Source organism: Lolium perenne, chromosome 4 (genome assembly GCF_019359855.2).
Source record: "Lolium perenne isolate Kyuss_39 chromosome 4, Kyuss_2.0, whole genome shotgun sequence".
Taxonomy (NCBI): domain Eukaryota; kingdom Viridiplantae; phylum Streptophyta; class Magnoliopsida; order Poales; family Poaceae; genus Lolium; species Lolium perenne.
Genome location: NC_067247.2, coordinates 250,258,341 through 250,401,821, shown reverse-complemented (window position 1 = coordinate 250,401,821; position 143,481 = coordinate 250,258,341). Strand labels below are relative to the sequence as shown.

At 43.6% G+C, this 143,481-nt stretch overlaps 7 protein-coding genes and 3 non-coding genes across 14 annotated transcripts; 7 read left to right on the top strand and 3 right to left on the bottom strand.

The window, feature by feature from the left end:
• Positions 1-35,955: 35,955 nt before the first annotated feature.
• Positions 35,956-38,161, top strand: LOC127332301 (protein IRON-RELATED TRANSCRIPTION FACTOR 3). Its single transcript, XM_051358570.1, has 5 exons — positions 35,956-36,112; positions 36,221-36,306; positions 36,487-36,605; positions 37,132-37,259; positions 37,513-38,161. Exons 1-5 carry the CDS (start codon positions 35,987-35,989, stop codon positions 37,969-37,971), a joined length of 918 nt encoding a protein of 305 aa, XP_051214530.1. The 5' UTR covers positions 35,956-35,986; the 3' UTR covers positions 37,972-38,161.
• A 215-nt stretch (positions 38,162-38,376) lies between these two features.
• LOC127332300 (uncharacterized) lies at positions 38,377-43,305 on the bottom strand. The gene is made up of 3 exons (XM_051358569.2): positions 42,708-43,305; positions 39,080-39,269; positions 38,377-39,003 (listed from the first exon to the last, which is right to left on the bottom strand). The coding sequence occupies exons 1-3, from the start codon at positions 43,253-43,255 to the stop codon at positions 38,683-38,685; spliced, it is 1,059 nt and encodes a 352-aa protein (XP_051214529.1). The 5' UTR covers positions 43,256-43,305; the 3' UTR covers positions 38,377-38,682.
• A 41,459-nt stretch (positions 43,306-84,764) lies between these two features.
• LOC127332303 (small ribosomal subunit protein uS4y) lies at positions 84,765-87,215 on the top strand. Its single transcript, XM_051358571.1, has 3 exons — positions 84,765-84,925; positions 85,559-85,940; positions 86,822-87,215. The coding sequence occupies exons 1-3, from the start codon at positions 84,898-84,900 to the stop codon at positions 86,997-86,999; spliced, it is 588 nt and encodes a 195-aa protein (XP_051214531.1). The 5' UTR covers positions 84,765-84,897; the 3' UTR covers positions 87,000-87,215.
• On the top strand, positions 86,124-86,211 carry LOC127337305 (small nucleolar RNA Z161/Z228). Its single transcript, XR_007873717.1, has one exon. It is a non-coding gene; the product is annotated as a small nucleolar RNA Z161/Z228 (small nucleolar RNA).
• LOC127337306 (small nucleolar RNA Z161/Z228) lies at positions 86,366-86,450 on the top strand. Its single transcript, XR_007873718.1, has one exon. It is a non-coding gene; the product is annotated as a small nucleolar RNA Z161/Z228 (small nucleolar RNA).
• Positions 86,554-86,637, top strand: LOC127337307 (small nucleolar RNA Z162). The gene has a single exon (XR_007873719.1). It is a non-coding gene; the product is annotated as a small nucleolar RNA Z162 (small nucleolar RNA).
• Positions 87,216-90,459: 3,244 nt separating the features above from the next.
• Positions 90,460-91,948, bottom strand: LOC127332305 (uncharacterized). The gene is made up of 3 exons (XM_051358576.2): positions 91,705-91,948; positions 91,561-91,610; positions 90,460-91,445 (listed from the first exon to the last, which is right to left on the bottom strand). Exons 1-3 carry the CDS (start codon positions 91,901-91,903, stop codon positions 90,582-90,584), a joined length of 1,113 nt encoding a protein of 370 aa, XP_051214536.1. The 5' UTR covers positions 91,904-91,948; the 3' UTR covers positions 90,460-90,581.
• Positions 91,949-92,249: 301 nt separating this feature from the next.
• On the top strand, positions 92,250-101,319 carry LOC127332304 (uncharacterized). 4 transcript variants are annotated; one of them, XM_051358573.2, is made up of 17 exons: positions 92,253-92,425; positions 92,516-92,578; positions 93,081-93,236; positions 93,321-93,387; positions 93,511-93,583; positions 94,043-94,088; positions 94,168-94,278; positions 97,362-97,428; positions 97,777-97,867; positions 98,485-98,545; positions 98,627-98,754; positions 98,855-98,972; positions 99,252-99,375; positions 100,237-100,338; positions 100,412-100,480; positions 100,635-100,788; positions 100,908-101,319. In XM_051358573.2, exons 1-16 carry the CDS (start codon positions 92,354-92,356, stop codon positions 100,688-100,690), a joined length of 1,404 nt encoding a protein of 467 aa, XP_051214533.1. In that variant the 5' UTR covers positions 92,253-92,353; the 3' UTR covers positions 100,691-100,788; positions 100,908-101,319. The 4 variants fall into 4 exon arrangements, with proteins under 4 accessions (XP_051214534.1, XP_051214535.1, XP_051214533.1 ...); XM_051358572.2 differs by having other exon boundaries at positions 92,254-92,425; positions 98,624-98,754; XM_051358574.2 differs by lacking the exons at positions 100,237-100,338; positions 100,412-100,480; positions 100,635-100,788; positions 100,908-101,319 and adding an exon at positions 99,738-100,032 and having other exon boundaries at positions 92,250-92,425; positions 98,624-98,754.
• A 901-nt stretch (positions 101,320-102,220) lies between these two features.
• On the top strand, positions 102,221-106,215 carry LOC127332306 (F-actin-capping protein subunit beta). Of its 2 annotated transcripts, XM_051358578.2 has the most exons (8): positions 102,226-102,461; positions 102,900-102,970; positions 103,726-103,839; positions 104,005-104,087; positions 104,171-104,232; positions 104,341-104,460; positions 105,615-105,710; positions 105,806-106,215. In XM_051358578.2, the coding sequence occupies exons 1-8, from the start codon at positions 102,333-102,335 to the stop codon at positions 105,887-105,889; spliced, it is 759 nt and encodes a 252-aa protein (XP_051214538.1). In that variant the 5' UTR covers positions 102,226-102,332; the 3' UTR covers positions 105,890-106,215. The 2 variants fall into 2 exon arrangements, with proteins under 2 accessions (XP_051214537.1, XP_051214538.1); XM_051358577.2 differs by having other exon boundaries at positions 102,221-102,461; positions 105,615-106,215.
• A 1,197-nt stretch (positions 106,216-107,412) lies between these two features.
• On the bottom strand, positions 107,413-110,089 carry LOC127332307 (co-chaperone protein p23-1). Its single transcript, XM_051358579.2, has 6 exons — positions 109,903-110,089; positions 108,865-109,048; positions 108,624-108,783; positions 108,493-108,524; positions 108,315-108,414; positions 107,413-107,705 (listed from the first exon to the last, which is right to left on the bottom strand). Exons 1-6 carry the CDS (start codon positions 109,905-109,907, stop codon positions 107,629-107,631), a joined length of 558 nt encoding a protein of 185 aa, XP_051214539.1. The 5' UTR covers positions 109,908-110,089; the 3' UTR covers positions 107,413-107,628.
• Positions 110,090-143,481: the final 33,392 nt, after the last annotated feature.

The following is a 143,481-nucleotide window of genomic DNA, read 5'->3' as shown; positions in this document are numbered from 1 at the left end:
CAACACAAATATCCTTAGACAAAGCATTGATGTTTTATCCCTAGTGGCAACAGCACATCCACAACCTTAGAACTTTATGTCACTGTCCCAGATTCAATGGAGGCATGAACCCAGTATCGATCATAAATACTCCATCTTGGAGTCACAAGTATCAACTTGGCCACAGCCTCTACTAGCAACGGAGAGTATGCAAGATCATAAACAACACATATATGCTAGATTGATAATCAACTTGACATAGTATTCCATATTCATCGGATCCCAACAAACACAACATGTAGCATTACAAATAGATGATCTTGATCATGATAGGCAGCTCACAAGATCTAACATGATAGCACAATGAGGAGAACACAACCATCTAGCTACTGCTATGGACCCATAGTCCAAGGATGAACTACTCACACATCAGTCCGGAGGCGATCATGGTGATGTAGAGTCCTTCGGGAGATGATTCCTCTCTCCGGCAGGGTACCGGAGACGATCTCCTGAATCCCCCGAGATGGGATTGGCGGCGGCGGCGTCTCTGGAACTTTTTCCGTATCGTGGCTCTCGGTAATAGGGTTTTCGCGACGGAGAGTTTAAGTAGGCGGAAGGGCAGAGTCGGTGGAGGCACGAGGGCCCCACACCACAGGCCGGCGTGGGCCCCTCCTTGGCCGCGCCACCCTGTGGTTTGGCCACCTTGTGGCCCCACTTCGTATCCTCTTCGGTCTTTTGGAAGCTCCGTGGAAAAATAAGACCCTGGGCATTTGTTTCGTCCAATTCCGAGAATATTTCCTTTGTAGGATTTCTGAAACCAAAAACAGCACAAAACAGGAACTGGCGCTTCGGCATCTTGTTAATAGGTTAGTGCCGGAAAATGCGTATAAATGATGTAAAGTGTGTATAAAACATGTGAGTATTGTCATAAAAGTAGCATGGAACATAAGAAATTATAGATACATTTGAGACGTATCAAGCATCCCCAAGCTTAGTTCCTACTCGCCCTCGAGTAGGTAAACGATAACAAGGATAATTTCTGAAGTGACATGCTATCATAATCTTGATCAATACTATTGTAAAGCATATGAAATGAATGAAGTGATTCGAAGCAATGGTAAAGACAATGATTAATCAACTGAATCATATAGCAAAAACTTTTCATGAATAGTACTTTCAAGACAAGCATCAATAAGACTTGCATAGGAGTTAACTCATAAAGGAATAAATTCTTAGTAGAAAGTTTTGAAGCAACACAAAGGAAGATATAAGTTTCAGCAGTTGCTTTCAACTTCAACATGTATATCTCATGGATAATTGTCAACACAAAGTAATATGATGAATGCAAATAAGCAAGTATGTAGGAATCAATGCACACAGTTAACACAAGTGTTTGCTTCTAAGATAGAAAGAAGTAGGTAAACTGACTCAACGTAAAGTAAAAGAATGGCCCTTCGCAGAGGGAAGCATGGATTACTATTTTTGTGCTAGAGCTTTTATTTTGAAAACATAGAAACAATTTTGTCAACGGTAGTAATAATTCATATGTGTTATGCATAAGACATCATATAAGTTGCAAGCCTCATGCATAGAATACCAATAGTGCTCGCACCTTGTCCTAATTAGCTTGGATTTACATGGATTATCATTGCATAACATATGTTTCAACCAAGTGTCACAAAGGGGTACCTCTATGTCGCCTGTACAAAGGTCCAAGGAGATAGATCGCATTTGATTTCTCGTTTTTGATAGATCTCAACTTAGGACATCCATACCGGGACAACATAGAAAACAGATAATGGACTCCTCTTTAATGCATAAGCATTCAACAACAGATAATATTCTCATAAGAGATTGATGATTAATGTCCAAACTGAAACTTCCACCATGATACATGGCTTTAGTTGGCGGCCCAATGTTCTTCTCTAACAATATGCATACTCAAACCATTTGATCATGATAAATCACCCTTACTTCAGACAAGACGAACATGCATAGCAACTCACATGATATTCAACAAAGGTGTAATAGTTGATGGCGTCCCCAGAAACATGGTTACCGCTCAACAAGCAACTTATAAGAAATAAGATACATAAGCTACATATTGTTTACCACAATAGTTTTTAAGCTATTTTCCCATGAGCTATATATTGCAAAGACAAAGATTGGAATTTTAAAGGTAGCACTCAAGTAATTTACTTTGGAATGGCAGAGAAATACCGTGTAGTAGGTAGGTATGGTGGACACAAATGACATAGTTTTGGCTCAAGATTTTGGATGCACGAGAAGTATTCCCTCTCAATACAAGGCTTTGGGCTAGCAAGGTTGTTTGAAGCAAACACAAGTATGAACCGGTACAGAAAAACTTACATAAGAACATATTGCAAGCATTATAAGACTCTACACTGTCTTCCTTGTTGTTCAAACACCTCACCAGAAAATATCTAGACTTTAGAGAGACCAATCATGCAAACCAAATTTCAACAAGCTCTATGGTAGTTCTTCATTAATAGGTGCAAAGTACATGATGCAAGAGCTTAAACATGATCTATTGAGCACAACAATTGCCAAGTATCAAATTATTCAAGACAATATACCAATTACCACATGAAGCATTTTCTGTTTCCAACCATATAACAATGAACGAAGCAGTTTCAACCTTCGCCATGAATATTAAAAGTAAAGCTAAGAACACCAGTGTTCATATGAAACAGCGGAGCGTGTCTTTCTCCCAAACAAAGAATGCTAGGATCCAATTTTATTCAAACAAAAACAAAAATAAAAACATACAGACGCTCCAAGTAAAGCACATAAGATGTGACGGAATAAAAATATAGTTTCACTAGAGGTGACCTGATAAGTTGTCGATGAAGAAGGGGATGCCTTGGGCATCCCCAAGCTTAGATGCTTGAGTCTTCTTGAAATATGCAGGGATGAACCACGGGGGCATCCCCAAGCTTAGACTTTTCACTCTTCTTGATCATATTGTATCATCCTCCTCTCTTGACCCTTGAAAACTTCCTCCACACCAAACTCAAAACAACTCATTAGAGGGTTAGTGCATAATCAAAAATTCACATATTCAGAGGTTACATAATCATTCTTAACACTTCTGGACATTGCACAAAGCTACTGAAAGTTAATGGAACAAAGAAATCCATCCAACATAGCAAAACAGGCAATGCGAAATAAAAGGCAGAATCTGTCAAAACAGAACAGTCCGTAAAGACGGATTTTTTAGGGGCACTTAACTTGCTCAGATGAAAAAGCTAAAATTTAATGAAACTTGCGTACATATCTTAGGATCACTCACGAAAATTGGCAGATTTTTCTGAGTTACCTACAGAGGGGGCTACTCAATTTCGTGAAAGCAAGAAATCTGTTTCTGCGCAGTAATACAAATCTAGTATCAACCCTTACTATCAAAGACTTTACTTGGCACAACAATGCAATAAAATAAAGATAAGGAGAGGTTGCTACAGTAGTAACAACTTCCAAGACTTAAATATAAAACAAAATTGCAGAAGTAAAATAATGGGTTGTCTCCCATAAGCGCTTTTCTTTAACGCCTTTCAGCTAGGCGCAGAAAGTGTGAATCAAGTATTATCAAGAGATGAAGCATCATTACCAGGGGAGTTGGGAGTTTTCTCAACAATGCATTGTATCTTGTCTATGTAAGTAACTCCTCTTCCGTTGCTCTTAGGCTTACTATCCTCATCAAACAAATTTTTAGGAACAAGCCAAGCATAGTTATTTTCTAGAGCTTCATGCATTCCTAGGAGCTTACTAGGTATCGGTACTTTAATCTCCCCTCACCATTGACGTTATTAGTGTACTTTAATCTATCCATGTCCATCTTTTCAAGTGTTTTTGCAAAATCGGTACAAAAGCCAAGCCTCTTATGCTTAATAAAAACTTTTCTAGCTTCTTTAGCTATATCACCAAATTCTCTAAGAAGGACCTCTAAAACAAAATCTCTCTTTTCTCCCATTTTCATATCAAAGAGTGTAAGAAACATATGTTGCATTATAGGATTGAGATTAAGAAATCTAGTTTCCAACATGTGTACTAAAGAGGCAGTAGCACTTTCATAAGTAGGAACAACTTTTCCCAAGTGTCTATCTTCAAAATCTTCAACCATACTAACATGAGTGAAAAATGCTTCTATGTTATATCTTCCAATGATAGACCCTTGCCCTACCGGTATATCTTTCAGAGTGAACTTAGGAGGAAACATGATGAAATAAACAAAAGGTAAATAAAGTAAATTTAAGTAACTATTTTTTTGTGTTTTTAATATAGAGAACGCAAACAAGACAGTAAATAAAGTAATGCAAGTAACTAATTTTTTTGTATTTTGATGTAAAGAAAGCAAACAAAGCAGTAAAATAAAGTAAATTAAAGCAAGACAAAAACAAAGTAAAGAGATTGGATGTGAGAGACTCCCCTTGCAGCGTGTCTTGATCTCCCCGGCAACGGCGCCAGAAAAAGAGCTGCTGGCGTGCAGTTGACGTGGGAGTTAGAAATCTCTGTGGTATAATTTTCCTTCACGTCCCCGGCAACGGCGCCAGAAAAAGAGCTTGATAACGCGTGAAGCACACGTCCGTTGGGAACTCCAAGAGGAAGGTGTGATGCGTACAGAAGCAAGTTTTCCCTCAGTAAGAAACCAAGGTTATCGAACCAGTAGGAGTCAAGGGCCACGTGAAGGTTGTTGGTGACGGAGTGTAGTGCGGCGCAACACCAGAGATTCCGGCGCCAACGTGGAACCTGCACAACACAATCAAAATACTTTGCCCCAACTTAACAGTGAGGTTGTCAATCTCATCGGCTTGCTGTAAACAAAGGATTAAATGTATGGTGTGGAAAATGATGTTTGTTTGCAATGAGCAGCAGAGAACAATGATTGCAGTAGATTGTATTCAGATGTAAAAGAATGGACCGGGGTCCACAGTTCACTAGTGGTGTCTCTCCAATAATAAATAGCATGTTGGGTGAACAAATTACAGTTGGGCAATTGACAAATAGAGAGGGCATAACAATGCACATACATATCATGATGACTAATATGAGATTTACTTAGGGCATTACGACAAAGTACATAGACCGCTATCCAGCATGCATCTATGCCTAAAAAGTCCACCTTCGGGTTAGCATCCGCACCCCTTCCAGTATTAAGTTGCAAACAACAGACAATTGCATTAAGTATGGTGCGTAATGTAATCAACACAAATATCCTTAGACAAAACATTGATGTTTTATCCCTAGTGGCAACAGCACATCCACAACCTTAGAACTTTCTGTCACACGTCCTGCATTCAATGGAGGCATGAACCCACTATCGAGCATAAATACTCCCTCTTGGAGTCACAAGTATCAACTTGGCCAGAGCCTCTACTAGCAACGGAGAGCATGTAAGATCATAAACAACACATATATGATAGATTGATAATCAACTTGACATAGTATTCCATATTCATCGGATCCCAACAAACAGAACATGTAGCATTACAAATAGATGATCTTCATCATGATAGGAAGCTCACAAGATCTAACATGATAGCACAATGAGGAGAAGACAACCATCTAGCTACTGCTATGGACCCATAGTCCAAGGATGAACTACTCACATATCAGTCCGGAGGCGATCATGGTGATGTAGAGTCCTTCGGGAGATGATTCCCCTCTCCAGCAGGGTGCTGGAGGCAATCTCCTGAATCCCCCGAGATGGGTTTGGCGGCGGTGGCGTCTCTGGAACTTTTTCCGTATCGTGGCTCTCGGTAATAGGGTTTTCGCGATGGAGAGTTTAAGTATGCGGAAGGGCAGAGTCGGTGGAAGCACGAGGGCCCCACACCACAGGCCAGCGCGGGCCCCTCCTTGGCTGCGCCGCCCTGCGGTTTGGCCACCTCGTGGCCCCACTTCGTATCCTCATCGGTCTTCTAGAAGCTCCGTGGAAAAATAAGACCCTGGGCGTTTGTTTCGTCCAATTCCGAGAATATTTCCTTTGTAGGGTTTCTGAAACCAAAAACAACACAAAACAGGAACTGGCGCTTCGGCATCTTGTTAATAGGTTAGTGCCGGAAAATGCGTATAAATGATGTAAAGTGTGTATAAAACATGTGAGTATTGTCATAAAAGTATCATGGAACATAAGAAATTATAGATACGTTTGAGACGTATCAGGCATATGGATCAAGAGTGGGATATTGTCCATCCCGATGACGGATAGATATACTCTGGGCCCTCCCGGTGGAATGTTGTCTGATTAGCATGCAAGCATATGAATGGTTCATAAGAGATGACATGACACGGTATGATTAAAGAGTACTTGTCGGAGATGAGGTTGAACAAGGTATGTAGATACCGATGATCGAACCTCGGACAAGTAAAATATCGCGTGACAAAAGGAATCGGTGTCATATGTAAATGGTTCAATCGATCACTAAGTTATCGTTGAATGTGTGGGAGCCATTATGGATATCCAGATCCCACTATTGGTTATTGGTCGGAGAGGAGTCTCTGTCAACACCCGGATTTTTAAGTCCAGATGCCTATTATGTCATTCATCGCAATCCCAGGAATATTGTTGTTGCGAGGCATAATAGTCGAATATCATAGTCATCATTCATTACAAACCATATTGTCTTACAAATTCAGATCACATGATCCATATTACACAAATAGTTGATCTATTGATCAACGAACAAACACAAGTTCATAGCGGAAGCGTAAATAGAAATGGACTCTCTAGTCCACAGGCCAACGCTTGACGTCGGAAGACTCCTAGTTGTCGTAGGCATCCTGCTGGTCATCACCTTGGTAGTTCTGTTCATCTTCATACTCTGGCCATTTGAATAGCCAGGGACACAGCCGTGAGTACTTTAAGTACTCGCAAACTAATACCAGTGTAAGTGCTAACAATTCTAGTAAGGGGGTGCTAAGCTCTAGTTTATTTTACATAAAGCCAATTGTAGTTCACAAGCATTTGATAAAAGACTTATTCATGTGCTAACTAACTCAAGTGGGAACATTAGTGTCATTTCCACAACTCAATTGTGATTCAAGTCAAGTCACCATTTCAAAACATCAACACTTTCAAGAATCTGACACCGGTAACAGTATGGCCTTTCCAACCGTCCGTAACCGTGGACACGGCTATTCGAATAGGTTTACACTCTGCAGAGGTTGCACACTTGTGCCACAACATTTGATTTCATCCATCGGGATAACCCCGAATCATCGTAACACAGTACGCGGATCATCAACCATAACCTTTCACTTACAAACCCTAGTATAGGCACCTCTTCCCATGAGCTTGGCCTCCCAGTGAAGACCAACTGTCAACCTGGGAACTGCACAGGGCTTGGCCGTACAATTCACCCCATTTCACATCATTTCTCATACAACGGAGGCAGCCTCGGCATAACCCCTATGATGCTTGTTTAGAGGGAACCCATACTAAGATGTATAAATTTTCAGTTAAGCCCTACCCATAATCAGGTATTGTGGGGGTACTCAAAAATTGGAAAGGTATCGCATCCAAACCAATATCAGTTTTAGTCAAAATTCACCAACTCATTCAAGTCATATTCACCTTCAAAGATCTTTCAATGGAATGACTCATCATTCCAAAGTTTCAAAAATTAGTTCAAGTCACATGTTCCCATCTAGAGTAGTCACTTTAAGTTATTAGCACTAGCACTAATCATGAGGGGTGATATCTTGCTTGGCCATCTATGAGGCTAACTTTACTACTCTAGTAACATTGTAAACTTAGACCAAAGTTAACTATAAAAGTAACTTCTTCATAAAACAAGTAAAAATTTGTAAGGTAAAAACTTGGGATAGGATTGATGTAAGTAAGGTAAGAATAATGGTGTCTTGCCCCAAAGGGCTTTGCACTTTGCAAGAATATTAGCTTGCCTTGGTGAGGGTAGTGATCAAAGTTCTCCTCTTCCTCCTCTTGGTAGAATCCTTCCTCTTCCTGGTATTCTCCGGTACTAGCGTCTAAAAACGAATACGAGATACAATCACCCAACAAAGTTCAAGAGCTATACTAAACACACCATGGCTTCACACAACTATTCTAATAACACACATAACACAATTAGGTGCATTGGTTTTCTTTCTTGAGGAAAAATAATTTCCTCTCATTACATATGTAAATGATAGTTTCCATTTAGTTCTTGAGGAAACAATTTCCTCTCATTGAATCTTCTTAAGATTTAACTTCCTCAAACAATCATGCATGAAATCATGTTGACCTAAGTCAACCATTCATCATCATCATTTGGGAAAATGATTTAAATGAGGTAGAATACCTCATACAATTTAACAATTCTAATTATGATTTAATATCACCAAGTATTTCATGTGAGAGTATTTAGACCAGGGTCTCAACTTCATATGAAAGTACTTGGGACAAGATTTAAATGAAGCAAAGCAATTCATATGATTTACATAATAGTTTTGGACAATATTAATTGACTAAACTAGCCATATAGTCCTTTATTTAAAATAGGCCATGATCACTCAAAGTGACCACACCATATTTTTGCAGAAACAATTAGTGTAAGTTAAATGTGAGCTATGAGAGTTGAAATCAATTTAATTTCATTTTTGGTTGATTTTTAAGAATTGTTTGAATGTGCAAAAGTCCCTGACTTGTTCTTTTTGTCACATTATTTCTACAAGGAATCTCACAGTGAGACCAGGGTAGTTTTGTAGATATTTTCATTAGCTTTCCAACAATATAAAGTTTGCTAAATTTGGCCAAGCCAATTTGAATCTATTGCATTTTGAACACAGGGCCAGTATTGAATTTAAACTAAACTGGAAATTCGATTTTAAATCAAATGGGCCTGGCGGGAAAAACTAACGGGCCGATTTTCAAATTCAACAGCCTGCCCAGCCCACCACGGTACACAGACGCGTGGGATGCCTGACAGGGTGGGGCCTGCCTGTCAGCGGCTCAGCCATCCCGAATCGGTACGGGGCGAAGTGGAGCGTTGGATTAGGGGCTGATCTAACGGCTCAGGGTTATCGTCGTTGCCGGCGAGAAGCTCGCACTGGCGCGGTGGCAGTAGGGGGTCGGAGGGCTCACCGTGGCTCCAGCGGCAGTGGGCAGTGTGCTCGGTGAAGTGGTGGACGACGGCGATCCTCCTGGTAGCAGCGGCACGTCCTGGGGAGGCTCCAATCGGCGGTGAGCTTCCGCGGCGGCGTGCGGCAGTGAGGTGGCGATTGGCGAGCTACGGCGACTAATCGGAGCAGTGAGGTGGTCGAGGAGCTCGAGGGAGACGAGGGGAGTGTTGTGGTGTGCTCAGATCGTCGAATGGGGCCATGGGGGCTTCTATTTATAGGTGAGCAAGGGCACCGTGGTGCTGCGGCGAACTCGACATGGGCGCGGTGTCTCCGGCGGTCTAGCGAGCTAGGCAAGGGCGCGGCGGTGTTCAGTGTGTCATGGCGGTCCTCTGGGTGGCGACAGGTAGCGTAGGCGGTGCCCAACCTGGTCGGGGCGTGGCGGTGTCTGGCGGCGTCTGCGGCGGGGTTTCTTCTCCGTCTCCAGCGGCGGCAGTCACAGGTTGCGATCGTGTCCATGTCTAGCGGCTTCGTGGTAGCGCGGTGATGCTCAACCCGTCGAGCGGGGGTCCAGGCGAGGCGCAGGGTGGCGAGGCGACAGGTGGCCAGTGATGTCCGTGGCGCGCGCAGGTGCGACGTCGTCGGCATGCCTGGGACGTTCTGGGCGCGCGCGTTCCGACGATTGTCAGCGTCCTCTCCGACGATGGCGTTCATAGGCAGGTGTAGAGGTGCAAGGTGGCGCGAATGGGCACCAGGGCCAGGGTTGGGGAAGAAGGAGAAGAGAGGAGAGGGGACATGGTGGATCATGGCCGGCATGGCCATGTCCATGCCATGCTAGGGCTTGCCCTAGAGTTTCTATGCTGTGGAGAGAGAGAGAGGGGACCAGGGGACCATGTAGGGTCGAGTGGGAAAGGTAGGGTTGGCCAACACTATTTCAAATAGTGTTTTGGGATTTGATCATATTTGGAAATTTCAAATTCTTGCCAAATTTGGTTTAGCTCATGTGGTTCCAAAATTTGAAAATGGTTGGTTTGGATGAGTTTCAATTGACTAGAGACAAACATAAGTGGTGGTGGAATTTTAAAAATAAAAGAATTGCAAATTTGCAAAATGTGAGATTGTTAACAATGTTAAAAAGTCTCAACTTTGCATGAGCATAGATTTTGATCCAAGATGATTTTGGTATGGTGGTCTTTACAAAAGTTGTTCACCTTGATGTGCTCTTGGATGAGGTGCAAAGAATTGGAAAAGTTTAGTTTGAAAATCTTGAAATCCAGGGGCTCAAAGTAGTGACCAGATTGTAAATGGCAGATTTGACCATTATTCCATGTGATCACCATTTGAGTTTGAATTTGATTTGATTTGTGTTTCTTTGATTCCAAAAGTTGAAATAAGTGTTTAGTAACATATTACAACTAATGGTGAAGGTCAAAATGGTCTAGGGTAAAATTTTGCAAAAATTGTATAAACCATATGTGAGGGTTTTAAGGTTTTTCTTATTTGATTTCTTTCTCTTTTTATTTGATTTGATTTGTGATATTCTCTTGATCACTTTAGGGTTTTAGGGTTTATCACATAAACACAATAACCATCATCATGGCATATCACACAAAATGCACAAGTCCTATGCATAGCTCTATATGCAAATAAAAGTTTTTGTTGGTTCTAAATTTTGGACTTTGGGAAATTCTTCTTCTTCCTTTTTATTGAAATTTGGGATGTTACAGTCTCGACCATGTCTACATAGTTCACGAACCATAGGGTGACACACTTAAGGTTTGATGTCGTTTTAAGTAGATATGGAATATGGAATGGAGTTCGAATATTTGTTCGGAGTCTCGGATGGGATCCAAGACATCACGAGGAGGTCTGGAATGGTCCGGAGAATAAGATTCATATATAGGAAGTCACTTTCCAAGTTTGGAGATGATTCGGTGCATTTATGGAAGGCGCTAGAATGTTCTAGAACTTTCCGGAAGAAATCACCATGGAAGGTGGAGTCCCAGTTGGACTCCACCAACCCTAACCAGCCAACCAAGTGGGAGGGTGGAGTCCTTGGTGGACTCCACCTCCTTGGCCGGCCAAGCAAGGGGGGAAGGGGAGAGTCCTTGTCCCCCTAGGTTTCGTCCATATGGCAGTTTTTGAATTGGGGTCCTATTCGAAGACTTTGGGCAAACCCTTGTGGTTCCACCTATATAATGAGGAGGAGAGGGAGGGTGGCAGATGATACGTCTCCAACGTATCTATAATTTCTGATGTTCCATGCTTGTTTTATGACAATACCTACATGTTTTGCTCGCACTTTATAATGTTTTTATGCGTTTTCCGGAACTAACCTATTAACAAGATGCCGAAGTGCCAGTTCCTGTTTTCTGCTGTTTTTGGTTCCAGAAAGGTTGTTCGGGCAATATTCTCGGAATTCGATGAAACAAAGACCCAATATCTTATTTTTCCTGGAAGATTCCAGAACACCGAAGGAGAGTCGGAGGCGGGCAGCGGGGGGGCCACACCATAAGGCGGCGCGGGTGGCCCCCTGGCCGCACTAGCCTATGGTGAGGGGGGCCCCGTAGCCCTTCCGACTCCGCCTCTTCGCCTATAAGACCCCTTGCGACCTAAAAACGTGATACGATTTGACGAAACTCCAGAAAGACTCCAGGGGCGCCGCCGCCGCCATCGCGAAACTCCAATTCGGGGGACAGAACCTCTGTTTCGGCACCCTGCCGGGACGGGGAAGTGCCCCCGGAAGCCATCTCCATCGATGCCACCGCCTCCATCATGCTCCGTGAGTAGTTCCCCCATGGACTACGGGTTCTAGCAGTAGCTAGTTGGTACTCTCTATCCCATATACTTCAATACAATGATCTCATGAGCTGCCTTACATGATTGAGATTCATCTGATGTAATCGGTGTTGTGTTTGTTGGGATCCGATGGATTGTTACATTATGATTAGTCTATCTATAAAGTTTGTGAAGTTATTGTTGCTGCAATCTTGTTGTGTTTAATGCTTGTCACTAGTGCACGAGTGGCATGATCTTAGATTTAAGCTCTATACTTATTGCTTAGATTGTATCAACAAGTTGTTTGCACTTATTGCTGTCCGGAACCCGAGGCCCCAAAGTGACAGAAATTGGGACAACCGGAGGGGAAGGCTGTGATATGAGGATCACATGTTTTCACCAAGTGTTAATGCTTTGCTCCGGTGCTCTATTAAAAGGAGTACCTTAATAGCCAGTAGATTCCCTTGAGGCCCGGCTGCCACCGGCTGGTAGGACAAAAGATGTTATGCAAGTTTCTCATTGCGAGCACGTATGACTATATATGGAAAACATGCCTACATGATTAATAATCTTGATGTTCTGTCTTAATGCTATTTCAATCCTATCAATTGCCCAACTGTACTTTGTTCACCCAACACTTGTCACTTGTTATTGGAGAGTTACCACTAGTGTAGATAGCTGGGAATTCCGGTCCATCTCTCATCATCATATACTCATTCCTATATGACATTGGAAGTAGTATCAACTATTTTCTGGTGACATTGCCTCTGTGTTACTGTTACTGCTGCTGTGTTACTATTACTATTGCTCTCATATTACTGCCGCTTTCACATCACCCCTGTTACTTGTGCTTTTCCAGGCGCAACTGAATTGACAACTCAGTTGTTAAGGCTTATAAGTATTCTTTACCTCCCCTTGTGTCAAATCAATAAATTTGGGTTTTACTTCCCTCGAAGACTGTTGCGATCCCCTATACTTGTGGGTCATCAACAAACCAGCCTTGGCCGCACCACCTAGGGCACCCCTGGCCGGCGCCCTAGACACCCCCTCTCTCCAAACCCTAGCACACCTCCCTCCTCCACCTCTCTCCCGTAGTGCTTACGGCGAAGCCCTGCCGGAGATCTCCACCGCCACCGACACCACGCCATCGTGCTGTCGGGATTACGAGGAGGATCTACTACTTCCGCTGCCCGCTGGAACGGGGAGAAGGACATCGTCATCAACACCGAACGTGTGACCAAGTACGGAGGTGCTTCCCGACTGTGGCACCGTCAAGATCTTCTACGCGCTTTTGAAAGCGGCAAGTGATCGACTACAGCAACAACGAGATCTAATCTCGTAGGCTTTGGAAATCTTCGAGGGTTAGTCTCATGATCTTCTCTTTGCTACCATCTTCTAGATTGCATCTTGGCTTGTTATTCGTTCTTGCGGTAGGAAATTTTTGTTTTCTATGCTACGAATCCCATCAGTGGTATCAGAGTCGTGTCTATGCATAGATTGGTTGCACGAGTAGAACACAATGGCTTGTGGGCGTTGATGATTTTGTTGTCTTTAGTTCGTGTACTTTGCATCTTGCGGCATGGTTGGATGAAGCGGCTCGGGCTAACTTTACATGACCGCGTTCATGAGATTTTCTCCACGCTCGACATGCAACTTGTATTGCATAAGTGGCTTTGTGGGTGTCTGTCTCTCCCGCCATAGTGAAAATTCAATCTACTCTTTCTATTGACAACACTAGTATCACCGTTGTGGTTCATGTTTGTAGGTAGATTGGATCTTACTCGAAAACCCTAAACCATGTAAAATATGCAAACCAAATTAGAGGCGTCTAACTTGTTTTTGCAGGGTTTGGTGATGTGATATGGCCATGACGTGATGATGAAAATGTATGAGATGATCATTATTGTATTGTGGCAACCGGCAAGAGCCTTATGGTTGTCTTTATATTTCATGTAGTAGTGTTATTTCAAAGTAGTTGTAATAGTTGCTACATGTGGTGAACAACCATGAAGACTGCGCCATGGACCTTGACGCTACGCCGACGGTGATGGAGATCATGCCCGTTGATGATGGAGATCATGTCTGTGCTTTGAAGATGAAGATCAAAGGCGCAAAGACTAAAGGGCCATATCATATCACATATGAATTGCATGTGATGTTAATCCTTTATGCATATTATCTTGCTTAGATCGTGACGGTAGCATTATAAGATGATCCCTCACATTAATATCAAGATAATAAAGTGTTCTCCCCTCGTATGCACCATTGCTACAGTTCGTCGTTTTGAAGCATCTCGTGATGATCGGATGTGATAGATTCTACGTTCACATACAACGGGTGTAAGACATGTTGCACACGCGGAATACTTGGGTTTGCTTGACGAGCCTACCATGTACAGACATGACCTCGGAACACAGGAAACCGAAAGGTTGAACATGGGTCATATGGATGATATGATCAACATGTTGATGTTCACCGTTGAAGCTTAATCATCTCACGTGATGATCGGTTTTGGTGTAGTGGATATGGATCGTGTACCACTTAACAACTATGAGGGATGTTGTATTAAGTGGGAGTTCATTAGTAATTAGATTAAAACATGAACTAATTATCATGAACATAGTCTGAATAGTATTTTGAATTAATTTGTAGAATTGGCATCCGTTTTCTACCATGTGCTAGTCTTGTGATTGAGATAAAAATACTGTTAAGTATGACAAGTAACTTTACGGACTGGTACCGTATTGTTAAAGAATCAAGAAATGATTAAGTCCTATTGCAAAACTTTTAGTAAACCTCACATTGCTGATTTAAAGAACAATGGTTTCAATTAGTACCTAAAATCATCTTGTCTCCTTGAAACTTTAAGTTCAAATCTGTTTGAAAAGTAAGGAGTTGGAAATTTTGTTTTTTTAGAAATAAGCAAGGTATGAGATATATGTGATATCTAAGACCTTATTGCAAGATGGTTGAATATAATCTAGTGAGACTACATAAACTCATAAGTTTTATGGGAATGTACGAAGGTTGAAGACGCCAGGCGTCTCGATCCTCCAACTTATTGGGCACTAACGATACTCGCATATCCTTGAAGTGATCGTCCTTAGTATGCACCGTTGCTAAGACTCGTCGTTTCGAAGCATCATGTGATGATCGGGTGTTATAGATTCTACGTGTGCATACAACGGGTGCAAGCCAGATTTGCACATGTGAATACTGAGGTTAAACTTTACGAGCCTAGCATGTACAGACATGGTCTCGGAAAGTCGTCATGATATGATGGATAAAATTATGAGTGAAATTGTTCATCATATTACAAAGTTACTAATAGTGAAATCTGGAACACTTGTCATATGATGATTAACTTCAAAGTAAGAACCTCAAGGTTATTGGTATTTGACCAATGGACCTAGAAGTTATTGAAGGTGAAGTGTTTTCTGAGAATGAGGAAAGCTAAAAGAGAAACTACAAAAGATTTTTGGCAGAAAGAAAGAAAAGACTAGAAAGTCTAGCTCATGTGTATATAGATGATATACATGTTATGAATGTATTCTTTGATTGGTCACACAATGAAGTTCTTGGGTATTTGTACCAGATTGGTTGGTATAAGATGTCATACAATACAACGCAATACAAGAATACGATGGCCTAAGTGACTGATAAGGAATATGGTAATAATGCACGTCTGGAATATAATAAAGTGATATTATGTTTGTTGTTGGCATTCTACCTAGCCCTTAGGATTTATAATAATAAAGAACTTAATTTTGCTCTGGTCAAATGAAAAAAAAATGAGTTGTTCAAGTTATGACCTTACTCCATGTACGATGGATAAGTTACTATAAATCTTAATGGTGAAACACACATACATACCACTGACGCTAAAATGCCATAAGGCAAATGATTTGAATTCCACTTATTTGTGGAACCGCCATTTAGGTCATGTTAGAAAGGAACGCATGAAGAAACTCCATGCAAATGGATTTTTGGAGTCATTTGATTTTTGAATCGTTTGGCGCTTGCAAATATCTTCTAAAAGGAATGACTGAAATACCGTTCATAGACCAAGAGTTGAATGGGCAACTAACTTAGTGGAAACATACATGATGATGTATATGGTTCACTGGGCATAGTTGTGTGCGGGAGATTCTTCTACTTCATGAAAACTTCCAACAATGAATTGAGTATATATATGTGGATATATTTGATAAGGAAGAAGTTTGAAACATTTGAATGGATTCAAATAAATTTCAGCATGAAGTGGAAATCATCGTAATAGAAAAGTCAAATATCTATGATTTGATCATGGTGGAAATATTTGAATTACGAGTTTTAGCGAACATCTAAGGGAGTTATGAAATTGTTCTACAACTCACGTCTCTTGGAGTATCATAGTGATGATAGAGTATCCGAGAGACGTATCCAAACCTTGTTGGATTAATGATATGACGCCATTATATTTTTGTAGATTATGCTTTAGAGACTACCGCTTTTACACTAAATAGAGCATTATCATAAATCCGTTGAAATGACACCATATGAGCATATGGCATGGGTATAAACCCTAATAGTCCTTTCTTAACATTTTGGTATGCATAGCATAAGTAAATGAGTTTACAAACCAAAATCGGATGAATGTCTTTGTTGGTTATCCCAGATAATGATTGGGAATTATTTCCACTATGAAGTCAAGAAACAAAAGTGTTTGTCAATGTTTCTTATTTCCAAGAAATTGTTTCTAGCGAAGTTTTTGAGTGGGAGGACAATAGAACTTGATAAGGTTGATGAACCTGAGCATGATGATCAGAGTAGCGCAACATCAGAAATGGTTCTGGAAGCGGCCACGATGATTATCGCTCCCATGTCTACAAAGTGTTATAGTCATGGAGATCGAAGCACCTATTGAACCTTGTAGGTATGGTTTACTTTGTGATCAAATAAATGATTTGTGAACAAAGGATTGATTTTGAACAATGATAAACCAACTACATACAAATAAGTTATGATGGGCCCTGACTCCGTTAAATGGCTAAGAGCCATAAAATCCAAGATAGGTGAATACTTTTTGAAAGTAAATGTATCTATAAAATTGATGGACTTAGATGCAATATCCTTGAAGAAGCGTGACTTGTCGAAAAGTTGTTTACAACAAAGTTCAAAGAGTTGACTACGATAAGATTAGATCTTCCGTAGCAATGCTTATAGTCTATATGGATTATTCTAGTAAACGCTACATATTTCTTTTATGAGATATGCTAGTAGGATGGCAAAATACATAACTTAATAGAAGTGTGTATTAAAGTATGTATACTAGATACAAACCAAGAGTTTTGCTAGTCCGTAGAATACTAGATAGGTATACAAACTTCACTGGATGAAGTGAGTATCACGGAGTTGGAATCTTCACCGGATGAAATGATCAAAGAGTTATGATTTCATCAGAGACGATGAAGAGGCTTGCATTTGCAAGAAATTAAGTGGGAGCGCTGAGACATATTTATAATACTTTATGTAGATGGCATATCGTTGATTATAAATAATGTAATTATATAATTGATTAAAAGGTTTCATTGAGAATTTACTTCAATGAAAGGATATGAACTGAAACATATTTAGTGTCAAGATCTATGAAGATAGATTGAAACACATAATAAGTTTAAGTTAAAGTACATAGAATAAATATTGAAGTAGTTCAATATAAAATATTAAGAAGGTGTTCTTTTCATGTGAAGGTTTAACAAGACTTGAGTGTATCTGACAGTCAATGAGTAAAAACACATGAGTGATTTTAGATCACGTATAATATGTACACAGTCAGATGTCTTGTGTTCTAAAGTGTTAAGAGCATATACCAGAATGATTCATGTGATGATCATTGGACAACAGTAAGAATATCCCTGAGTTATTTAGAAGAACCAAGGATATATATATAGTTTTGTATGGGTAATGACAAACAAATTGCTGTAAGGTGTTGCACGGATATTAGTTTGGTCACATATAAAAATAAAATTTCAATCTCAATTAGGCTAAGTGTTGTTTAAAAGGTAACACAATGAGCTAGAAGATATCTATGCTAGATTTAGATGAGTTCTAAATATTGTGACGGATTCTACAAATGAAGGCAGAATATGTCATTGTTTTGACAATGACTGAGGATGTTTAAAGTCGAGAAGTTATTTGAGAACTTGGTGTAGTTCCGATAGTGTCAGAACTTTGAAGCTATATTGTGTGTTATAATATTAGTGACATATTTCAGACCGCGGAATTAAGGTTCCACCAGAAGACCAAACATATTTAATGCCGACTCATTTGGAAAATGAGTGATGCATGAAGACGCAAATGAATTGCAAAATACATACGGTTCTGAGCATGTCAGATCCGTTGACTGAAACCTCTCCCGTGAGCAAAACATGATAAGCACCAAAAGGCCAAGGTGTTATATCTTTACAAACGTAAACTAGATTATTGACTCTAGTGCAAGTGGGAGATATGCACAAGAGGCAATAATAAAGTGGTTATTATATGTATTTATGTTTATGATAAATGTTTACATACCATGCTATAACTGTATTAACCGAAACATTGATACATGTGTGTTATGTGAACAACAAGGAGTCTCTAGTAAGCCTCTTGTATAGCTAGCTTGTTGATTAATAGATGATCATAGTTTCATGATCATGAACATTGGATGTTATTAATAACAAGGTTATGTCATTAGATGAATGCTGTAATGGACACACCCAATTAAGAGTAGCATAAGATCACGTCATTAAGTTCAATTTGCTATTTGCTTCCGATACATAGTTACCTAGTCCTTCGACCATGAGATCATGTAAATCACTTATAGCGGAAGGGTACTTTGATTACACTAAACGCCACTGCGTAAATGGGTTGTTATAAAGGTGGGATTAGGTATTCGGAAAGTATGAGTTGAGGCATATGGATCAAGAGTGGGATATTGTCCATCCCGATGATGGATAGATATACTATGGGCCCTCTCGGTGGAATGTCGTCTGATTAGCATGCAAGCATATGAATGGTTCATAAGAGATGACATGACACGGTACGAGTAAAGAGTACTTGTCGGAGACAAGGTTGAACAAGGTATGTAGATACCGATGATCGAACCTCGGACAAGTAAAATATCGCGTGACAAAAGGAATCGGTATCATATGTAAATGGTTCAATCGATCACTAAGTTATCGTTAAATGTGTGGGAGCCATTATGGATCTCCAGATCCCGCTATTGGTTATTGGTCGGAGAGGAGTCTCGACCATGTCTACATAGTTCACGAACCGTAGGGTGACACACTTAAGGTTTGATGTCGTTTTAAGTAGATATGGAATATGGAATGGAGTTCGAATATTTGTTCGGAGTCTCGGATGAGATCCAGGACATCACGAGGAGGTCCGGAATGGTCCGGAGAATAATATTCATATATAGGAAGTCACTTTCCAAGTTTGGAGATGATTCGGTGCATTTATGGAAGGCGCTAGAATGTTCTAGAACTTTCCGGAAGAAATCACCATGGAAGGTGGAGTCCCGGTTGGACTCCACCAACCCTAACCAGCCAACCAAGTGGGAGGGTGGAGTCCATGGTGGACTCCACCTCCTTGGCCGTCCAAGCAAGGGGGAAGGGGAGAGTCCCTGTCCCCCTAGATTTCGTCCATATGGCAGTTTTTGAATCGGGGTCTTATTCGAAGACTTTGGGCAAACCCTTGTGGTTCCACCTATATAATGAGGAGGAGAGGGAGGGTGGCAGACCATCCTTGGCCGCACCACCTAGGGCACCCCTGGCCGGTGCCCTAGACACCCCCTCTCTCCAAACCCTAGCACACCTCCCTCCTCCACCTCTCCCCCGTAGTGCTTACGGCGAAGCCCTGCCGAAGATCTCCACCGCCACTGACACACGTCGTCGTGCTGTCAGGATTCCGAGGAGGATCTACTACTTCTGCTGCCCGCTGGAACAGGGAGAAGGACATCGTCATCAACACCGAACGTGTGACCGAGTACGGAGGTGCTGCCCGACTGTGGCACCGTCAAGATCTTCTACGCGCTTTTGAAAGTGGCAAGTGATCGACTACAACAACAACGAGATCTAATCTTGTAGGCTTTGGAAATCTTCGAGGGTTAGTCTCATGATCTTCTTGTTGCTACCATCTTCTAGATTGCATCTTGGCTTGTTATTCGTTCTTGCGGTAGGAAATTTTTTATTTTCTATGCTACGAATCCCATCACCTCTGTCCACACTAGTTATTCCCATCTATTCTCTCTCCTCCATTGTTGACCTTGAAGAGCTTGATCCTCCTCTTGATCCCCCCACTATTTCTTGCATCTTTTTGGGGGAAAGGAGAGAGGAGATCTAGATCTAGTGCTCCACCAAGTGAATCCCCCCCTAGTGAGGGGATCTTGCTAGATCTAGATCTTGGAGTAATTTGGTGTTCCTCCTCCTATTTTGTTCTTCCTCACTTATTTCCCCAATAGCTTTTGTAGCTTTGTTGGAATTTGGGAGAGAAAGACTTGGACATCTTAGTGGTGTTCTTAGCCATTGCATTAGGTGCATCGGTTTGGGTTCTCTCCGGGGTTTTGATCTCGTGTGAGTTCGTGTGAGTTCCCTCTAGGGTTTCTTGGAACCCTAGAGGGCTTGTTGAACTTAGTGGTGTTGTTGCCTTCGTGGCCTTGTCGCCTTTGTGGCGTGGTATCCTTTGTGGCCTTGTTGCCTTTGTGGCCTTGTCGCCTTTGTGGCGTAGTAGCATTTGTGGTGTTGTTGCCTTTGTGCGTGTGGTAGCCTTTGTGGTCTTGGAGCCGGTTGTGGCGCGTTGGAGTCTTCGTGGTGCCATGTGTGGTGTGTTGCAACCTTTGTGGCCTTGTACTTGAGAGCCTCCGGTGTTGTGGAGTTTTCCTCAAGCTTGATACTTGGGTGTTTGCCTCAAGGTTGTACGGGTTCGGTGACCACCCTCAAGAGTCCCTTAGTGGATCGGGGCTTTCCCTTTGGTGGAAAGGCTCGAGGAGAATACAGTGGCACTAGCGGCTCATTGGAGTGCCTCGTGCCTCCACACCGCTCCAACGGAGATGTAGCACCCAAGGGTGTGAACTTCAGGATATATCGACGTCTCCTCGTGCACTGGTTACTTCTTAACCCAAGCTCATTTACCTATGTGCTTTACATTGTGATAGCCCTTATGCTTGTTGTTTCATATCTAGTTTGTTGTCACATTGTTGCTTATCATGCTTAGCATAGGTTTTTGGTGCACATAGGCAAACCCCTAGTTGATTGGCTTTGAGCTAAACAAGTAAATCTTAAGTAGTTTTATTCCGCCTTGTTTAGCCCTCAAGTAGAAGTTTTTACAACCCGCCTATTCACCCCCCTCTAGGCGACGTCCTTGTACATTCAATAATGACAAGTACAACCCAACAAAACCTCCAAACTCTAAACCAATGTTAGGAACCATCAAAAGTAATTTATAGGTGAAATCTCTCTACACGAAGTACCGTTAAAATCCTTCAAAATTTAAAATGTAATAGTGGATGCATACGGATTTCGTTTTCAATGAACTTGAGATTGTTGAAAAGTTCGGAACAAGCTCCTTTGTGGCCCGCAAGTCAGTGAAACGATTGCCATTTCAAAAAAAAGGGTGACTACATGTTTTAATTACATTTAAACATAACTAAAATAAACTGCATTTGGGCATGTCCAACATCGGCGTAGCTGGCTTGCCCCTCGCCCCCTTGGCGCTAGCTACAAGAAGCGCCTCCAGCCTGGCCGCCCAGAGCTTCCTTGACTCACGTCGTTGATACGTCTCCAACGTATCTATAATTTCTTATGTTCCATGCTAGTTTTATGACAATACCTACATGTTTTATTCATACTTTATATCATTTTTATGCATTTTTCGGTACTAACCTATTAACAAGATGCCGAAGCGCTAGTTCCTGTTTTCTGCTATTTTTGGTTTCAGAAATCCTACACAGGAAATATTCTCGGAATTGGACGAAACAAAAGCCCACGGCCCTGTTTTCCACGGAGGGTTCCAGAACATCGAAAAAGAGTCGGAGATGGCCAGCAGGGGGCACCCCATACGGCGGCGCGGCCCACCCTCCTAGCGCGCCCAGGTGTGGGGAGCCCACCTCCTGGCTCCCCCGATGCTGCCTCTTCGCCCATATATTCCTTCGTATCGGAAAACCCTAGTACCGAGAGCCAAAATACGAGAAAAGTTCCAGAGACACCGCCGCCGTCAACCCCATCTCGGGAGGTTCTGAACATCTCCTCCGGCACCCTGCCGGAGAGGGGAATCATCACCGGAGGGCTCTACATCAACATGCCCGCCTCCGGACTGATGCGTGATTAGTTCATCCTTGGACTATGGGTCCATAGCAGTAGCTAGATGGTTGTCTTCTCCTATTGTGCCATCATGTTTAGATCTTGTGAGCTGCATATCATGATCAAGATCATCTTATTGTAATGCTACATGTTGTGTTTGTTGGGATCCGATGAATATGGAATACTATGTCAAGTTGATTATCGATCTATCATATATGTGTTGTTTATGATCATGCATGCTCTTCGTTGCTAGTAGAGGCTCTGGCCAAGTTGATACTTGTAACTCCAAGAGGGAGTATTTATGCTCGATAGTGGGTTCATGCCTCCATTGAATCTGGGACAGTGACAGAAAGTTCTAAGGTTATGGATGTGCTGTTGCCACTAGGGATAAAACATCAATGCTTTGTTTAATGATATTTGTATTGTTTACATTACGCACAGTACTTAATGCAATTGTCTGTTGTTTGCAACTTAATACTGGAAGGGGTGCGGATGCTAACCCGAAGGTGGACTTTTTAGGCATAGATGCATGCTGGATAGCGGTCTATGTTCTTTGTCGTAATGTCCTGAGTAAATCTCATATTAGTCATCATGATATGTATGTGCATTGTTATGCCCTCTCTATTTGTCAATTGCCCAACTATAATTTGTTCACCCAACATGCTCTCCTTTCAATGTGCCATTCAGAGTAGTTGATCATCATATCAAGAAGCTTTGTTGCAGCACCCAAACTGATAGACATAAAAGTACCTCCAGCAGCTGAATCCAATAGGTTCCTTGAAGAAAAATTTAATCCTGCATAAAAGGTTTGGATGATCATCCAAGTAGTTAGTCCATGGATAGGGCAATTCTTTATCAAAGATTTCATTCTCTCCCATGCTTGGGCAACATGTTCATTATCCAATTGCTTAAAGTTCATAATGCTACTTCTCAAAGATATAATTTTAGCTGGAGGATAATATCTTCCAATGAAAGCATCTTTACATTTAGTCCATTAATCAATCCTATTTTTAGGCAAAGATAGCAACCAATCTTTAGCTCTTCCTCTCAAGGAGAAAGGAAACAATTCCAGTTTTATAATATCCCCATCTACATCCTTATACTTTTTCATTTCACAAAGTTCAACAAAATTATTAAGATGGGCAGCAGCATCATCAGTACTAACACCAGAAAATTGCTCTCTCATAACAAGATTTAGTAAAGCAGGTTTAATTTCATAAAATTCTGCTGTAGAAGCAGGTCGAGCAATAGGAGTGCATATGAAATCATTATTATTGGTGCTAGTGAAGTCACACAACTTAGTGTTCTCAGGAGTATTCATTTTAACAATAATAAAAATAAGTAAAGCAAACTGAATTAAATAAAGTAAACAAGTAACTAATTTTTTTGTGTTTTTGATATAGAGAAAGCAAACAAGACAGAAAATAAAATAAAGCAAGACAATAAACAAAGTAAAGAGATTGGGTGTGAGAGACTCCCCTTGCAGCGTGTCTTGATCTCCCCGGCAACGGCGCCAGAAAAGTAGCTGCTTGCGCGTGACAGGAATTGCAACAGCGCCAGAAAGTAGCTTCTTGTAACGGTAAAGCACACGTCCATTGGGAACCCCAAGAGGAAGGTGTGATGCATACAGCAAAAAGTTTTCCCTCAGTAAGAAACCAAGGTTTATCGAACCAGTGGGAGATGAAGGCCACGTGAAGGTTGTTGGTGAAGGAGTGTAGTGCGGCGCAACACCAGGGATTCCGGCGCCAACGTGGAACCTGCACAACACAAACAAGATACTTTGCCCCAACTTAACAGTGAGGCTGTCAATCTCACCGGCTTGCTGTAAACAAAGGATTAAACGTATGGTGTGGAGAATGATGTTTGCTTGCAAAGAACAATAGAGAACAATGATTGTAGTAGGTTGTATTTCAGATGTAAAAGAATGGACCGGGGTCCACAGTTCACTAGTGGTGTCTCTCCAATAAGATAAATAACATGTTGGGTGAACAAATTACAGTTGGGCAATTGACAAATAGAGAGAGCATAACAATGCACATACATATCATGATGACTACTATGAGATTTACTTAGGGCATTACGACAAAGAACATAGACCGCTATCCAGCATGCATCTATGCCTAAAAAGTCCACCTTCGGGTTAGCATCCGCACCTTCCAAAGATTAAGTTGCAAACAACAGACAATTGCATTAAGTACTGTGAGTAATGTAAACAATACAAATATCCTTAGACAAAGCATTGATGTTTTATCCCTAGTGGCAACAGCACATCCACAACCTTAGAACTTTCTCACATCGTCCTGCATTCAATGGAGGCATGAAGCCACTATCTAGCATAAATACCCCCTCTTGGAGTTACAAGTATCAACTTGGCCAGAGCCTCTACTAGCAACGGAGAGCATGCAAGATCATAAACAACACATATATGATAGATCGATAATCAACTTGACATAGTATTCCATATTCATTGGATCCCAACAAACACAACATGTAGCATTACAAATAGATGATCTTGATCATGATAGGCAGCTCACAAGATCTAAACATGATGGCATAATAGGAGAAGACAACCATCTAGCTACTGCTATGGACCCATAGTCCAAGGATGAACTACTCACGCATCAGTCTGGAGATGGGCATGGTGATGTATAGCCCTCCGGTGATTATTCCCCTCTCCGGCAGGGTGCCGGAGGAGATCTTCAGAATCCCCCGAGATGGGATTGACGGCGGCGGCGTCTGATACGTCTCCAACGTATCCATAATTTCTGATGTTACATGCTTGTTTTATGACAATACTTACGTGTTTTGCTTGCACTTTATGATGTTTTTATGCATTTTCCGGAACTAACCTATTAACAAGATGCCACAGTGCCAGTTCATGTTTTCTGCTGTTTTTGGTTCCAGAAAGGCTGTTCGGGCAATATTCTCGGAATTGGACGAAATCAACGCCAAACATCTTATTTTTCCCGGAAGCATCCAGAACACCGAAGGAGAGTCGGAGAGGGGCCAGGGGGCCACCACACAACATAGCGGCGCGGCCCCAGGCCTGGCCGCGCCGGCCTACTGTGAGGGGGGCCCAGGCACCCTCCGACTCCGTCTCTTCGCCTATTTAACCCCTTTCGACCTAAAAACGCGATACCAATTGACGAAACTCCATAAAGACTCCAGGGGCGCCGCCGCCATCGCGAAACTCCAATTCGGGGGACAGAAGTCTCTGTTCTGGCACCCTGCCGGGACGGGGAAGTGCCCCCGGAAGCCATCTCTATCGCCGCCACCGCCTCCATCATGCTCCGTGAGTAGTTCCCCCATGGACTACGGGTTCTAGCAGTAGCTAGTTGGTACTCTCTATCCCATGTACTTCAATACAATGATCTCATGAGCTGCCTTACATGATTGAGATCCATCTGATGTAATCGGTGTTGTGTTTGTTGGGATCCGATGGATGATACATTATGATTAGTCTATCTATAAAGTTTGTGAAGTTATTGTTGCTGCAATCTTGTTATGCTTAATGCTTGTCACTAGGGCCCGAGTGGCATGATCTTAGATTTAAGCTCTATACTTATTGCTTAGATTGTATCTACAAGTTGTATGCACATGTCTATGTCCGGAACCAAAGGCCCCAAAGTGACAGAAATTGGGACAACCGGAGGGGAAGGCGTAGGTATGAGGATCACATGTTTTCACCAAGTGTTAATGCTTTGCTCCAGTACTCTATTAAAATGAGTACCTTAATATCCAGTAGATTCCCTAGAGGCCCGGCTGCCACCGGCTGGTAGGACAAAAGATGTTGTACAAGTTTCTCATTGCGAGCACGTATGACTATATATGGAAAACATGCCTACATAATTAATAATCTTGATGTTCTGTCTTAATGCTTTGAATCCTATCAATTGCCCAACTGTAATTTGTTCACCCAACACATGTCACTTGATATTGGAGAATTACCACTAGTGTAGATCGTTGGGAACCCCGGTCCATCTCTCATCATCATATACTCGTTCTATATGTCATTGGAAGTAGTATCAACTATTTTCTGGTGCCATTGCCTCTGTGTTACTATTACCGCTGCTGTGTTACTATTACTATTGCTCTCATATTACTGCTGCTTTCACATCACCCCTATTACTAGTGCTTTTCCAGGTGCAGCTGAATTGACAACTCAGTTGTTAAGGCTTATAAGTATTCTTTACCTCCCCTTGTGTCGAATCAATAAATTTGGGTTTTACTTCCCTCGAAGACTGTTGCGATCCCCTATACTTGTGGGTTATCAAGACTGTTTTCTGGCGCCGTTGCCGGGGAGGCATAGCTCTACTCATAAGTTCACCTGGGGAGTACACTCTACCTCTCTCTCTGTTTTATTTTATTTTGTTTTGCTTAGTTTACTTTTTCCTAGTTTACTTGTGCTTAGTTTATTTCTGTCTAGTATTATTTTTCTTAGTTTACTTTTGCTTAGTTTCTTTTTGTCTTGTTTTACTTTTCTTATATACCCAAAAATCCATAAAAATTTGAAAAACCTAAAAATTAAAAATTGCTGTTATGGGAGAACCCACAACCTACTTGGAGCTTATAGAATATTATAATAATTATAGAGAATCAAGAACTGGTAAAGTAATGAGTGCTATGATAGAAAAATTGAATACAATTGCTAAAATCTTGCTTAAACGCCATGATATAAATTGTTGCTCTGAAGAGGATACTAAACATCTGAAATTTCAATGTGGCTTTAGTGAAGAAGTTTTAATTAAGAACTATAATTGGAATAACTATATTCATCTTGGGTTCGAAGAGGTAGAACAATTTGTCTTATTTATGGGAGCCTCTGAGATCGAATCCTTCATGGTTAAGAATTATGAAACTTGTGTTGTTTGTAAGGACCTTAAAGATTATGTCTCTTCTATCCTTAATTTTTGCATAGAATGCTACAGTGATAATCCTTATATCATTGATTATAAAGAGAGACTCATTAATGCACAAGAATGCACTCACAATTTGCAGGAACCTGTGGAAGAAGAAATTGATGAACCTGAAAGCTCATTGGATGAAAAAGAGGAGGAAATTGATGAACCTGAAAGCTCATTGGATGAAAAAGAAGAGGAGAGTGATGAACAAAAGGAGGAAGAATGGATTAGCTACCCATACCAACCTTCTAATGAGAGTAACTCTTTATCTCTTACACTAATTGATTGTCCTCCATACTTACCGAAGGTGGATGAATGTTATGTTCCTGTGGATTCTCTTGAAATAGTAACTATGAGTAAAACTTGTGAAAATAATTATGCTACTGTTATCTATGATAATCCATGCTACTTTGATAAATCTTATGATAATGCTTTGTTTGTTCCTGATGTCGAAATGCATTGTACTAAAGAATTTTGCGTAGCAAATGTTTATGATAAAGCTCTAGATGATGGTCCTATGTTTCTTGATAATATTAATTGTACTACTAATGAAAATGGGATTGGAGAGTTCTTGACTTTATGTAGGAGTCCCATATCTCTTGAGATTGATCAACCATCTTGTTATATTATTGATAAAAGTGGATTTGAAAGTTTTAATCCTACTATTTTTGAGCTTGATAAGAATTATGTGTTTGGAAATCATGAAAAGTATGCTGCATGTGATAGTTATATTGTTGAGTTTGTTCATGAAGCTACTGAAAATTATTATGAGAGAGGAAAATATGGTGGTAGAAATTTGCATGGTACTAAAACACCTCTCTATATACTGAACATTTTGAGGTTACTCTTGTTTTATCTTCTTATGCTTGTCACTTTGTTCTTCATTAATTTATTTGTGTACAAGATTCCTATGCATAGGAAGTGGGTTAGACTTAAATGTGTTTTGAATTTGCTTTTTGATGCTCTCTTTTGCTTCAACTCTTATTACTTGCGAGTGCATCATTAAAATTGCTGAGCCCATCTTAATGGCTATAAAGAAAGCACTTCTTGGGAGATAACCCATGTCTTTATTTTGTTACTGTTTTGTTGTGTCTTGGAAGTTGTTACTACTGTAGAAACCTCTCCTTATGTTTATTTTATTGCATTTTTGTGCCAAGTGAAGCCTCTAATAGAAGGTTGATACTAGATTTGGATTTCTGCGCAGAAACAGATTTCTATATGTCACGAATTTGGGCAGGGTTCTCTGTAGGAAACTCAGAAAAATATGCCAATTTTTGTGCGTGTTCCTCAGATATGTACGCAACTTTCATTAGTTTTGAGTTTTCTGATTTGAGCAACGGAAGTACCTCTTTAAAATTCGTCTTTACTGACTGTTCTGTTTTGGCAGATTCTGTCTCTGTTTTTTGCATTGTCTCTTGTGGACTATAAGCAAGGCTTTCTAGACGTGGAGAGTTGTAGCTAATGTTTTATTGAGTTCTTGCAATGTGTCACTACAGGACCAAGGTGGATTCAAATTTTTTGAGTACTAACCCCTCTAATGAAGTTTATGAGAAGTTTGGTGTGAAGGAAGTTTTCAAGGGTCAAGAGAGGAGGATGATATATGATCAAGAAGAGTGAAAAGTCTAAGCTTGGGGATGCCCCCGTGGTTCATCCCTGCATATTTCAAGAAGACTCAAGCGTCTAAGCTTGGGGATGCCCAAGGCATCCCCTTCTTCATCAACTTATCAGGTCACTTCTATTGAAACTATATTTTTATTCGGTCACATCTTATGTGCTTTACTTGCGTCTGTGCGTTTTTATTTTTGTTTTTGTTTGAATAAAATCGGATCCTAGCAATCCTTGATTGGGAGAGAGACACGCTCCGCTTTTTCATATGAACACTTGTGTTCTTCGTTTTACTTTTAATGTTCAATGATAAAAGTTGGAAGCTACAATACTTATTGTTATTTGGTTGGAAACAGAAAATGCCCCATATTGTCTTGGATAATTTGATACTTGGCAATTGTTTTGAGCTCTCAAGTAGATAATGATTAAGTTCTTGCATCATGTAGTTTAAACCTATTAGTGGAGAACTACCGTAGAGCTTGTTGAAATTGGTTTGCATGATTGGTCTCTCTTAAGGTCTAGATATTTTCTGGTAAAAGTGTTTGAGCAACAAGGAAGACAGTGTAGAGTATTATAATGCTTGCAATATGTTCTTATGTAAGTTTTGCTGTACCGGTTCATATTTGTGTTTGCTTCAAACAACCTTGCTAGCCCAAAGCCTTGTACTGAGAGGGAATGCTTCTCGTGCATCCAAAACCTTGAGCCAAAACCTATGCCATGTGTGTCCACCATACCTACCTACTATGTGGTATTTCCTGCCATTCCAAGTAAATACTTCATGTGCTACCTTTAAACCTTCAAAATGCTTTTCAATTTGTGTCAATGTTTTATAGCCCATGAGGAAGTATGTGGTGTTTATCTTTCAACCTTGTCATTTACTCTTGACATACTTTCATAATGGACTAGTGGCACATCCGCTTATCCAATAATTTTGCAAAAAGAGCTGGCAACGGGGTTCCCAGCCCCGATTAATCAAACTTCATTAATAATTCTCTTCACGTGTTTTGCTCTGATTCATCAGTAAGCAACTTAATTTTGCAAATAGACACTCCTCCATGGTATGAGATTGTTGGAAGGCACCCGAGGATTCGGTTAGCCATGGCTTGCGAAAGAAAAGGTTGGGAGGAGTGTCACCCATAATAAAAACTAAAATACGTGTGTAAACAAAAGAGAAGAGGGATGATCTGCCTTGCTGGTAGAAATAACGTCCTTCATGGGAGCCGCTCTTGAAAGTCTGGTTGGCGAGGTAGTTGGAGTACCCATTACCATTCGTTGACAACAACAAACACCTCTCAAAATTTTACTTTTATGCTCTCTATATGATTTCAAAACTTAAAAAGCTCTAGCACATGATTTAATCCCTGCTTCCCTCTGCGAAGGGCCTTTCTTTTACTTTATGTTGAGTCAGTTTACCTACTTCCTTCCATCTTAGAAGCAAACACTTGTGTCAATTGTGCATTGATTCTTACATACTTGCTTATTGCACTTATTATTCTACTTTGTGTTGACAATTATCCATGAGATATGCATGTTGAAAGTTGAAAGCAACTGCTGAAACTTATATCTTACTTTGTGTTGCTTCGATGCTTTTACTTTGAATTTATTGCTTTATGAGTTAACTCTTATGCAAGACTTTTGATGCTTGTCTCGAAAGTACTCTTCATGAAAAGTTTTGCTATATGTTATCTATTTGTTAGCAACTATAGATTATTGCCTTGAGTCACTTCATTCATTTCATATGCTTTGTAATAGTATGATCAAGGTTATGTAAGTAGCATGTCACTACAGAAATTATTATTTTTATCGTTTACCTACTCGAGGACGAGTAGGAACTAAGCTTGGGGATGCTGATACGTCTCCAACGTATCCATAATTTCTGATGTTCCATGCTTGTTTTATGACAATACTTACGTGTTTTGCTTGCACTTTATGATGTTTTTATGCATTTTCCGGAACTAACCTATTAACAAGATGCCACAAAGGTGCCGGTTCATTTCATTGCTGTTTTGGTTCCAGAAAGGCTGTTCGGGCAATATTCTCGGAATTGGACGAAATCAACGCCAAACATCTTATTTTTCCCGGAAGCATCCAGAACACCGAAGGAGAGTCGGAGAGGGGCCAGGGGGCCACCACACAACATGGCGGCGCGGCCCCAGGCCTGGCCGCGCCGGCCTACTGTGAGGGGGGCCCAGGCACCATCCGACTCCGTCTCTTCGCCTCTTTAACCCCTTTCGACCTAAAAACGCGATACCAATTGACGAAACTCCAGAAAGACTCCAGGGGCGCCACCGCCATCGCGAAACTCCAATTTGGGGGACAGAAGTCTCTGTTCCGGCACCCTGCCGGGACGGGGAAGTGCCCCAGAAGCCATCTCCATCGACGCCACCGCCTCCATCATGCTCCGTGAGTAGTTCCCCCATGGACTACGGGTTCTAGCAGTAGCTAGTTGGTACTCTCTATCCCATGTACTTCAATACAATGATCTCATGAGCTGCCTTACATGATTGAGATCCATCTGATGTAATCGGTGTTGTGTTTGTTGGGATCCGATGGATGATACATTATGATTAGTCTATCTATAAAGTTTGTGAAGTTATTGTTGCTGCAATCTTGTTATGCTTAATGCTTGTCACTAGGGCCCGAGTGGCATGATCTTAGATTTAAGCTCTATACTTATTGCTTAGATTGTATCTACAAGTTGTATGCACATGTCTATGTCCGGAACCAAAGGCCCCAAAGTGACAGAAATTGGGACAACCGGAGGGGAAGGCGTAGGTATGAGGATCACATGTTTTCACCAAGTGTTAATGCTTTTCTCCGGGACTCTATTAAAAGGAGTATCTTAATATCCAGTAGATTCCCTAGAGGCCCGGCTGCCACCGGCTGGTAGGACAAAAGATGTTGTACAAGTTTCTCATTGCGAGCACGTATGACTATATATGGAAAACATGCCTACATAATTAATAATCTTGATGTTCTGTCTTAATGTTTTGAATCCTATCAATTGCCCAACTGTAATTTGTTCACCCAACACTTGTCACTTGATATTGGAGAGTTACCACTAGTGTAGATCGTTGGGAACCCGGTCCATCTCTCATCATCATATACTCGTTCTATATGTCATTGGAAGTAGTATCAACTATTTTCTGGTGCCATTGCCTCTGTGTTACTATTACCGCTGTTGTGTTACTATTACTATTGCTCTCATATTACTGTTGCTTTCACATCACCCCTGTTACTAGTGCTTTTCCAGGTGCAGCTGAATTGACAACTCAGTTGTTATGGCTTATAAGTATTCTTTATCTCCCCTTGTGTCGAATCAATAAATTTGGGTTTTACTTCCCTCGAAGACTGTTGCGATCCTCTATACTTGTGGGTTATCAGCGTCTCAATAACTTTTCTCGTATTTTGGCTCTCGGTACTAGGGTTTTCCGATACGAAGGAATATATAGGCGAAGAGGCAGCGTCGGGGGAGCCAGGGGGTGGGCTCCCCATACTTGGGCGCGGCAGGGGGCCAGGCCGCGCCGCCCTATGGGGTGGCCCCCCTGCTGGCCGCCTCCGACTCTTCTTCGATGTTCTGGAATCCTCCATGGAAAATAGGGCCGTGGGCTTTTGTTTCGTCCAATTTCGAGAATATTTCCTGTGTAGGATTTCTGAAACCAAAAACAGCAGAAAAGAGGAACTGTCGCTTCGGCATCTTGTTAATAGGTTAGTACCGGAAAATACATAAAAATGATATAAAGTATGAATAAAATATGTAGGTATTGTCATAAAACTAGCATGAAACATAATAAATTATAGATACGTTTGAGACGTATCAAGGGCTTGGCGGGAAACAATGGCCCCGCGATTAACCTTCAGTTAGCAGCTATTATTCAGGCTGTAGCGCGGACCGCTAGCCTTAGGGCATCTCCAGGGGCGCGACGCAAATGGTCGCTGAGCAACCGTTTTCGTCCGCCGTGACCGGAAATGCGTCTGGCACCACCTCCAGCAGGGCGACGCAAAGTGATCGGGCCATCCGCGGAGACGCAAATCTGGTCCAAATATGCGTCTGGGATGCGTCTCTGCGGACGCTGCGCGGACGCGAAAAGTGTCCGCTCGCGTATGGCGGATGTTTTGTCTGGCCCACCTGGCAGTGATGCGGCGTCGATGCGTCTTCTCCGCCAGTATTGGCGCCGAGGCATCACTTCGGCGGTCTGCGGCCGCGTAAATGGCGATGTGGCCGTCGTCTACCTCTGCGCACGAAGTAATGGCGTTGCCACGCGTGCCGCGGCCGTCGCCCTGCCTCTGATCTATATAAACAGGGGCGTCAGCATCTCATCTCCTCCCCACAAAAACCCAAGCCACCGCACAACCTCCGCTGCCGCTCAAACTCCGCCACAGCCACCATGAGCAACGTCGGCCGCGGCCAGGCTGTCGCGCCTCCACCTCCACCTACACCTCCCACTCCACCGCCCCCGACCTCGAGCTCCGACGAGGAGTTCGACTCCGACGACAGCACGGGCGACCTCCTCAACCCGGTCAGGGACGCCAAGGCCTTGGCACTCGCGGCGTAGGAAGCAGAGGAGGAGCTGGCGGGCCACGCGGCGTTGGACGCCGAGCTGGAACAGCGCAGGCTGGCGGCCGCCGCAGCCGCAGAGGACTCCGACTCCGAGATATCTTAGTCTTTCGATGACCGTGTTGCGCCTACGCCGGAGAAGAGGGCGGCGGAGCAGAGGGCTATCATCGAGTCTTTCGAGACGCTCAAGGATGACGCCGCGAACGCGAGGCTGGAGCAGTGCCTGCAAGAGGACGCGGCGGCGCACCGAGCCATAGCAGCCGCACGGGAGGCGGCGGAGAAGCAGGCAATGGAGCGACACAATGACGGTGTCGGGCCGTCCGGAAGCAAGTAGTCTAGTCTTCTAGATGTACATTGTATAGTTTGTATGCATTTAAATGTACTACTTTTTATATTTTTAAATGTGTTGCAAATCTAAAAATGGATCGCTCCGGTGGACGCACACCCAGACACAAACGAACAGTCCGACAAAATATGTCCGCGGAGCGACGCAAACGGACGCTCGCGATCATTTTTGGACATCCGAAATGTGTCGTCCCCCCTTAGGGTATCAAGGTGAGATCCCGGTGAAATCTCACTTTTAGTGTATCTTATCTTTTCTAATTTAAAATTTTGTGTTAAAATTTATATAAAAAATAAAATGTAGTACAAGTGGGATATAGGTAGGATCCTACGTAACACCCTATGGACCGATGCAAAGATACTAAAACGAAGTACTTTGAATGTTTAAAATGTGTTGGTCCGTTGAAAATGGCCTTAAGTCCACAAGCGTGCACGCCTGCGCCGCTGCGCGGGTTGCACATCAGGCCGGATGAATGGCGGTCGGAGGTGCCCACGGTGAAGGACGCGGCAAGGCACCGGGTGGCACGAGGCAACACGAGCCAACCAGGCGGTTCCGTAGCGTGTGGCGGCCCGTGCCCGCCACGCGTTCGCCACGCGCCTCCACCCTCCCGTGTGGCCCGAAATCAACTGCCATAACCACGCGCCTGCACAAAAACAAAGCCGCACGATCGACCTGCTTGCGTGAGGTTCGTTTCGTACCTGGCTGTCATTTTGGATAGATGGCGGAAATCAACTTGTCAGGTTTAAAAAAAAACTAATTAGCGCACTAAGCACCCTCAAACCGTCATAAAGGTCGGTTCATTTTCTGTATCATTCAAGCGACTTTGTTCAAAATTATGGACCGCACTAAGCACCCTCAAACCGTCATAAAAGTTTAGGGTTTAGGGTTTATGGTTTATGGTTTAGGGTTTATGGTTTATGGTTTAGGGTTTAGGGTAAAGTAAAAAAATAATGCAAATACTAAAATAGTCGTAAGACATGAACGTCATATATGATTCTAACGAAATAACTCAGTACGATAAAAATAAAGAGATATTTGATATAAGTAGAACCCAAAAACACAATAATAATGCCACCTCAATGCCAAAGCTTTACTTTTTTTGTAAAAAGAATAATTTTATCGATTAAGATTTTTAAATATCCATCGTGAACAACTAGGTCTTAATAATCTTTGTCGCAAAGTAACCCTTCCAATTCACCATCTTAATGGGGTGATAATGTCTTTGATGAAATCATGACATGTCTTTCAAATATCAAGAAATCTCTAAATTTACAATTCTACATGTTTGAATAATGAATATCACAAAGTTATCATGCATATACTAAGATTCATGATAAATCTCTATAATAGAAATATACTAAGATTCATGATAAATCTCTATAATAAAAATATATAATCATTGTTATTTACATTGAACCTACAATATGAGTCTATGTTTTCACTTCAGAGTCGATTTTACATAATGTTCACGAAAACAAACATAACTTTCTCACACATAGTCTATTTTCGATGCACGACCACTCAAAATATTTTAAAAAAAACATGTGCATCTAAATGTATTCACCAAATATCAAGGTAGGACACCCTTCCTTACCCTATGGGGAGCTTCGCCCCTGACATAGCTAACACCGCACGGATCACGATGCAATTCAATTGGTTGACTAAGATTTACTTAATTCTCGATCAACATTGCTAAAATAAAGGCTTTGGTCTTTTTAAACATAGAAAACAATTTTTTTTTGACAAAACATTGCACGTGTACATAAATGTCAATATATACGCACGAAATATTTCTCGTAATTATTTTTACATTTTAATATATATACATATTTCGGTAAAAAGCATGGAGAATATAGCGCGCTATATCGGCGCTAATAGCGCTATAACATATCTGGAGAGATCACACTAATTTAATCAGTGTACGATAACTCGCTAATAGCATGCTAATAAGAGCATGTACAATGAGGTGATGTCAGCATTCTCTTACAATGAGGTGATGACAATAAGAGATGATGTGTTGTACACCTTATATTCATCGTCTTCTCTAGATAACGTAGATTATTAAGAGAAAGCATGTATTTCCTACCATTGTATATGCGCTAAGGTATTTTAAGGCAGGCCCTATTTTGTTAGAGGTGCTATTTTTTTTCCTTGGTAAAAAGAGCATATCCCCGTGAGATCAAAAGTAAATTTCCGAGCATTTTCGGCAGAAAAGGAAAACGTTGGGCGGACGGAGGGACACATGCGGCGGTGGCGGGCGCCCACGCAGCGGCACGAGCCAGGCGGGGGCACCGGTGGGTGCCGCCCACGCGCCCACGCGTGTCCACTCTGCCTCTCCACCCTCGCCGACGCGTGGGCTCCCTATGTTCACCTGGCCCGCGCCTCATCGAAAAGCGCCACCGCCTGCGCAACGGAACGGCACGCCATGCGCCTCGCACACCCTTTTCTTCTTCTTTACTCTCCGCCCCGGCGCCACCAAGAACAGAGAGGGAGACACCGGCGGACGGCGACCTGCTGCAAACCTTTCTCCAATCCGTTTCACTTCTTCCTGGTACATGATCCCTTCTTTCCAGCCATCTCTTTCTCTTGGCCGTGGGTTTTGGATTGGGGAGGTGTTTTCCGTACGAGAGGTGCTTAATTGGTTCGTTGGCTTCTCCAGGCGTTTCAGCGGCGAGATATGGTCGCCATGTTGCCAGCGGATGCCGACGCCCTCAGCGCCGGCGCTGCCGAGAAGCGCATCAATGGGTGAGACCTCCTGGAGCCATTTATAGATCTCATTTTTCTTGTGGGCTTTCAACGGATTCTTCTCGTTATTTGCCTTCTGCTGTTTATTGATTTTCTGCCCGCGGGAAGGGAAGGGAAGGGAATGGAAGTGAGAGGTGTATGCTCATGTACTTACTTGCTTTCGATCTGAATCACGCGCAGGCCTGTCAATGAGAGCAAGTGCAAGAAGAAGGCCCCCAGGAAGATCCACAAGGCAGAGAGGGAGAAGCACAAGCGCGATCTGCTCAATGATCTCTTCGGCGACCTCGGCGACATGCTAGGTGAGCAGCTGTACGTTGCGAACATTGTAGACTACGCAGATCGCTGCATTGCTTCGATTGCTTCAGTCTTTTTTATGTGGGTAATTAGGAATGTCGCCCATTCATCTATGCTTAGCTAGGACTCTGTCCAAAACATGTTTTCGTGTGATATCATATAGTGGGGTTCAACATGTTTTCGTGTGATTCCCTAGTATTAGATCCTAATAATGGATACATCTATAAAATGCTGATAGGCATGTGGATGAACAATATCTAAGTTGTAGCCCAAAAAGTTAACTTCTAGTTTCTGGCAATGTGAATGTATTTTCTGTTATTCGCTACCATCTTTCTTGGCTTTAGTTTTGCTTTGTAGCTCCAAAATTAACTTTTTTTAGTTTTGCGCCAATGTGAATGTATTGCCTGCTATTCAGTACCATCTTGCTGGTTCTTCAGTTTTGCTTTGTGTTATCAACGAATTGATATTACTCAAGTAAGCTTGCTAGTATTTAATCATCTTGTTCTGATCAAATTCAGCATCCCTTTGCAGAAGCGGACAGGCAGAACAGCGGGAAAGCATGCATATTAACTGACACCACTCGGATACTTCGGGATCTGCTTTCTCAGCTAGAATCTCTAAGAAAGGAGAATACCACCCTGCAGAATGAATCTCATTATGTAAGTCGTGTATGCCCTTGGAGTTACTTTTGATTCATCGCAGTTCGTAACACGGTTTTCCTTTCTTCTACGTACTGCACGACCGGTTTCTGGTCCTATGAACTGCAAATTATTTGCCCAGCCTAAGATAGATAGACAAGACCCTTGCCTACATCATAATTCCAGAACGTCTTTGTATTTCTGCACTGCATTTATCATGCTTACGTAATTGAGGCAGTTGTTTACCATCCCATGTTTCTTCTTCCACAAACAGGTTACAATGGAGAGGAATGAGCTGCAGGATGAGAACGGTGTGCTCCGCAACGAAATCCTAGAGCTACAAAATGCTCTGGCGACGCGGCTCGCTGGCAATCCAGGCTGGGACCATGGCACGGCTGGGTTGCCTCTCCCTGTTCCTCACTCCACAAGCACAGATTTCCCATCGCAGCAGCCAATGCAATCGCCCATCATCGCAAGCACAATATTCCCTGCATTGCAGCAGCCAGCACCACCACGGGAACTTAAGCTCTTCCCAGATGCGGTATCTGAAATCGAAGGCCCTGAACCATCAGAAGACCATGAGGCCCCCAATCATGTTGCACGGCCGCAGGCAAGGTACCCGACAGAGTCAGCCGCTTGGCCTGTAAGCCTTGGCCTCCCGAGGATGGAAGATGAACAATGTAGCAGTAGCACAACAGGCAGTACTAAGGAAGGCAGGTCAGGTAGTGATTGAGTTGGAACTGATCTACTTAGATCTCATCTTAAAAAAGATCGAGTAGATCAGTTCCAACCAATCATGAACTTTCTCTTTGAACGTAGTGAATATACACAGTTGGGCATGTGCGTGTAAATACCAGACTCCATCTTGGATCAGGGAATGTTAGCTGAGATGACACTCTTATGAGAATAGTATTTTTTTCTCATCCTTTGTGTTGAAACTTCTTTAACACCATATAGGATTTGAATTGATTTAGAAGTTACACTTGCAAAGCAAATTTACAGCAAAAGCCATGTATGACCAGGTGAGCAGTACCAGCGGCGCCCATCTGCCAATTCGCATATAAAAAAGCCTTGCCCGAGTTAAACTAACCGATCATATTTGAAGTTATCAACAAAGCAATTGGTAAACAGACTATCGTGTAAGGTGATGGCCCTAATAAACATTTGCATTAAAGTCTTCCAGAATATTTGCATTAAAGTCTTCCAGAATAATTATACAAGTGCACAATCGTATGACCCAGAAAAACACCAGGTCTCTGGATTCCTGTTTCTCCACGGGTAATCTTTCTACCAGTGCATTTTAGGAGAAACGAGCCGGCATGCATGTGTGCGGTAATACCAACAAAAATCGACACTCCCTCCAATTCATATTAATTGACTCAATAGATGCAGATGTATCTAGACAAAGATGAGTCAAACAATCCGAATCAGAGGAGTACTAACTTCAGTAATGCCGGTTTCCTCTGAAGGAGGAACCAGAAGAGGCAGCTGCGGATGAGTCGTCATGCCGGTTTCCTCTGAAGGATGAGCCAGAGGCAGCTGCTGGTGAGTCATCATGCCGGTTCACTCTGAAGGAGGAACCAGAAGAGGCAATTGCAGGTGATTCCTCCCTGAACGGCTGGGTAGCGGGATCCGTCACGCTTGGTAATCTCTGTACACTTCCTTTTCCTTTCCTTGCGTTGGGGCCAATTTCTTCAATCATGTACTTCCATCCATCGATAGGTCGTCTCCGACTAAATATGTGAGTCTTGATGAAGCTAGCAATCTGCATCAACAATTTCAATATCATTTTGGTTGTACTGACAAAGAAATTATTGTGGGAAGGAAGTATCATTTGTGACCTGCTGTTTACTGAAAGCGATGCGCCTCTCAAATTCTTGGAGAAGAATGTCCTCCTCACGCTGTGAGATTTCCCATATGTTACCATCCTGACCTCTCGAGGTAATTTCCCAACCATCAGGCTTGGTTTTGATCTCACCAGTGCTTGGTATCTTTGAATCGCCAAAATCAGCGTTGCCAGAATCAAAGATCCTGCATTTCGTTTCAGGAGGATTGTAAGAAAACTACATCACACAGCCAATATCAGAAAGGTTTCCTAGACTTTTTTCCTATGCTCTTGACTCTAAGTTATCAGCAGCTGAGGTTTTTGCTAGTGATGATATGGCAGCTTTGTTTCACTTACCCATTTCTGCACAAGCCTATGAGGAAATGCAACAATTATCTAGTAAAATGAGAGCTTCCCCTCTCTCTTTGGATCGGGATTGTTGGGAATATGTTTGGGGCAGCACCTATCAGGCTTCACAGTATTATAAGCACTTACATGCTCATATACAAACCTTTGCGGTTTCGAAATGGATTTGGAAATCTTGCTGTACTCTTAAAACCAAATTCTTTGGGTGGTTGTTATTGAATGATCGGTTGAACACAAGGGATATGCTCCAACGGAGGAACTGGCATGTAACTGATGAAACACATTGTGTTCTTTGTCCAGCAAGAATTTATGAGGACAGGCTGCATCTTTTTTTCCAATGTAACTTTAGTCAGAGGATTTGGTGTTATCTTCAAATTGATTGGTCTTTGAGTCAAGACTTGCAGACAGCAGCTTCTATGGCAAGAGCAGATTTTGGTAAGCCTTTTTTCATGGAGGTGGTCATCATAGCATGCTGGAATATTTGGAAGCAACGGAATGAGCAAATTTTTGAAGCACAGAGACCTTCTTTTAAAGGGTGGAAACGGAACTTTGTTCATGATTTATCCATGCTTGGTCATAGGATAAAGAAGAAACATCATGCAGCCCTCATGGCCTGGATAGGCAGCTTGTTGTAACTTACTTTTTTTCTCCCTTTGTACATATAGGTAGTATTTTCTTTCTCTCTCTTGTATATACTGTTCTTTTTTAATAAAATATGCTGTGGGGCTTTTGCCTCACAGTCTCATGGTCAAAAAAAAAAAAAAAACTACATCTTTTAAAGCACCAAGGATATTAACAAACCAAGAGTACATTAGAAGTTCAGAACGCATATGATGCCTACCAATTACATGGTCAAATTATTGAGTGGCATGTTCGATAAGCAACCCAAACCAACAAACATGGTCAAATTTCCTATTCCCATGGGCGGATCCAGCGTATTGACAATGGGGGACAGCTGCCCCCACTCAAATTTTAATTCTCCTTCTAATAGCAAGATTAAATGGTGGTTTGCCCCCACTTAGCAAATAATTTTCCCCCAATTAACACATTATTGCCCCCTCTTAGTTTTGATCCTGGGTGCCCTGCCTATTTCTATGGCAGGGAAACAAGTAACAGTGACAAATTTGAATTAATAACACAGCACATCTGCAAGCACTTGAGTCGCAGCCTATAATAGCCTAATGGCCACAGTTGGCTCATTATATAGCAATAAAAGCAAAGCACAAGAAACACTGCATAACCAAGATGTCAACAAAGTGGTGACCTGAGAGGAAAACAAAGAGGTTGATTAAAAGCCTAAAGTTAGGCCAACACAACCGACCACTCAAGACAAGAATACAAGCTACAACAGGTAGACACATGTTACAACGGATACAACCAAACTATCCTCGGCCTACAACCCCCAAAGCCCCGAGGAGACAAGAGAAATGTCCATTATTGCACAAGAGATAATGAAATTCCAGCACATGAGTTGCTATTATTTGAACAAAAGCCGTATTCAACCATGAAACGGAATAAATTTGATATTACTGGATCCAGAATAAACCACCACAGTATACATAATTTATGATATTGTTGCTGGATTGGAAGCTTGAAGATAAATGAAGCCTCCATCTTAAACCCCTCAACTATATCCCGAGTTCAAATTCGCCCTCAACTTCCAAACTGTTCACTTTAAACACATATTCTTTCCAAATCAACCACTATTCAGCCATGGGCGGTTTCACATGTGGTTTTGCCTGATGTGGCCTCTCATGTCACATTTTTTGTGGCATGGCATCCAAACAGGCCAAAATCGCTTAGTCTGAAAAACTATGTCGGCAAAAGAAAAAGTAAGCTGAAGCTACAGGGTGAGACCACACATTATTCATCCTCGGGTGCTCAATGATGATGGCTGGTGACGAAACGTCAACTGTGACGCTCGGGTAGGGTCAACTACAGTGGAAATATATGTGCAAGAAAGGGGAAGAAGCGGTTGGCATATGAGCCCCATCGCCATGTCAGACAAATAGCATTGCTCTTTTTGGTTCACTCATGCTAACTAGGATGGCACATCATGTGGCATTGGCATGTCAGAAAATTTGTCAATATCGCCACACCATACAGAGTAATACTTCAACCGCTTTTAAGAGTTTGCGGTGTAAAGTGAACGGTTTGTAACCCATGATGATATTTGGAATCGGAGCACTTAGTTGAGGGGTGTAAAATGGCTATAATTTGGTCCAGACAAACATATCGTCACATCATATCAGAATGCATAGTCCCAAGTGAGGCAACAAACAAGCTCGCATCAATTTCACCTGGGGCATCTCAATTAGACACTCCATCCTAATCTAATTTGATTGCCATATTGAAAAAAAAAACTAATTTGATTGCAGGCCATTGGCATGCATATTACACAGCATTCAGTCTGATTTATAGTGCAGGTTCCGCCAGATAATCCATCAATAACGAAGAAAGCAGGATAACAGAATAATACAATTCGAAAAAAAAAATTCCCTCCGATCCATAAAAAGTGTTATGGTTTTAGTTCAAAAATTTGAACTAAAACCATGATAGTTATTATGGATCGGAGGGAGTACTGAACTCAAAACAAGGGGAAAAACTGATTACACACTACAAATGGACCTTACAGGTTACACTTGGCTGTAGTTCTCCCATTGTTGAGGGGCATGAAATGGTTATAATTTGGTCCAAACATAAAGTCTCATCATATCAGAGTGCATAATCCGTAGCCCACATCAGGCAATCAAAGCTCGCACGAAGTTTCACCTGAAGCACCTCAAGTGGACACTTCATCCTAATCTAATTTGATTCCAGTCATATTACACAGCATTCAGTCTGATTTATTGTACAGCCTGGATAATCCGTCAACAATCAAGAAAGCAGGATAGCAGAATACTAGCTACGAAAATTTACAGGATGCTGAAATTTGGTACACTTTCATAACCTGTCATAATGGTTTCCCCAAAAAAACGAACTATCTCTCAATGATCAGACTTCCGCGCAAAACCTAGAAGAAACATGGGCAAACACTACATTTTTTAAAAATTGAAGAAGATACCTAGTGCGGCAATTCTATCACTTGCAATTGGAATTAACAAGTCACGTGATGCTAGAAGCCTACGACATGCCTCACAAATTGGGTTTCTAGGTCAACAAATGCAGTGTATCACAAGCAATGCGAATGTACTAAGCAACCAGAGCCAAAGATTGCAGCATCGCTGGAGAGCAGAAAAAAAAAGTAATGAACGAAAGGGGAGGGAGTAGCAACGCACTCTGAGCACGAGTCAAGGAGCCGGTCGATGTCATCGGCTGCGCCGCGCCTGCCGCCGCCGCCGCCAAGGCGCGCCTCCTCCATCTTGTCGATCTCCTTCACCCAAAGAGCAGCGTGCACGCGCTGCTTCCTTGTCCTATACTCGTCCGCCCCTGCCTTCTTCGCCTCGGCGCCGCCCGCTCCCTCTGCAGCAGGAGGAGGGCGAGGAGCGCGCGGCCGCCTCGTCGCGGCGCGGCGCTCGGCCCAGCGCTCGTCCATGTCGGCGACGAAGGCTTTGGTGTCAGGGTCCACCTCGGCGGGTATGGCTGGGACGGTGGCCGCAACGGTTTCCGATGTGGGGGACTCCCACGGCGCGGCGGGCGCCGGGGAGGAAGCGGGTGAGTCGCCCGGGAGCCATGCGGTCTCCCACGCGTCGTTCCACTCGTCGTCGCCGGTGGCCGCAGGCGGGTGCGGCGGAGGGCGGCGGTGGGACGAGAGGCGGCGGAGGCCGCAGGAGGAGGAGGTTGTGGTGGACGCCGGTAGGCGGAGGACGCGGCTGAGCGAGTGCATGCCGTGTGCTCGGTGAAATGCCGAGGAGAAGGGTTCGATCTTGCATATATCCCTCGTCGAAAACAAAACCAAAAGTTAAATTACTCACACAGTTTAAAAGGATAATTCATAAAAATATATTTATATAAAAGAACTTGATAATTTAATTATTTTTTGTTAAGGAGGCACTATTGTCCGGAAAATCTAATCACCGATCAACCGTCTGTTGTGACTTTGTAGGAAGCCTTGCATAGCTTCAAGGCGGCATGATCGATCGGTGTGACGGTGTTCAGCTTCAGTGCTACCGAGAATGGCCACTATTATTATGTGGAGTTAGGGAACTTTGTCTTTTTTTTTAATTAACAGTACTAGGTCTAGAAGACCCTAGGGGAGTTTATAGATTAATATGTGGCAGGTACATAATTACAAAGAGGCCTTTACAATACTTGCCCTAATGAACCTATTATTTAAAGATAAGGCCTCCTTTGTTCAGAAAACACCCTGTAAAAAGATTGTGAAAAGCAATCGAGGACATGGGCTTCTCCACCACCAGAACGCCGACGACCTCGAGGCTTTGCAGCCGAGATCAGAGAGCAGCCTGCTTGCGAGCTCTTCTCCAGCGCTTGGAATCCACCGCCAGCTACGCCGAGGACATCGGGGACGAACCACTTGATTTCCTGGGCGGGGCGAGCTCTTGCGACGGTTCCACAGGCCTCCGCTGTGGAGGTTGAAATCAGGCCGCTAGAACGGCCGAAGATCGCGGCGACAACGACGGTCGCCGCGTGATTTGCGCAAGGACTCCCAAGGCACCTCCTCTGCTTGGTCGCCAGACCCACCGGCGGATGCTCTTCTCCCTCGCCACCGGGGCCGGCCGAGAGGAGCATCAACAGTGCTTGGCCTCTATCGAAGAAGAGGCAAAGACACTTATTGGAGGGGGGCCTCACAGATGCAGCGAGCTTCCCCATCTCCCACCACAGGAGCATAGGGAAGGGCCTCACCTGCGATTGGCTGGCATCGCGTCGAAGCACCAGGGAAGATGCTGACCCCCAGCTGATTCCAGGATCCGTTGAGCTGGCCACTGGCTTCCTCTTCTCCTCGCCTCAATGGCCGGCCAGAGGAGGAAAGCAGTGCAGCGGAGCACAACGAATCCAGAAGCAGCAGAAAAGGATCTTATTGACGGAGATCCCCGAGGTGGAGGAGCTCACCTTCTTCGGCCACCGGAGCACGACGAGGCAGGACCACCACACCAGGATGCACCAGATCTGACCCCAGAGATCTTGTGCCCTACTCCAAACTACCGGCATCTCTAAGTATATGGTGCTTCTATGCGCATTGCTTTGATGATGCGCCATAAAAATTGTCGTTTTGGTGCATTAGTAGTAAGCACATTTCATACCACCGATTAATTTTCTGTGCGCGCCAATATAAAGACCAGACTCTTGCAGAATAGAGTTGATGACTTTGAGCAAATTCATAGATCTGAGATCTATTTTTTGTTGTTGCAAAGTATCCTTTCTCTCGTTTTCTTTAGCAATCTCTGAAATACAAATATTGAAAAGTGATCTTAGGGAAGCATCAAGCCATAGTACATTCTACATTTAGATATATCTTGTTACTCTTGTTGATTTGACATCTCCTAGAGGGCTATACATTATTGTTTAGAATTCCATTGGTGGACTTGCGGCATTAGTTTGTGAAGGCTCGGGGACCACCTCAAGATCTACCACGAGTGATTTGATTTGTTTCTAAGGAATTAGGTTCAAGGAAAAGAAGACGTAGAGATGTTGAGAAAAATCCGGGAATCAATTATGGTGTCTTTGTCTTTGTCTTTGTCTTTGTCTAGTTTATATACAATTGCTTTACTTTGATGCAACTTCATTTCTGGATTTGAGTTCTTTGCCAGTCGCATTAGTTTTGTCTCTACTAATTCAAAACTTATCATGTTGTATCGACTAGATCTCTCAAGCATATGTTATATCTTCTCATTTAGAAGTAATTTGCATGATCTCCTATTCATCTCTTGAATGGATAAACCATGATCTTCCACCTTTTTATTAAACATATGCGTATTTAAAACCTTTTCCTTTTTCTAGGCGTGCAATGAAACAATTACTAAGTTGTTGTTTCATATAGAAAAGAGAAAAATATACCAATCACATAATTTGTTGAGTAGAGAGGGAGGATTTAATTTTCAGGGTACCCTGATTGCTTCATTATCGGGAAAAAGTCTACATGTATACAAATAGTCTTCAATATTGTTATTCCACAGCCATGACAATAGAACAACAGTGATGTTACGGTCCCCGTGGGATATCAAGGTTTCAAAAATATTCTTACTCATCTCTTACACTAACATAACTTCCTAGAAAATTAGCTTCTTCTTTCCAATCTCCGAATAGTAGTTCCAAAATTATATTGGTATATTGCTTACGTGAAATTGGTCACTTTAAGACAATCCAAGGCAACTTAACTATACTTAAACTCACCAAATCTCCGCACGTCCTTATCCCCTCTCGTGAACAGTTGACAGAGGCGGATTAGGAGGCGCCCATCGCATGCTCGTCCCTCCGCCGCCCGGGCCATGGGTTTCCACCCTCTCCGTCCGTCGCTCCGGCGATGGGAGAGTGGGGAAACCCCGGATTCGCGGGTCTGGCGTGTAAATATTAGTGTAGGTTGTCCCGGCGGCGCTGTCAAGGTGGTGGTGGCGGAGTTGTTGTGGAGTAGCGGTGCCGGCGGTTCTTCCCCATCACGGTGGTGTTCTCTGTGGTGCTGCCGGTGGTCATCCGGCCGTCGGTGCTCAGGGATCGATCGATCCGTCGAGCTCTTGTTCTCCAAGGGTGGTCTTCGCTGCGGAGGTGAGGACTGTTTGATGGAGTTTTTGTCCCTCGCCCTCGTCTTCGTTTCGGTGTGGTGGCTTCTGGCCGTGCCGTGGAGGTGTGATACGTCTCCGACGTATCGATAATTTCTTATGTTCCATGCCACATTATTGATGATATCTACATGTTTTATGCACACTTTATGTCATATTCGTGCATTTTCTGGAACTAACCTATTAACAAGATGCCGAAGTGCCAGTTGTTGTTTTCTGCTGTTTTTGGTTTCAGAAATCCTAGTAAGGAAATATTCTCGGAATTGGACGAAATCAACGCCCAGGGTCCTATTTTGCCACGAAGCTTCCAGAAGACCGAAGAGTCAACGAAGTGGGGCCACGAGGTGGCCAGGAGGGTGGCCGGCGCGGCCCCACCCTTGGCCGCGCCGACCTGTCTCCTGGGCCCCTCGCGACGCCCCCTGACCTACCCTTCCGCCTACAAATAGCCTTCGTCGCGAAACCCCCAGTACCGAGAGCCACGATACGGAAAACCTTCCAGAGACGCCGCCGCCGCCAATCCCATCTCGGGGGATTCAGGAGATCGCCTCCGGCACCCTGCCGGAGAGGGGATTCATCTCCCGGAGGACTCTACGCTGCCATGGTCGCCTCCGGAGTGATGTGTGAGTAGTCTACCCCTGGACTATGGGTCCATAGCAGTAGCTAGATGGTTGTCTTCTCCTCATTGTGCTTAATTGTCGGGTCTTGTGAGCTGCCGAACATGATCAAGATCATCTATCTGTAATTCTATATGTTGTGTTTGTTGGGATCCGATGAATAGAGAATACCATGTTATGTTGATTATCAATTTATATCTATGTGTTATTTATGATCTTGCATGCTCTCTGTTATTAGTAGATGCTCTGGCCAAGTTGATGCTACTAACTCCAAGAGGGGGTATTTATGCTCGATAGTGGGTTCATGTCTCCGTGAATCTGGGGAAGTGACAGAAATCTCTAAGATTATGGATGTGCTGTTGCCACTAGGGATAAAACATTGATGCTATGTCTGAGGATGTAGTTATTGATTACATTACGCGTAATACTTAATGCAATTGTCTGTTGTTAGCAACTTAATACTGGAAGGGGTTCGGATGATAACCTGAAGGTGGACTTTTTAGGCATAGATGCATGCTGGATAGCGGTCTATGTACTTTGTCGTAATGCCCAATTAAATCTCACTATACTCATCATAATATGTATGTGCATGGTCATGCCCTCTTTATTTGTCAATTGCCCAACTGTAATTTGTTCACCCAACATGTTGTTTATCTTATGGGAGAGACACCTCTAGTGAACTGTGGACCCCGATCCAATTCTCTATACTGAAATACAATCTACTGCAATACTTGTTCTACTGTTTTCTGCAAACAATCATCATCCACACTATACATCTAATCCTTTGTTACAGCAAGTCGGTGAGATTGACAACCTCGCTGTTTCGTTGGGGCAAAGTACTTGGTTTGTGTTGTGCAGGTTCCACGTTGGCGCCGGAATCCCTGCTGTTGCGCCGCACTACATCTCGCCGCCATCAACCTTCAACGTGCTTCTTGACTCCTACTGGTTCGATAAACCTTGGTTTCTAACTGAGGGAAACTTACTGCTGTATGCATCACACCTTCCACTTGGGGTTCCCAACGGTCGCGTGTTGTACGCGTGTCAAGCTAAATTTCTGGTGCCGTTGCCGGGGAGATCAAGACACGCTGCAAGGGGAGTCTCCACATCCCAATCTCTTTACTTTGTTTTTGTCTTGCTTTATTTTATTTACTACTTTGTTTGCTGCACTAAATCAAAATACAAAAAAATTAGTTGCTAGTTTTACTTTATTTGCTATCTTGTTTGCTATATCAAAAACACACAAAAATTAGCTACTTGCATTTACTTTACTTATTTCATTATGTTTCCTTTTAATTTTACCGTAAAAGACATGCCGGTAGGACGCGGGTCTATAATTGAGAGAAATAATATAGAAGAATTTTTCAATCATGTTAGTACCGTTGAAGATTTTGAAGATAGACACTTGGTAGACCTTGCTCCTACTTATGAAATTGCTGCTGCTGCTTTAGTTCGCATGTTGGAAACTAAATTTGTTAATCTCAATCCTATAATCCAACACATGTTTCTTACACTCGGTGATATGGAAGAAGGGGAAAAGAAAGATTTTATTTTAGAAACCCTTCTTAGAGAATTTGGTGGTATAGCAAGAGAGGCTAGAAAGGTCTTTGCTAAATATAAGATGCTTGGCTCTTATACCAATTTTGTTAGTCTCCTTGAAAAGATGGACATGGAGAGAATAAGATACACTAATAATATTAATGATGATGGGGAGATCAAAGCACCAATACCATGTAAGCTCCTAGCGATGAATGATGCACTAGAAAATAACTATGCTTGGCTTGTTCCTGAAAATTTGTTTGATGAGAGTAGCAAGCCCAAGACTAATGAAAAGGGAGACGCTAAAACTTATGTATCCAACATACTATGCATGGTTGAGAAAACTCCACACCCCGCTGTAGATGCACCATCCTTCGATAATACTTGATACACACTTTCTGCGCCTAGCTGAAAGGCGTTAAAGAAAAGCGCTTATGGGAGACAACCCATGTTTTTACTACAGTAATTTTGTTTTTATTTTGTGTCTTGGAAGTTGTTTACTACTGTAGCAACCTCTCCTTATCTTAGTTTAGTGTTTTATTGTGCCAAGTAAAGTCGTTGATAGTAAGGTTCATACTAGATTTGGATTACTGCGCAGAAATAGATTTCTTTGCTGTCACGAATCTGGGCAAAATTATCTGTAGGTAACTTAGAAAATTATGCCAATTTACGTGAGTGATCCTCAGATATGTACGCAACTTTCATTCAATTTGAGAATTTTCATTTGAGCAAGTCTGGTGCCTCAATAAAATTCGTCAATACGAACTGTTCTGTTTTTTACAGATTCTGCCTTTTATTTCGCATTGCCAGTTTTGATATGTTCGATGGATATTTCGATTCCATTGACTTTCAGTAGCTTTGTGCAATGTCCATAAGTGTTAAGAATGATTATGTCACCTCTGAACATGTATATTTTGATTGTGCACTAACTCTCTAATGAGTTGTTTTGAGTTTGGTGTGGAGGAAGTTTTCAAGGATCAAGAGAGGGAGATGATACAACATGATCAAGGAGAGTGAAAGCTCTAAGTTTGGGGATGCCTGATGACCCACAAGTATAGGGGGTGTATCGTAGTATTTTCGATAAGTAAGAATGTCGATCCCAACGAGGAGCAGAAGGTGTTGACAAGCAGTTTCGATGAAGAATTCCCTGTAAATGCTCACAGACAAGTATTCAGGGGTTTTTGATGTAACAGTTGAATTAAGTACGAGTAAGTAAAGTGCGAGAGTAACAATTGCAGCGAGTGGCCCAATCCTTTTTAGCACAAAGGACAAGCCGGTTTGTTTACTTATAATGACCAAACGTTCTCGAGGACACACGGGATTTTAGTCTAGTGCGTTCGCTTCATACGGCTAAATAATCTTCATTGTTATGATAAGTGTTGTGTGGGTGAACCTATGCTAATGTACCGCCCTTCCTAGGACTAATACATACTTGTGATTATACCCCTTGCAAGCATCCGCAACTACAAGAAAGTAATTAAGAATAAATCTAACCACAGCCTTAAACTCTGAGATCCTGCGATCCCTCCTGCATCGATATACCAACGGGGGTTTAGGTTTCTGTCACTCCGGCAACCCCGCAATTGGCAAACGAATACAAGATGCATTCCCCTAGGCCCATAAATGGTGAAGTGTCATGTAGTCGACGTTCACATGACACCACTAGAAGAATAACACCACAACTTAAATATCATACCATTGAATATTACTCAACCATAGTTCACTACTAACATTTAGACTTCACCCATGTCCTCAAGAACTAAACGAACTACTCACGAGACATCATATGGAACATGATCAGAGGTGATATGATGATGAATAACAATCTGAACATAAACTTGGTTCAATGGTTTCACTCAATAGCATCAACAACAAGTAGAGATCGATACCGGGAGAGTTTCCCCTATCAAACAATCAAGATCAAACCCAAATTGCTACGGCGGTGACGGTGTCCAGCGGTGGAGACGGCGGTGATGATGGTGGAGATGATGATGATGGTGATGGAGATGATGTCCAGCTCGATGACGGTGACGATGGCGTCGATTTCCCCCTCCGGGAGGGAATTTCCCCGACGGATTCCTGCCCGCCGGAGAGCTCTTTTCTCTCTGGTGTTCTCCGCCCCGCAGAGGCGGTCAGAACTCTTCGCGAGGTACCCTCTGTGGCTTAGGTTTTCGGGACGAAGGGTTTCGCGAAGAAAATGAGGCGAAAGGGGCTGTGGGGCCCCCACACCACATGGTGGCGCGGCCAGGCCATGGGCCGCGCCGCCCTATGGTGTGGGCCCACCCTGGGTCCTCCTGGCTCCTCCTTCTGGCTTCCTTCGTCATCTTGAAAAATAGGATTTTTGGTATAATTTCCTTCCACAGTTGATCTTCCGAAATATTGCGTTCTGACGGTGCTTTTTCCAGCAGAATCCTGGCTCCGGTGCTTGATCCTCCAATAATGATGAAACATGCAAAATAGATGAAATAACATAAGTATTGTGTCCCAATATGAAATATATCAATGAATAACAGCAAATTATGATATAAAATAGTGATGCAAATTGGACGTATCAATGCCCCGGTGGTTCACCCCTGCATATATCAAGAAGACTCAAGCGTCTAAGCTTGGGGATGCCCAAGGCATCCCCTTCTTCATCGACAACATTATCAGGTTCCTCCCCTGAAACTATATTTTTATTCCGTCACATCTTATGTGCTTTGCTTGGAGCGTCGGTTTGTTTTGTTTTTTGTTTTGTTTGAATAAAATGGATCCTAGCATTCTTTGTGTGGGAGAGAGACACGCTCCGCTGTAGCATATGGACAAGTATGTCCTTAGGCTCTACTCATAATATTCATGGCGAAGTTTCTTCTTCGTTAAATTGTTATATGGTTGGAATTGGAAAATGATACATGTAGTGACAAGGTATCAACTTGTCAATGCCTATGGATTGTAGGCTAGGGTTTAGTTGGAAGTAGAGGGTAAGTAGATCTCGAAGGTTTCAGCCGAAAAGTACTCGACGATTATGAAAACTAGGGTTTGTAGACAATGATTCGGTTCCCTCTTCGTCCCTCGGCTCCCCCTTTATATAGGAGGTGGAGCCGAGGGATTCGTGCTATACAAGTTACATAGTCCGGAACGGTTTCTAACTCATCCCGCCAGATTACAAATAACACTTCCTATTACAACTCTTGACTTTCCTTGATATATCTTGGGCTCCCGAATCTTCTTATTCTTCTGTAGTGGGCCTTCAAGAAACCCCGGGTACTATCTTCGGCAGGCCCATTTGGGATGCATATGTCGAGTCTCCGAGATTTTGCTTGAATCGTAGAATCGTGGAAAATCTCCACTGTTTATTTTTATTCGAAAGCTTCAACTTTTTTATATTTCTTCACATAAAATTCTATATTGTACAGGGATAATGGTAGTTGGGGCTAGTTCATCTGACGGATCAGGTACTAGTTAACTGCTCTAGTGGCAATCCGCAAAAACCTACTTCAAAATCACGTCCCTGGACATGATCTCGGGATACTGGTGTAAACTTCGATAGGTGCCGCTTAAGGTCTTACCATTCTGTCGAGTCCCAGTCAAATTTATCGGGTACCTAACGCGTCCGTTAGGATTTTTCTTCGTATCTGTTGATACGGATAAAGGTAGCAGAGCGCAGTCTTTGGCGATGCCACGCCCAGCAGAACGGATCTGGGGTCTTACCTTCGCAAATTTGCGGCATTCAGAAATTGATCGCAACTTCGGCGTTCTGAGAATATATTGTCAAGTGCTTTTCGGCTGTTGGAATGGCACATTTTATCGAGTCAAATATGACTTATATTGCTCTCCCGATGGGAGTATATGTAGAGTTAATTATAACTCGAAATATACTCTCTTGCCTTTCTATCTTTTCCTTTGTTAATTTCATCGGGCACGCGAACAGCGTTCCGATGGGAGTAGCTCGAGGCTACAACCAAGAACTTGTGCTTGGTTGTAGGCTCGACATTTTAGTCCACCTTGTCGCTATATTGTCGTTATTTCCCAATATGATCTATCTCTTCTTTTTTTATCTCTCGGGTGCGCGAACAGCGCTCCCGATGGGAGTAGCCCCCGAGGCTACAGCCAAGGACTTGTGCTTGGTTGTAGGCTCCCGCAATTTCTATATTGCCATACTCGAAATTTTACTTTTTATCGAAGTAGCCCCCGAGCGTTTGGGCAAAAACTTGTATTTGATCAAAGGCTCCCGAAGTATTTAATAATTCCTCCTGTCGCCAATCTTCTTTTATTTTTCTTGTCGACATGCTTCCCTTAAACAAAATTGCTTCATCTCTCGTTTATAGTCTTGATTTTTCTCGCCTTGTGGGTCCATTGTTTCCACCATGTTGACACGTCGTGCAAGTGGGGGACACACGTCCTCCGCTTTTTCTCGGCGCACGTACGGTAACGCCTATCTCGAAAAATACCTTTTACCCTTGTTTCTATAAGATCTTTTTTCACCACACGATTTCTTCATCCAACGGCGCACAGCTTAACCCTATTATTATATAAACCTTTCTTCAACCTCCGTTCATCCTCGCTTGCGCCGCTCATCTGTTCCTCTTCGCAAAAGCTTCCCTGCGCCCAACTCTCTCTGATCATCCGCACTCACCGAGCATTGCTCTGCCCATTGCCGTTGATGCCACCGCGCACGCGACTCACTCGCCACAGTACCCCGGAATCCAAGATGGCCGCCGAGGATCTTGAGTGGGAGAGATCCAAAATCTCCAACCAAGACACCAACATGCTGAAGAGGCTTGGCCTCATGAAGAAGGAGGACGCCATCCGCTTTCCCAGCGAAGAAAGCTACCCCAAACCTCCAATGGAGTACCGGGTTAGTTTTGTTGATCACCTTATCCGTGGTCTTTCGACCCCAATTCACGATTTCCTCCGCGGCCTTCTTTTCGTTTATGGGATTCAACTGCACCAGTTGACCCCCAATTCCATCCTTCACATTTCTATTTTCATCACACTTTGCGAATGCTTCTTCGGAATCCCTCCCAATTGGGCTCTGTGGAAACGCATTTTCTGCCTCCGCCGCAATGGCTCCCACAACGTCACTTATAACATAGGTGGCGTTGTTATCTGTGTTCGTACTGATGTCGATTATTTCGACGTCAAATTTCCTGATTCTGTCCAAGGATGGCGCAAAAAGTGGCTCTACATTCACGAAGAAAGCGCCAACTCCGTTGAACACAACATAGTTCCTTTCGACGGAAGTGCCAGAATTCAGCGACGCCGCTCCTGGGATGCCGAAGCTTCTGAGGAAGAGAAAAAGGCGACAGAGGCACTCATGTCTCGTATTCGTCAGCTTCAAAACACTCGAGGCAAAGAGCTGTCTGGTGTTCAAATCACTGCCTACTTCCTTAGGATTAGAGTGCAGCCTCTTCAGACTCGCAAAAATCCCCTTTGGACGTATTCTGGTAAAAATGACGCCAACAGAATCTCCGGTGATCTTTCCACCAAGGACTTGGAAAAGTTGATTCGAAGACTTTCTCGCCTGGGCAAAGATCCAATTTCTTCCTCTTGTCGCGTGGAGCCGTACAGCTCCGCCAATCCACTCCCCGAGGTATTTTGTCTTCCCGAGTTTTTATCTTGTTCTGCACTTTCTCTGCATCTCGTTGTATTGTTATCTCTTTAATTTTCCTTTGGTCACTATTTTTTACAGAACCATCCTACGATGACCTCCCTTCCTCCTCTTCCGGAGGGTGGAGAAGTCGAAGAACAGGCCATCGTTGCCGAAGATACTCAAGGTTCTTCTATTCCTGAAAGTGAAGTCGCGGGTTCTCACAAATCTGCGGCTTCTCACGAAAAAGAAGTTGAGTCTGAAGCCAGTGAGTCGACACAATCCCTTCCTCCTGCTGTTTCTCCAAGGAACAAAAGGAAAAGGACTGATGCCGAGGATTCTGGCACCTCTAAGGCTGAAGAAGTTGTTCCTTCTCATCCGAAGGCAACTTACGATCCTTATGTTGAATCCCTCGTCAGCTCGTAAGTCGTCTTTATTTCTCCCTTTTTTTTTTTTTTTGTACTCGAAATATTTATCTTGTCTTGCTTTTTATGCTGCCGATTTTTTGATCAACAGTGATGACGAGGAAGAAGTACCAACTACTGACGTGGCTCCTCGGACAAGCACGTCACGTGCGTACTTGCTTCGTACACGCTAGTTGAAGGAGAAGAAACCTCGCCTCCTCAACAAAACGTCGTCACCACTACTCCACCATCAAGCCCCCTTGCTCCTTCACCAAAAAGGACAAGGGTTGAAAAGATTGTTGAACCTGCCCCTCGCTGGGCGTTCGTTGACTCTGCTCTTAGATGATGTAAACTTGTCGACATCTATATTTTCCTTATTTTGTTTTTTCACACCTTTTCTCTTTTTCATGCCGATGTTTCTCTTGCTGTGTTCACCTTGAACAGCCTATGATCAAAGATCTTCTCCGCATCGGTTCCCAATTTATTGGATACCGTGAATATGCTAATAGAGCCGAAGGTAACGACTTTTATACTTGCTATTTTTCCTTGATTTTTTACTCCTGTTGCTTTTCGCGATTTTGATCTTTCTTCTCTCTCTTTTCCATATCTCGACAGAGAAACTTGCAGAGGCCAACGAACGCGCCGACGCACTTGCTCGAAAACTTGAGCAAAGTGAGGCGGCTCGCAAAAAAGCCGAACTCGCTGCTAGCAAAGCCAAGGCCGAAGCTGATGAAGCCAAGGCGAAAGCTGCTGGTGTTGAGGAACTGCAGAAAAAACTTGAGGATGCTACAGCTGCCTTGGATGAGCACAAAGCTGCGCAAGCTTCTCGTGAAGAAGGAATCCTCAAGCGCCTGAAAACTCAGAGTCGCCGCACTTTCAGTAATTTTGCTGATCCCTTCTATTTTTATGAGAATCGTTGTTTCTTGTCTTTTCACTAATGCTTTGTTTCCTTGACAGCCCAAACAAACCAGGATTTTGATCTGACGAATCCTGTCAATGACCCTGTCCTTGACGCACTTTCCTCTATTGAGATTCATGGATCCGAGATTCGTGAAGGTGTGTCGAATGCTAGCGCAGTGTTGTCGGCATTGTTCCCCTACTTCTTCCCGAAGAAAGAGGAGCCTGCGACTTTCCTCAACCTTGCCAAGATGTTCAATACACCGGAAGACCTTGGACTGAAGATGCGCCAAGAAAATATGAAGGTTGCCGCTGAGAACACTGTCGCGTTGGTTGCTGACAGTCGACAGACTATTGACTGGATGAAAGTTGGCGACACCGAGCAGATAGAGCAATCAAGGTGGAAGTCGCTGATTAAGGCAGCCAAGCCCAACACAAAGAAGATCTTGGCCTATCTCGGGATTAAACCAGCGTCGACTCCTAGCTCGTCAAGGCCGGAGGTCTAGTTGCATGCCTCTGTTTTTCTTTCTATTTCTTTTGCTCTTGTCGCCAAAGTAGTCATTTGGCGACACGTACTTCCTTAGCTTCACTGTAATGCCCTTGTAATTATTCCAAGAGATTAATGAAAACTCTATCTTTGCTTTGTTGTTTGATGTTGTCTTGTTTAAATTTCAGTTGATATTTGATAACTATACTCCATCTTCCGCTCCTTCCAATGTTTCGCCTTCTTCTTCTCGCGCGAGGAGAACTTTTGCTGATACTGCACCTGTCGACGATACCTTGTCGCAAGAACTGGATGAGCTTCGACAGCAACTTCAGTATGCGAAGAAGCAAACACTTGTGATGATGGAGCAATCTCGTAAGTCATCTGAAGCCGAAAAAGTTGCTCTTCAGCAAGCTCGCGAGGCCGTGGCTGCTAAGGAAATTGCTGCTTCCGAGGCTGAAAAGGCGACCACTCGAGAAAATTTCATGCTCGAATTAATGAATGAAGCCAGTGCAGATATGTCGGGTATGCTTGCTTCATCCTCCGATATCTTTCATCTTCATGCTATGTCTCTTAAAGGTTTCCCCTTCGTTGTTTTGATAGGTTCCTTTACTGATGCTGCTGCCGAGGAAGAGAGGGTAAATGCTAGGACGAACCTCCTTGTTAACCTTTCCCTGGACCATGGTTCTTTGTTTTGGGCTACCCCAGGGAGGACCCGACAAATTGTCACATTCCAAGATCGCACCTCTCAAACTCGCGATTTCCTTGACTTCTGTACCAAGACCTTGTCCATGGTTTACAACTCCATGTTTCCTCGGAACGTCCAACCAAAAACTCTCCCTGAATTGATGGAAAGATTCAAGGATGCTGGCAGTATCCATGATTTTGTCAAAGCTCAACTGGTAGCCGGCGCGCATTTGCTCTTATCATGCTCCAGATCTGCCACTCAAATCTTGACCTTACCCAAGTTGTCGCAAAAGTTCATCAAAAGGTACAACGTCGAAGAGTTGGTGTTGACAGGATTAACACGAAGGTTACGCCTATAGCCGAAGAAATGATTGAGGACCTTCTTTGGATGGACGCCGACTTTTTTGCCGATGGCCATTATGCCGATTTTCTTGGTGCTGCTCCTGAAGAAAACAGAGTTACTCTTGATGACATATTGAATCAAGACTAGTTATTTTCCTCTTGTAGATACTTCTTCTTTGTAATCTATGACTATATTGTAAAGCAATCATTATATTTCTCTGTTCGTCTAGCCCCCGAGTGTTTCGGTGACTCTTTACTGTATTTATATATTTGCGAGGTTTTGAACCAAGGCATTTATATATTTATGGCGAATATGAGCCCCCGAGCTTCTTTATTGAGTACCATTTTGTATTTTTATTGACTCACGAGGTATTTGAATACCAAGGCAAGGCTTTTCTTTTGTCGATGAACTATATTGAAATTCGTCGGAGCAAAGACTTTGATCATGTCGATAAAGAAGAAAAGTTATATTGTCACTATCTTTATTATATTGCAGCACCGCGAGCCCGCCTCATTAAAAACCTTCTCCGGCCCCACTCGGTGCCCCGAAAAAGGAAAAGAGTGCGTCTGAAAACTCGCGGGCGTTTCAGTACATTGAAGTTTTGCAAGGACTATATTTCGACTCTAGGCGTAGAACCGCCTGAGTTGCGCCACGTTCCAGGGGTTTGGCTCCTCCACCCCTGTCTTCTTGTCCTTTATCCTGTATGCTCCTCCTCCGATTACTTCCGTGACAATGTAAGGGCCAAGCCATGGTGACTCGAGTTTTTCATGACTTTTTTGCGTGAGCCGGAGAACTAGGTCTCCCACCTGAAAAGATCTTGGCCGCAAACGTCGACTGTGGTAGTTTTTCAAGTCCTGTTGGTATTTGGTTACCCTTGATAGTACTTCGTCTCGAGCTTCGTCGAGTGCGTCGACGTCATCTTCTAGCGCTTTTCTCGACACTTCTTCGTCATATTCCACGACACGTGGAGAGTTGTGCTCTATCTCGATTGGTAATACGTCGCTCTCCATGAACCAGGAAAAACGGAGTTTCCTGTGTTGCTGTGTTTGGTGTTGTTCGGATGCTCCACAACACGCTTGGTAGTTCTTCTGGCCAGGTATGTCGAGCTTTTTCCAGTGGTCCTAACAAGCGCTTCTTGATGCCATTGCAGATTATACCATTGGCTTTCTCGACTTGCCCATTGGTTTGAGGATGTGCAACTGACGCAAAGTGCAACTTGATACCCACCTCTTCGCAATAATCTTTGAATTCGTGGGATGTGAAGTTACTGCCGTTGTCCGTGACGATGCTGTGGGGCACTCCAAATCTGAAGACGAGGCCTTTTATAAATTTTACTGCGGATGCTCCGTCTGGTGAATTTATCGGCTTCGCTTCTATCCACTTTGTAAATTTGTCGACAGCTACTAGCATATACTCCTTTCCTCCTGGCCAGGATTTGTGTAACTTGCCCACCATATCAAGTCCCCATTGAGCAAAGGGCCATGACAATGGTATTGGTGCTAGCTCTGCTGCTGGAGAGTGAGGTTTTGCGGCAAACCTTTGACACGCGTCGCAAGTTCTTACTATGTCCTTGGCGTCCTCGATTGCTGTCAACCAAGAGAATCCTGCCCGAAAGACCTTGGCTGCAATAGCTCGACTACTTGCGTGGTGGCCACATATTCCTTCGTGTACATCCTTCAGAATTATTCTTCCTTCTTCGGGTGTAACACACCTTTGCAAGACGCCTGAAATACTTCGCTTATACAATTCTCCTTTGACCACCGTGAAAGCTTTGGAGCGTCGAATTACTCGTCTTGCCTCAACTGGATCATCGGGTATTTCTTTCCTGAGGATGTATGATATGTACGGCTGCATCCACGGTGTCTGTATCATCATGACCAGGTCCTGATCTTCTTCTTCTTCTTCTTGCTTTTCCTTGGTAGCCCCCGAGGGTTTCTTCTCCTTCTTTTTTGATTTTGTTGATTTGGTGGACCTCTCGGTTATCTCTTCCCAGAATACACCTGGCGGGACTGCAAGGCATTGCGACCCGATGTTTGCAAGAACGTCGGCTTCGTCGTTGCTCAATCTGCTAATATGATTTACTTCGCATCCATCGAACAACTTCTCGAGCTCGTTGTACACCTCCTTGTATGCCATCATGCTATCATTGACTGCGTCACATTGGTTCATGACTTGCTGAGCCACCAACTGTGAGTCGCCAAAATTTTTTAATCGAGTTGCGCCGCAGGCTTTCGCCATCTTCATCCCGTGTATGAGAGCCTCATATTCTGCTTCATTGTTAGATGCGTTAGGGAACGTCATCCGAAGGATGTACTTCAACTTGTCGCCTTCAGGTGATATGAGTACTACTCCTGCGCCGACTCCTTCTAGTCTTTTGGACCCGTCAAAGTTCATGGTCCAGGTTCTCGACAAGTCTGGAGGTCCCGTATTTTGCAACTCCATCCACTCTGCAATGAAGTCCCAAAGACTTGCGACTTGATTGCTTTTCTTTTTTCATACGTGATGTCCCGAGGGGAAAGTTCTATTCCCCAAAGGGAGACACGACCCGTAGCTTCTGGATTGTTCAATATATTTGACAAGGGAGCTTCATTGACCACTATGATCGGATGTGCCGAAAAATAGTGGCGCAATTTTCGTGCTGTTGTGAACACTCCGTATGCTATCTTTTGGTACTGAGGGTACCTTTGTTTTGAGGGTGATAAAACTTCGCTGACGAAGTATACTGGCCTCTGCACGCCGTGGAGTTTTCCTTCTTCTTCCCTTTCAACAACTAGCACCGTGCTCACCACTTGGGGCGTGGCTGCGATATACAGTAGGAGAGGTTCCCTTTCTTTTGGCGCCACCAAAATTGGTGGTGTCGAGATTGTGCGCTTCAAATCCTCGAAAGCTCTGTCGGCTTCTTCGTTCCACTGGAATTTATCTCCTTGCTTTATCAGAGCGTAGAATGGTAACGCTTTTTCTCCCAGCCTAGCGACGAATCTGCTCAAAGCTGCGACTCGCCCCGTTAGCTGTTGTATCTCCTTCAACTTTGTTGGCTTCCTCATTGTCACGATAGCTTGTATTTTATCGGGATTTGCTTCAATCCCTCTTGCTGAGACTAGAAACCCCAGAAGTTCTCCTGCTGGGACGCCAAAGGAACACTTCGTCGGGTTCAGCCAGTAGAATTTGTCGAGGTTATCAAAAGTTTCTTTGAGATCCTCGATCAGTGTTGTCCCCTTTTTTGACGTTATGACGACATCGTCGATGTATACTTGTACGTTTTTTCCGATCTGTGTCGCCAAACACTTCTGCATCATCCTCTGATATGTTGCTCCCGCATTTTTTAAACCAAAGGGCATTGTTCTGTAGCAAAACACGCGTAAGGTGTAATAAACGCGGTGGTTACTGCGTCTGCTTCTTTCGTTCTGATCTGGTTATAAGCAGACTATGCATCCAGGAAGGTCAGACGTTCCCATCCAGCCGTGGAGTCGATAATTTGATCGATCCTCGGGAGGAAAGTGATCCTTTGGACAATGTTTATTGAGACATCGTAAAGTCGACGCACATGCGAAGGACCTTAGTGTTTTTCTTCGGCACCAAAGACAGGATTTGCTACCCATGTGGCTTCGTGAATATCTCTTTGATAAAACCAGCTTCTTGTAGTCGATTGATTTTCGACAGCATGGCTTTGCGGTTTGGTTCAAAAACGCCGTAAAGGTTGTTTAATTGGTCTCGCTAGTGGATCCAAGTTTAGGTGGTGCTCGGCAAGTTCCCTGGTACTCCCGGCATGTCACTGGACACCATGCGAAGATTTTCCAGTGCTCACGGAGGAACTCGACGAGCGCGCTTTCCTATGCGATATCCATGTCGTTTGCGATAGATGTCGTCTTTTTCGGGTCTGTCGGGTGAATCTGCACCTCTTTTGAATTTTTCTCGGGCCTGCAAGGTGCTTCTTTGTTTGGCCTTCCAACGTCTGGGCAAGACGTCGTAATCAGTCATGCTTTTTGACGCCAAGTACTCAGCTTGCATCCCGAAAGTTTCGACAACCGGTGGAAATCCTTGTCGCACTTATCGGCTAAGGCAAAGCTTCCTTTTATCGTGATTGGTCCCTTTGGTCCAGGCATCCTCCACAACAGTATGTATAGTGTGGCACCGCCATAAATCTAGCATATGCTGGTCGTCCCAACAGAGCGTGGTGCATGCGACGGAAAATCCACGACTTCAAATTCGAGCCTCTCGATTCTATAATTTTTTCGGGTCCCAAACTGAACGTCGAGATTGATCTTTCCCAATGGATAACTTGGTTTCTCCGGTGTGATGCCGTGGAACCTTGTGTCTGTTGGTTTCAAGTTTGCTAAGGATATGTTCATCTTCCTCAATGTATCTGCATACATAAGGTTCAAGCTGCTGCCGCCGTCTATGAACACTCGAGAGACATCAAATCCCGCGATAATCCGCGCGAATAAGTGCCGATCGCCCTGGTCGAGGAACTTGCTGCGGATGATCTGCTATTGTGAAGCCGATATCTTGTCCTGACCAATTAAGGTACTCAATCGTTGGTGGAGGCATTTTCTCTGCCATAAACACCTGTCGTGAGATTACTTTACGAGCTCTATTGGACGGCCTTCCCTTCTGAATCATCGACACTGCTCCATTGGAGTTAGGATCAACATAAGGTGGTGGTGCAGGTGCTGCCGCTATTCTGAGCTGATGCCGATTGTCGTCTGTGATCGCGGGAGGAGGCGGCAAGTGAATCTCGCTTCTGGGTTCTCGAGGATTTCTCTGTGCTGCCCGCGCGTTAGCGTTTTCTGCATACCGCAACATTGCCTGAAAATTTCGACAGTCTTTCTGCAAGTGCCCTGACTGTCTTTTACCGTTGCTGTCGAGGAAAAAGTGCATCTGGCACGGTCCATTCATCATCTCTTCAGGGGACACGAAAGGTCTTGGGAACCTAGGCCCGCTATTTTGCCTGCTGCGTGAATCATCCCTGTTATCACCTCGCTGTTCATTGCTTCTCTGGTAATCATCTCTGTTGCTTCCTCCTGTATTTGTCCGAAAACCTGCCGAAATTTGTCCTGAGCGTCGTAGTTCTGTACCGCCGAGGAAATCTTCGCCTCGGTTGATAGTTTCGACCACGGTCCTCCTCTGGCGACCTGTGCCGTTTGTTGTGGACAGCGTCTTCTCCATCTGCCCATTTATTTGCTATCTCCATTAACGCGGATACTGTCTTTGGATTGGTCCTTCCCAAATCCTCGACAAAATCTCCACGCTCGACTCTGCGACAAACGCGTCTATCGCTCTCTCGTCAGATATATTTTCTGCTGAATTTTTGATGATATTCCACCTTTGGATGTACTTTCTCATTGGCTCATCTGGCTTTTGTCGACATGCTCTCAATTCTTCTAACGACGCGGGTTTTTTGCACGTGGATCTGAAGTTCTTGACGAACACATCCTCGAAACTTTCCCACTGTCGATGGACCCTGGAGCGAGTTTCTTTATCCACGATCGTGCGGCTCCACTCAAATGCACCTGAATGCTTTGCATGGCTGTTGCCCTGGTTCCTCCCGTGAGCTTCACTGTCTCCAGGTAGTCGACTAGCCAATCCTCTGGATCTTGAAGGCCATCGAACTTTTTGAAATTGTCGGGTAGCTTGAATCCTGAAGGGACTCGAGTTTTTCGGACTCTCCTCGTGAAGCATGGCAAGCCGCACATATCTTCGTCGTTAAGCTCCGGAGATTGCCGATGATCCCTTCTGCTTTGTCGTGCTCTGTCGACTCTTGCTTGTGCTGCCGTATCTCTTGCTCCACTTTGTCCTTCGTGGCTGCCGCCGTTGCTGCTGCAGTCGTGGACTATTTTGCCTTGCCGTTCCTTCGGGAGGCGTTGAAACGAACGCGGTCCCCATAGCTCCAACTCCTGCTATCGCCATATTGTATAGTGTTTCCCTTGGATCACCTGGAGGTGGTTTAGACGCGAGGATAAAAGCTTGTGTCGCCATATACCCAGCTTCTGGTGTCTTAGGGATAATGTTTCCTCTTGTGTCTATCGACATAAAGGACATGTCGAGGTTTTGAACCAAGTGCTCTCTTTCTGCTTCGGGTATGTGTTGTAACATTGATCTTCCTCTGTTCCGAGCCTCCCTGTGGCTATCACCCGAAGTTCTAGATTGTCGACTCAGATCTGCCCTTCTCCTGCTGGATGCGTGCTGCTTCCTTTCTCCTGTTCAACTCAGTCTGCTTTTTCCAATTCCCTCGCAGCTCGTGCGAGCCTATATTGATATGCTTGCAATTCTTCCGTGTGGCTGTGGTAGCCATTGGTTCTGTGCCGTTCATAGCTCTCGCGGCTCTGTCCCACGCTGCTTGTGAAAGTTGAACTCTATCTCGCGGCTCTGGCCCGACGTATTTGTTGCCCAGGCCTTGTCGCAGATTGGAGGGATCGACGTATGGATTTCCCAGATTATCGAAAGCCTCAGATGTTTCCTCTTGATCTTCAATGGCATAAATCTGATGATACTTTGTACTCAGATCTATGTTGGGTTTGGTGACATCATCGTTTAGATTGATGAAGACCTTGCCCACTGTGATAGATTTGTCGATGAAGTCATAGCTGTCGACATCGCTTGAGCCATCGCTTATATATGAGTCCGCAGATGACTCAAACGACATGTCGTTGAAGATCTTGGCGAGTTTCTCTCTTGTTCTGGTGCTGATGTAGCGTGTCGCCGAAGTTTCTTCTTCTCCTGACTCGGTTGACGACGCATAGCTTGAAAAATCGGAATCGACCTTCGATGATCCCGACGAAATCGGAACCTCGACACGATACGATCCTTCTTTCTCGACGCGAAAGTGAAACCTTCCGAACGTCATCTCTATGGGCTCCGCCAGATACGCATATGCATCCAAACGGGAGGGTGGGTGAGGAACAAAATCGACAAGACCAGCAGCGATCTGTTTACCTCGATCCATTGTGTTGCTTGCAGTTGATGATGTCGAAGATCTTGAACGTGCCATCGAGATCAGATCCTTACGCCTCTAATTCCCACAGACGGCGCCAATTGACAAGGTATCAACTTGTCAATGCCTATGGATTGTAGGCTAGGGTTTAGTTGGAAGTAGAGGGTAAGTAGATCTCGAAGGTTTCAGCCGAAAAGTACTCGACGATTATGAAAACTAGGGTTTGTAGACAATGATTCGGTTCCCTCTTCGTCCCTCGGCTCCCCCTTTATATAGGAGGTGGAGCCGAGGGATTCGTGCTATACAAGTTACATAGTCCGGAACGGTTTCTAACTCATCCCGCCAGATTACAAATAACACTTCCTATTACAACTCTTGACTTTCCTTGATATATCTTGGGCTCCCGAATCTTCTTATTCTTCGGGTAGTGGGCCTTCAGTAAACCCCGGGTACTATCTTCGGCAGGCCCATTTGGGATGCCTATGTCATGTAGTAATTTGCTAAAATGTCTTGGATAATGTGATACTTGGCAATTGTTGTGCTCATGTTTAAGCTCTTGTATCATATATACTTTGCACCTATTAATGAAGAAATACATAGAGCATGTTAAAATTTGGTTTGCATATTTGGTCTCTCTAAGGTCTAGATAATTTCTAGTATTGAGTTTGAACAACAAGGAAGACGGTGTAGAGTCTTATAATGTTTACAATATGTCTTTTATGTGAGTTTTGCTGCACCGTTTCATCCTTGTGTTTGTTTCAAATAACCTTGCTAGCCTAAACCTTGTATCGAGAGGGAATACTTCTCATGCATCCAAAATACTTGAGCCAACCACTATGCCATTTGTGTCCACCATACCTACCTACTACATGGTATTTCTCCGCCATTCCAAAGTAAATTGCTTGAGTGCTACCTTTAAAATTTCTATTTCTCTACCTTTACAATATATAGCTCATGGGACAAATAGCCTAAAAACTATTGTGGTATTGAATATGTACTTATGCACTTTATCTCTTATTAAGTTGCTTGTTGTGCGATAACCATGTTCCTGGGGACGCCATCAACTACTCTTTGTTGAATATCATGTGAGTTGCTATGCATGTTCGTCTTGTCTGAAGTAAGGGAGATTTACCACCTTTATGGTTAGAGCGTGCATATTGTTAGAGAAGAACATTGGGCCGCTAACTAAAGCCATGATCCACGGTGGAAGTTTCAGTTTTGGACATATATCCTCTATCTCATATGAGAAAATTAATTGTTGCTACATACTTATGCATAAAAGAGGAGTCCATTATCTGTTGTCTATGTTGTCCCGGTATGGATGTCTAAGTTGAGAATAATCAATAGCGAGAAATCCGATGCGAGCTTTCTCCTTAGACCTTTGTACAGGCGGCATAGAGGTACCCCTTTGTGACACTTGGTTAAAACATGTGCATTGCGATAATCCCGGTAATCCAAGCTAATTAGGACAAGGTGCGGGCACTATTAGTATACTATGCATGAGGCTTGCAACTTGTAAGATATAATCTACATAACACATATGCTTTATTACTACCGTTGACAAAATTGTTTCTTGTTTTCAAAATCAAAGCTCTAGCACAAATATAGCAATCGATGCTTTCCTCTTTGAAGGACCATTCTTTTACTTTTATTGTTGAGTCAGTTCACCTATTTCTCTCCACCTCAAGAAGCAAACACTTGTGTGAACTGTGCATTGATTCCTACATACTTGCATATTGCACTTGTTATATTACTTTACATTGACAATGTCCATGAGATATACATGTTACAAGTTGAAAGCAACCGCTGAAACTTCATCTTCCTTTGTGTTGCTTCAATACCTCTACTATGAATTATTGCTTTATGAGTTAACTTTTATGCAAGACTTATTGATGCTTGTCTTGAAGTACTATTCATGAAAAGTCTTTGCTATATGATTCATTTGTTTACTCATGTCATATACATTGTTTGGATCGTTGCATTCATTACATATGCTTACAATAGTATGATCAAGGTTATGATGGCATATCACTCCAGAAATTATCTTTGTTTATCGTTTACCTGCTCGGGACGAGTGATACGTCTCCGACGTATCGATAATTTCTTATGTTCCATGCCACATTATTGATGTTATCTACATGTTTTATGCACACTTTATGTCATATTCGTGCATTTTCTGGAACTAACCTATTAACAAGATGCCGAAGTGCCGATTCTTTGTTTTCTGCTGTTTTTGGTTTCAGAAATCCTAGTAACGAAATATTCTCGGAATTGGACGAAATCAACGCCCAGGGTCCTATTTTGCCACGAAGCTTCCAGAAGTCCGAAGAGGAGACGAAGTGGGGCCACGAGGTGCCCAGACCCTAGGGCGGCGCGGCCCCCCCCTTGGCCGCGCGGCCCTGTGGTGTGGGGCCCTCGTGCCGCCTCCTGACCTGCCCTTCCGCCTAATTAAAGCCTCCGTCGCGAAACCCCCAGTACCGAGAGCCACGATACGGAAAACCTTCCAGAGACGCCGCCACCGCCGATCCCATCTCGGGGGATCCAGGAGATCGCCTCCGGCACCCTGCCGGAGAGGGGAATCATCTCCCGGAGGACTCTACGCCGCCATGGTCGCCTCCGGAGTGATGTGTGAGTAGTCTACCCCTGGACTATGGGTCCATAGCAGTAGCTAGATGGTTGTCTTCTCCCCATTGTGCTATCATTGTCGGATCTTGTGAGCTGCCTAACATGATCAAGATCATCTATCTGTAATTCTATATGTTGCGTTTGTTGGGATCCGATGAATAGAGAATACTTGTTATGTTGATTATCAAAGTTATATCTATGTGTTGTTTATGATCTTGCATGCTCTCCGTTACTAGTAGATGCTCTGGCCAAGTAGATGCTTGTAACTCCAAGAGGGAGTATTTATGCTCGATAGTGGGTTCATGCCTGCATTGACACCTGGGACAGTGACAGAAAGTTCTAAGGTTGTGTTGTGCTGTTGCCACTAGGGATAAAACATTGATGCTATGTCTAAGGATGTAGTTGTTGATTACATTACGCACCATACTTAATGCAATTGTCTGTTGCTTTGCAACTTAATACCGGAGGGGTTCGGATGATAACTTTCGAAGGTGGACTTTTTAGGCATAGATGCAGTTGGATGGCGGTCTATGTACTTTGTCGTAATGCCCAATTAAATCTCACTATACTCATCATAATATGTATGTGCATGGTCATGCCCTCTTTATTTGTCAATTGCCCAACTGTAATTTGTTCACCCAACATGCTGTTTATCTTATGGGAGAGACACCTCTAGTGAACTGTGGACCCCGGTCCAATTCTCTATACTGAAATACAATCTACTGCAATACTTGTTCTACTGTTTCACAAACAATCATCTTCCACACAATACGGTTAATCCTTTGTTACAGCAAGCCGGTGAGATTGACAACCTCACTGTTTCGTTGGGGCAAAGTACTTTGGTTGTGTCGTGCAGGTTCCACGTTGGCGCCGGAATCTCTGGTGTTGCGCCGCACTACATCCCGCCGCCATCAACCTTCAACGTGCTTCTTGACTCCTACTGGTTCGATTAAACCTTGGTTTCTTACTGAGGGAAACTTGCCGCTGTGCGCATCACACCTTCCTCTTGGGGTTCCCAACGGACGTGTCAACCACACGCATCAAGCAAATTTCTGGCACCGTTGCCGGGGAGATCAAGACACGCTGCAAGGGGAGTCTCCACTTCTCAATCTCTTTACTTTGTTTTTGTCTTGCTTAGTTTTATTTACTACTTTGTTTGTTGCACTAAATCAAAATACAAAAAAATTAGTTGCTAGTTTTACTTCATTTGTTATCTTGTTCGCTATATCAAAAACACAAAAAAAAATTAGTTACTTGCATTACTTTATCTAGTTTGCTTTATTTACTGTTGCTAAAATGGCCAACCCTGAAAATACTAAGTTGTGTGACTTCACAACCACAAATAATAATGATTTCTTATGCACACCTATTGCTCCACTCGCTACTACAAAGCAGAATTCTTTGAAATTAAACCTGCTTTACTGAATCTTGTTATGCGAGAGCAATTTTCTGGTGTTAGTTCTGATGATGCTGCTGCCCATCTTAATAACTTTGTTGAACTATGTGAAATGCAAAAGTATAAAGATGTAGATGGTGACATTATAAAATTAAAATTGTTCCCTTTCTCATTAAGAGGAAGAGCTAAAGATTGGTTGCTATCTCTGCCTAAGAATAGTATTGATTCATGGACTAAATGCAAGGATGCCTTTATTGGTAGATATTATCCCCCTGCTAAAATTATATCTTTGAGGAGTAGCATAAGGAATTTTAAACAATTGGATACTGAACATGTTGCTCAAGCTTGGGAAAGAATGAAATCTCTGGTTAAAAATTGCCCAACCCATGGACTGACTACTTGGATGATCATCCAAACCTTTTATGCAGGACTGAATTTTTCTTCGCGGAATTTATTGGATTCAGCTGCTGGAGGTACCTTTATGTCCATCACTCTTGGTGAAGCAACAAAGCTTCTTGATAATATGATGATCAACTACTCTGAATGGCACACGGAAAGAGCTCCACAAGGTAAGAAGGTAAATTATGTCGAAGAAACCTCTTCCTTGAGTGATAAGATTGATGCTATTATGTCTATGCTTGTGAATGATAGGACTAATATTGATCCTAATAATGTTCCGTTAGCTTCATTGGTTGCACAAGAAGAACATGTTGATGTAAACTTCATTAAAAATAATAATTTCAACAACAATGCTTACCGGAACAATTCTAGTAACAACTATAGGCCATATCCTTATAATAATGGCAACGGCTATGGTAATTCTTATGGGAATTCTTACAACAATAATAGGAATTCACCCCCTGGACTTGAAGCCATGCTTAAAGAATTTATTAGTACACAAACTGCTTTTAACAAAACTGTTGAAGAAAAGCTTGGGAAAATTGATATACTTGCTTCTAAAGTCGATAGTCTTGCTGCTGATGTTGATCTTTTGAAATCGAAAGTTTTGCCTAATGGAAATCATCATGACAAAATTACTACTACAGCAAATGCCATCCAAGTTAGAATTAATGAGAATATAAGATTAATGGCTGAACTGTGTGCTAGGTGGGATAGAGAAGAAAATGAAAAACCAGCTAAAGAGAAGAATGTAGCTAAAGTTTGGACTATTACCACCACTAGTAATGCTAATGCTACACATGTTGCTGCACCTCCTACTATTAATAATAAAAGAATTGGTGTTAGCAATGTTTCCACTTCTAATGCAAAGCGCGAGAAACTGCCTGAAACTGCTAAAACTGCTGAAACTGCTTGTGATAAAACTGCTGAAATTTTTTCCAACATTGGGGATGATGATCCCATTGCTTTAGATTATAATGGTTTGAATTTTGATGATTGCCACATCTCTGAAGTTATAAAGTTCTTGCAAAAACTTGCTAAAAGTCCTAATGCTAGTGCTATAAATTTGGCTTTCACGCAACATATTACAAAAGCTCTCATAAAAGTTAGAGAAGAGAAACTAGAGCGCGAAGCCTCTATTCCTAGAAAGCTAGAGGATGGTTGGGAGCCCATCATTAAGATGAAGGTTAAAGATTTTGATTGTAATGCTTTATGTGATCTTGGTGCAAGTATTTCCGTTAAGCCTAAGAAAATTTATAATATGCTTGACTTGCCACCGCTGAAAAATTGTTATTTGGATGTTAATCTTGCTGATCATTCTACAAAGAAACCTTTGGGGAAAGTTGATAATGTTCGCATTACCGTTAACAATAACCTTGTCCCCGTTGATTTTGTTGTCTTGGATATTGAATGCAATGCATCTTGTCCCATTATATTGGGAAGACCTTTTCTTCGAACTGTTGGTGCTATCATTGATATGAAGGAAGGTAATATAAAATATCAATTTCCTCTCAAGAAAGGTATGGAACACTTCCCTAGAAAGAGAATGAAGTTACCTTTTGATTCTATTATGAGAACAAATTATGATGTTGACACTTCGTCTCTTGATAATACTTGATACACACTTTCTGCGCCTAGCTGAAAGGCGTTAAAGAAAAGCGCTTGTGGGAGACAACCCATGTTTTACCTACAGTGCTTTGTTTTTATTTTGTGTCTTGGAAGTTGTTTACTACTGTAGCAACCTCTCCTTATCTTAGTTTAGTGTTTTATTGGGCCAAGTAAAGCCGTTGATAGAAAAGTAAGTACTAGATTTGGATTACTGCGCAGTTCCAGATTTCTTTGCTGTCACGAATCTGGGTCTATCTCCCTGTAGGTAGCTCAGAAAATTAAGCCAATTTACGTGCATGATCCTCAGATATGTACGCAACTTTCATTCAATTTGAGAATTTTCATTTGAGCAAGTCTGGTGGCCTAATAAAATTCGTCAATACGAACTGTTCTGTTTTGACAGATTCTGCCTTTTATTTCGCATTGCCTCTTTTGCTATGTTGGATGAATTTCTTTGATCCACTAATGTCCAGTAGCTTTATGCAATGTTCAGAAGTGTTAATAATGATTGTGTCACCTCTGAATATGTTAATTTTTATTGTCACTAACCCTCTAATGAGTTGTTCTAAGTTTGGTGTGGAGGAAGTTTTCAAGGATCAAGAGAGGAGTATGATGCAACATGATCAAGGAGAGTGAAAGCTCTAAGCTTGGGGATGCCCCGGTGGTTCACCCCTGCATATATCAAGAAGACTCAAGCGTCTAAGCTTGGGGATGCCCAAGGCATCCCCTTCTTCATCGACAACATTATCAGGTTCCTCCCCTGAAACTATATTTTTATTCCATCACATCTTATGTGCTTTTCTTGGAGCGTCGGTTTGTTTTTGTTTTTGTTTTGTTTGAATAAAATGGATCCTAGCATTCACTTTATGGGAGAGAGACACGCTCCGCTGTAGCATATGGACAAGTATGTCCTTAGGCTCTACTCATAGTATTCATGGCGAAGTTTCTTCTTCGTTAAATTGTTATATGGTTGGAATTGGAAAATGATACATGTAGTAATTGCTATAAATGTCTTGGGTAATGTGATACTTGGCAATTGTTGTGCTCATGTTTAAGCTCTTGCATCATATGCTTTGCACCTATTAATGAAGAAATACATAGAGCATGTTAAAATTTGGTTTGCATATTTGGTTTCTCTAAGGTCTAGATAATTTCTAGTATTGAGTTTGAACAACAAGGAAGACGGTGTAGAGTCTTATAATATTTTCAATATGTCTTTTATGTGAGTTTTGCTGCACCGGTTCATCCTTGTGTTTGTTTTAAATAAGCCTTGCTAGCCTAAAACCTTGTATCGAGAGGGAATACTTCTCATGCATCCAAAATACTTGAGCCAACCACTATGCCATTTGTGTCCACCATACCTACCTACTACATGGTATTTTCCGCCATTCCAAAGTAAATTGCTTGAGTGCTACCTTTAAAATTCCATCATTCACCTTTGCAATATATAGCTCATGGGACAAATAGCTTAAAAACTATTGTGGTATTGAATATGTAATTATGCACTTTATCTCTTATTAAGTTGCTTGTTGTGCGATAACCATGTTCACTGGGGACGCCATCAACTACTCTTTGTTGAATTTCATGTGAGTTGCTATGCATGTTCGTCTTGTCTGAAGTAAGAGAGATCTACCACCTTATGGTTAAGCATGCATATTGTTAGAGAAGAACATTGGGCCGCTAACTAAAGCCATGATCCATGGTGGAAGTTTCAGTTTTGGACATATATCCTCAATCTCCTATGAGAAAATTATTAATTGTTGTTACATGCTTATGCATAAAAGAGGAGTCCATTATCTGTTGTCTATGTTGTCCCGGTATGGATGTCTAAGTTGAGAATAATCAATAGCGAGAAATCCAATGCGAGCTTTCTCCTTAGACCTTTGTACAAAGTGACATAGAGGTACCCCTTTGTGACACTTGGTTAAAACATGTGCATTGCGATGATCCCGGTAGTCCAAGCTAATTAGGACAAGGTGCGGGCACTATTAGTACACTATGCATGAGGCTTGCAACTTGTAAGATATAATTTACATGATACATATGCTTTATTACTACCGTTGACAAAATTGTTTCATGTTTTCAAAATCAAAGCTCTAGCACAAATATAGCAATCGATGCTTTTCCTCTATGGAGGACCATTCTTTTACTTTCAATGTTGAGTCAGTTCACCTATTTCTCTCCACCTCAAGAAGCAAACACTTGTGTGAACTGTGCATTGATTCCTACATATTTGCTTATTGCACTTATTATATTACTCTATGTTGACAATATCCATGAGATATACATGTTACAAGTTGAAAGCAACCGCTGAAACTTAATCTTCCTTTGTGTTGCTTCAATGCCTTTACTTTGAATTATTGCTTTATGAGTTAACTCTTATGCAAGACTTATTGATGCTTGTCTTGAAGTGCTATTCATGAAAAGTCTTTGCTATATGATTCACTTGTTTACTCATGTCATATACATTGTTTTGATCGCTGCATTCACTACATATGCTTTACAAATAGTATGATCAAGGTTATGATGGCATGTCACTCCGAAATTATACGTGTTATCGTTTTACCTGCTCGGGACGAGCAGAACTAAGCTTGGGGATGCTGATACGTCTCCGACGTATCGATAATTTCTTATGTTCCATGCCACATTATTGATGTTATCTACATGTTTTATGCACACTTTATGTCATATTCGTGCATTTTCTGGAACTAACCTATTAACAAGATGCCGAAGTGCCGATTCTTTGTTTCTGCTGTTTTTGGTTTCGTAAATCCTAGTAACGAAATATTCTCGGAATTGGACGAAATCAACGCCTGTGGTCCTATTTTGCCACGAAGCTTCCAGAAGTCCGAAGAGGAGACGAAGTGGGGCCACGAGGTGCCCAGAGACCCTAGGGCGGCGCGGCCCCCCTTGGCCGCGTGGCCACGTGGTGTGGGGCCCTCGTGCCGCCTCCCGACCTGCCCTTCCGCCTACTTAAAGCCTCCGTCGCGAAACCCCGATGCTGAGAGCCACGATACGGAAAACCTTCCCGGAGACGCCGCCGCCGCCGATCCCATCTCGGGGGATCCAGGAGATCGCCTCCGGCACCCTGCCGGAGAGGGGAATCATCTCCCGGAGGACTCTACGCCGCCATGGTCGCCTCCGGAGTGATGTGTGAGTAGTCTACCCCTGGACTATGGGTCCATAGCAGTAGCTAGATGGTTGTCTTCTCCCCATTGTGCTATCATTGTCGGATCTTGTGAGCTGCCTAACATGATCAAGATCATCTACACCGTAATTCTATATGTTGCGTTTGTTGGGATCCGATGAATAGAGAATACTTGTTATGTTGATTATCAAAGTTATATCTATGTGTTGTTTATGATCTTGCATGCTCTCCGTTACTAGTAGATGCTCTGGCCAAGTAGATGCTTGTAACTCCAAGAGGGAGTATTTATGCTCGATAGTGGGTTCATGCCTGCATTGACACCGGGACGATGTGAGAAAGTTCTAAGGTTATGTTGTGCTGTTGCCACTAGGGATAAAACATTGATGCTATGTCTAAGGATGTAGTTGTTGATTACATTACGCACCATACTTAATGCAATTGTCTGTTGCTTTGCAACTTAATACTGGAGGGGGTTCAGATGATAACCTGAAGGTGGACTTTTTAGGCATAGATGCAGTTGGATGGCGGTCTATGTACTTTGTCGTAATGCCCAATTAAATCTCACTATACTCATCATAATATGTATGTGCATGGTCATGCCCTCTTTATTTGTCAATTGCCCAACTGTAATTTGTTCACCCAACATGTTGTTTATCTTATGGGAGAGACACCTCTAGTGAACTGTGGACCCCGGTCCAATTCTCTATACTGAAATACAATCTACTGCAATACTTGTTCTACTGTTTTCTGCAAATAATCATCTTCCACACAATACGGTTAATCCTTTGTTACAGCAAGCCGGTGAGATTGACAACCTCACTGTTTCGTTGGGGCAAAGTACTTTGGTTGTGTTGTGCAGGTTCCACGTTGGCGCCGGAATCTCTGGTGTTGCGCCGCACTACATCCCGCCGCCATCAACCTTCAACGTGCTTCTTGACTCCTACTGGTTCGATTAAACCTTGGTTTCTTACTGAGGGAAACTTGCCGCTGTGCGCATCACACCTTCCTCTTGGGGTTCCCAATGGACGTGTCAACCACACGCATCAACGAGCAGGAACTAAGCTTGGGGATGCTGATACGTCTCCGACGTATCGATAATTTCTTATGTTCCATGCCACATTATTGATGATATCTACATGTTTTATGCACACTTTATGTCATATTCGTGCATTTTCTGGAACTAACCTATTAACAATATGCCGAAGTGCCAGTTGTTGTTTTCTGCTGTTTTTTGTTTCAGAAATCCTAGTAAGGAAATATTCTCGAAATTGGACGAAATCAACGCCCAGGGTCCTATTTTGCCACGAAGCTTCCAGAAGACCGAAGAGTCAACGAAGTGGGGCCACGAGGTGGCCAGGAGGGTGGCCGGCGCGACCCCACCCTTGGCCGCGCCGACCTGTCTCCTGGGCCCCTCGCGACGCCCCCTGACCTACCCTTTGATACGTCTCCGACGTATCGATAATTTCTTATGTTCCATGCCACATTATTGATGTTATCTACATGTTTTATGCACACTTTATGTCATATTCGTGCATTTTCTGGAACTAACCTATTAACAAGATGCCGAAGTGCCAGTTGCTTTTTTCTGCTGTTTTTGGTTTCAGAAATCCTAGTAAGGAAATATTCTCGGAATTGGACGAAATCAACGCCCAGGGTCCTATTTTGCCACGAAGCTTCCAGAAGACCGAAGAGGAAACAAAGTGGGGCCACGAGGTGGCCACACCCTAGGGCGGCGCGGCCCAAGCCCTGGCCGCGCCGACCTGTAGTGTGGGCCCCTCGTGTGGCCTCCTGACCTGCCCTTCCGCCTACAAATAGCCTTCGTCGCGAAACCCCAAGACCGAGAGCCACGATACGGAAAACCTTCCCGGAGCCGCCGCCGCCACCAATCCCATCTCGGGGGATTCAGGAGATCGCCTCCGGCACCCTGCCGGAGAGGGGAATCATCTCCCGGAGGACTCTACGCCGCCATGGTCGCCTCCGGAGTGATGTGTGAGTAGTCTACCCCTGGACTATGGGTCCATAGCAGTAGCTAGATGGTTGTCTTCTCCCCATTGTGCTTAATTGTCGGGTCTTGTGAGCTGCCGAACATGATCAAGATCATCTATCTGTAATTCTATATGTTGCGTTTGTTGGGATCCGATGAATAGAGAATACTATGTTATGTTGATTATCAATTTATATCTATGTGTTGTTTATGATCTTGCATGCTCTCCGTTACTAGTAGATGCTCTGGCCAAGTAGATGCTTGTAACTCCAAGAGGGAGTATTTATGTTCGATAGTGGGTTCATGTCTCCGTGAATCTGGGGAAGTGACAGAAATCTCTAAGATTATGGATATGCTGTTGCCACTAGGGATAAAACATTGGTGCTATGTTCGAGGATGTAGTTACTGATTACATTACGCGCAATACTTAATGCAATTGTCTGTTGTTAGCAACTTAATACTGGAGGGGGTTCGGATGATAACCTGAAGGTGGACTTTTTAGGCATAGATGCATGCTGGATAGCGATCTATGTACTTTGTCGTAATGCCCAATTAAATCTCACTATATTCATCATAATATGTATGTGCATGGTCATGCCCCCTTTATTTGTCAATTGCCCAACTGTAATTTGTTCACCCAACATGCTATTTATCTTATGGGAGAGACACCTCTAGTGAACTGTGGACCCCGGTCCAACTCTCTATACTGAAATACAATCTACTGCAATACTGTTCTATTGTTTTCTGCAAACAATCATCATCCACACTATACATCTAATCCTTTGTTACAGCAAGCCGGTGAGATTGACAACCTCGCTGTTTCGTTGGGGCAAAGTACTTGGTTTGTGTTGTGCAGGTTCCACGTTGGCGCCGGAATCCCTGGTGTTGTGCCGCACTATATCTCACAGCCATCAACCTTCAACGTGCTTCTTGACTCCTACTGGTTCGATAAACCCTGGTTTCTAACTGAGGGAAACTTACTGCTGTACGCATCACACCTTCCACTTGGGGTTCCCAACGGTCGCGTGCTGTACGCGTGTCAAGCTAAATTTCTGGCGCCGTTGCCGGAGAGATCAAGACACGCTGCAAGGGGAGTCTCCACATCCCAATCTCTTTACTTTGTTTTTGTCTTGCTTAGTTTTACTTACTACTTTGTTTGCTGCACTAAATCAAAATACAAAAAAATTAGTTGCTAGTTTTACTTTATTTGCTACCTTGTTTGCTATATCAAAAACACACAAAAATTAGTTACTTGTATTTACTTTACTTATTTCATCATGTTTCCTCCTAAGTTTGTTCTTAAAGATGTACCGGTAGGCCGAGGGTCTATCCTTGGGAAAGATAATATAGAAGATTTTTTCACTCATATTAGTACGGTTGAAGATTTTGAAGATAGACACTTGGTAGAACTTGCTCCTACTTATGAAATTGCCGCTGCTGCTTTAGTTCGTATGATGGAAACTAAATTTGTTAATCTCAATCCTATAATCCAACACATGTTTCTTACACTCGGTGATATGGAAGAAGGGGAAAAGAAAGATTTTGTTTTAGAAACCCTTCTTAGAGAATTTGGTGGTATAGCAAGAGAGGCTAGAAAGGTCTTTGCTAAATATGATATGCTTGGTTCTTATACCAATTTTGTTAGTCTCCTTGAAAAGATGGATATGGATAGAATAAAGTACACTAATAATATTAATGATGGTGGGGAGATCAAAGCACCAATACCATGTAAGCTCCTAGCAATGCATGAAGCACTAGAAAATAACTATGCTTGGCTTGTTCCTGAAAATTTGTTTGATGAGAGTAGCAAGCCCAAGACTAATGAAAAGGGAGACGCTAAAACTTATGTATCCAATATACTATGCTTGGCTGAGAAAACTCCACACCCCGCTGAAGATGCACCACCATTTGATAATACTTGATACACACTTTCTGCGCCTAGCTGAAAGGCGTTAAAGAAAAGCGCTTATGGGAGACAACCCATGTTTTTACTACAGTACTTGGTTTTTATTTTGTGTCTTGGAAGTTGTTTACTACTGTAGCAACCTCTCCTTATCTTAGTTTAGTGTTTTGTTGTGCCAAGTAAAGTCGTTGATAGTAAAGTTCATACTAGATTTGGATTACTGCGCAGAAACAGATTTCTTTGCTGTCACGAATCTGGGCTGTTTTCTCTGTAGGTAACTCAGAAAATTATGCCAATTTACGTGAGTGATCCTCAGATATGTACGCAACTTTCATTCAATTTGAGCATTTTCATTTGAGCAAGTCTGGTGCCTCGATAAAATTCGTCAATACGAACTGTTCTGTTTTGACATATTCTGCCTTTTATTTCGCATTGCCAGTTTTGTTATGTTCGATGGATATTTCGATTCCATTGACTTTCAGTAGCTTTGTGCAATGTCCAGAAGTGTTAAGAATGATTATTTCACCTCTGAACATGTATATTTTTATTGTGCACTAACCCTCTAATGAGTTGTTCTAAGTTTGGTGTGGAGGAAGTTTTCAAGGATCAAGAGAGGGAGATGATACAACATGATCAAGGAGAGTGAAAGCTCTAAGCTTGGGGATGCCCCGGTGGTTCACCCCTGCATATATCAAGAAGACTCAAGCGTCTAAGCTTGGGCATCGGCATCCCCTTCTTCATCGACAACATTATCAGGTTCCTCCCCTGAAACTATATTTTTATTCCATCACATCTTATGTGCTTTTCTTGGAGCGTCGGTTTGTTTTTGTTTTTATTTTGTTTGAATAAAATGGATCCTAGCATTCATTGTGTGGGAGAGAGACACGCTCCGCTGTAGCATATGGACAAGTATGTCCTTAGGCTTTACTCATAGTATTCATGGCAAAGTTTCTTCTTCGTTAAATTGTTGTATGGTTGGAAACGGGAAATGTTGCATGTGGTAGTATATAATAAAATACTTGTAGAACATTGAGCTTTGATAACTTGATTCTTTGCAAATGTTTTGAGATATTTAGATGGTAAGGCTTGCTGGATAAATGAGTTAAAATTAGTAGTGGATTGTTGTCTTTAAGCTTGTGTCGTACTACAAACTCTATTTAAATAGTTGAAGGCGTAGTTGGACTTGATAGCTTTCCATGTCTGAGAGTTCATCGTAATAACTAAGTTGTGCTGAAGGTCGAGGGAGCTAGCGGGGTACTTGTGCCACCGTGAACGGCCCTCCTTGGAGTAAATTTTAATCATGCTCTTAATGATGAACCTGCTAGTTGTTTGCAATAAGCTTGTGAGTTCTTTTTGACTAATGTTAAGCTACGGTTTTTGGCACTTCCACCATCCAAATTTGCTAGCCTCTTCGGTACTGTGCATTGTCTTTTGCTCACATTGAGAATTGTGCATACTTCGCCGGTACATCCAAACCCGTGGGAGAAATTTCTCTTGTTCTCCTACACATAAGCCCATACATCTCCTCAAAACAGCCACCATACCTACCTACCACAGCATTTCCATAGCTGTTCCGAGATATATTGCCATGCAACATCCATTTTTACATTACATGCCATGTTGTCATTTATTATTTATATATTGCTTTGCATGATCATATACAGCTGATGTGTGGTTTACCCATGTTACGCTAGATCATTGCACATCCCTGCTACAGCGAGAGGCATACGATTTCATACATCATGTTTCATTCATTATGAGTTATTTGTACCAAAAAGTGTGTTGTCATATTAGGATGTTGCCCCTAAAAATGAAAAGAGCCGTGGAGGCCATCAAAAAGAAAAGAAAAAGAGAAGAAAGAAAAAAATGAAAAGAAAGAAAAAAAAGAAAAAAAAAGGAAAAAAGAAAAAAAGAGAATAAAGAAAAAAGGGGGCAGCATTACTATCTTTTATCCACACTTGTGCTCATGTTATAGCACCAGCATTATTCATAGTCATCATTTGTGCTCATGTTCAGCACCTACATTCATATGAGAGAATTTTCATGTTTTACTAGTATAACTATGTGGGGAATTTACACTATAGAACTTGGGTTGTATATTCCAATGATGAGCCTCCTCAAAAGTGCTCTAGGTCTTCGTGAGCAACCAAGTTGGATGCACCCCCACTAGTTCCATTGGAGAGCTTTCATACACATATAGCTCTATGTGCATCCGTTGCATGGCAATCACTACTCCTTGCATAGCTTCGATCATAAGGCTTCCTCTTGTCTAATGGTCATTTACAGCTTTGCAAGCCTTTCTTCCATTTGGCCTTCCAAACCCCCATTAACGTTCTTTATGCCATAACATCCTGGTGCTAATACCAAATGCTTGCGCTCACCGGTTGAGTAGACTTCGAAACAGTTGATTCATGACGTTCATGTTTATGTTTACTTGACTGAATCCTTCTTATGTTGTGAAAATTTACTTGATGCTTGGAATGAAGGATAGAACTTCTATGCTGAATACTTAATACATCTTTAATGAACTTTGTACGGTTGCATGTCTTTAAAGCAATAGTTCATGAAAACTTTTAGCTTGTCTAACTCTTGCATTATCATCTCTTATGTCAATATAGATACTTGCTTTGAATGATTTGATCTCAGCTCATATGCTTTACAAATAGTATGATCAAGATTATGATGGCATGTCACTCCAGAAATTATCTTTGTTTATCGTTTACCTGCTCGGGACGAGCAGGAACTAAGCTTGGGGATGCTGATACGTCTCCGACGTATCGATAATTTCTTATGTTCCATGCCACATTATTGATGTTATCTACATGTTTTATGCACACTTTATGTCATATTCGTGCATTTTCTGGAACTAACCTATTAACAAGATGCCGAAGTGCCGATTCTTTGTTTTCTGCTGTTTTTGGTTTCAGAAATCCTAGTAAGGAAATATTCTCGGAATTGGACGAAATCAACGCCCAGGGTCCTATTTTGCCACGAAGCTTCCAGAAGACCGAAGAGGAGACGAAGTGGGGCCACGAGGTGGCCACACCCTAGGGCGGCGCGGCCCAAGCCCTGGCCGCGGCGACCTGTAGTGTGGGCCCCTCGTGTGGCCCCCTGACCTGCCCTTCCGCCTACAAATATCCTTCGTCGCGAAACCCCCAGTACCGAGAGCCACGATACGGAAAACCTTCCAGAGACGCCGCCGCCGCCAATCCCATCTCGGGGGATTCAGGAGATCGCCTCCGGCACCCTGCCGGAGAGGGGAATCATCTCCCGGAGGACTCTACGCCGCCATGGTCGCCTCCGGAGTGATGTGTGAGTAGTCTACCCCTGGACTATGGGTCCATAGCAGTAGCTAGATGGTTGTCTTCTCCCCATTGTGCTTAATTGTCGGGTCTTGTGAGTTGCCGAACATGATCAAGATCATCTATCTGTAATTCTATATGTTGCGTTTGTTGGGATCCGATGAATAGAGAATACTATGTTATGTTGATTATCAATTTATATCTATGTGTTGTTTATGATCTTGCATGCTCTCCGTTACTAGTAGATGCTCTGGCCAAGTAGATGCTTGTAACTCCAAGAGGGAGTATTTATGCTCGATAGTGGGTTCATGTCTCCGTGAATCTAGGGAAGTGACAAAAATCTCTAAGATTATGGATGTGCTGTTGCCACTAGGGATAAAACATTGGTGCTATGTTCGAGGATGTAGTTACTGATTACATTACGCGCAATACTTAATGCAATTGTCTGTTGTTAGCAACTTAATACTGGAGGGGGTTCGGATGATAACCTGAAGGTGGACTTTTTAGGCATAGATGCATGCTGGATAGCGGTCTATGTACTTTGTCGTAATACCCAATTAAATCTCACTATACTCATCATAATATGTATGTGCATGGTCATGCCCTCTTTATTTGTCAATTGCCCAACTGTAATTTGTTCACCCAACATGCTGTTTATCTTATGGGAGAGACACCTCTATCGAATCGTGGACCCGGTCCAACTCTCTATCTTGAAATACAATCTCTTTGCAATCTTTGTTCTACTGTTTTCTGCAAACAATCATCATCCACACTATACATCTAATCCTTTGTTACAGCAAGCCGGTGAGATTGACAACCTCGCTGTTTCGTTGGGGCAAAGTACTTGGTTTGTGTTGTGCAGGTTCCACGTTGGCGCCGGAATCCCTGGTGTTGCGCCGCACTACATCTCGCCGACATCAACCTTCAACGTGCTTCTTGACTCCTACTGGTTCAATAAACCTTGGTTTCTAACTGAGTGAAACTTACTGCTGTACGCATCACACCTTCCACTTGGGGTTCCCAACGGTCGCGTGCTGTACGCGTGTCACCCTTCCGCCTACAAATAGCCTTCGTCGCGAAACCCACAGTACCGAGAGCCACGATACGGAAAACCTTCCAGAGACGCCGCCGCCGCCAATCCCATCTCGGGGGATTCAGGAGATCGCCTCCGGCACCCTGCCGGAGAGGGGATTCATCTCCCGGAGGACTCTACGCCGCCATGGTCGCCTCCGGAGTGATGTGTAAGTAGTCTACCCCTGGACTATGGGTCCATAGCAGTAGCTAGATGGTTCTCTTCTCCTCATTGTGCTTAATTGTCGGGTCTTGTGAGCTGCCGAACATGATCAAGATCATCTATCTGTAATTCTATATGTTGTGTTTGTTGGGATCCGATGAATAGAGAATACCATGTTATGTTGATTATCAATTTATATCTATGTGTTGTTTATGATCTTGCAAAGTTGATGCTAGTAACTCCAAGAGGGGGTATTTATGCTCGATAGTGGGTTCATGTCTCCGTGAATCTGGGGAAGTGACAGAAATCTCTAAGATTATGGATGTGCTGTTGCCACTAGGGATAAAACATTGATGCTATGTCCGAGGATGTAGTTATTGATTACATTACGCGCAATACTTAATGCAATTGTCTGTTTTTAGCAACTTAATACTGGAAGGGGTTCGGATGATAACCTGAAGGTGGACTTTTTAGGCATAGATGCATGCTGGATAGCGGTCTATGTACTTTGTCGTAATGCCCAATTAAATCTCACTATATTCATCATAATATGTATGTGCATGGTCATGCCCTCTTTATTTGTCAATTGCCCAACTGTAATTTGTTCACCCAACATGCTGTTTATCTTATGGGAGAGACACCTTTAGTGAACTGTGGACCCCGGTCCAATTCTCTATACTGAAATACAATCTACTGCAATACTTGTTCTACTGTTTTCTGGAAACAATCATCATCCACACTATACATCTAATCCTTTGTTACAGCAAGCCGGTGAGATTGACAACCTCGCTGTTTCGTTGGGGCAAAGTACTTGGTTTGTGTTGTGCAGGTTCCACGTTGGCGCCGGAATCCCTGGTGTTGCGCCGCACTACATCTCGCCGCCATCAACCTTCAACGTGCTTCTTGACTCCTACTGGTTCGATAAACCTTGGTTTCTAACTGAGGGAAACTTACTGTTGTACGCATCACACCTTCCACTTGGGGTTCCCAACGGTCGCGTGCTGTACGCGTGTCAAGGTGCTGGGGGTCCTGCGACGGTGCGGTTCCGTTGCGTCTTCAGGAGAGGAGTCGTTGCTCCGCTCTATCGGTTGTCTTCTCGGCCGGCCGTGGTGGCGAGGGGGTGGAGAAGGGCAGAGTGCTGGCGTGCTTCGGATCTGAGGTTCGTGCCGAGAGTGGGGAGTGGTGCGCTTTGGACGGATCTGGTTCCTCGTGGCCAGATCGGGAGCGGGTTGAGCTCGGCGTCTGTCGCCGGCTGCTATTCATCCGCGTTTGAGGTCCAGTTCTTTGGGACTGGTGGCTATTGCAGCTCATTAAGGCCCCTGGGCTTGGGGTTCTTCCGGCTCCAAGGTTCGTCGTCGACGGTGCCTTCTTCGTGGGCGTGCACGTGAAGGGTGCTCCGTTTCGGTGGCGTGAGGTTGACGAAGACGAAGACTGTCAGTGGTTCTTTCTCCGGTATTCGTTTGGGTTGTATTTGTATTTGTTGTTTCTGTGTTGTATCCTTACTACCAGATGAATACAAGTATTCCCCATAAAAAAACTATACTTAAACTCAAAAGAAGTGTGAGAGCGGACAACGCGTTTTTGCACCTAGGACAAGATGCTCCTATTTTTTCAAATGAGTTTTAAACGTGTTTTTAAATATCAGAACTTATGACAAAAAATGTTGTGCATCTTAACCGTTACATGTGCTCTCAAATTCATTTCACAAACAACTGACATTATTTGTATCAGGTGATAAAAAGACAATTTCGGTGCTAAAAGTAGCTTTTATCGAGACATTTCTTTATATTTTGTACACATGGCTAAAAAATGTCAGTTTTCCACTTAAAATGTCGACATGTATGCGCGGATTTTTGTTCGACTTTTTTTTTAAAAAAATAAAATGTTTTTTCGAGTAGCAAGAGCATATGCACCTGAGATCAAAAATGTATTTCCGTGAGAGAGATTCGTTTTAAGCATGTGCCTTTAAGGACACTAAATCAACAATGCCATGTACCAACAGAATAGACGCATCAAGGTTCCTGATTAAAAGATGTTTTGATAATAAAACTTGAACTTTATTTTTTTATATTCAGGAAGATTGGTACTACTACATGGTTACACTACCACAAGTCCACAACCGAGTAACGAGTCATCGATATGCCATACGCTAACACAATAGATGCTTCAATGTTATAAATTAAAAGACATTTTGATAATTAAATTTGAACTTTTAAAATATTTCATATTTAGAAATACAGGTGTTACTACATGGTTACACTACCGCAATCGAATAATTGAGTTTCCAATATTGATAAAGATAAAGCTACTACACACCATCGTAACAGTTCGACCTAGACACAACGCCAAGGAGTCCTCTTCTCTCCTCTCTCTCATCTATCCACAGGAAAAGGGCGAACAGAGGAGAGACCAGTTTTCCGGCGGTGGTTCCGGCGATATCTCCTTCCCATGAGCCTCGTGCTCATCGTCGGGAGGAGAGTCGCCGGATCCGCCGCTCGGATCTGTATAGCTGTAGACTAGGTGTAGTCTTCGTAGCTAGAGTTTGGCCGGCCTTTGCTTCGTCTCCGACGGTGAGGGTCGTGGCCTGCAATAATTTTGCTCCTGATCTTGTGCCGACGCGACGGCCTCCGCTGCGCCCGGCGACAGATCTGAGAGCTAGGTTTCCAAGCGGGGTCGGCGCGGCGGCGACGACGATTCCGTTGTGGATTTTGTCCTCCAGCTCCGCCGTCGTGGCCGCGTCCGCTCCGGCGCTGCTACGGAGCATGGGAGGAGTTGTACAGGAGCGGGGCCGACGTGCGACGGCGACGACGTCGGCACACTCCAGGCGCTGGCGAAATCGACGCTGGGTTCGTGGTTGCTGGCGGGCGGCGCTGCCTTTCTTCGTCGACCGTGTCGACAGGATCTGGCGGCGCGGCGATCCTGGCAAGCTCGGGATTCTTCCCGGCCGACGTTCTCCAAAGTTTGTGACCTTGCCGTTCAAGGCGGGTTCCAATAGAGGTCCACAAAGCAGTATTGCTGCGAGGAAGCTGGTCCGGATCACGGCGTGGTGGTGCCTCGTCTCCTTCGTCCTCAGCGGCGGTTCCAGGAGACGAACGATAGTGGTCAACGCAAAGGGCTTTTGGGTGATGATTGTATTTTCTTTCTTTCTGGTGGTCCTTTGTGTAAAGTGTCGTGGTAGCCGGTGGTTCTGGTGTGTTCGGTTTGGTTCTACGTGTGGTATGTGCTGTAACCTGATGTTTGGTTGAATGTACACGTGGTAACTTCTCAAAAAAAAAAAAAACAGTTCGACCTAGTCATCAATTCTGGTCCATCCTTCTTGGTCCTTTCCGATTTCAAGTTCTAGATCACTTTCTCACTTTTGAGGGAAAAAAATCTAGAATACCTTTTTTTCAATATTACATTTTTTTGGACAACTTAATTAAGATTACATATTTTAACAATTTAAGTTTTTTTGAGACAATTTAACAATTTAAGTTGTGCGATGTGCAGTGTGCGCAGAAAAATAAAGCCTGAGCGGTGTCAAAGCTAGGCCCATAACAATAGCCCATCCCAGCCTTTTAAATCTCGGCCCGCTAAGCCTGAATAGCTAGGGTTAGGGTTTTGCGCATCCTTTATAATAAATCCGCCTCCAAACGATCCGTCTCCTCCATTACCTCCCCGACCTGACGACCCATCCTGCGGCGGCGCCGGCGTACGAGACCGGCGTTGAGTTGGTGAGGCACCGTCAGCCATGGTGCACGTCAACTTCTACCGCAACTGTAAGCCACTCTTTCCCCCCGTACCCTTGATCCATTTTGCGCGATATTCCATCCTCTGATCTCGAAAGCTAGCTATGTTCGAGCGCTTACTCGGTTTTCGGTACTTGAATCTGGAACTCTAGATCCCCGTCCCGTGTCTTCAATTGCAAACTGGTGGTTCCATGTTCGTTACTAGATTTGTATTGTTTCTTACTATCTTGTGCTTATTGACGCGTGGGATTGTAACGATGTAGCTTTTCTGGAAGCGTAAGTTGCATATGTTTGGTCTATGGTGTCATGTTGTTTCCTGCTACGAGTGCGGATATCCTGAAACCACTGTTATTGTATTACGGTTTGATGTTTGATGTCGGATGCAAGTACATAGTTTAGGAAGAGAAAAGAGAGCGAGATTTGTATCCTTTGCTTCTAGTTGTCCTGATAACATTTGGTCAGCAGGTGGTGGTTGGGTTGTAAAAATATACTAGATATATAATCTCTAGTTATATATTTCTAGCTATGTTATATGTGGTTTGCCAGAATTTTGATTTGTGTGATGTTATTTTCGGAGCTTCCTGATCAGAATTGTTTTGCCCATTTTGGTGCTGCACTTTATTATGCTGTTGTAATCATACTTCTTATTTTGACATGATGCAGACGGTAAGACTTTCAAGAAGCCAAGGCGTCCGTATGAGAAGGAGCGTCTCGATGCTGAGCTGAAACTGGTGGGGGAGTATGGCCTCAGGTGCAAGCGTGAGCTGTGGCGTGTGCAGTATGCCCTTAGCCGGATCCGCAATGCTGCAAGGGAGCTGCTCACCCTTGATGAGAAGAATCCTCGTCGTATCTTTGAGGGCGCGGCTCTTCTGCGACGCATGAACCGCTATGGTCTCCTTTCTGAGGACCAGAACAAGCTTGATTACGTGCTTGCGCTCACTGTCGAGAACTTCCTTCAGCGCCGCCTCCAGACCATTGTCTTCAAGAATGGCATGGCAAAATCCATCCATCATGCTCGTGTGCTCATCAGACAACGCCACATCAGGTATAGATAACAGTTCACCTTGAAATCGTCCTTAACATTCTCATTGTAGACTGATGTCCTGAAATGTGTCTGCACAAATGAACATCTTTCAGATGCAGACCTAACAATTGTAGAAAGCTGGCTAGCATTTAACTTTGTTGTATACCTCTTTTGGCGCGTAAGATTTGAACTGTTCTTATTTTGTGCCATATGATGAGAAACTTTATCCAACTCACGACGGTCGTCTGAGACACTTAGTGTGTAATGGTGCATACATATATCTCTGATGGCGTTTCAGTTCCTTTATGTATACATGATTTGATGTCTTGGAGAGCATGTGTGTGGTGATGTTATTTTTGGGATAACCTGATCATCTGAAACTTAAACAACTGTGTTAATATGAACTTGGTTTTTATGGATTTTGCGTACTGTTTATGATGCATTTTGCATGTGATGAGAAACCATATGCAACTCACGACGGTCGTCTGAGACACTTTGTGTGTAATGGTGCATTCATATGTTCTCTGATGCCTGTTCTGTTTTCTTCACTTTTTGGTGTTTGCACCAAGTTCCTTATTTTTGTTTGATTGAGCTTGTTGCATTTGTTTATAATTTGTACATCTAGCGGTTGTGAAGTTGCACAATGAGGAACAAACTTAATATATCATGAGGTTGAAAGGCCAGTGACTCGATATGTCCTTTTCATTCTGAGTGCCTCTAATGTCTACTAGTTAAACTTGTAAATGCTCTGTTCTGTTTCTGTTTTAGCTGCTGATCATTATTTTGAACAATTAGTGCTCTTAATAGTCTGGAACTATACTATGTTTAGTTTTTTCTTACTTTTTTCTATATCTTGCATATGTAGTGTTCTCTGTCTCAATGTAGTTCATCCTGTTTTTCAGAGTTGGGAGGCAGCTTGTCAACATTCCGTCGTTCATGGTGAGAGTTGACACTGAGAAGCACGTCGACTTCTCCCTGACCAGCCCACTTGGTGGTGGTGAGCCTGGAAGGGTCAAGAGGAAGAACCAAAAGAAGGCTGCAGGTGGTGGTGGTGGTGATGGTGATGAGGAAGAGGAGTGATCAAATGATTCAGCTCTGTTATTTTTGGTAGAACCTAATTTTGCTGTCACCTGGTAGAACCTGATTTTGTTAAATGCCTCTGAACAAAGGTTGGTCACCGTGGGTGTCTAGAATTGCTCTTTCCAGTTCTTGAATCCATCATTGCAAAGATTTGGTTTGATACTTGCAAGTTCTGTCCCCTGATAATCTAATGGACATGTGAATTCTATGGCGCTATTGTTATGAGGTTCACTTCTAATAGTTTTCGTTACTCTGATTTGGCATTCTTTTGATAACAAGATGCTGACTCAAGATTTAGATTTATTTGCAACATTTGGTCGTTTCATGCAGTTACAAGATAAATTAGGAGCCACCACTATCCAGTGTGGTGTCTGATCAGTTTAGACATGGTACTGATGAGTCTATTCTGTTTGCTTGTCATCTGTTTGTCATCAGCCGGTTTATTCTTAAACATCCCTAGCGTGAGCATGTAACCTGCACCGGCCCAGTTCTCGTTAGGAGTTTTAATCAACCAAACATGTCTACCCACTGCAAAAGAAGTAGCAGTTCTTGTAATCCGGTTTGCCTTCGTGGATAATGTTCACTTGAAAGTAGTTCTTCCTCAAGATGATCTTGTTATTGACCAGTATGCCCCGATCATACCTGCATCTCCTTGACAACATTTAAGCAGTGTATCTCCTTGTCAACATTTTAGCAGCACCATCAGTTTCCGAGCCTGCAGGTCTTGAACAAGGGAAAGGACATCAGAACATGCCTAAGCTTAATTCTATAAAAAAAAACAGCCGAAGCTCCCATGAAAGAACCCTGGCTATACCTGCAAATGACCCCAACAGCTCCTTGGTTCTGCCACTTCTGCGTTTTGGCCACTGCCCCATCACAGTTCAGTTTTGGTACACCATCTGGAGGAGGCATCCAGCGCCTTCTAGTCCCGCTTGGTACTCTAACTGAAGTACTTAGCTTCATTTGGGACGCCAATGTCAGATAAGTATATTTGTATAAAAGCATGCGTGGATAGCGGTGACTGATGATCCTCTTCATGGATGAACTTCCGTCTAGCCCATCAAATGGCCCATAAAGTGACCAGAGCATCCACACATTTTTCTTGGGATAAGACGTTGCTCAACGTGAACAACCACATTTTTTGGGTTGTCAGTTTTGTCACCGAACAGCGGCAGAATGTCATCTTGATCTTTTAGCGACCACACGCTTCTAGGCATATCGCATTCCAAGAGAGAGTGGTGCCAATTGTCCACCACTACAATGCAAATAGGGCATCTTGCCGTAGTGGCCATCTATCTATGTGCATAAGCTTCACCTATTGGTAGGGTCAAACGGGCTGAGTCTCCAAGCAAAAATGCGAAGCTTTGACGGGACCTTGACCTTCCAAAGCTTCTTCCAGCTAAATTCTTGAGACGTCACATTCGTTGGCCCTGCTCTACCTTCTAAGAAATTTTATCTCCTTGTAAGTTCCACCATCATTTTGCATGCTGATCTGATGGAGAAAACACCTATTCGATCATAGGTGCCATGCCCAAAAGTCAGGCTGGCGCACTCAAGTATTCGAAATTTGCTTGATCTCATCTATATCCATGGGCGGAAAGTGTGCTTCGAGCTTGGACAAGTCCCATGTGCGTGTCGCCTGGCATACCAGTTCAGCCACCAAATTCGGTGGTTTGCAAGAGATACTACATGCCGAACGTGGATTATAATCCCTCGATATCCAATTTTGCTCCCAGTGCTTTGCCCATCACCTATCCAGTGAATTAGACCCAATCGGAGAATATCTCTCCCTTCACATAACGAGCACCAAATCTGAGACGGTTGAGAACCCAACCTTGCTGAGAGTATGTCCGAGGATGGGAAGTTGGCAGATTTCAGAATACGAGCACTAAGTGATCCTGGCTCATTCAGAATTTTCCACACATGCCTAGCAAGCAAGGCCAAGTTGAAAATCTCGATGTCTCGAGAATCAAGACCCCCTCTGTATTTTCGCATAGTCATATCATCCCATGCAACCCATGCCAGTTTCCTTTCGCCATTCTTGCTTCCCCACCAAAATTTCCGAACCATCGATGTAATATGATCACACAATCCTTTTGGTAACTTGAAAAGTGCATTGGAATAAGTAGGAATGGCTTGCACCACCGAATGGATCAAAAGTTTTCTCCATCCAACCATAAAGCCTTTTCCACATACGATCTTTCAAGTATCCAAAAGCCCTATTTTAGATCTCCCAACATGAGATGGTAGCCCTAAATACTTGTCATTCAACGATTCATTCGGTACTTCTAGTATCACTTTGATACCAGCCTTCACAGAATTAGAGCACTTCTTCCCCAAGATCACTGATGATTTATCATTATTTATCCTCTGCTCAGATGCGCTACAATATTTCAGCAAAATGTCCTTCATTTTATTTGCATCAGCAGAGACCGCCTAAAATAAAAGAATACATTCATCACCAAACATAAGGTGATTTATTCTTGGTGTTGTACCAACAATTTGAATTCCGTTCAGCTCTCCAGAATTCGAAGAGGCATGATAAACCTTTAGCTGGTAGCAAGAAGGGATAAGAGGAGATAGGGTCTCCCTGCCTAATGCCTCTGGAGGGTTTAAACTCTTCTGTGCGAGACCCATTGAAAAGAACCGAAAAAGAAACGGATTGAACACCTCTCATAACAACCTCAACAAATCTTGGAGATATACCCAATTTGTTTGTGATAGCCTCAAGATAATCCCACTCTAGCTGATCATATGCCTTTCACATCCAATTTAAAAGCGCAATGAACCTTCCCCTTACTTTTTTTCCTTTTCATGAAGTGTAAACACTCGTAAGCAGTAATGACATTAATTATCAGTGATAAGGCGAATGACTCAAAAGCAGATTGTCTTTAGAAATAATCTCAAGGAGAATTTTCTTCAGCCGGTTTGCTAGTACCTTGGATGCAATTTTGAACACCACATTGCATAAGCTAATTGGTCTGAACTTGAGAGATCCGATGAGTTCTTTACCTTGGAAATAACAATGAACGTTTTGTTTGTCTACTCCAGTGAATCTTCTCATTGAGAGTTCTAATCGCAATCTCACTGATCTCGTCACCACACAAATGCCAATGTTTGAGGAAAAAATGTGTCGGAAATTAAGCCATCTAGCCCCGGTGTTTTTGTAGTCAAATCCGTGGAGTCATGGAGAAAATCCAACGGCAAGGACATAACATGTACTGTTACTGTTCTCCAAAGAAAAACACATGGATTTATGGGTGAATTAGTCATCTGATGTTTGAGTTTTTATTTTTTTGCGGGGGCTCTGATGTCTGATTTTGGAACGACGCTACCAATCTTCGTTTTATGCCCCACTCTTTTTGCACAAGAACATGCATGAGTGACGATCTCACCGTAATGTGTGCAACATGCATGCCCAGTTCGACAAAAGTATCAAGTCGAGTGTCTTCCCGTTTAATTTTGAGTAGCAGGACTCTACAAGCTTATTTTCTATAGCCTATCAAACTCTAAGCCATTCTTCAATGGATCTTCATCCTACTACAATGGATCTTCTCCGTTCTCCTGCGAGAGCCAATAATCCTACTTGTTTGGCGCGAGTGAAAACTTGTAGAGCATGTAGTGCTTGTAGACCTGGCCTTTGCGGTAGATCTCGGTGGGGAACTTGGCGTTGTGCACGGCGTCGGGGTAGTCCTGCGTCTCCAGGCACATCCCGCCGTGCTTCACGTACACGGCGCCGCCCTTGCCCTCGTCGCCCTTGAGGAAGTTGCCCGTGTAGAACTGCACGCCGGGCTGGTCGCCCCACAGCTCCATCACCCGCCCCGACGTCGCCTCGCTCACCACCGCCACCTTGCGCACCCCTTGCCCGTCCACCTCCGCGCCGTCCAGCACGTAGTTGATGTCGTAGCCTCCCTCCACCTCCGCGATGTGCGCGCCTGGCGCGGCCGGCGTGCGGAAGTCGTACGGCGTGCCGGCGACGGGCGTGACGGCGCCCGTGGGGATGAGGTGCGCGCCGACGGGGGTGACCGCGGACGCGAAGATCTGGACGGAGTGGTCCAGGATGGTGCCCCGCCCGTGCCCGCGCAGGTTCCAGTAGCTGTGCTGCGCCAGGTTCACGGGCGTGGGCTTGTCCACCGGCCGCGCGTACATGGTGACGCTGTACGAGTAGTCGCCGTCGATCTTGTAGGTGACCAGCACGTCCAGCGCGCCCGGGAACCCCTGCTCGCCGTCGTAGCTGCGGTAGGAGAAGGTGATGTAGGGGAACTCGCCGGTGACGCGCTCCCGGACCGACCAGAACACCTGGTTGAAGCCGCGGTGCCCGCCGTGGAGCGTGTTGTTGCCGTCGTTCTTGTAGGTGTGGTAGGGGTGGTTCTTGATCGTGAACCGCCCGCCGGCGATCCGGTTCGCCACGCGGCCCACCAGCGCGCCGAAGTAGGTCGTGTCATTCTTCATCACACACAAAGACATCCATCGTCGTATCCAGTCAGTTCAATAATTTTCTTGATCCTTAGACTAAACGATCGATCGATTAAGAGAAACAATTCAAACAAAGATCACGCACCACGTAGGATCCGATCTTCTTGTACCCAAGAACAACGTCGTCGATGTGCCCTGCAAAATTAAGAACATCATCGATGGATCAACATCTCTCCCACCTTAATTAACAACAGAGACAAGAAGTAGAGGAGGAAAACATTGCAAGTACCGGTCTGGTCGGGGAGCCTGACGGAGAGGATGGTGGCGCCCCAGTTGGTGACGACCATGGAGAACTCGCCCCTGCGCAGCTCGTAGAACCCCAGAGTCCCCTTCCCCTGCTGCCTCCTCGCCTCCGCGCCTCCCAGCGACACCACCGCCACCGCCAGCAGGCACATCAGCAGCGTCGTCGTGCTCCTGCTCATCGCCATGATCGATCTCTTGTCTAACTCAACAGATGGTCACTCTGTTGTTGCTGCTGCAGCTCCCAGTGATGATCAACTAATTAACGGCTTATTTATAGAGGAGATCTTCAGTACTCGACCCAGTGCTAGGATGCAGAGGAGGGAGAGAGAGAGAGAGCAACGACTGTCCTAGTCAACAGGATCTATCTCGGACTCGATCTTGCTACTCTCTCAGTCATATCCATCCATGCGAAGATCCTGAGCTGAAGCCGGTTAACTGACGCCTTAATCCGTGCAGTTTGAATCTAACCGCCAGATGACCGGTCAAAACCCCCCTCCGTGGACGGTAAGCTCTTAACGGGCCGGGTTTGGAGATATACGAAAATCCCCACCGGGCCCCCGATCCGCCGAAAAAATCGCTGACTGAGTGAGGCCTTCTCTTACCGGGCGAATCTAGGGCTCCGATAGGCCGCCGCCATGGCGGCGGGTGGCGAGAGCGAGACTGTGGCGCTGCGGACGGAGGTCGCCGCGCTTCGGCTACGCGTACTGGTGAGGAGCTCTATCTGCTTTTGCTAATTGATATATGATGAGTTTGGGCAAATCTTTTCATCTTTTCTCCGGTGAACTGGATGTGGTTAGGAGTTGGAGAGGGAGAACCAGAGGCTGGCCCAGATTGCTTCGAGCTGTAGCTGCGGCGCCAAGGTGAGACACGAAGCTTAGAGCGGTTTCATTCATTCATTTACACGCATCTGCAGATAAGTGAGCTTTGGCTGATTAGTTTTTGTCAGATTTCACCTTAGCCATTGTTTATGAATTATGATTTCCAGTTATGACCATTCTGTTCAGTCTGCATATGGTAATTATGAGCTTCTATAGAGTAAATTGACATGGCAAATGTTAGGTGAATGATACCCTTTTTTGCAAATTGCTCCTGTGCCATATGAGCTACTTCCCAAGTAGATTTAGTAAATCAGTTCTCGATAGTGTCTTCAGATGCATACTCCATAAGTATAATGGTGATAAATACAGAAAACACAAGTACATCATGCACACAAGCTTAAAGTTCAGTGCTGTTAACTTAATATGCAGCCATACTTGCAAATGTTGGAGTTTGAATGATGTTCATGTCAATATGGTTCTGAAAAACATGTAACACCAAGTTATTGCCTGTTGATTTTTTTTTGTCAACTTTCCTCTTTTATAGGAGGATACTGTTCCGTCCTCTCCAGTGGCTAGTGCAAGTTTGTATGGCTGTGATCAAGAAGTGCACAAGGGGAAACTACAAGAAAGTAGAAGTTCGGGCCATGATGCGAGCCTTCCATTTGATCATGTGGCAATATCTACTGAAAAAGAAGTAGTGGTACATATTCTGAAACGAACTGTCATATATGGATCTTTGTTTTCTTATCTGATCTGATTCATATAAATGCATTTTGACCTATAGTGCAATGACAATGAGGGAGGGCACAGTGATGTACCTAAAACCCGAAGAAAACGTACTAATAGGACAGGTAAAACTTAAGATATGTTAATTGTACCAATCACAGGATACTATTTTTATTATGAGAAATTATGTACCCTTTTTAATGCAAACTTCAGTATATATCTTATGGAAGTTTTTTATTACTACACAGGTCACAAATTGGGGACTGTCAGTCACTGCCAAAAGAGACTAGTTGCTCTGAAAATCATGTACTTTGGCCAGAGGTATGATTGTACTTCCAACATAAAATCAAATACTTGCTCTTCAATGCAGTATTTTTTTTTTCAACACTGCATACTACTTAAATGTAATAGTTTCTTCTGAAGATAAATATTCTGTCAAAATTGTTCTGCTATATTGCAAAATAAGTCAATTAATACGTAGCTGTACTTCAAGAGTTTTGTTATCCATGGAACTCTGTCGGTCACAGGCCAAACAATGCGTCAATGACATTAATACATTTATTTTCCTCGTGCGAAATTTCTACTAAGTACGTGTAACATATGAACCGGGACCACCAAGTTTATTAGTTATTCGGTTATTCCACAATATTGTCTCATAATTTTCAGATCGGATCTTCTTGTGCCATATGTATCTGCTCTCTGTTTTCCTCTACATGTCTATAAGTTTTGTTTATGTCTAGCCCCGTCAACCCCTCATCATGTTACCTTGCTCTTGTGCAGATTCTATGGCTTTGCTTCGGAAGCCCAAACTGAACCAACGGTTGAGGTAATTTCCCCTTCCTTCGCATTTTCTAAAGGCATTGTGTAAGGTTTTGGTAAGGACTTCTATCTTTTGGTCCTCTCAGTCTGAGGTATTTAAAGCACTTGAAAGAGCAAGACTGCTGGTCAACAATAGGAAAGAATCTTGCTATTCTAGGTGTGGAAGAACTGACAAAGGAGTTTCTGCTACTGGACAGGTAAATCCATATGTTAGATAAATTCAATAATTATTGATTATCCAGTTCTTATGATAGTACTTGGTCACAAATGTTCTGGAGTTATCTCAGCCTCTACCTTTTGTGTTTAAGCAGTACTTGTCAAGGCTATTACAGTAATCATGTCTACTCTATTGCTAGTTGCTACTTGATTATAGAAGCAGTTACCTGTAAAAAGGATGTTGTGAATGAAAACAATCATTTTATCCAACTCTAAGCTCATTTTCGTTTCATGGCAATAAAATGTGGAAAAAAAAGTAATAGCCGTTTGTCTCCCTGATGCAATTACAACCTCAACAACAACAACAACCAAGCCTTTCAGTCCCAAACAAGTTGGGGTAGGCTAGAGTTGAAACCCATAAGATCTCGAAGCCAAGTCATGGTTCCGGAACGTGGATAGCTAACTTCCACGCACCCCTATCCATGGCTAAATCTTTGTCGATATTCCAAACCTTCAGGTCTCTCTTAACGGACTCCTCCCATGTCAAGTTTGGTCTACCACGACCCCTCTTAACATTCTCAGCACGCTTTATCCGTCCGCTATGCACTGGCGCTTCCGGAGGCCTCCGTTGGATATGTCCAAACCATCTGAGACGATGTTGGACCAGCTTCTCTTCAATCGGTGCTACCCCAACTCTCTCCCGTATATCGTTGTTCCGTACCCGATCCTTTCTTGTGTGGCCACATATCCATCTCAACATGCGCATCTCTGCTACACTTAACTGTTGGATATGTCGTCTCTTCGTTGGCCAACACTCAGCGCCATACAACATCGCAGGTCGGATAGCTGTCCTATAAAACCTGCCTTTTAGCTTTTGTGGCACTCTCTTGTCACAGAGTACGCCAGAAGCTTGGCGCCACTTCATCCAACCAGCCTTGATTCGGTGGCCCACATCTTCATCGATATCGCCATCCTTCTGCAATATGGACCCCAAATATCGAAAAGTGTCTCTCTCCGGTACCACATGCCCATCAAGGCTAACCTCTCCCTCCTCGTGCCTAGTAGAACTGAAACTGCACCTCATGTATTCAGTTTTAGTTCTACTAAGCCTAAAACCTTTCGATTCGAGAGTTCGCCTCCACAACTCTAACTTATTAACCCCCGTTCGGCTATCATCGACTAGCACCACATCATCCGCAAAGAGCATACACCATGGGATATCTCCTTGTATATCCCTTGTGACCTCATCCATCACCAAATCAAAAAGATAAGGGCTCAAAGCTGACCCTTGGTGTAGGCCTATTCTAATTGGAAAGTCATCAGTGTCGCCATCGCTTGTTCGAACACTTGTCACAACATTATCATACATATCCTTGATGAGGGTAATGCACTTTATTGGGACTTTGTGTTTCTCATAGGCCTTCTCCAAATCAATGAACACCATATGAAGGTCCTTCTTTTGCTCCCTGTATCTCTCCATCAGCTGTCGTACCAAGAAGATGGCTTCCATGGTAGATCTCCCAGGCATGAAACCAAATTGGTTTTTGGTCACGCTTGTCAACCTTCTTAAGCGGTGCTCAATGACTCTCTCCCATAGCTTCATAGTATGGCTCATCAGCTTGATTCCACGGTAATTAGTACAACTTTGAACATCCCCCTTGTTTTTGAAGATTGGTACTAAAATACTCCGCCTCCATTCTTCGGGCATCTTGTTTGACCGAAAAATGAGGTTGAAAAGCTTAGTTAGCCATACTATCGCTACGTCTCGAAGGCCTCTCCACGCCTCGATGGGGATACCATCAGGACCCATTGCCTTGCCTCCTTTCATCCTCCTTAACGCCTCCTTAACCGCAGACTCCTGGATACGTCGCACAAAGCACATGCTGGTATCATCAAAGGAGTCGTCTAGCTCAATGGTAGAGCTCTCAACCTCTCCATTCCCTCTTGGTGCTCTCATTGTGGCCTACTTGTGGGGCATACGCGCTGATAACATTGAGGACTAAGTCCCCAACAACCACCTTGACAAGGATCATCCGGTCCCCTTGCCTCTTGGCGTCCACAACTCCATCCCTGAGGCTCTTATTGACCAAGATGCCTACTCCATTTTTGTTTGAAGTTGTCCCCGTGTACCACAACTTGAAACCGGTATCCTCCACCTCCTTCGCCTTCTGTCCCTTCCATTTGGTCTCTTGGACACATAGGACATCAACACGCCTCCTCACCGCTGTATCAACCAACTCCCGTAACTTACCCGTCAGGGACCCTACGTTCCAGCTACCTAAGCGTATCCTCCTAGGCTCGGCTAACTTCCTTACCCTCCGCACTCGTCGAGTCAAATGCGGAGACCCTTGCTCATTTTTCACTACACCGGGGCGTTGGTGCAGCGCGCCACTAAGGATGCGGCGACCCGACCCTTGCTCACTTATCACCGTATCCAGATCAAGATACGGCGCGCCACCAAGGGGGTGACGGCCCGGCCCTTGCCCATTTGACACCACACCCGGGTTCCGATGTGGCGCGTCGCTAAGAGGGTTACGCCCCAACGAGGTTCCTTTGGGAGCAATTACAACCTCACACTTATCAAAAAATATTTGTACAGAAAACGTAGAAATGTAATATGCAAAGGAGTTGCCTATGCGTAGGCAATAGAGAACCCTACCTGTTACAACATGTTACACTCAATATTGGGTGATTTGTAGCGACTTTGAAAGAGAAGGTTGACTTAGAGTGAAATAGTAAGTGTATGTTCATGGTTTAAACAAAGAGGAAGTCACATGTTGCATGTCAGAAATAAAATAGGTAAGGTATGCTACTCTATCCAACTATCAATGTACAAGGAACTAGGCATAGACTTGGTTACTCTAAGCAAAGGCATATAATAGACCTTCTTGATGCACACTTTTTGTGGCCAATCATGCTATTCTGATCGGACTATTCTATAAATTTCTGATGACATAATTTGTGAAAATGAAATGCTGTATGCATGCACCACGTACATGCTTCTTGGTACAAAGATTTTTTATTATTTTTTACTTTGGTGCCGTAAAGAAATTAGTGCAGTTTGGATTATAGAGCTTTGTCTATGAACTAAATATAATATGTTAGCTCATGTTGCAACATGCAGGTAATTTCCTTATATTTGCGATCGAACATGAAAGATGCAGTAGGGAATGCATTTGATGAAAGATATGGTATACTTCTGCCTTCTAGTCCTGAAAGTTTTCCTTAGTAGTGACTAGTGAGAGCACTAGATAATTCAATGACATGATCGAGTGTTGGTTAACATATAAACTGTTACCAATGATAAGGAATCTACCTGACCTTCTTCTATTAATGCCATGTACTCCTTCCGTCCCATGATATACGACATTTTGGCAAGCTGTTTTAGCTTGCCAAAACATCTTATATTATAGGATGAAGGAATAATATGTTATTTTCATTTTCCAAGTTTATTTTGTCTCAGTTAAGTCAGTTGCATCTGTTCATCCTTGCAATTTTCCTCTGTCAGACTAAAATTTGTGCCTTTTGTTTTCTTTCAGAGATTGATTATGTTGGAGTATTGAACAAAACCCTTCCACGAGATATACGTGTAATAGGTTGGTGTCCTGTTGCAGCAGACTTTCTTGCAAGGTTAGCTTGAATTCTGTGTTTTTTGGGCAAGTGTAAAAGATGCTCTTCCTCAAATTAGTTCTACAAAAATGATTATTTCGGGAATGATGTTTTGGCTCCCAGGTGCATATGCTCCCTTCATTTTGAAATACATCTTTGATACATTTTGAAATGTAAAAATTCAAAACGAAAAATTCACTTGTACATCTTCACACGCTACACGCGTGCAAAGTCTTTCCATGAAAAAACGACTTTGTCATTTGGGCTGTGTAAAAAAGACAAAATTTGGTGCTAAAAACAAGGCTTTTTGTGAGACATGTTTTGTCCTTTTTACATCGACCATAAAAAATATCGGATTTTCGCGAAACTGTACAAACGCACATAGATTATCGACATGTACATGAGAAGTTTTTGTTCAAATATTTTGATAATTAGAAATATGTTTTTTAGGTGGAGGGATCATATGCACCCGGGAGCCGAATTATATTTCCGGATTTCTTCTTGGATAGTTTATTTATATATCAAGATAAATGCATTTCCTCTCTTGTTAATGAGGCTAGCTATCGACTATCATCTTAGTTGTAATTTACGCGTGTATGTAATTAGAGTTTTATTCCTTCCGCCACTTCTGTTTGCAGATTCTCCTGCTTGGGCAGGGAATATAAATACCTGTTTTGGAAGGGGAGCTTGGATATACCGGTAATTATGTTATCATTCTATTTCTACTTTGCTAGATTTGCCATTTCTACCGGTCCATTGATTTCAAATTGTCAACAGAAGATGCAGAATGCCGCATCTAAATTCATCGGGGAGCATGACTTCAGGAATTTCTGTAAAATGGATGCCACAAACGTGAGTAACTACAAGCGACGCATTACAGATTTTGATATTTCTGCCTGTGACCAAAGGTTAAATTTGTGTTTTAGTCAAACTCTCCTGTCCTTCTAGCTATATATGTGATACCTGTAATGCCTGAACTAAATAATGGAAGTGCTTTGAATCTTCAAGGTCGAACGATGATGAGCTCTGGGCCATGACCATCAAGGGTAGTGCCTTTCTGTGGCATCAAGTTCGCTGCATGGTAGCTGTTCTATTTCTTATAGGTCAAGGCCTTGAATCACCATTTGTGAGTATAATATTCTCTGAAGCCTCCTTCTGTTTTGGAAATGGTGAATTACACAATATATCCTCAAACTTGGCACAGAAGTTCCCTTAGGGCCATGAATTATCAGTGTTTGCTTCCTTAGGTCCCAACACTTGCATGATTGATTCACTTCAGGACCTTATCCAAGATAGGTTTTGAATCACTTATGCAAGTGAAAGGATGTTACTATTGAGCGAACCATACTCACAGATGATTTTATTTGGACTATTCACCTTTGCTGGATTTTATATTATGCCACAGGTAGTTGATTCGCTCCTGGATATTACGAAGACTCCTAGAAAACCTCAGTATACAATGGCACCAGAGCTTCCATTGATTCTACGATCTTGCCTATTTGATAATGTCAGCTTTATGTGCTCATCAGGTATGTCTCTTAGAAGTTCGGTGCTTGGTGCTACCTTCAGAAAGTACTTTCAGCCTCGAAATGTCGAAGTATTCATCGTAATTTGTACTCAAAGCAAAATGCCAATTTCATATTTTGGTCTCTTGCCCAGCGGAGTGTATGATCTTGCTGCTGCTTCCAGTTTGCTTATTTATACTGTGAAAATAGTGAGATTTTAGATCACAGTGAGAACTAGAGCATTCATTTATTACTAATTATTCCTTAGAATTAAATGGCACTATAAAGCAATCCAGTACGTCTGTTTCATAAATAATTAAATGGCAGCTATGAAACATAGTTGTTGTTTCGGTAAAACTTATGACCAACTTTTAACTGCGAGACAGCACACGCCGAAGCCTATGCGAAAAGGCCTTGCAACCGCCACGTTGCTCGTGCCCTGGTTGATTTGGAAGCATCGAAACTCCTGTGTCTTCGATGGTGAGCAACCGTCCATCCAGAGCGTGAATGACAAGATCAAGACGGAGGCGGCGCTTTGGGCCAGAGCTGGAGCCCTTGGCCTTCGCGCCGTCTTACCTGTAGACTGGGATGTACACTAGTTTTTTGTTAGTAGCTGGGTGTTCTTCACCCTCCATGGAGGGTGACCTTGTAACAAACTATTCTCCTTCTTTGCAATGAAAAGAAATGCAATGTCATTGCGTTTTCTCGAAAAAAAAAACTTATGACCAACTTTTCAGAAAAATAATTGTGTCATTTCTGAAATATTTAATGTGAAGTCAGTTTTTTTAGTACAAACTGAGGTATGCAGTTTAGGTTTTCACTATTTTGCAATGGTTTTAGTTTGTTCATGGATATCTGATTCCAGGTGCACTATCATTTCTTTAGATACCAGGCAGGCATTGATTGAACACTTCAAGGATGAATACCATCAGTATATGCTCCAAGCTGCCATATATTATGAGGCTTTGTCCTGTTTATCTTTTCCAGGTACACGCATTTAAATCTGTTCTAAATTGTAATAATACGCTAGTCACCTAAAAGGAGCTACATGTCAATGCAGGGCCTAACCCATTTGAATCTCGTCATAAAAAGAGAAACCATATTCCTCTCTTGTCACGACAAACAGAGCGTAAGTTTTTCATCATTTTTATATTTCTCTGAACTTGCATAAGATTTGTTCTGTTTTGTGTAATCCTTGTCCACATCAACAATTAATAGCCCTCCTTAGATAAGAACTGCTGTAGCTTACATATAAAAATGAATTTCTTATATTTCTGTTTCAGCTTCTTATGAGGAGCGCACATCAAAAGTCAAAGCAAAAGCAGCAGTGCTTAAATGAGTGCCTGCCATCAAGTAGTACCACCCGGAGTTTTGAATTCATGGGTTGAGGTCTTTGAAGATGGGTTCTTCTGAATGTTCCAATTATCCAGCACCAAGGTAAATTTGCCAAAAGAGTTATGTTTTTTTCTGTTCCATTCCATTCCAGAACTATGTCCGTGTACTTTAAAAATAAATTCAAGCAATGCTGACATAGTTTACGTAAATCCTTTGTTTAGGTTTAATCTGCTTCTCCCAAGTTCAAGCTTTTGGTACTTTTTGGTGATGGGAACTAAGGAAGAAGTTTCATCATTCAAGATCCTTGAAGCTTGGGTTATGCTTATGCACCACCCTGCTACTTACTCCAACCTTTTGCCAGGCGTTCTTGTACGGATCATATATATGTGTATTGTAGAGGCTGTAAAATCTTTACATTTTGACCTGAATCTTATTGCCATTTCATGGTGCAAGCCGGCTGGTTACTTGTAGTTGCATCTAAGCAACACCCCTATCATGAGATGCGTTACCCCAAGGTAGAATCATTTGTTTTCTCAAGCCGCAGTCACATGGCGTTGCTTGTACCGGGAGATTTGCTGCAAGAGTTATTTCTTGCACTATGCATCGTCAATGTGTCATGTGGTGGTTGGCTCGTACTCTTGTATTTTTAGGCCTGGTTTGCTGGTAGTACACTGAATGAAGTTCTCCACCAACAGTAAGGCATTCTGAAATGACAGGATCTTCTCTTATTCGTAGGTTTGGTTGTAAAGCAACCAAAGCTAGAGTGATTCGCTTGTGGGTTCACTACATCGAGTAGATAGGAAATTAAATCCCAAACATCGGATTATTTTGATTGATTGGGTGGAACTGTAAGGTTTTCGTGATCATCCGGAACCGCAACCTGTTTTACACATCTATGGTGTTTGCATTGTGGTAGTGACTAGTGAGTCCAAATAGAAAATGTGTTAATATCTAAAATATCGAATCCATAGTACGAATATTTTTTATGACAAATGTGAAGTTAAATTGATGTTTCAGATGTTGATATTTTTTCTATAAACTTAGGTCAAATTTACAGTAGTTTGATTTAGAGCAGTTCTAAAACTTCAATTAATTCAGAATGGAGAGAGTGTGAAAGAGTTTTTAGGGTCATTCATACCGGATTATCTCCAATTATCTATACAATCTACATGATAATGTAATATTTTGATACTTTCATAGTATTAATTAGTAAATTTTGAATAACATCCATTCCATATAAAAAAAATATAAGGATATTGTAACTACTAATGTGGATTATATTATCATCGATGATGTGATAATAGAAATGAAATACAGCATTATAGATATGTCAGCAATAATTCATATTAGTGGTAATCCAGAATACCAGGATTTGTTGATACGAAAAAGAGGACATCACACACACCATATCTAATGGGTGGGGATGATTGCGGCTTTGGGATCAGCAGCGAACACTGCACAGTCACGCACACATAAAACGAACAGAACAAGCAGAGCCAGGAATAAATAGGAAAATAAAAAGGAGCAGACAGACAAACAGACAGAAAAGAAAAAGAAGACAAGAAACTGAATTACGACAAGAACAAGAAACCAAGAGGAGGAAGCAGAGAGAGGGGGAGATCCAGGAAGAGGGCGAGGGGGATAACATGGAGGCGGCGATGGATCTGATGCGGCGGATGCCGCCGGGGAGCACCGAGACGGCGCTCAACGCGCTGCTCTCCCTCCTCCCTGACCACTCCGTCGACCTCCTCTCCCAGGTCGACCTCCCGCTCCAGGTACCCAACCGCCGTCTCCACCAACATCTAGCTTGTTGATTCGGATAGGGATTGTTAAACTGCGCTGGAATCACTTGTCTGGAATTGCTCGTGGGCACGAATGCTCCAGTGGGCGTGCTGCCCTTGATTATTTTTGTGTCGAATGATGAATTTAGGACAGAAAATCCACCTCCTTCAGGTTCATGTCGTGGCCCCTTGCGTCATTGAATCAAACGAATAGAAGGACTATTGCATTCTAGGTTTAGGTGCTTGAATCGAATAGAACTTGCCCAGCTGAATTGGTTCCTTGAATAAGTCTAACCAACCTTGTTAAAGGCTGTTATGGACAGTGTTTTTCTAAATATTGTAAAAACTGAACCAATTGATTTCGTTTCATTTCTAGTTTCTCATTTGTTCCTGCTTCCACACATTTTCCTGTGGATGGTGTAAACATTGCAGGTTTGCCTGGATAAGGAGAATAACAAGGAATACATTCTTTGCGAGTACAACCGTGATGCTGATTCGTACCGGTCAGTCCCTGATTTTCATTTTACAATGTGCTCTATGGACATATTCATTGTGGGGCAAAACCATTCTGTGAACTAGGTGACGCACCACGTGTTGCTGCGGGAATTTCTAGACCATGCTATGTTAAAGGCTGGTAAACTAGTGAAGTTGCTCTTTGGAAAGGGAAAGTAGACACAACATACAACGTATGTTGGGAATCGAGAAAGGTGCAGTTGAATTGGGATTGGAACGGTAGGAGATAGTGAAGAAGGCTGCACTGTGCTGCTGAATCCAAATGGCCATGGATGAAGAAAGTTATGTTGCATAGATGACAAATGAAGCGCTGATATTCTGATGATTTAGCTGCACGAGAGGGCAAGAAAATACTATTAGTAGGGATGAGTTGTATAAGAACATAGAATAATGACTCAAACGGTAACAAATGAGAAGGCCAAATGGTGCATTGGAAGGACCTAGGATTAGGTTGCTCCTATTTCTTGTAGTGTACATTATTGCATGTGTCGTCTTTTATTTCACAGTCCAATATACTCCTCCTTACAGTGGGATTAATAATATATTCGAAAGAAGCTTTGTTCAGATTCACTGGCCATGACTGTAAATTATCAAGCCCATGGTTAACCTTGACTAACATACCCAACAAAAAATAAGTAAATGCACCGAGGAAACGAGTGCAAACAACCGCAGATGAATTAATAGATGTGATCCTGTTTTTTAGCCAATTTTGGTTTTCATTTGTTGATTGTGAGTTGCCCTGCAGATCACCTTGGTCAAACATATATGAGCCTCCTTTAGAAGATGGGACAGTTCCCTCAGAAGAGATGAGGAATCTTGAAGTTGAGGCAAATGAGGTTTTCTCTGTCTACCGTGATCAGTAAGATTCATATCTTATTTATTTCCCTTGTTATGCACCAATGCTAACCACATGCATCATGACAGAATGTTAACACTTCTAGTAGAATATCAAACTTGGTATACATGCGCCAATATTTATTAGGTGATTGTGGAGCATGTAATACGACCTTTTGTTGACAATTAGGTACTATGAAGGTGGAATCTCCTCTGTGTACATTTGGGAGGATGAAGACGAGAGTTTCATCGCATGTTTCTTGATAAAGAAAGGTCTGTAGGAATGCTTGATATCATCTTATTTAGTTACCCAGATAGCCTATTTTATTTGCATGTATCTCGTTTTGTGGTTGCAGATGGACAAGGAAAAAGAGGTCATATGCAGATAGGTTCATGGGACGCTATTCATGTTATCCAGGTAGCTCAAGATAAAACTTTTCATGAAGTTGTCAATTGCTCCTCATTGCTGTTATTTTTATTTCACTTAGTCACTTGAAAAATGAAAATTTTCTTGTAATGCAAATAGGTTGCACCTGAACAGGAAGGAATAGCTCATTACTGCTTGAACAGCACTGTCATGTTATCATTGACAACAGATAACAAGAAATCTGGAACTTTCAACTTGTCTGGTTCAATTCGGCGGCAGGTTATCCCCCCAACCCCTTCTTCCCTTGTCATGTTAAATGTCATTCTAATCAAGGAGCTATGAGAGATAAGCCTAACTTGCATCACGACTTGTGATGACTATTCTTGTGTGTTATCAAAACAGTTTCCTTCATCGCTATCAAGTCTACACTTCTAGTAGATCGATCGTGTGTCAACATTACAATCGCTCTAAGGGTGACCAAAAATAGCTGACATGATGACCTATAGTTGATCCGACCAAGTCCCTTTATGTGTAGGGAGTCATAACCACCAGCTTGATATATAAGCAAAAATAATCAAACCAGATCTGAAAGGAAACAAAGTAATATCTCTAAGCTAAACTTGGGCCCTAAGGCACCTCTCCAAATAGTGCTATGCGTCTCTTCCTCTGGTATGACTGGCACCACATTACACCACACTACTGGTTCTATCAAAATAGTCATTCTGTTGCAAAATGTAGGGCCCATTTTGATTGGTTAAGACAACAATTGTTCCCTTGATATGCAGTTTATGTGATACAAAATGCAACCATGAGTAAATACTTCTGAACACAAACCAAATGGCATCATAAGTTGCATACTGCAGTTTGTCTTTACACGTGAGCCTCCTTATGGATAAATCCCCTCAGTAAGAGGGGGATTAATATCTCTCTCTCTTCTTTGCAGAAATGGTTAGGCTAGGGTAGTCTTTTGGCTTCCATTTTGTTTTGGCGTACAACCGTTGGTAGGCTGTACTTTATGCGTTGTCGGGATTCCTCTTCTAATACAGAATGATATGCGTTTCGGTGCGTGTTCTAGAAAAAATACAGCCAATTGAGATACCTTTTTGCACTCATGGTCAAACCTAAAAACATTTGATTGGCACTGTTCTAAGATATCCTATATTTTTTTCAGTTGAAAAAATGGAGTTCTTCAAACTAATAGACTTATTCTTTTGCTAACCTCAAAGTTAATTACATGTGTAAATCGAATAGAATAAGATAGGGAGTCAGTAAAAAATGTTATAAATGTACTAGATAGAATAAGGTTACATATTTCTGTACCTGATGCGTGATAGCCTGTGAATTAGCTGTGCAGCTTTTCCTTGATCAGAAATGCTTTCTAAGCTGCAGGAAATACAAGAAAGCTTACCTTGTCTATACGTTCCTCTTTTCAGATGAGCATGACTCTTGCTGTGGCAGAGGGGCATCTGGTTAATATGGGGAAAATGATAGAAGAAATGGAGGGCAAGCTGAGAAATTCGCTGGACCAGGTATTAGCATCACGTAAATTTCTTGAAAGATCTCGGACATCTGCTTCAACTTGTAAATGCATTTATCCTCGAACGACACATGGCTGTGATTACAGGTCTACTTTGGGAAGACCAGGGAAATGGTTTGCACACTTCGGCCACCACCAGAAGTACTTAACATGAGAATACCTGACAGCTGAGCAGATACATAGAGATGCCAGTTTAACAGAGGAATATGCCGCGGTGTGACGATTGTCTCCATAGTGCCATAGCCTGTTTCTCTTTCGCTTTTCACATGTGTATTTACCATAGCAGAGTATTGTTGTCCTTTGATCCGGGAGGAACTGGGGAAGTTTGGTGGCAGTTGTTGACAAGAGGTTAGGCAGAGATGTCAGCACCAAGCATAACTGTAGGAAGTACCTGTCAGCTTTGTTATGTGCTGAGAGTACTCTTATATGTGTAAGAGCTTACACTTTGTTGAAGCATATTGCCTAAAGTTAAGCTGTATTTTGGTAGTTCAAGTTCATACTTCGCACCAACAGCAAATCTTGTTCTTGAATGTTCGTTTTGCACATAGGTGCTGACACTTCGTGTGCATAAACTGGACCTATAGCGAGCTCATCCAGAGGGCTAAACCATGGCGTTGAAATATTTGTTTGTGCTCTCCGGAACATATGGTAAGATGGGTGGTTTCATCTGTAAACATAGAGCTCCCTCTTCTGCGGATGGATATTCAGAAGTTGTGCATCTTTCATAGGTATAAATCCCAGCTTTGGCAGCCACTTTTGCATTGGTTAAACTCTGTAATGCCATTCTTGGATGATCTACTTACTCTTGGATGATCTCCTTCAATGTTGTAGCCAGTGTTTGTTTGCCTTTCCTTGGCCACAGCCTATTTAAGGGAAAACCTAATGGCGCTTTATTGAATAGATAGTGTAGTTTTTTTAACAGGGAATAGACAGTATAGTTACATCCTTTGTTACAAAAGGTAAGATAAAACTCAGAGAGTCACCAGCCCATTTCTTTCGAATCATAAGATACTTAATTAACTGATCTGTTACTTCATTTGCTTCCCTTGGACAATGCTGAAAAGGGATCGTATTCATCATGCTAGCTTTTAAAAAGGGCCCCAAACTTCTATAACAGCAGTGCATGCCTGATTAAGTACAAGAGAGCTGACCCACTCGTTAAAAAAAAGAAGAGCTGACCCAATAGCCACCGAAGAACAGCCACTTGGCAGAGATTTGATGCAAACATGCTTTTCAATAGAAAATGTCATTGACGTAAAACAAAAAAAGTAGCCGAAGCATGTCATGGTCTGTTTTTAGAGATACTTTCAGAATGAAATCAACAGTGAAAAGAGATTGATCATCAATCAAACCCAGATAACGGTTGGAGAGATCAAAGATTCAAAAAATTCAGAATGTTGTCTTAACAATGCCATACTACATATTTATCTATCGTTCAATGTCTTAACGGTCATGATTCTAACAGAAATTCGTCCAAAACCTTATTAATCTTGATCAGAGAATATGAAGCAACAATACCTCACCTTTCATGGTATAACAAAGCCTAGGATCACAGGAGTTGTATATACTACTCCCTCCGCCCCAGAGTAATCCCAGTTTGTCATACAGCACAACAGAAAGTAACATAATGTTCAGGACAAACAGATAACAGATTTTGCTTTCTAAACAAGATGCATCCACCGACCACAATAGCAGAATCCAGAATAGCTAGCGATTATAAGATAACACTGTCAAATACTGACATTAGCCCCTGAGTTTCAGCCAAAAACTACCAACATGACACCTACTTCCTTACTCCAGGAGCAGTGATCCATTCTCAAGAGTTTACACCAGAAATTCTACGTAGGGTCTAAACAAAGATATGATGATCATTACAAAGAAGGCATGGATAGCGACCGCCTCCATGTTTCTCATGGCTTTGCTTCACCCACAGCGGCTGCTGGGGCTTCCTCTCCCTTGCTCCCTTCTGCTTCAGGGTCTTCATCCTCTGCAATTTCAGTAGCATGCAATTAGTTCAGCATAATGACTTGAAGAGTTGAATATCCAAGAATTGTGTTCAGAATTCACGTGTTAGAAACCGAAAGTCTTTGTTTCATTTACAGAACTTCATGTTGGGATAGAAAAATAGACCAGGGCAAAAGAGACAGAAGTCTTCTGTTTTTCTTTTTGAAAGTGATGGTCAGCCAGTCTTAGTTTGAAACGTTCTTGCACACAAACAACGGAACATGAGAGTACGACATTGAACAGCACTGGTCGGAAATTTCCACACTTTTAACACCTAAGACCATGACTTGACTACACAACAATACATCAAAATCAACTGTGAAGACATCCATGCGCGTGTGCAAAAGGAAGATTATGACAGCAGTATGGGGATATCGGACAAAAATAAATGTTAGGACTGTACCAGCTACTTTCACATTGGACCTCTATAAATTTCGAGGGTTCAGCTAAAGGGCTAAACAGTCGAAGTTAATTAAGAGAGGTATCTATTCAGCAAATCACTAGTCAAATATCAGCCCTGAATTATGAAGCCTGGAAAAGACGACACTCCTGAAATAAATCTTAAGAGAAGAAAACAAAGAGCATAGTCTACCTTTGTTAGCACTGTCAACCACATTATCATCATCATCCTCATCCTCATCCTCATCTTCATCCTCAAAATCATCACGGTCAACACCTCCCATGTTCAGCTTCTGCAAACACAGAGAGAGATGAGACACCTTCCTACCATTTTACTTGATTACCAAAGGAAGATTGAATCAGGCCCATACCGAGAAGTCCATGCCACCAAAGTCATCACCAACTGCAAACCAGGTAATCTGAGGTCAGTTCACGCTGAACTACATATGGTAAGTAGCAGCATAGTACCCAAACCAACACATGTTTGAACTAGAGGGCTTACGCTCAGCATCTTCATCGTCCTCATCTTGCCACTTATCCCAGTCAACCTTGAGGAACACAGGTGGCTTGCCTTCCTTCTTAAGCAGCCTGGGCCACCAGTTGCTCTCGGCTTTCTTGACAAGGTAGCATATAGTCCTCGGGGCGACCGCCGCCTTGCTCTCCTGCAAGGCAAATACAAACAACATCAGCATCTATGAAAGCTTGGCAAGAAGGATGACATTTGCCAGCAATTAATTACGAACCTCGGCATTGACAGCACTGAAGAGCTCAAGGTCAAGCTCATACTGCATGCCGTCAGAGCCCTTGGCTGAGAAGTTGAAATGGCCGTCAGGCTTCAGGTTGAGCTTCACATCCTTGGCGTCGGGGAGCTCGATGGTCAAGTACACCTTGTCGGACCTCTGCGCCCACTTGGTGCTCGGGTGGCGGCTGCGATCGGAACAATTCCCATTTTTTTTTGCTCATCACAATTTAGTAGGAATAAAATTACGACAATCGATGGGGAAACTACATCATATGCTTAACTTGGGGGACAGTTAACAGATTTCCCACATAACAAGTATCTCTCCAACTAGTACAATTAAACTAAGCACCTAAAATCAATCAATTACATTAAATCCCTAAGGCCTTGTTTGGTACTAGAGTGTTTGTGGGGATTAGTGGAGATAATACTCTAGAGTATTGGGTGAACCCCTATCATCACCTAATCCCCACAAAACCCCATCCCCAATCCACTAGGTAGGGGTAGAGTATTGGAAATTGAGAAAAATACACTAAGATTTGGGAAAAATTGGGGATAGGTGGGGATTAAACTCGCTCAATAATATAGCACCAAACATGCATTTAGAATAAGTGGGGATTTGGAGTTTGCTGGGATTATCCCCACTAATCCAACTAAAACTCTAGCATCAAATAAGGCCTAACAGGGTGAGCAGGTGAACAAACCTAGAATCATTAAAACCGCCAGAACTCGCATAATTCTCCTAATCAGGAGGTAATTACACGCGCGCGGCCAAGCCAACCACCACCCCAAAACGGCCACAGTCCCAATTCCCAGACCCAGGATCCAATTAACTAGAACAGAGATGAACTTGGAGAATCCTATGACCAAACCAAATACAGCACCCTGGTAACGAATCCTAGCCCGACCAGACCATCCCGCGGCGCCACCGCTCCGCACATGAATCAAGAACAGATAAGTTGAAAATAAACCACGGCGCCGCACATGAATCAAGAACTAAACAGCGCGCTAAGAAGGATCGTGGACGGTAGCGGGGAATCACCTCATGGTGCTCTTCGGGAATTTCGGATGCGAGGCCTGCCTCTCCTCCTCCTGCGTGGGGATCCGGGCGCTAGGGTTTAGAGTCGACTGTGAGGACCGGGGAGTAGCTGGGGAAGAAGAGGAGGACCCGAGGGAGGAAGAATGTTTGCGGCGCGTATAATATGCGGTGGAGTGGAATGGAAGGCAATGGGTGGGGGCTGAGACCGTAAATATACGGTGGCCTGGCTGCTTCCCAGAGGCTCTAGATCATTCCATCTCCTTCCGGTTCGCAGGCCGCTCGCTTCTTCTGTTTGCCTCGTGATGATGATGGTTTACCTCTTTTTTTTTTCGATGAACATGGGTTTTCCTCTTTCTTTTTTCGACGAATATATCAGCGTCAACTATTTTTGGTCTCCTGCCCTTGAATTCCTGTCTTACTCTACCACTAACAAATTAATTATTTAAAAAATATACTTCTCAGCTAGAGTGTGCCCCTATTTAGGTTCCCTCTTAAGGCCTGGTTTAGCAGAGGTGGATTGACCAGGCTCATTGTAATATAAGAATTAATGCATCTACAAGAGCGGCTCATTTCCATCTCCTTGCTCCCGAGTCGCTACAGTAACTTGAGAGCCCCCCGCCGCTCACCGGGCCGATCCAAGGCCTTCTCCGTCGGAATAGCTGGCCGAAGATGGTCAAGCAGAGGCGCCAGAGTACATATTGTTAGGTCTACGGCTAGATCGAGTCTGGGGTTTGTTTGTTTCCAAGTGGAGTCTGGCGAGATGCCAATGAGGATCTGGTCGGTGGGAAGTTTGAGCTGCTTCCTGGGGCTGCTAGCGGTGGTGTTGCTACTCATGGAGCTTCGATGGATGGAGCCGGAGATGGGTGTCGGCGACGCCCCTACGTCCTCTTCAATAAAGCTTGCCGGCTGCTTCCTTGATGCGGATGGCATCGCGGCGGTCTCTTCTCCTTCAAGCCACCGTGGAGGTGGAGATGGAGAGGAATTCCCTGGTGATGTTGGAGGATCGAAGGAGCGGCGTCCAAGAGCGTATCCTCTTCCTCGAGCGCAACACATGGTGACCGCCGATGTCGCCATGATCTTTGGCCAAGAAGGTGGCCCAAAATCAACTTCCATGTCAGAGGCCCTCTCGACCAGCCGTTGGAGCTCGACTTCTCCACAAGGCCAAGTGGTTCGCCCCAGCCTTATGGAAGTAGCCAACGACTGGATCTTAGCGTCAGACGAGAGTTCTCGAGCAAGCTGCTCTTGGAGCTCGGCGGAAAAGCCTTGATCTCGCTGGCGTTTGGGGCGGCGGTGCCCATGTCCTCGATTGCTTTCATCTTTGTCCTTCTGGGGTGTTTTATGTAAAAAAAGAAGGCCTTATCTTCAAATTATAGGTTTTCTAGGGCAATAGACAAAAAAGGTCCTTCCTGTAAAATGTACCTGCCACGTGCTATGAATTGAATGCTCCACCGGGGCCGTTGACCCCTCCCGTGTTAAAAAAACTAGGCTCATTGTGTGTTATCCCGATCCATTTTGAATTCTTCAGAAACCAAGACTAGGTTGTTTTGTCAGTCGGTTTTGAGCGGGCTCAACCCAAGTGAACCCCTTGATACACGTCGGGTGAAGCTGGGAATGGGGTGGAACAGAAACGTCCGCCCCTCCTCGCGTTTCTCCGTGACACGTGTGGCGAGCGCTCCCACCTCCCGGCGGCACCGACCGACCCTTCCGACAACGCCGACAATTCCACCATCTTGCAGCCAGGAAGTCGATATCTCCTCTACCTCCTTCCTCCCATCCCGCTGCAGCAGGACGCTCTGTCCGTTCCAAGGCCGACGCCAAGATCTCTCCGCCGTTCGTCTTCTTTCGGCAGAGGTGGAACTACTCTAGCCACCGTCCCGGCCGGTCGGGAATGCCCGTCGTTGAGGCCATTAACGCTGTTACGGCGACCTTGTCTTTGCACATGTCTACTGGGAAGTGGTGACCATCGGTGACCAGCGACCACAAGCAGCAAATACGATTCATGTGCATTTTCGTTGCAAGTTCACCAAAAACACTTGGACAAATACTTAAAGAAAACTGCTAAACCACCTGTGCCGAACAAGTCCTAAATGCTTGAAATCCTTGAGCACCTCTCTTGGTCAGTTGGTCTACGGTGGTGGATCGGCAGGACAATGCCGACCTCACCATGGATCTACACATCACCTTACGTGTGGCATGCGATGCACGCCATCCTCCACACGGCGGTGTCGCCCGCCATCTTTCGCGCCGTGAATCGGCCAGTCGTCTTCCTCGCTCGTGATCTGAAGGAGAGATAAGCACAATTAATAAAGAAAAAAGAAATGCGAAACATGACCTGCATAATGGATAAAGAATATACATGCAAGTTGGGAAAGCAGAGGAGAACCCCAACATGACTTTAACATATCAAGTGGGGCCACGTGAGGTCAACATCAACCTACAAGTCTACAACTTAGACACACGGATGGGAAGGGAGTGTTGCACTGCTGCTATCTAGGTTCTAGGGTGAGACATTGAATGTCTCGGTCTAGGGTTCAAAGTGAAACTTGGAGCCCTACTATCTAGAGTTAAAAGTGGAGATAGACGAGTGTGGTGGTGTGAGGAGTAGAGGAAGTCGAGCAAGTGTTCCATGTAGTATATGGAATATATGAGTTAGAATATGATTTAGTTTGTAGTGTGAGTGAGGACGTGATTTTGTTTTATAGTGTAAGTGAGAATATGGTTTGTTTCATAGACACCTCAATAAATGCTGCTCTATGAGCTTCGGTCTATCAAATAGCCCATAGTGTTGATGAGGTGGAGCTCGACTAATTATTTAGGAACCCACGCTCTCACTTAGTACCCCCATTCCGAAATGTAGTATGTTATAAAGAGCTAAATTGCTTTTCAAACGTACTATATTTTTAAGCGGAGGTGATATTAGTTTTAAAATATAAATTGACAATTCAAATCTCTATAGCTACTGATGTAGTGTAGAAAATAAGAGAAAAACAAAAAATGGCTCCCACTCAAAGAGATAAGTAAAATCAATTCTTCATTACTGGATACAATATCATAAACAGGAAACAACTCCAGTATTCGCTACAACACAGTAGCACAAAACATATGATGACAATAGGAAACACATCTAAGTTACTAGTTACATTACTCGGTACATAACAACAACATGAAACACATCACTCGTATTAGAAACACATGGCACATCTTAAGTGAGGGCCCTTGATAAGGATATCCCATCTATTGATACAACCGTTGTACCTACAGTCACACAAATATAAGGACCTACCACTCGAGCTCGTGCCAAACAACTTAACTATCATGTACTTTTGTTTCTTGAAAATATTACTCACATACATGATAATATGATGCTGCCTAAATCAGATGTGTTTGTTACTCTTAGTAATGATGGACCTAGCATGGATGAGAGGGACAAGCATTGGAGCATGATCGAGCATAGAGATGGCAGCAAGCATGTGAAGATTGAAGAGGAGGCCACAAGTGGAGATTCCAGAACTTTAAAGCCACAATAATGATGAATGAAGTTTTGGATGAAACATACAAGATTATACTTCATAAATTTGTCCATAGCATAATATGGTTCTACGTCACCTTAATTTCGCAAGAACTATTTCAGCCACTTTTTAGAGTCCGTGTTGAAGGAGAAGAGGACCCATTGACGTGGGCATTACCCTTCGGGTAACCAGTATTGCCCTATCTGGTATTGACAAATTGGAGGCCCATGAAGATACCTGAAGGCGAGATGGGCCACTAGGTCGGCGCACCAGAAGATTCCTTGACGGGCAAGACAAGGAAGCGAACAAACAAGGAAAGATTGGATCTAAATTACTGTAAATCTAGTCGTATTCGGTTAGACCTCTTGAGACCTGACCTCCTATATAAAGGCCAGGAGAGGGGCTGCTGAGGGACTACGAAGAATCTTAGCAATCTTAGCCCGGAAAAGCTTAGAGCTAGGTAACCCTAGCAATAGCAATCTCGACTAGATCTTAGCCGAATTATTCGGCACCCCATTGTAATCCATTGTCATCATAATCAAAGAACAGACAGGCAGGACGTAAGGGTTTTACCTCATCGAGGGCCCCGAACCTGGGTAAATCGCTCCCCCCGCTTGTCTGTGAACCGATGTCTCGTGTCAGCCTACAGGATTCCATCAACCCTAAGCCCCTATCGGAGGGCATTGGCGAGGAGTACCCTCGACAATTGGCGCCGTCTGTGGGAACCCCTGTCGGCACAAGATCGGACATCGGCTGAACCCGTCATGTCATCAGCAGTTTCATCAGCACCATCATCGCCTCATCTGGGAAGCCCGATCCGTTTTGGCTCCCACGAATTCACCCCGCACAGCGAATCATCTCGCTCCACCTTCTCCGGTCTGCAAGGCAACATGGAGATGGCGTTCGGGAGCGTCCACTACAACGTCAACTCAGAAGGAATCCTTCGGCTGCTGGAATCTCCTATCTCCAGATCGACAAGCCCAAGCGCGTCATCGACACCCGACCTTTCGGCTGGCCTGACAAACCCGTCGAGTCCATCCGCGCCATCGACTCCTCGTTCGGCATCCTCCATGTCGGTTGGATCTGATGACCCCGTGCCCTCGGAGATGACCTCGTACTACTGCGTGAACTACGACACCAGGCATGGACTAGGGTCAAGCGACACGCCATTCATCTGCAACGCCTACTATACGTCGGGAGAGGACAGCATCGATAGCGTCGCCCAAGGAGACACCCGAAGAGTGGTGCCCCTCCAAGTCTACGTCGCTAATAGGGGAGACGGAGAACGCACCCCCCGTTCCAGCAGGCGGGCTAGTTTTGGGGATAGCGCCAGCAATGACAATAGCGACCACACCATTACAGAAGAAGAATGGGCAGCAGCCAAGGCAGCAGTGCTCAACAACACACCGCTTTCGGCGGGAACCACGGTTGGCACACTCAACGCTTACCGCTCCATATTGGAGAAAAATCGGGAGCGCCTGTCTAAGGAGCAAGCCACCCTCGAGAAACGCCTATCTGCGGCAGACCGGTCCAGCGAGCGACGAAGGGCCTCGCAGGGGAGTGCCTCCCGAAGTACCCACGGAGGAGGCAAACATCGACCGAGGATGTCCAGGCTTTCGGAAGATGACGCAAGGGAGATAACATCAAACCTGACTAAGTCTTTTATGACCACGGACACCGCGGGCATGCCACGGCCAAAAACCGTCGCAGGAGCAACAGCCAATCTTGCAGCATACCTCATTAACCAGCGTCCCGAAGGATCCATGGCTCAGGCCCACCGTGGCGCTTTGGAGAGTCTTGCGATACTAGGACATAATCTAGTTCCACCGAAAGAAAAGACCCTGCAGGCCAATGGGTCAAAACATCGCGCAAAAGACGCTCGGGACGAAATCACACAGAGCAGGATCGACAAAGCAAGACGACGACGCGCCATGAGAGAAGAACTTGACAGTGATTCTTCGGACGAGACCCAGGAGAACGATGGCGAGCTTAGAGGAGCCGATTGTTTGAGCTACAAAATTCGGGAGGCGATGCCACCCAAGAAGTTCAAACCTACACCTACTGACGCTGCCAAATATGATGGGCAGCAGGAACCGAGGTCCTGGATAGAGGACTATCTGCAGATAGTAATTCTGCAAAAAGGGAATCAGATAGCAGCAATGCAATGCCTGCAGCTTTACCTAAAGGACTCGGCACGAGCCTGGCTCAGAGGACTGCCGAAGGGTTCCATCAAGTCATGGGATGACCTAGTAGAAGCTTTTGTCGCTAACTTTCAAGCAACTTACAAAAGGCCCATCGGGATCGAGGAGTTACGACCGTCAAAGAAAAGCGAGAAAGAGTCGATGCGCGCATATATCGGGAGGTTTACCAAACTCCTGAATGCTGCGGAAGATGTATCCGTCGACAGAGCAATCGACGCTTTCAGTGATGGCATCCGACGTGAAAGCTATATAGAAGAACTTGGGCGCAAGAAGCCGAAAACCATAACCAAGTTAATGGAAATCGCCAACAGCTGGGCCGATGGCGAAGACAACGTCCGAAAGCCACGACAGCGCAGTGACGATGAAGAGGATGACCAGCCGAAAAATGACTCGGGTGGCCGAAGGGATCGGAACAAGAGAAGGAAGAACCGCAGTTACGATGACAATAACTTGGTGGCTGCAGGTTACTCTGATCGACAGGATGATCGGTACGACAACAGGCGAGACGATCGGCAGGACGGTAATCGGAACGACTCTGGGAATCGTGGCAATTATAAACCACGACCTCAGAGAACCCCCAAATTGCCTTACGCTGAACAGATCAACGCCCCTTGCTACCTGCATTCTTATACCGATTCTAAGGATGGAAAACTAAAGTCTAGCCACCTGCTCAGGGATTGTCGGCAGTTCCTCGATATGCATGAACTCATCCAGCAGGCAGGCCAGAAACAGCTACCGCCACCACCACCGCCACCTCCGTCACAGCATCAAGTCCAGCAAGCTCAACCTCATCAACCCAACGAGGCGTTTCCACCGCCACGTGAGCAAATGAATATGATCCACAGGACAGGTGTTTCAAGGAGAGAGATGAAGAAGCTCACACGAGAAATCAACCTGGCGGAAAGCGTCATGGCAAACATTCCTGAATATGTCGAATGGTCGTCTCAGGAAATCACGTTCAGTCGAATGGACCACCCGATGACTATACCAAAGCCAGGGTACGCCGCCCTAGTGGTCGAAGCACAGATAGGAGGGTTTAAGATGAGCAAAGTCTTCATGGATGGAGGAAGTGGACTCAACTTGATATTCCTTGACACAATTCAAAGTATGGGGATCACCATGAGAATGTTGGAAGACTCAGATACTCGCTTCCATGGGATACTCCCTACTTCACCAGCGTACTCTCTTGGCAAAGCATACCTGAACGTCGTTTTCGGCAAACCCGACAACTTCAGGAAGGAGAAGACCGAGTTTGAAGTCGTGAATTGGGAATCGCAGTACCACACCATACTCGGGAGACCAGCTTACGCCAAGTTCATGGCTGTACCGCACTATGCATACCTCAAGCTGAAGATGCCAGGGAACAACGGGACAAACATCACAGTCTACGGAAGCTTCTCGCGCTCGGACAATTGTGATCGTGGCTTCCAAAGGATTGCTGCAAAGTTTGGGCCACGACAAGGGGCTGTCGACCCCCCGCCAAAATTGACAATACAAGAAATCAAGGAGGAGAAACTCGACAGGGAGATCAAGAAGAAGCCAACTCCTGAAGCACCAGCAGCAAAAGCATTGGCGGAAAAAGTTTCGGCAGTGGCCAAAGCAGAAGAGATAGGAGGCGGCAAGACGCTAACAATCACTGCCCAAGCACCTGACGAAATCAATAGCGCTGCAGCAACCATCGGCATGGCAAAGAAATCGGAAGATGCCTCTGAAGAAGAGAAGAACCCCTTCCTTGATAAAACACTTCCTTAGTTTTTAAATTTTTCCTTTACTTTACACAGGGCCTCTTGTTTTTCGCCCTCTAGTTTCGTATTTACCTTTCCAATAAACACTTAAATTTCGATTCTTGTTAAAGTATTGCAGTCATCTAAAGCATCTGTGACCGTGCTGCCGCCAAGTAACGGTATAACTTAACGCGCGGCGGAAGATAGCGCCCAGGGCAAAAGCCTCTACGAGCACTGCAAAGAAGAATAAAGGACATTAATCCTCCCCTCTGCTTCAGATGCCTCTACGAGTGCCGTACAAAGCAAGAGTTTGGAAAACTTACACACAACCCACGCTCGATATTTAACTTATGAAAATATCAGAGAGCAACGGGCTCATCGGCAGAATCATTACACCCGAAAAATTCGGGAATGACTGTTGAAATTTACAAACGGTTGAAAGCAAAGTTGCGCATACAACAGGTTTAGCAAAACCTGCAACACGAGCTGATCACTCATAATGATTTGCTAACCAACTAGTACACATACATCCAACGGGCAATTAAGCTTCGCTCCTTTGAATATTTGCCAACGGCATGGTAAAAGTACATATTCATGTATCAACCAGATAAAAAGTTTCGGCTCAAAAATCCGAACACTCAGATGGACTAGCCAATATAATTTACAAAAGTAATTTTACGCCTTTACATCACCCTTGCGGAATTTCCTTTTCCTCAGGTACCTTCGACATCTCCTCAAGCCTGTCGACAATTATATGGGCAGGTGCTAAAACCTTCGGGTACAGCTCCTCGAAATCACCAGTTGCATTGGCGATAGACAACAAGCAAGCTGAAGGATAACAAGCAAGCACAAGGGCAAGCGTGCACTTGGCCCCTGCAAAGACTTGAGATCTTACTAGCTCCCGAACCTTCTTGGCGCTTCCAAATTCAGACATCAAAGTCAAAAGGGTAGGGGGAACTGCATTCAGAGGAAACATTGTTTTCCAAACTACCCTCATAGCCCTGTAGCACTTGTCAAAGAACTGGTGGACCTGTTGCACTCGATCCTGAAATTTGACGACAGCCGAGGCCTTCGAGTGTTCCCGCCAGAAAATCTCTTCGGATGAGGAAAGCTGAGTCAAAGCATGCACTCGCTCGTGTATCCGCTTGTTCTCTTCCGCATGGTTCAACGCTATGACTGCCAAAAGAATTAGTAAAGACTCGGACAAGACGTTGCTAGCAAAAAGGCAAAGGGATCAGGAAACTTACAGTTTAAACTTTCGGTAGCCTTATGCAGCTCGCCAAGAATGTACCGCTCCACGTCGGCTGCAATCTCGCTCTTTTTATTGATGATGGCAGCTAAGGCATAAGTGCTGCGTAAATCCTTTTCCATCTGCGTGATCCGGTCTTTCATGCGCTGGATCCGATCGCTTTCAGGAAGAGCACCCGACGAGTCATCTGCGAACGAGGGTACTGGGAAGACCTGCAGAAAATACTGATTATAAAGAGGTGATGGATATGGTACAGCCGAACATCCAAAATAACTCCCATCGGGAGAAGTGCAAGAAAGTGATATCATAACAAAAGTGTGCTAACAACACTGCTAGCACGGAGTTTATTACAAGCATGAGTTTTGCGGCAGAGCAATGTTTCGCATCAGCTCAAGGCACAAGTTTGTTACAAGAATCAAGGGAGCTGGGTTTGAGTCGATAAACTGGGGCCAGCCGACGACTTCCTTGATGAAACTAGTTCAAGGAGCTGACGGGCACAAGTAAGAGCAGACGCCTTAAAGGTGCTCAAATCAACAGGTTGCCCATCTTGCTCTTTTGGAAGACCCTTAGTCATTTCCTCGATGTCACCCTTAAAGCCGTAACCCATCATAAGCTGGAAGGCAAGGACAGCACCAAAAGTGCGCGATGTACGCTTGAATACCTCGATGACCTCCTTGGTGTCAACCGCGAAGGTATCGATCAGCTGTCCCAGGGTCTTCTCTTGCTTGATCTTGGGGAAGATCATCGAGTGCATCCGCGCCAGAGCACCCTTCCCCTTCACAAGAAGCTCTTGTGTAAGCTGGTGAGAAGCGAGAATCGTTGATACAGCGTTCGCTGGGGAGTTATTTGGAACTCTCTCCAGGGCATCGACAGGGATGTTTGCTGCCTCTGCAGTAGAAAGGAAAAAATTCAGTCATTGACAAAAAGTTTAAATCCATAAGAACGTCATTCGACAGAAGTATGTTAGAGATTACCAAGCAAGGCCAAAGAAGATTGACGAAGGACTTCATCCTTTTCGGCTGCTCGAGCCTCAGCCACCAGCCTGGATGCTTCCTCCTCCTTCAACTTCTCTTTCAGTCTGGCCAGTTCCTCCTTCAGAGAATCAATCTCTTGGCGAGCCGCGGCAGCTATCTTGACTGCGCCATCCAGTTTCGAGGAAGAAGATTCGACTTCCTCTTGCAGCCGAACTTTGTCAGCCTCTAGGGAAGTGAATCGGGAGGCGAAAACCTCCAGAGAAGAAATAATGCCTCGCAGGTCCTTAAGAGAGAAAGAAAAACAATTAAACAAGGCACGCTCCAAGAAATCTGTATTGCGATCAGAAGAGGACTTACAGAAAAAAGGAGCCGCGGTAGCAGCAGTTGGAGAAATATCCTTCCCTTTGGAAAGGGAAGAAGCAGTCGATGATTGAGCTATGGGGGCAGCCTTAGGAGCCGAAGCTTCAGAAGCCACCACGATCGGCGAAACAGCATCAGATTTGGCCTTTTTAGGAGGAGGCTCGATAAAGCCCTCGTCACTGCAAAGGAGAGTGGTCGACTATGATTATGAAAAGGGTGTGAAAAGTAAAGAAGGCAAAGCATAACTTACAAAAAAGAACTACTTACATGTCGAAGAGATCATCTTCATCGGCAAAGCCGCCGGTTGATCTCTTCGCAGGAGAAGCTCTGGCCCCTTCCGCAGCTGCATCAACAAAAGTATCACGATCAGTGTCGACATTACGCACTGATCCATCTGCGATACAAGTGTTATCGGTTGAGAAGGGAAGATCAGCATGGGCAACTTCAAGATCCATCGGACCATTATATTCATCCTCTAGACCTGTTTGCTCGGTGGTGTGAAAATCTACGGGGATTGAGGAGCCTCTCCCCTCAGAAGTATCATCTGGTGAATCACGTGTATTTTCAGAAGCCATAGGGATCTGGCAAAGAAAAATGACAAATAAGAACAAAGGTAATTATGTCGGCTAAGCAAGAAGCTATAGTAGAGATGTGAAGAAAGGAGAATACCCCTGGTGGTGGATGATCAACGTCAAGGGGAGCATAAGAAGAGATCAGCGGAATCGAATCTTCCTGGTTGAAGGAAGTAAGGCGACGGACTTCATCAAGTAACTCTTTCTCTGATAGATCGGCAGCATTAATCCTGGTCTCATCCTTTGGACCTGAGTACAACCACATCGGGTGAACTCTGGCCATGACTGGCTGGATTCGGCGCTTCAGGAATACTGCTGCCACCTCCGTACCAATCATAGTTTGGCCGTCAGCTTCTTTGATTCGAAGAAATTTAGCAAACAATTCTTCGGCTGAGGCCCTTTCGTCGGCTGAGAGAATGTTCTTCCAAGAGTCCTTGGGCTTGGCTTCAGAAACATCGGCATAGCAGGGGAGTTGACACTCGGGTGACGAGGAATCTTTGACGTAAAACCATTTCAGCCTCCATCCTTGCACGGACTCTCATTGGGAAATTAAAGTAATTGGCTTCTGAGCGAGCAACAAAACCTACTCCTCCGGTGACAAAGTACCCATTACTACTGCTGTATCTCTTCACATAGAAGATCTTCTTCCACAGCCCGAAATGAGGTTCGATACCCAAGAACGCCTCGCAAAGGGTGATGAACACAGCAACATGGAGGATTGAGTTGGGGGTAAGTTGCCATAATTGGATTTCGTACGTCCACAAGAGATGGAGGAGGAATCCATGAGTGGGGAGCGAAAGGCCTCGGTGAAGAAAAGATAAGAACATCACAGAAAATCCGGCAGGAGGATCAGGCCGAGAAATCGCACCTGGAAGGATCACATCTCCCGCGTTGGAGGATATCAATCCTAAGCTTCAGGACCTCTTCTCGTCGCGCTTGGTGACGGTTGAAGCTACCCAGTCCCCAGGTTTGACCATTGAGCTCGACGGCGCTGGCGGCGCCGGAGCTGGGGGAGGGGCGCTCGGAGCGCTCCCCTTCGGAAGAGAAGAGGAGGACTTGGTGTCGGCACCTCCGCTGGTGGAGCTAGCGGCGGCGGCAGTATTCTTCTTCTTCACCATCGCAAGATCTGAGGAGGATTGAAAAAGCTGTGGTGGCGGCGCGGCAATGGCGAAAGAAGGAAGAAGGGGGAGAATGAGGAGATGCTGCGGGAACCGTGGAGAAGATTGGGAATTTTTTGCCCTTTGGAGATTTTAAGGAGAAGTTAAGAGTTAAGTAAGCACGTGGCGCTTGAGGAAGGGGAGGAACTGACGGCCCACTACGCCAACGATTGCGCGAAAATCGAGGAGCCACCTCGATCGTTACGCGTATAGTGGTCAAGCCCTAAAACACTGATTGAACAGAGCTAGGGCTAGCCTGTCATGATGAGACCCGTCAAATCAGTCCGCAGTAGTTACACGTCAGCAATGACGTCATAAATTGGAAGCATTCGAAGGAAACATAAAAAGTCATTGGATGAAGGATTTGAGTCCACGCACGGATTGCAGGCATCCGAACCTGGACTCGGGGGCTACTCCCATCGGGAGCGCTGACGCGCACCCGATAAAAAGAAGATTCGACAGAATAAGCAGTCGAAGGAAAAAAGTTTGAGTCTGTACCCAGACTCGTTAATTACTCCCATCGGGAGGATGTGATGCACACCCGTTAAAAGTTTTTTTTTGCACTCCAGGATCATGCCCGGGGACTTGATTCTGTGTAGAGTAACGTTGTTTTTCCATCGGCAGTTAACCAACAAAAGTTGGGCACGTTACTCATTATCCTTTGCGTGAAGAAAATGTATCGGATGACCTATGAAGACTTGCGAAAAACTCGACAGAGGAAAGTATTCGAGTAGTACAACTTGAGTCTACGCACGGATTGCAAGCATCCATACCTAGACTCGGGGGCTACTCCCATCGGGAGCGCTGACGCGCACCCGATAAAAAGAAGATGAAGCATAATCAAGATGAACAAGAACAATGAAGGAGAAGAATGTCAGGAGAAAACATGCATTAGTCTCTACCCGAATTATCTTCGGCTAGACACTCGGGGGCTACTGACGTGGGCATTACCCTTCGGGTAACCAGTATTGCCCTATCTGGTATTGACAAATTGGAGGCCCATGAAGATACCTGAAGGCGAGATGGGCCACTAGGTCGGCGCACCAGAAGATTCCTTGACGGGCAAGACAAGGAAGCGAACAAACAAGGAAAGATTGGATCTAAATTACTGTAAATCTAGTCGTATTCGGTTAGACCTCTTGAGACCTGGCCTCCTATATAAAGGCCAGGAGAGGGGCTGCCGAGGGACTACGAAGAATCTTAGCAATCTTAGCCCGGAAAAGCTTAGAGCTAGGTAACCCTAGCAATAGCAATCTCGACTAGATCTTAGCCGAATTATTCGGCACCCCATTGTAATCCATTGTCATCATAATCAAAGAACAGACAGGCAGGACGTAAGGGTTTTACCTCATCGAGGGCCCCGAACCTGGGTAAATTGCTCCCCCCGCTTGTCTGTGAACCGATGTCTCGTGTCAGCCTACAGGATTCCATCAACCCTAAGCCCCTATCGGAGGGCATTGGCGAGGAGTACCCTCGACACCCATAGAGGTTGGTTCGGCCACCATACCTAGGGTTGGCCGAAACCCTCTCTTTTCCTCCTTAAGTACCCCCGTATCCATAACGTTTAGATTCAGATTTTTATTAGATTAAAAGTTAGCCAATTGCTGCAACTTCGTGTACTTCTTTTGAGGCCAACGCCTAGAACAAGACCGACTATTCGGAATCCCACTTTCTCAATAAAGTTTTCATCTATATCTGCAATATCTTGATTGCATTATTAGTTCTAACTTCTTCTCGATTTCAGGTAAAAATTAAGACCATCGTTGGTCAGGCTGATCGTGCACCTGCAAGATCAGTAACTCCCGAAGATTGTCCTAGCGATTGCATTGGCGCACGTAGTCGGATCGTCAAGCAATCGACAATGCACCTTGGTGATTTATAGTGGCACACATGAACCTGCTGCCAGTGCCACTCCCTTGTATGTACTGAGCCGACATGGGAATCAGCCGCAACCACAATGCCACTACATCGCATCGATGTCGTTTCGATTCTCATTATGGATCCACCTGAGCACCTTGTCAACCTGAGATCAAACCTCAACTCTCGGTGAAGGAAAATCGATACTAATCGAGATCGAAGAAAACCCAAAGATCGAAGATAGCCTACGATACCTCCCCGCTCTCAATTTCATTATCAATTGGCATCATCACGTTGTCTCTGCTGCTACAGTCAGTCGCTGCTCCCTGCCAAAAGATTTGAACGTCCACCATGCGAGTTAAGTTGATACGGTGGAGAGAATGTGTGTGTGTGTGCGCGTGCGTGCGTGCGTGAATAATTAGTAAGGAAATAACTCAACATGGTGGGAGGCACCAGTCTCGTACCATGCACGGTGCCAGCTATAGAGCTTGATAAGAAAATATATGGAAGGACCAATAGGATAAAAGGTACTAAATTTGGTTGTTAGTGGGCTAAACTTTACAAGTTTGCTAGCATGCATAAACCTTCTAGGTGAGGTGGGCCAAACCCGGTTTTGCCCCAAGTAAGCTCCGCTCGTGCACGACGCAATGAATAATGCATATGTTCCTCTAGCGTGACACTAAAGAGTGTCACTCTTGCATGCCACCTAGCATGGCCCCGCTATGTGTAGATATGGTATATATCACAATGCATCAATATCTCTACTTTGTTAGTTGTCGCAAAAGATCGAGCCGCCAACAAAAACTTGTGAAGGCACTTCTAGGATGTGTCGCCCTACATATCCATTGCGAGATGTCTAACACTACAAGAAAAGTTGCCATGGCCGACGAAGTTGAAGTCGCGCCGTGGTTGCTGGTGCACCATGACCGACGATTTGTGGTCTCTCCGTTGTGCATGTCAAAACGTTTTTTTTCTCGTTTTTGAGGCCACCTAGCCCGACGAAAACGGCCAAAACGTTGCGCATGGTGGCCCGGGACGTGGTGCATCTCGAATTCTCGGGTTTGCCGACCGAGTCAATGCAAATCCGCACCGCCGAGGGATGTAGGGCCCAGATGGCAGCCTCTCTGGCATTGTTTTTTTCTCGATTGCGCCATTTCGTTCAACGCTCTCTGATCGAGCCGTTTACGATGCAGGATCATGGGTCCCGCATGTCATCCTCTATGAACCAAAATTCTTTCTATTCTTGGATTTTTTTGACCCCCTGATTTCTAGCTACTTCCTTTTTCTTTTGATCCCTTGCCGCCTTGGAAACGTTGAGACCGCTGCTGCTAATTGGGACCCGCATGTCATCCTCTATGAGCAATCAACTTTCTTATCTTGGAGTTTTTTTTGGCACCTCAAATTTGGTCACTTGCCTTTTTCTTTCGATCCCCTGCCGCCTCTCAAACGGTGATACCGCTGCTGCTAAATGGGACCCGCATGTCATCCTCTATGTACTATAAAACTTTCTTTTCTTGGATTTTTTGGGCACCTCATATTTGGTCACTTACCATTTTCTTTCGATCCCCTGCCACCTATCAAATGGTGATACCACTGCTGCTAAATGGGACCCGCATGTCATCCTCTATGTACTATAAAACTTTTTTTTCTTGATTTTTTTTGGCTCCTGATATTTGGTCACTTGCCTTTTTCTTCCAATCCCGTGCAGCCTCTCAAACGGTGATACCGCTGCTGCTAAATGGGACCCGCATGTCATCCTCTATGTACAATCAAGTTTCTTTTCTTGAATTATTTTTGGATCATGATATTTGGTCACTTGCCTTTTTCTTTCGATCTCATGCCACGTTTGAAACGTTGAGGAACCTACTGGCTCATGGGACCCGCATGTCATCCTCTATGTGCTATAAAAGTTTATTTTCTTGGATTTTTTTCACCCTCTGATTTTTGGCTATTTCCTTTTTTCTTTTGATCCCCTGCCGCATTGGAAACGTTGAGTAAGCTGCTGACTCATGGGACCCGCATGTCATCCTCTATGTACAATCAACTTTCTTTTTGTTTTGATCTCAAGCCGCATTTGAAACGTTGAGACCGCTGCTGCTAAATGGGACCCGCATGTCATCCTCTATGTACAATAAAGTTTCTTCTCTTGGATTATCTTTGGCTCCTGATATTTTGTCACTTGCCTTTTTCTTTCGATCTCATGCCGCCTTTGAAACGTTGAGTAAGCTGCTGGCTCATGGGTCCCGCATGTCATCCTCTACGAACAATAAAAGTTTTCTTTCTTGGAGTTATTTTTGACCCCTAATTTCTGGCTATTTGCCTTTTTCTTTTGATCTAATTGTAGGATAACGTTGCATAGAAAACAAAAAATTTCCTACGGCGAACACGCAATCCAAGCCAAGATGCAATCTAGAAGACGGTAGCAACGAGGGGGTATCGAGTCTCACCCTTGAAGAGATTCCAAAGCCTACAAGATGAGGCTCTTATTGCTGCGGTAGACGATCACTTGCCGCTTGCAAAAGCGCGTAGAAGATCTTGATCACGATCGGTTCCGGCGCCACGAACGGGCAGCACCTCCGTACTCGGTCACACGTTCGGTTGTTGATGAAGACGACGTCCACCTCCCCGTTCCAGCGGGCAGCGGAAGTAGTAGCTCCTCTTGAATCCGACAGCACGACGGCGTGGTGTCGGTGGCGGTGTAGAAGTCCGGCGGAGCTTCGCTAAGCAATGCGGGCAATATGGAGTGGAGGAGCTTGGCTAGGGTTTGGGAGGGGGTGGCCGGCCACTCTATGGGGGGCGGCCAGCTTATGGTCTTGGGGGGTGGCCGGCCCCCTCCCTTGGCCCCTCATTATATAGGTGGATCCCAAGTGTTGGTGTCCAAGTCTTCGAATAAGACCCGAAACCAAAACCTTCCATAGGAGGGGGAAACCTAGCCCAACTAGGACTCCCACCCAAAGGTGGGATTCCCACCTCCCATGTGGGGGGTGGCCGGCCCCCTATGGTGGAGTCCACTTGGGACTCCACCCCATCTAGGGCTGGCCGGCCATGGAGGTGGAGTCCCTTGTGGACTCCACCTTCCTTGGTGGTTTCTTCCGGACTTTTCTAGAACCTTCTAGAACCTTCCATAGAACCTTCCGCGACATTTTATTTCACATAAAATGACATCCTATATATGAATCTTATTCTCCGGACCATTCCGGAACTCCTCGTGATGTCCGGGATCTCATCCGGGACTCCGAACAAATATTCGAACTCCATTCCATAATTCAAGTGCTACCATTTCAACATCCAACTTTAAGTGTGTCACCCTACGGTTCGAGAACTATGCGGACATGGTTGAGTACTCACTCCGACCAATAACCAATAGCGGGATCTGGAGATCCATAATGGCTCCCACATATTCAACGATGACTTTAGTGATCGAATGAACCATACACATATATTACCAATTCCCTTTGTCTTGCGATATTTTACTTGTCCGAGGTTTGATCTTCGGTATCACTCTATACCTTGTTCAACCTCGTCTCCTGACAAGTACTCTTTACTCGTACCGTGGTATGTGGTCTCTTATGAACTCATTCATATGCTTGCAAGACATTAGACGACATTCCACCGAGAGGGCCCAGAGTATATCTATCCGTCATCGGGATGGACAAATCCCACTGTTGATCCATATGCCTCAACTCATACTTTCCGGATACTTAATCCCACCTTTATAGCCACCCATTTACGCAGTGGTGTTTGGTGTAATCAAAGTACCTTTCCGGTATAAGTGATTTACATGATCTCATGGTCATAAGGACTAGGTAACTATGTATCGAAAGCTTATAGCAAATAACTTAATGACGAGATCTTATGCTACGCTTAATTGGGTGTGTCCATTATATCATTCACACAATGACATAACCTTGTTATTAATAACATCCAATGTTCATGATTATGAAACTAATCATCTATTAATCAACAAGCTAGTTTAAGAGGCATACTAGGGACTTCTTGTTTGTCTACATATCACACATGTACTAATGTTTCGGTTAATACAATTCTAGCATGATATATAAACATTTATCATAAACATAAAGATATAAATAATAACCACTTTATTATTGCCTCTAGGGCATATCTCCTTCAGTCTCCCACTTGCACTAGAGTCAATAATCTAGATTACATTGTAATATACCTAACACCCATGGCATTCCGGTGTTGGTCATGCTTTGCCCTAGGGAGAGCTTTAGTCAACGGATCTGCTACATTCAGATCAGTGTGTACTTTGCAAATCTTTACTTCTCCATCTTCGATGTACTCGCGAATCGAGTGGTAACGCAGCTTGATATGCTTCAGCCTCTTGTGTGACCTTGGCTCTTTGTGCATTGGCGATGGCACCCATGTTATCACAGTAAATGATTAATGGGTCTAATGCACTAGGAACCACACCGAGCTCTACAATGAACCTCTTCATCCATACCGCTTCTGATGAAGCCTCTGAAGCCGCTATGTACTCTGATTACGTTGAAGACTTCGCCACCGTGCAATCGCTTCGAGCTTGCCCAGCCATCGCAGCACCATTCAATATAAACACGTACCTGCATTGTGACTTAGAGTCATCGGGATCGGTGTTCCAACTTGCATCGGTGTAACCACTTACAACGAGCTCTTGGTCACCTCCATAACAAAGAAACATATCCTTAGTTCTTTTCAAGTACTTCAGATATTCTTGACCGCTGTCCGATGTTCCATTCCTGGATCACTTTGATATCTGCTAGTCAAACTAACAAAGCATGTGCTATATCCGGTCTAGTACATAGCATGGCATACATGATAGATCCTCTTTGCGAGGCATAGGGGATGTTACACATCCTTTCTCTTTCTTCTGCCGTAGCCGGTCCTTGAGTTTTACTCAATACCTTGCCTGGTAACATAGGTAAGAACCCTTTCTTACTTTCGTCCATTCTAAACTTCTTTAGAATCTTGTCCAGATATGTACTCTGTGATAGCCCTATTAGGCGTCTTGATCTATCTCTATAAATCTTGATGCCTAATATATACGATGCTTCACCAAGGTCTTTCATTGAAAAACTATTATTCAAATAACCCTTAACATCGCTTAATAGTTCTATATCATTCCCGATCAATAATATGTCATCTACATATAATATCGGGAATGCTACAGAGCTCCCACTCACTTTCTTGTAAATACAGGCCTCTCCATGACACTTTGTATAAACCCGAAGTCTTTGATCACCTTATCAAAGCGTCGGTTCCAACTTCTTGATGCTTGCTTCAGTCCATAGATTGAACGCTGAAGTTTGCATACTTTGTCAAGCATTTTTAGGATCGACAAAACCTTTTGGTTGTACCATATACAACTCTTCCTCAATGTCTCCATTAAGGAACGCCGTTTTGACATCCATCTGCCAAATCTCATAATCGAAAAATGCAGCTATTGCTAACAAAATCCTCACAGATTTTAGCTTCGCTACAGGTGAGAAAGTCTCATCGTAGTCAACTCCTTGAATTTGTCGGAAACCCTTTGTGACAAGTCGAGCTTTATAGACAGTAATATTACCATCAGCATCTGTTTTTCTCTTGAAGATCCATTTATTCTCGACAGCCTTACGGCTATCAGGTAAGTCTACCAAAGTCCATACTTTGTTATCATACATGGATCCCATTTCGGATTTCATGGCTTCTTGCCATTTGTTGGAATCTGGGCTCATCATCGCTTCTTCATATGTCGCAGGGTCCTCATCATTGTTATCCACAATCATGACATTTAGACAAGGATCATACCAATCAGAGTGGCACGTTCCCTTGTCGATCTGCGAGGTTCAGTAGTTTCCTCGTTCGAAGTTTCATGATCATTATCATTAGCTTCCTCTGTTGCCGGTGTAGGCGGCACAGTACAACTTCCCGATCACGCTACTCTGATCAACGAGTATAGATTCATCAATCTCATCGAAGTTCTACTTTTCTTCCAGTCACTTCTTTAGTGAGAAATTCTTTCTCAAGAAAGGTTCCGTTCTTAGCAACAAAGATTTTGCCTTCGGATCTGTGATAGAAAGTGTACCCTATAGTTTCCTTAGGGTATCCTATGAAGACGCATTTTTCCGCTTTGGGTTCTAGCTTGTCCGGTTGTAACTTCTTTACATAGGCTTCGCAACCCCAAACTTTCAGGAACGATGACTTAGGTTTCTTATTAAACCATAATTCATACGGTGTCGTTTCTACGGATTTTGATGGTGCTCTATTTAAAGTGAATGCGGCTGTCTCTAATGCATAACTCCAAAATGATAACGGCAAATCAGTAAGAGACATCATACTACGAACCATATCTAAGAGAGTTCGATTACGACGTTCGGACACACCGTTTCGTTGAGGTGTTCCCGGCGGTGTCAATTGTGAAAGTATTCCGCATTTCTTTAAATGCATGCCAAACTCATAACTCAGATATTCACCTCCACGATCAGATCGTAGAAATTTGATCTTCTTGTTACGTTGATTTTCTACTTCACTTTGAAATTCCTTAAACTTCTCGAAAGTTTCGGATTTATGTTTCATGAAATAGATATACCCATATCTACTCAGATCATCTGTGAAGGTTAGAACATAACGATAACCACCGCGCGATGCTACGCTCATTGGTCCACATACATCTGTATGTATGATTTCCAATAAGTCAATAGCTCGCTCCATCATACCAGAAAATGGAGTCTTTGTCATTTTACCCATTAGACATGCTTCGCATCTATCAAGTGACTCAAAGTCAAGTGATTCAAGTAATCCATCAGGATGGAGTTTCTTCATGCGTTTCACTCCAATATGACCAAGACGACAGTGCCACATATAAGTAGAATTATCATTAAGTTTAATTCGCTTAGCATCAATGTTATGTATATGCGTATCACTACTATCGAGATCTAATAGAAATAAGCCATTCTTTTGTGGTGCTCGACCATAAAAGATATTATTCATAAAAATAGAACAACCATTATTCTCAGACTTGAATGAATAACCGTCTTGCATTAAACAAGATCCAGATATAATGTTCATGCTCAACGCAGTACATAATAGCAATTATTTAGGCTTAAAACTAATCCCGAAGGTAGATGTAGAGGAAGTGTGCCGACTGCGATCACATTGACCTTGGATCCGTTTCCAACGCGCATCGTCACTTCATCTTTCAGCAGTTGTCGTTTATTCTTTAGTTCCTGTTTCGAGTTACAAATATGAGCAACCGAACCAATATCAAATACCTGTGTACTAGAACGAGAACCAGTGAAATGAACATCTATAACATGTATATCAAATTTACCTTGTTTCTTCTTCTTGACAAGGCCGGTCTTGAGATCAGCCCGATACTTGGAGCTATTACGCTTCCAGTGTCCCTTCTCCTTGCAGTAATAGCACTCAAGATCGTGCTTAGGGCCGTTCTTAGGTTTCATAGGAGGCGTGGCAGCTTTCTTGCCACCCTTCTTGAATTTTCCCTTAGACTTGCCCTGTTTCTTGAAACTGGTGGTCTTGTTGACCATCAACACTTGGTGCTCTTTCTTGATCTCAATCTCAGCAGCTTTTAGCATGCCAAAAAGTTCAGGTAACTCCTTGTTCATGTTACGCATATTGTAGTTCATCACAAAGTTCTTGTAACTTGGTGGCGTGATTGAAGGACACGATTAATCCCGATCTGTTAGGAATCACTATTCCCAAGTCATCGAGTTTCTTCGCATGCCCGGTCATGGCGAGCATGTGCTCACTAACGGAGCTGCCTTCTTCCATCATACAGCTGAAGAAATGTTTCGATGCTTCATAGCATTCCATCGCCGCATGAGTCTCGAATATAGCTTTCAGCTCATTCATCAACTCATGAGGATCATGGTGCTCAAAACGTTTTTGAAGATCGGATTCCAGACGCACAGGATGGCACACCGAACTTGAGAGTACCGAGTTTTCCGAGTCGCGTAAACAGCTTTTACTTCATCGGATTCATCTTCTGCAGGAGGGTCACCTAGCGGTGCATCAAGCACAAATTGCAGATTTCCGCGAGAGAGGAAGATCCTCACATGACGGAACCGATCGGTGAAGTTGCTACCGTTGCTCTTAAGTTTCTCTTTCTCTAGGAACTGATTAAAATTGATTGGGGACGCCATCTCTACAACATATATTTGCAATAGTTTAGACTAAGTTTATGACAAATTGAGTTCAAATTTTAATTCAACATAATTAAAAACCTAAGTGAACTCCCACTCAAAACAATATCCCTCGCATTGTCTTAGTGATCACACGAACCAAATCCACCGCACCTAAACCCGATCATCACGAGAAAAGGTGTGATTTCAATGGCGAACACTCAAAGTGTTCATCATATCAACCATATGATTCATGCTCTACCTTTCGGTATCACGTGTTCCGAGACCATGTCTGTACATGCTAGGCTCGTCAAGGCCACCTTAGTATCCGCATGTGCAAAACTGTCTTGCACCCGTCATATGTACTTATTGAATCTATCACACCCGATCATCACGAGGTGCTTCGAAACGACAAGACTTGGCAACGGTGCTACTAAGGATGAACACTTTATTATCTTGAGATTTTAGTGAGGGATCATCTTATAATGCTACCGTCGCGATCTAAGCAAAATAAGATGCATAAAAAGGATTAACATCACATGCGGTTCATATGTGATATGATATGGCCCTTTTGTTCTTGCGCCTTTGATCTTCATCTCCAAAGCACGGATATGATCTCCATCATCTTCGGGCATGATCTCCATCATCGTCGGCGTAGCGTCAAGGTCAATGGCGCCGTCTTCATGATTGTCCTCCATGTAGCAACTATTACAACTACTTTGAAATACTACTCAACATGAAATTTAAAGACAACCATAAGGCTCCTGCCGGTTGCCACAATACAATAATGATCATCTCATACATATTCATCATCACATTATGGCCATATCACATCACCAAACCCTGCAAAAACAAGTTAGACGTCTCTAATTTGGTTTGCATATTTTACGTGGTTTAGGGTTTTCGAGAGAGATCTAATCTACCTACGAACATGAACCACAACGTTGATACTAATGTTTTCAATAGAAGAGTAAATTGAATCTTTACTATAGTAGGAGAGACAGACACCCGCAAAGCCTCTTATGCAATACAAGTTGCATGTCGAACGAGGAACAAGTCTCATGAACGCGGTCATGTAAAGTTAGTCCGAGCCGCTTCATCCCACTATGCCATAAAGATGCAAAGTACTCAAACTAAAGATAACAAGAGCATCAACGCCCACAAACCATTGTGTTCTACTCGTGCAACCATCTATGCATAGACACGGCTCGATACCACCGTAGGATAACGTTGCATAGAAAACAAAAAATTTCCTACGGCGAACACGCAATCCAAGCCAAGATGCAATCTAGAAGACGGTAGCAACGAGGGGGTATCGAGTCTCACCCTTGAAGAGATTCCAAAGCCTACAAGATGAGGCTCTTGTTGCTGCGGTAGACGATCACTTGCCGCTTGCAAAAGCGCGTAGAAGATCTTGATCACGATCGGTTCCGGCGCCACGAACGGGCAGCACCTCCGTACTCGGTCACACGTTCGGTTGTTGATGAAGACGACGTCCACCTCCCCGTTCCGGCGGGCAGCGGAAGTAGTAGCTCCTCTTGAATCCGACGACACGACGGCGTGGTGTCGGTGGCGGTGTAGAAGTCCGGCGGAGCTTCGCTAAGCAATGCGGGCAATATGGAGTGGAGGAGCTTGGCTAGGGTTTGGGAGGGGTGGCCGGCCACTCTATGGGGCGGCCAGCTTATGGTCTTGGGGGTGGCCGGCCCTCCCTTGGCCCCTCATTATATAGGTGGATCCCAAGTGTTGGTGTCCAAGTCTTCGAATAAGACCCGAAACCAAAACCTTCCATAGGAGGGGGAAACCTAGCCCAACTAGGACTCCCACCCAAAGGTGGGATTCCCAACTCCCATGTGGGGGTGGCCGGCCCCCTATGGTGGAGTCCACTTGGGACTCCACCCCATCTAGGGCTGGCCGGCCATGGAGGTGGAGTCCCTTGTGGACTCCACCTTCCTTGGTGGTTTCTTCCGGACTTTTCTAGAACCTTCTAGAACCTTCCATAGAACCTTCCGCGACATTTTATTTCACATAAAATGACATCCTATATATGAATCTTATTCTCCGGACCATTCCGGAACTCCTCGTGATGTCCAGGGATCTCATCCGGACTCCGAACAAATATTCGAACTCCATTCCATAATTCAAGTGCTACCATTACAACATCCAACTTTAAGTGTGTCACCCTACGGTTCGAGAACTATGCGGACATGGTTGAGTACTCACTCCGACCAATAACCAATAGCGGGATCTGGAGATCCATAATGGCTCCCACATATTCAACGATGACTTTAGTGATCGAATGAACCATACACATATATTACCAATTCCCTTTGTCTTGCGATATTTTACTTGTCCGAGGTTTGATCTTCGGTATCACTCTATACCTTGTTCAACCTCGTCTCCTGACAAGTACTCTTTACTCGTACCGTGGTATGTGGTCTCTTATGAACTCATTCATATGCTTGCAAGACATTAGACGACATTCCACCGAGAGGGCCCAGAGTATATCTATCCGTCATCGGGATGGACAAATCCCACTGTTGATCCATATGCCTCAACTCATACTTTCCGGATACTTAATCCCACCTTTATAGCCACCCATTTACGCAGTGGTGTTTGGTGTAATCAAAGTACCTTTCCGGTATAAGTGATTTACATGATCTCATGGTCATAAGGACTAGGTAACTATGTATCGAAAGCTTATAGCAAATAACTTAATGACGAGATCTTATGCTATGCTTAATTGGGTGTGTCCATTATATCATTCACACAATGACATAACCTTGTTATTAATAACATCCAATGTTCATGATTATGAAACTAATCATCTATTAATCAACAAGCTAGTTTAAGAGGCATACTAGGGACTTCTTGTTTGTCTACATATCACACATGTACTAATGTTTCGGTTAATACAATTCTAGCATGATATATAAACATTTATCATAAACATAAAGATATAAATAATAACCACTTTATTATTGCCTCTAGGGCATATCTCCTTCACTAATGCCCCCTCTGAAACGATGAGGACGCTGTTGGCAGGTCGGTCCCACATGTCATCCTCTATGAACAATAAAAGTTTCCATTAATAGATTTATTTTGAACCCCTAATTAATTTCTGGATAACTCCTTTTTTTCTTTTGATCCCCTGCCGCCTTGGAATCGTTGAGGATGCTGCTACCTCACGGGTCCCGCATGTCATCCTCTCAGAACGGTAAATGTTTTTTTTCTTGGATTTTGTTGACCAAACGATTTTTGGCTTATTTTTTCTTTTGATCTCCTGCAGCCTTTAAAACGTTGAGGACGCTGCTGGCTCACGGGTCCCACATGTCAACCTCTATGAACAAAAAACGTTGAGGATGCTGCTACCTCATGGGTCCCGCATGTCATCCTCTCAGAACAAAAATGTTTCTTTTCTTGGATTTTTTACCAACAGATTTTTGTTTATTTTTTCTTTCCATCCCCTGCCACCTTTAAAATGTTGACAACGCTGCTGGCTCATGGGTCCCCGATGTCAGCCTCCCCGTACAAGAAACATGTGATATCTTGATTATTTTGCAGACAATAAACAGTGTATTGCGCTCTGAGCTATTGCAAACGGATAAATTAAATATTTATTTTTACATAAACAAACTTATATGTTGAATCTCCTTGTTTTGTGTTTTTGCGAAGCATAGGACTTTCCTGTTTTTTTAGAAAAATATGAACTTTCCTGTTTTGGAGTGGGCTGAAATTGTACGAGTCAAAAGGCCCATCAGGATAGTTCGAAGGCCCAGATGTCCAGATGCAGCCCAATTGAAATCTTTCTTTTTCATGATTTTTTCACCCCCTGATTTTTGGCTACTTCATTTTTCTTTTGGTCCTGTGCCACCTTAGAAACGTTGAGACCGCTGCTACAAAATGGGCCCCGCATGTCATCCTCTATGTACAATAAAATTTCTTTTCTTGGATTATTTTTGGCTCCTGATATTTGGTCACTTGCATTTTTCTTTCGATCCCGTGCAGCCTCTCAAACGGTGATACTGCTGCTGCTAAATGGGACCCGCATGTCATCCTCTATGTACAATCAAGTTTCTTTTCTTGAATTATTTTTGGCTCCTGATATTTGGTCACTTACCTTTTTCTTTCGATCTCATGCCACGTTTGAAACGTTGAGGAACCTGCAGGATCATGGGACCCGCATGTCATCCTCTATGTACTATAAAACTTTCTTTCCTTGAATTATTTTTGGCTCCTCATATTTGGTCACTTGCCTTTTTATTTCGATCTCATGCCACGTTTGAAACGTTGAGGAACCTGCTGGCTCATGGGACCCGCATGTCATCCTCTATGTGCTATAAAATTTTATTTTTTTGTATTTTTTTCACCCTCTGATTTTTGGCTATTTTCTTTTTCTTTTGATCCCCTGCCGCCTTGGAAACGTTGGGTAAGCTGCTGACTCATGGGACCCGCATGTCATCCTCTATGTACAATCAACTTTCTTTTTCTTTTGATCTCAAGCCGCATTTGAAACGTTGAGACCGCTGCTGCTAATTGGGACCTGCATGTCATCCTATATGTAAAATAAAGTTTCTTTACTTGGATTATCTTTGGCTCCTGATATTTTGTCACTTGCCTTTTTTCTTTCGATCTCATGCCGCCTTTGAAACGTTAAGTAAGCTGCTGGCTCATGGGTCCCGCATGTCATCCTCTACGAACAATAAAAGTTTCCTTTCTTGGAGTTATTTTTTACCCCTAATTTCTGGCTATTTGCCTTTTTCTTTTGATCTCCTGCCCCCTTTGAAACGATGAGGACGATGTTGGCAGGTCGGTCCCACATGTCATCCTCTATGAACAATAAAACTTTCCTTTGTTGGATTTATTTTGAACCCGTAATTAATTTCTGGATATTTCCTTTTTTTATCCCCTACCGCCTTGGAATCGTTGAGGATGCTGCTGCCTCATGGGTCCCGCATGTCATCCTCTCAGAACAGTAAATGTTTATTTTCTTGGATTTTGAATAACAAATGATTTTTGGCTTATTTTTTCTTTCGATCTCCTGCCACCTTTAAAACGTTGAGGACGTTGCTGGCTCACGGGTCCCACATGTCAGCCTCTAACATTAAACGTTGAGGATGCTGCTGCCTCATGGATCCCGCATGTTATCCTCTCAGAACAAAAATGTTTCTTTTCTTGGATTTTGTACCAACAGATTTTTGGTTTATTTTTTCTTTCCATCCCCTGCCGCCATTAAAATGTTGACGACGCTGCTGGCTCATGGGTCCCCGATGTCAGCCTCCCCGTATAAGAAACATGTGATATCTTGATTATTTTGCAGACAATAAACAATGTATTTTGCTCTGAGCTATTGCAAAGGGATAAATTAAATCTTTATTTTTACATAAACAAACTTATATGTTGAATCTCCTTGTTTTTTTGGTTTTTGCGAGGCATAGGACTTTCCTGTTTTGGAATAGGCTGAAATTGTACGAATCAAAAGGCGTCCAGCGGGATAGTTTGAAGGCCCAGATGGCCAGAAGCAGCCCAATTGAAATATTCCTTTTCTTGGATTTTTTGACACCCTTATTTCTGGCTACTTCCTTTTTCTTTTGGTCTTGTGTCGCCTTGGAAACGTTGAGACCGCTGCTGCAAAATGGGACCCGCATGTCATCCTCTATGTACAATAGAAGTTTCTTTTCTTGGATTATTTTTGGCTCCTGATATTTGGCACTTGTCTTTTTCTTTCGATCTAATGCCGACTTTGAAACGTTCAGACCGGTGCTGCAAAATGGGACCCGCATGTCGTTCTCTATGCACAATAAAGTTTCTTTTCTTGGATTATTTTTGGCTTCTGATATTTGGTCACTTTTCCTTTTCCTTTCGATCTCATGCCGCCTTTGAAACGTTGAGGAAGCTGCTGGCTCATGGGTCCCGCATGTCATACTCTATGAACAATAAAAGTGTCCTTCATTGGATTTATTTTTTACCCCTAATTTCTGGCTATTTGCCGTTTTCTTTTGATCCCCTGCCCCCTTTGAAACGAGGAGGACGCTACTGGCAGGTCGGTCCTACATCCTCTATGAACAATAAAAGTTTCCTATGATGGATTTATTTTTGACCCCTTTTGATCCCCTGCCGCCTTGGAATCATTGAGGATGCTGCTACCTCATGGGTCCCACATGTCAGCCTCTCAGAACAGTAAATGTTTATTTTCTTGGATTTTTTTACCAACTGATTTTTGGCTTTTGTCTTTCGATCTCCTGCCACCTTTAACACGCTGGGGACGCTGCCGGCTCATGGGTCCCACATGTCAGCCTCTATGAACACATGGCCCATGGGTGCCGCCTTGGAAACGGTGAGACCGCTCCTGCAAAACGGGACCCATATGTCATCCTCTATGTACAATAAAAGTTTCTTTCCTTGGATTATTTTTGGCACCTGATATATGGTCACTTGCCTTTTTTTCCGATCCCCTGCTGCCTTTGAAACGTTGAGGACGCTGCTGGCTCGTGGGTCCCACATGTCAGCCTCGATGATCAATAAACATTTTATTTCTTGGATTTATTTTTGATCGCTGATTTCTGGCAACTTTGTTTTTTCTTTCGATCCCCTGCCGCCTTTATTGTTAAAGTTGAGGACGCTGCTGCAAAATGCGTCCCACATGTCAGCTTCTCTGTACGATGATTGTTTCCTTTCTTGGATTTTTTTTCCACGGCTGGCCGATGGGTCCCCGATGTCAGCCTCTATGTACAAGAAATATGTGATTTCTCGATATGTTTTAACCCGAGATATGTAGGATACTTGCTTTTTTTCGATCCCTTCTGTTTGTCTTTACCTTCAAATGTTGAGGGACGCTACTGGCAAATGGGTCCTGCTCTAGAATTCTCAACTGAAGGAAAAACTGAAATATTGCCTATTCATTTGTTTTTCGTACTCCATGCATCTAATCCATACTAACTGTTGATCCGGGTTTTAGTTCAACTTAATTAGTTCAAATTTGATCTACGAGGAAGTATGTAATATATTTTGGGTTCGCAACACTACACTTGTTAACAACAATCTGATGAAGAGGTTTGTCATTTTTTTTAAACTACAAATACACTCTAAGATCTTGCAAACTGATAGAATAAGTCTTGGAACTTTAAATAATTTATGAAAATTTTGAAATCGACTATATGAATATATCAAAATATAGAGCCCATGTAGATGCGCATACTGGCTATGCGCATTTAAAAAGAATCATAATCATAATTGATACGAAATAAAAATAACTTTATATGTAGAATCTCGGTTTCTTGAGGGCCAATCATAGGATCTCCGTGTTTAAATTAGGAAGGGCCCCAATGGCATGAGTCGGAGGCCCATTAAATGTTTTTGGATTGTTATCAGCGAAGTAAGCAGGCTGACAACAATCACCATGTACATGGTCGGCGGCAGCCCAAAAGTACAAACAATTGGCCCATGCAGGGAAGGTAGTACTTTTTTTTATTGGGAAGGTTGTATCGGCTAACCCAAAAAAAAGTGGTGCTACATGGGGTAGCACTTGAACCCGGAATGAGACCATGAATAGTACATATGCTACATGCTACAGTACTTAGTTCTTAGCTATCTATTTTCGATCCAACGTCCAAATCTACAAGTCAACCAACTGTTCATCTGTGCTTGCTGATGTCAAGGCACTGGATCCTGGACGCTTGAACCCATGATCGTTACTGAGGGTTGCCTATTTGCGCATAATATGTTTTGTCAGCGGGCACTTCACTAGTTTGTGCAAAACATATCCAGCGCAGGATCCGAAAAAACATCACGTTTTTTCTTTACGGAAACAACAGAACATCTCATGTTCATCACAATCCAGCCAACATAAGCACATAATAATTAATAGTACAACTAGAGAGCTGTACACATAAATAAGGTTTGTCAAGCTTCATGCACTAGCCAACGCAACCAAAAGTCCGAACTAATGGAAAGGGCTAGGCAATCCACTTATACATCTCAACACCCCTCCTCACGTGTGACCGGAAGAAGGGAAGAGGTCAACACAAGGAGACTCAGAGGTATAGCTCAAGAGGCATATACGTGGACTCCGAGGAGGGCAAGGGAGGGCAGCACCAATTTTTAGGATAAATTACGAAAGCCAGGTCTCGAACTTGAGACCCTGGGCTCTGATACCATGTCAAGCTTCATACACTAGCCAACGCAACCAAAAGTCCGAACTAATGGAAAGGGCTAGGCAATCCACTTATACATATCAACATCCCCCCTCACATGTGACTACAATCCAGTAATGGTACCATCATGCATGTTCACCACAATGCATCATTATACTATTATAGACCCGCTCTCTCTACAGAACATTTGTAAGACAACTTAATACAGCTGTGATTCATTTTGTTGCCCCAGCGATGGGTGATAACCTGAACACCATATAACCTTCTCACAGCAATTGTAACCAAATATTAGCACCTGCAATGATTTGGTGTCAAGCTTCTTGAAGGTCAGGAGGTATCCTACCTTCAAGTCATGTGCTTTGACAAACTATGGCCATCCTGCGTCCATTAAAACATTGCCATCTTGTTGCTTCAGGTCCACAATCCAGGTGCATGCAGTGGACATCTTCAGGTTGATGGACTCTGGACACCCACCGTAAAACCAGGGTAGAACACGAGTGGGGATGGTAATCACCTCTAACTCTGATGTACATAGTACCTTGCAGAAGCTGTCAGCGGTATTCTCCTCATCGATGCGCCTAAACACCTTGCACACTGGGGCTGGCTCTACAAATGTCTCCTTCCATGATAAGCTCTCTCCAAGCTTGAGCTTCTTGTTTGAACACTGCAAAAAAGAGGCCTCAATTAGATAATGCCTCTAGCTTCTGACTGTACTTCCAAGCAAATGCATAATCAAAGGCACCTAGCAAAGTCAGCGGATCATTGTTCTTATCAAACACACAGTCTGAACAATAAGCTTCTGAATCTAGCTAGGCTGATATGTACAACCTTGTATCATCAAATTATTTAGCATACTGTATCATTGTATCGCAGAAGCCAAATCGATATAAATAGTAGCTATGAGAATAGAAATCAAGCTAGCATGAGCCATGCATGCTTGCTGGCTAGGTCTAGCATCAGAGTAATGCATCTGCAGTTCATCATCCGCCAGTACAGATCGACCAAGCAAACAAAAAAATCAGCGTCGGCCTAAAGAGTCCATAAGCCAGACATGCATGCTCGGTGTCCTCATATGTGATTATTGGCCGTGGATTGACCAATATCATATTTGAACGATTATTATTGTACACATTAGATCCAGTCCCAACCTAGCTAGCATGCCTGCATGTGTAGCCCGAGTCTTTACCAGAGGATTAATATATACACTAGATGAGAGAAATACTCTATATCAAACAATGCTAAGCAACCGGCAATACATCTTAGATATAATAAAGATGTGACCGGCAACGCTAGTGATTCGGGGGAAACATACCGCCATTGTAGCCATGGACCGAGAGAATCGGGGATGCCGCGCCGCCTTAGTGGAGTTTTTAGGTGCGACGTCGCCGCATCCGTAGAGGACGGAGTCCAAGCCGCGTAGTCCGAGCGGTGGTGGACGCCGGTGGTGTAGGGAGAGGACTCAGGGGAGATGGACGGCGAGGGATATGGGGAGATCTGAACATAGGGGGCTGTGAGAAACTGAGAATGATACATCAGCAAGGGAATAAATGCGCGTGTCCCCCCGGTCAAAAAAATGTGCATTTCTTGGAGGAACGAAGCCAGGTACGCAGGAATCCACACATAAAACTTCACCCAGCGGGTCACTGGGATTTATCAGTATTTGGTGGGGCCCGGACCTACATACCAGTGAGACAGGTCGTGTGGGTTATGATCCGATCAGTGTGCACACATAAATTGCATTCAGAGCTCAGGGCCTCAGGCTACGTTGTTCTATACAGTATATCCATTTCTTTTGGTAAAATGAAAACGATACTCCTCTGATCCTCATTACTTGATGATAAAATGGATGTCTCTACAACTAATATGTGTCTAGATACATCTATATGAGAGCATCTGTGTTTGTACTGTGTATCTCAAAAAAAATGGATCGGAGGGAGTATTAAGAGGTGTAAAAAAAAACTGCAAACAAACATGGATGTAAGCAGTTGAGTATTAAACCAGTGCGTAAAATACCTTTATATCTCGACCATGTAACAATGAATATGAGAAGTTTTTGGGGTTTGACCATCTGACTTGTGTTCGCTACAATCAGATCAAAAAAATTGGTCACTTTTACACTTTCTAAAATAAAATGTATTTTTCCCTGAGATTTTACAAGCTCGTACAAGATAGCATTGACTACATATGGGATATATCACATTTACACTTACAAATCTATGAATATTTCAAAATGTTGAGCTCCATGTAGCTAGGTATAATACAAATCATCAGACCGCACATTGAAACTACCGTAGCATATCACAGTAAATTAAAGTAAAATAATACATGTCTAACATATACTATATTAGCTAATTAACAAAGTCTCGTCACAGTGTATCTGATCCCCAGTTTAGCTTAATACAAATACCAAGTTCAGCATGAACATCAGCAGGGCACTACCCAGGTCCAAAAGCAGCATCTAGTCAATTCAATAGAATATTGAGGTGTTTCTGATCCCCTCTTCCTAAAAACACTGCAGATCATGCATGCAACTAAGGGTGATCAGCACAAAATATTACCCTCTGGGTGGAGGTGTTACAGTCGTAGATCAACACATTCATCAAGGAAGTGTCTTTCACCTCGAAGACAAGAAGGTCATCGAGCTGCAGTTCATGCGCCTCTGCAAACCCGAACCAACCATCCTTCAAGACCAGTTCACCCTGGTACTCATCGATGTGCACATACCAGGCGCAGCCTACGCTGGTCTTGAGCTTGATAGGCCTGGGATGAATCCCTTTCAGACATTGCTTGAATTCTCTGGGGATGACCAACATATACATGTCATCGTTGCCGTCCAGTTGCACATAGAAGCGCGAGGGCTGAGGAGGGTCTGCCGAGTGACCAACCCGTTTAGGGCGGCCTTTCCCTCGCCCTTTTAATATACAACGTTGAATTGCTGCATCACGCCTGCCCGTCACCTTTGGCTTTTTGGCTAGTGAATTTCTTTGAATTCTGAACTCGGGGGGGGGGGGGGTGCAGAGGACATGTACAATCGACAGTCCTAAGACATAGTTGCTCATTGACGTTGGAGCGAGTTTGCTTCTGCATCTAGTTAAGCACGGTATATATCAATCAACAGCATATAAATCAGAACGTAACATACATGGAGAAAATGCATCTAGCTATCTCTTTAATTAGTTTGCACAAAATCTAGCAGCAGCAAGACAATTTGATTTTACAGTGCGAGCAAGCTTTCAGACTTTCTGACACAGGTAACATGGAGCATATATTTGTATGTTCAGACTGCGAAGCCCTGCTCTGTGATGGATACTATTACTTAACATCTTTTTTTGCCAGAACTAGTACTTAACATCTACTGTTTCCCGTCATTAAAAAAACATTTGCAGAAGAATACTACTATGGTTTCCCATCATTAAAGAAAAAAGAACTTGTTTAAAACCCCAACTATCATTGACTACTTACACCTGCATCCTAGTGAGTTCAGGACAACTTACAGCCACTTTTGGTGGTGCCGCCACCGGAGAAGACCGTGCCGCGGGGGTTGGGGTCGGCGCAGCCGGAAAAGCTGGTGCCGCCGCCAGGGAAATCAGTGCCAAGCCAGATGGTGCTTTCAGCGGAGAAGAAAGTACCGCGAGAGATGGAAATGACGCTGCCAAAGGGTAAGAAACGGATGTACTCGTAGATCCTTCTCTAGTCACGATCTGGA

Excerpts from the sequence above, each read along its gene's own strand:
- LOC127332301 (XM_051358570.1), top strand. The coding sequence starts at position 35,987 with ATGCGCCTCGCACACCCTTTTCTTCTTCTTTACTCTCCGCCCCGGCGC. Across the intron at positions 36,307-36,486 it reads GCCGAGAAGCGCATCAATGG|GCCTGTCAATGAGAGCAAGT; the intron begins GTGAGACCTCCT and ends AATCACGCGCAG. Across the intron at positions 37,260-37,512 it reads TGCAGAATGAATCTCATTAT|GTTACAATGGAGAGGAATGA; the intron begins GTAAGTCGTGTA and ends TTCCACAAACAG.
- LOC127332300 (XM_051358569.2), bottom strand. The coding sequence starts at position 43,255 with ATGCACTCGCTCAGCCGCGTCCTCCGCCTACCGGCGTCCACCACAACC. Across the intron at positions 39,270-42,707 it reads CTCCTTGACTCGTGCTCAGA|GATCTTTGATTCTGGCAACG; the intron begins GTGCGTTGCTAC and ends AACGAAATGCAG. Across the intron at positions 39,004-39,079 it reads TCGCTTTCAGTAAACAGCAG|ATTGCTAGCTTCATCAAGAC; the intron begins GTCACAAATGAT and ends TTGTTGATGCAG.
- LOC127332303 (XM_051358571.1), top strand. The coding sequence starts at position 84,898 with ATGGTGCACGTCAACTTCTACCGCAACT. Across the intron at positions 84,926-85,558 it reads CGTCAACTTCTACCGCAACT|ACGGTAAGACTTTCAAGAAG; the intron begins GTAAGCCACTCT and ends GACATGATGCAG. Across the intron at positions 85,941-86,821 it reads ATCAGACAACGCCACATCAG|AGTTGGGAGGCAGCTTGTCA; the intron begins GTATAGATAACA and ends CCTGTTTTTCAG.
- LOC127332305 (XM_051358576.2), bottom strand. The coding sequence starts at position 91,903 with ATGGCGATGAGCAGGAGCACGACGACGCTGCTGATGTGCCTGCTGGCG. Across the intron at positions 91,611-91,704 it reads CAGGCTCCCCGACCAGACCG|GGCACATCGACGACGTTGTT; the intron begins GTACTTGCAATG and ends TTAATTTTGCAG. Across the intron at positions 91,446-91,560 it reads AGAAGATCGGATCCTACGTG|AATGACACGACCTACTTCGG; the intron begins GTGCGTGATCTT and ends TGTGTGATGAAG.
- LOC127332304 (XM_051358572.2), top strand. The coding sequence starts at position 92,354 with ATGGCGGCGGGTGGCGAGAGCGAGACTGTGGCGCTGCGGACGGAGGTC. Across the intron at positions 92,426-92,515 it reads CGCTTCGGCTACGCGTACTG|GAGTTGGAGAGGGAGAACCA; the intron begins GTGAGGAGCTCT and ends GGATGTGGTTAG. Across the intron at positions 98,546-98,623 it reads AGGGGAGCTTGGATATACCG|AAGATGCAGAATGCCGCATC; the intron begins GTAATTATGTTA and ends AATTGTCAACAG.
- LOC127332306 (XM_051358577.2), top strand. The coding sequence starts at position 102,333 with ATGGAGGCGGCGATGGATCTGATGCGGCGGATGCCGCCGGGGAGCACC. Across the intron at positions 102,462-102,899 it reads AGGTCGACCTCCCGCTCCAG|GTTTGCCTGGATAAGGAGAA; the intron begins GTACCCAACCGC and ends TAAACATTGCAG. Across the intron at positions 104,088-104,170 it reads ATGTTTCTTGATAAAGAAAG|ATGGACAAGGAAAAAGAGGT; the intron begins GTCTGTAGGAAT and ends TTGTGGTTGCAG.
- LOC127332307 (XM_051358579.2), bottom strand. Across the intron at positions 108,784-108,864 it reads TCAGTGCTGTCAATGCCGAG|GAGAGCAAGGCGGCGGTCGC; the intron begins GTTCGTAATTAA and ends TTTGCCTTGCAG. Across the intron at positions 108,415-108,492 it reads TTGGTGGCATGGACTTCTCG|AAGCTGAACATGGGAGGTGT; the intron begins GTATGGGCCTGA and ends CTGTGTTTGCAG.